Source organism: Zingiber officinale, chromosome 6A (assembly GCF_018446385.1).
Source record: "Zingiber officinale cultivar Zhangliang chromosome 6A, Zo_v1.1, whole genome shotgun sequence".
NCBI classification, from domain to species: Eukaryota; Viridiplantae; Streptophyta; class Magnoliopsida; order Zingiberales; family Zingiberaceae; genus Zingiber; species Zingiber officinale.
The window spans coordinates 112,903,755-113,046,739 of record NC_055997.1 but is presented as its reverse complement, the minus strand read 5'-3'; the positions used below and the strand labels follow the sequence as shown (position 1 = coordinate 113,046,739).

General features: G+C 38.4%; 9 protein-coding genes, 1 long non-coding RNA gene, 1 other non-coding gene and 1 pseudogene across 17 annotated transcripts in view; 5 read left to right on the top strand and 7 right to left on the bottom strand.

Annotated features, from left to right (window-relative positions):
- Window positions 1-1,384, top strand: part of LOC121997506 (probable glycosyltransferase 2) — a 1,779-nt gene extending 395 nt beyond the window's left edge. The window contains exon 1 of the mRNA XM_042551950.1: window positions 1-1,384. This exon is cut by the window's left edge and continues 395 nt beyond it. Within this exon, the coding sequence (XP_042407884.1) occupies window positions 1-1,104 (1,104 nt within the window). The 3' untranslated portion in view covers window positions 1,105-1,384.
- Window positions 1,385-3,259: 1,875 nt separating this feature from the next.
- LOC121997504 (ABC transporter G family member 39-like) lies at window positions 3,260-17,147 on the top strand. 3 transcript variants are annotated; one of them, XM_042551947.1, is made up of 22 exons: window positions 3,260-4,024; window positions 4,195-4,398; window positions 5,667-6,288; window positions 6,589-6,709; window positions 7,315-7,403; window positions 7,851-7,935; window positions 8,054-8,344; window positions 8,430-8,520; window positions 8,677-9,577; window positions 9,677-9,837; window positions 10,005-10,108; window positions 10,266-10,431; window positions 10,504-10,638; window positions 11,020-11,156; window positions 11,848-12,180; window positions 13,037-13,327; window positions 13,451-13,534; window positions 14,447-14,580; window positions 14,696-14,923; window positions 15,388-15,559; window positions 16,077-16,331; window positions 16,586-17,147. In XM_042551947.1, exons 2-22 carry the CDS (start codon window positions 4,341-4,343, stop codon window positions 16,853-16,855), a joined length of 4,728 nt encoding a protein of 1,575 aa, XP_042407881.1. In that variant the 5' UTR covers window positions 3,260-4,024; window positions 4,195-4,340; the 3' UTR covers window positions 16,856-17,147. The 3 variants fall into 3 exon arrangements, with proteins under 3 accessions (XP_042407881.1, XP_042407880.1, XP_042407882.1); XM_042551946.1 differs by having other exon boundaries at window positions 3,260-4,398; XM_042551948.1 differs by lacking the exons at window positions 3,260-4,024; window positions 4,195-4,398; window positions 5,667-6,288; window positions 7,315-7,403.
- Window positions 17,148-17,232: 85 nt separating this feature from the next.
- On the bottom strand, window positions 17,233-20,650 carry LOC121997505. Of its 2 annotated transcripts, XR_006116299.1 has the most exons (3): window positions 20,224-20,650; window positions 19,727-19,843; window positions 18,940-19,645 (listed from the first exon to the last, which is right to left on the bottom strand). XR_006116299.1 is itself a non-coding variant. In XM_042551949.1 (2 exons), the coding sequence occupies exon 1, from the start codon at window positions 20,581-20,583 to the stop codon at window positions 20,248-20,250; it is 336 nt and encodes a 111-aa protein (XP_042407883.1). In that variant the 5' UTR covers window positions 20,584-20,650; the 3' UTR covers window positions 17,233-17,369; window positions 20,224-20,247. The 2 variants fall into 2 exon arrangements, 1 of the variants encoding a protein (XP_042407883.1); XM_042551949.1 differs by lacking the exons at window positions 18,940-19,645; window positions 19,727-19,843 and adding an exon at window positions 17,233-17,369.
- On the top strand, window positions 18,219-18,301 carry TRNAL-UAA. The gene has a single exon. It is a non-coding gene; the product is annotated as a tRNA-Leu (tRNA).
- Window positions 20,651-21,174: 524 nt separating the features above from the next.
- On the bottom strand, window positions 21,175-23,819 carry LOC121997503. Of its 2 annotated transcripts, none has more exons than XM_042551945.1 (3): window positions 23,006-23,819; window positions 21,786-21,954; window positions 21,175-21,700 (listed from the first exon to the last, which is right to left on the bottom strand). In XM_042551945.1, the coding sequence occupies exons 1-3, from the start codon at window positions 23,741-23,743 to the stop codon at window positions 21,252-21,254; spliced, it is 1,356 nt and encodes a 451-aa protein (XP_042407879.1). In that variant the 5' UTR covers window positions 23,744-23,819; the 3' UTR covers window positions 21,175-21,251. The 2 variants fall into 2 exon arrangements, with proteins under 2 accessions (XP_042407879.1, XP_042407878.1); XM_042551944.1 differs by having other exon boundaries at window positions 21,175-21,715; window positions 23,006-23,816.
- Window positions 23,820-37,459: 13,640 nt separating this feature from the next.
- Window positions 37,460-45,381, top strand: LOC121997502 (annotated as a pseudogene).
- Window positions 45,382-46,686: 1,305 nt separating this feature from the next.
- On the top strand, window positions 46,687-51,862 carry LOC121997501 (VAMP-like protein YKT61). Its single transcript, XM_042551943.1, has 6 exons — window positions 46,687-47,007; window positions 47,482-47,579; window positions 49,072-49,176; window positions 49,456-49,521; window positions 50,227-50,313; window positions 51,440-51,862. Exons 1-6 carry the CDS (start codon window positions 46,788-46,790, stop codon window positions 51,488-51,490), a joined length of 627 nt encoding a protein of 208 aa, XP_042407877.1. The 5' UTR covers window positions 46,687-46,787; the 3' UTR covers window positions 51,491-51,862.
- Window positions 51,863-52,278: 416 nt separating this feature from the next.
- LOC121997500 (ribonucleoside-diphosphate reductase large subunit-like) lies at window positions 52,279-57,452 on the bottom strand. Of its 2 annotated transcripts, none has more exons than XM_042551942.1 (17): window positions 56,985-57,452; window positions 56,846-56,907; window positions 56,669-56,756; window positions 56,017-56,280; window positions 55,700-55,940; window positions 55,542-55,618; window positions 54,980-55,150; window positions 54,804-54,896; window positions 54,575-54,724; window positions 54,398-54,484; window positions 54,156-54,320; window positions 53,955-54,074; window positions 53,523-53,725; window positions 53,275-53,424; window positions 53,048-53,195; window positions 52,869-52,958; window positions 52,279-52,788 (listed from the first exon to the last, which is right to left on the bottom strand). In XM_042551942.1, exons 1-16 carry the CDS (start codon window positions 57,210-57,212, stop codon window positions 52,872-52,874), a joined length of 2,334 nt encoding a protein of 777 aa, XP_042407876.1. In that variant the 5' UTR covers window positions 57,213-57,452; the 3' UTR covers window positions 52,279-52,788; window positions 52,869-52,871. The 2 variants fall into 2 exon arrangements, with proteins under 2 accessions (XP_042407876.1, XP_042407875.1); XM_042551941.1 differs by having other exon boundaries at window positions 52,876-52,958; window positions 56,985-57,451.
- A 4,803-nt stretch (window positions 57,453-62,255) lies between these two features.
- LOC121997499 (BTB/POZ domain-containing protein At1g21780-like) lies at window positions 62,256-65,338 on the bottom strand. The gene is made up of 4 exons (XM_042551940.1): window positions 65,085-65,338; window positions 64,828-64,973; window positions 63,183-63,298; window positions 62,256-63,089 (listed from the first exon to the last, which is right to left on the bottom strand). The coding sequence occupies exons 1-4, from the start codon at window positions 65,216-65,218 to the stop codon at window positions 62,487-62,489; spliced, it is 999 nt and encodes a 332-aa protein (XP_042407874.1). The 5' UTR covers window positions 65,219-65,338; the 3' UTR covers window positions 62,256-62,486.
- A 326-nt stretch (window positions 65,339-65,664) lies between these two features.
- LOC121997498 (3-phosphoinositide-dependent protein kinase 2-like) lies at window positions 65,665-71,488 on the bottom strand. The gene is made up of 11 exons (XM_042551939.1): window positions 70,890-71,488; window positions 69,626-69,806; window positions 69,457-69,509; window positions 69,280-69,381; window positions 69,109-69,214; window positions 68,948-69,026; window positions 67,826-67,991; window positions 66,782-66,916; window positions 66,547-66,716; window positions 66,058-66,280; window positions 65,665-65,974 (listed from the first exon to the last, which is right to left on the bottom strand). Exons 1-11 carry the CDS (start codon window positions 71,061-71,063, stop codon window positions 65,891-65,893), a joined length of 1,473 nt encoding a protein of 490 aa, XP_042407873.1. The 5' UTR covers window positions 71,064-71,488; the 3' UTR covers window positions 65,665-65,890.
- A 2,939-nt stretch (window positions 71,489-74,427) lies between these two features.
- LOC121997497 (premnaspirodiene oxygenase-like) lies at window positions 74,428-97,121 on the bottom strand. Its single transcript, XM_042551938.1, has 2 exons — window positions 96,212-97,121; window positions 74,428-75,237 (listed from the first exon to the last, which is right to left on the bottom strand). Exons 1-2 carry the CDS (start codon window positions 97,106-97,108, stop codon window positions 74,473-74,475), a joined length of 1,662 nt encoding a protein of 553 aa, XP_042407872.1. The 5' UTR covers window positions 97,109-97,121; the 3' UTR covers window positions 74,428-74,472.
- A 10,364-nt stretch (window positions 97,122-107,485) lies between these two features.
- On the bottom strand, window positions 107,486-109,039 carry LOC121994315. Of its 2 annotated transcripts, none has more exons than XR_006115680.1 (4): window positions 108,509-109,039; window positions 108,298-108,432; window positions 108,138-108,214; window positions 107,486-107,561 (listed from the first exon to the last, which is right to left on the bottom strand). It is a non-coding gene; the product is annotated as an uncharacterized LOC121994315 (long non-coding RNA). The 2 variants fall into 2 exon arrangements; XR_006115679.1 differs by having other exon boundaries at window positions 108,138-108,209.
- Between the last annotated feature and the right edge of the window lie 33,946 nt (window positions 109,040-142,985).

Below are 142,985 nucleotides of genomic sequence, written 5' to 3'. Positions count from 1 at the left end.
GACGATGACGACCAGATCCCGTTCGGATTTAACTCCACGGCCGCCGTGCTCAACTATACCTCCGCCGAAGAACTCGCCGCCTACGCCAACTACACCCTTGGCCCTAAGATCTCCGACTGGGACGAGCAGCGGCGGCGGTGGCTGGAAGAAAACCCAGGGTTCCCGAACCGGGTCGATAATGGCAAGCCTCGGATCTTACTCGTCACTGGATCCCCGCCCAACCCCTGCGACAACGCCATTGGTGATCACTACCTCTTGAAAGGCACCAAGAACAAGATCGATTACTGCCGCATCCACGGGATCGAAATCGTCTACAATATGGCGCACCTCGACCGGGAGCTCGCAGGGTACTGGGCGAAGCTCCCGCTGCTCCGTCGTCTGATGCTTTCGCACCCGGAGTTGGAGTGGGTCTGGTGGATGGACAGCGACGCTCTCTTTACGGACATGGCCTTCGAGATTCCTCTCGACCGCTATTCTGCTCACAATCTTGTTATTCATGGCTATCCTGATCTCCTCTTTGAGAAGCATTCCTGGATTGCCCTCAATACCGGCAGCTTCCTGCTGCGCAATTGCCAGTGGAGTCTCGATTTGCTCGATGCATGGGCGCCGATGGGGCCAAAAGGTCCGATCCGAGACGAAGCAGGAAAGATACTGACTGCCAACCTGCAAGGCCGGCCGGCCTTCGAGGCGGATGATCAATCGGCGCTCATCTACTTGCTGCTATCACAACAGAAACGGTGGGGAGACAAGGTCTACATTGAGAACTCCTATTACCTTCATGGATTCTGGACTGGATTGGTGGACAAGTATGAAGAAATGATGGAGAAGTATCATCCAGGACTAGGAGACGAGAGGTGGCCATTCGTCACTCACTTTGTTGGCTGCAAGCCTTGTGGTAGCTATGGAGATTACCCTGTGGAGAGATGCTTGAAAAGCCTGGAGAGAGCTTTCAATTTTGCAGATAACCAAGTGCTTAGAATGTATGGGTTCTCCCATGGAAACTTGACCACCCCCAAGATTAAGAGAACTATGAAGCAGTCAGAAAAACCATTGGAAGTCTTGAACCAGCTTAATCCTGAAGCTAGGATAGAAACTAAAGGGTGAGAAAAGCCATCAATGAGACTAATGGACTATCATTCTCTCAAATCTCAGATCCATGGTGCTTTTTTGTTGTTCCATTTGATGTTTAGCTTCTTGTAGTGTAAGTTTCAGCCTTGGATCAGAGTTCACTTCATCTTAAGGTAAATTGAAATTTTAATTTAAGTTGGCATGAGGGAAGGAAGGTTTCTTTTGTAACACCTAAAGGTGTTTTATTTTACATCCTGTGTAATGATGATGAACATGTTTCAATGACAATTGTCCTCAAAACATGATTATAACTTAATACTTCGCAGCTGAATCTCTTTTTGCTATATTTATGAATTCATGATGACTATATTAAATCCTTGCTTTAATCTCGATTGTGATTCATATATCAGAAATATAAGAATTGTTTGTTCAATTTCTCAGTAACAAAGGATAAGTTGTCTGGACAAACTTTGTTCTTCAGTGGGATCCTTTCTATTATCTTTTTAGTTCTTATCTGTTATAGAGCCATGTGTGCTGAAAAAGAAAACGAAACACCTTTTCATCAAGACAAGAATCCTGTCTAATTCTTTTTAGGCACACTATATGTTTTGTCCTTCCCACAATCTGTAAAGCTGGACTATTTCTGTTCACTTTTGTCTTCAGTAGCTTGTGGCTCTCAGGTTATTCTTATTTCTTTGCTTGTATGTTCTTCATGATTATAGTTAAGAGAAAGATTGCATAATGACCCCATATTAACCCCACCTCTCTCTATGCTTCATAAATAAAAGTACTTCTATAGAAACAGTTTGTCTTTGAATATTCTTAAAAATTGGTTACACAATCTAATCAAACGACCTACCATTCTACTAATTCCATGAATACGGTAAAAATTCTATTTTTGGTACAATCTCTTTCCCAGGTGATTCAAATGCTTAAGTCAAATTACTCACAGCAAGGTCATGCAACTATTTAGAATCTGTGACCACATCATAACAGGAAGTTGGAACTACTAAGATATCAGTTATTGCTCTCATTCCCACCTAATTGCAGTTCTGACAACCTGCATTTTGAAATTTTCCTTTGTCATTGTTTTATGTTTGTTTGCCTGGAAGTTCTGGAAATATAGCATAAGTTGTAGAAGAAACTATCATGTTTAAAAGAAACCCCTTTCTTTTTCCGCATATTCATTTATGTTGACATATACAAATCCTATATTAGGAACTTCTATTTTCAGAACTTTACGTTTAGTTTGCAGATAGTTTTAATTGCTTATCCAGGGAGAAATTATTTGATTAGTAAGGCAATTATCTTACTAGTTTCTTCTTCCATCTGTTTTGTTCCTGTGCATGTAACAAATCTTCATTCTTCAATATATATAATAATGAAGATGGCAACAATGCTTCTGATTCTCCTATAGTAGCACTTGATGTCCATGGCAAATATGAATCACATCGAATGTCAAAAGAATGTTATATGAAGTCCAGTATTAAGTTCATAAATAACCTCCATTTAAGAAGAAAACCCTGGTTAAGATTATTATGCTTTATTGTATTCTTTGTGGGATATGATGTACTTGCAGATGCTTTATATCCACCTGTTATGTTCAATTCAACCATAAATGGGATGTGTGTTTCAATTTACAAACTTCATATCCTGGTGATTTCATTTTGATTGTTGGTACTATAATTTTTTTATTTTGTTTTTTTTCTTTGATTATCACATTTTAAGATTACTGGACACTCTTGATGTGCTTTGTTTGGAAGCTGTAAATGCTTTATTTTCCTTATTTCATCATGCTTTAACACTCACGAAATGGACATACACTTGGTTAGAGTTTTTTTTTGCAATTTTCATTGGATTAGCAAAATTTTCAAACCGTGAAATGAACTCAAGCAACCTTTGTGAAAAAATAGCCGCAAGCAATATTTGTTTGCTTGTGCAAACTAGTTAATTTTGGCAAATTGCCTCAGAAACCTTCATGCAAACTTTTCCCCAGAACTCTAGTATGTTATGTTTCTTCAACAATTGTTATCACACACCATGCATAGTTTCTTCCACTTACCAATCTGCATGACTCTGAGGTGTGTTGCTGCAATCTTTATATTTACTTGTGGTATCTTCTCGTGTTACAATATTGATGTTGCCTAATTCATGGCTGTAGTTCATCTCTGTTGATCTCCCTTTTCCCATTTAAATGCCTCATTCAGCGGAAAGGAGCTTCTGAAGACCTTTAAGCACAAAATTTCTATAGTTCAAATGGCTGGAGAAATACCATTCAACAATTCCCTCCAAACGACTGTCATCATATTCATCAGATATGTGAACTGGATTTATATCATTAAGTTCTTAATCCTTGGCAATCTCGTCTCCCAGCTGCATGATTGTTCATATTGCAGTTACATATGGAGAAAACTCAGTACATGATTGTTTCATTACAATCCCTTATCACCACAATGAGATTATTCATGGAACATTGTTTGTTTACTCTTCATATTCATTGTGGACTCTGATTATCATTTGTCATGTTATTGTCTTCTCAGACAGATGAATCAAACAAGAATTCAAGCTCTGCAACCATATCTTATTACTGGAATGATCAAACGGCCATGAACCGAGCAGCATCAGAATTTCTTATAAACAAGAACTCGCCCAGCATTATAGTGTGGGGGCAACTGACTGACAACTTGATATTCAAAAACATGGACTCTATATCTTGTTGCGAGTCTGACTCAGACAAACTAACTCGGCATGTTTCCTTGAAAAAAACAAGAACTTGGCATCAAAAACAATGAATTCAGCAGCATATATCTTATTGTTGGAGTAATTCAGCAGGAAATCAACATAGAACCACAAACTCACAATCTTAACAGACTGAAGGGTTAAGCAAATGACTCAGCAATGTAGAACATGAAATCAGCATCAATAATCTATCGTCCGATCACTCGCTGTGACTGAGGTAATCTTTCGGATTATCCTTTTTTTCATTTCATAATATGAAAAGAGCACCATCAGAAGCTTCTTCAGAAACAAACTCACTCAGCATTATAGTATCTTATTTGTGAGAGCTATCAAACAACTTGGGATTAAAAAAAAACTGAACTCAGCATCAATATCTTACAAGAGCAGGATTCAGACAAGAACCCCAGCATCTTTTTGAGAAAGAACAAGAACTTGGCATCTAAAACCAGTGAGCTCAGCAGCATGTACCCAACTGTTGGAGTAATCAAACAAGAAGTCGATATCAAAATCCACTAACTCAGGAGATTAACGGCATGAAGTCACCTTCAGTAGTTTACTGTCTGATTACTCAACAAACTTGTTGCGAATCAGGTAAACTTTCGTGCATCATTTTTCTCATTTTTGAATGAGATTCACATGATTTTGCTCTTTCATACTGCATCTTCAGCCTGACCCATGATACCTAGTTGGTATAAGTTATAAGGTATTTATCCCTATATTTACCAAAATCGTAGACTTCCAATGCTCTGTAATTTCCTAGGAGACTTTTCGGTGACACTTACTAGTTTTGATGGTTTAGAACTTAAAAATAATATTCCAAATATTAGAGACAACTCAACTGCTAAATTGGAGGACTGCTTATAGAACAACTAAGCAGTTCAAGTCATGAAGTCAGCATTATCATGGTACTACTGGCTTTTACTTGTGGCATCAATGCTATTTGTTGCTACTTGATCATGCAAATTAACTCCATACATCACTGGATGGCAATTTCTTTTATATTATATCTACATTCATAAATTTTAAGACCGGCAATCTAACAACTTCCATTTTTGTATAGAAAAATATCGAATTATAATTTTAAGAATTTTTTAGCCTGCATTTGTCGTTGGACTAATTTTTTCCTGCGTTACAATTGTCGAATTGTTGCAGTTTAGGTTGGCAAATTTAACCATTTGAGTGTCCTTATTATAAAAATTTATTCACTTGGAACTTACATCCCACAATTATATAAATACAACTCAACGACGGCATCTAATTGAAATTATAGAATGAAACGTGACAAGATGCTACACCTACACATTGCATTTGGTATGATTATGGACAAAGGAGCATCTTAGAAACCTTTCCGTTCAATATGCTGTTTGATACTCAATTTACTTTAGGTAGCGAATTAGTGGAGGGGACAAATTGATATTATTCACCCGTTTACTAGACGCAAAATTATTCAAAGAGTGGATTTTCAACCTATCTTTGGATTATGTTTTTGACAAAAATTCGATCGATCCGCCCAAATCCGACTCAAAACCTCCTAATTTGTAAAATCTCATTCTCGTCAGAGTTGAACATCCTCTTCCTTTTCCTTTTGTAGCTGAATTTATTTATGTTAAAACTTATTTATTTATTGAACTTGTTCAGGTTTGTTTATTAATGATTGAGCTTGGGCTGAGTTTTTTATGGAGCTCAACTACTAGTCTTTATAAATCAAGTCAAATGTTCAAATTTATAATTTTTGTAATTTAATATATTATAACTGATTTAAGACTATAAAAAATTTATAAATTACAATATTTTTTTTCTACGTATTTAAATAAAAAATTAATCTCTAGTAACCATGTATAGTTTAATATGTTTGCTAGCATCAGCCAAGAAAACTAGTTCTCGATGGCCACATCCGCAAAAAGAAACACAAAAAAAGGGCTGTACAACACACAAAACTAAAATATTTGGACCTCGATGCAAAATTGTCCTGCACGGCGTCCTGCATGAACAGTACGGCCGGATTACTTCGCTCGTCTCATTCTGCGCGAGAACAAGAGGCAGAGCACATCAGCATCGACAAGAAACGCTTCTCCATCTCCTTCCCAAATTGCCATCCATTATTTATACTCCCTCCCCCTCTCGCTTCTCCTATGCCTTACTCTTTGCAGGTGGTCGCCGCGGCTCCATGGCGAACGAGCTCCCGAGGACCGGTAGTAGCCGGAGCTCGGCCGACAGCTTCCGGGACGCCTCCGGCGTCTTCCTCAAAAGCGAAGCAAGCGACGACGAGGAGGACCTGCGACAGGCGGCACTGGAGAAGCTGCCGGCCAACGGCCGCGCGCGGAAGGGGGTCGTGCGGCCGGACGTGGCGGATTTCAGCGGTGAGGTTGAACTCCGGCGCCTCGGACTCCACGAGAAGAAGCTTCTGCTGGAGAAAATCTTCAAGGTGGTGGAGGAGGACAACGAGCGGTTCCTCAAGCGCCTCCGAGAACGAATCGACCGGTTACGCCCATAACTTTCTTGGAATCAATAATGTGCACGATTATGCTTGAGCCAACAGACTATTGCTAATAATTTTTGATAGATATGACAAATTTCAACAAAAAAATATATCTTTTTATGAAAGATGTATTTTTTGGGTTGAGGGTTTTAGGATTAGTTGATAAACTTATGCGTCTATTTTTTGAGCAACTTTTCCTTTAAGTCTGTTGTTTGATAAGTTTGATGAGTTTTCTTCTTGCTGAAAAGAAACTTGTGTTGCTACATGGCCTGGTCGGTTTGACATATATGAAAATGGAACAGGGTGGGATTGGAACTTCCGAAAATTGAGGTTCGATACCAGAATCTGTCACTGGAGGCAGATGTTTATGTTGGTAGCAGAGCTCTTCCTTCCCTGTGGAATACCACCCTGAACATCTTAGAGGTACTGGCTGACTCAAATCTAAACTTGAGAATTCTTCATTACATTCCATACAAATATATTCCAAGAAGAGTGAGACATGATACACATGTAAATAGAATAAAATGAATACTATATACAGAGGTGGTGACTGATATAAAAACAAAAGAAACGATCATGTGGGAGAAACAAGTCTAATATATTTGTTTTTATCCATTGTTTTGTACGTCCTAAATACTCATTCAAAATTTGTCACTAGGTGTACTTCATCATCCTTAAACATTTTTCTCCAAATTTAATGTGAAATAGAAATTTATTACCCGGTTATAGTTTTCATAAGTTTTAAGCGAGATGTCTTAGTCATTCCTTCAAAAAAAAAAATTATATATATATATATATATATATATATATAATCCTACAAGTTTCTCTACTTCAGAAAAAACTAACTATGGAGATTAATAGGAGAACCATTATGTTTTTTTTCTCTTTCTCAAAAGGTCTAGTTTCAATTCTTTTGGAATTTTTCTCAGGTTAAAGTTAAACTCAGCTATCAATTTTGTATTCGATCTGATAATCATTTGTACAGTTCTTTTGATTTATATGATGTTAATTCTTTCTGAACCATTTAGGGTTTTTTTGGTCTTCTGCAACTCTCTCCATCCAAGAAAAGGACTATAAATATTCTTGACAATGTCAGTGGGATACTGAAGCCGTCAAGGTATCAGCATAAGTTATCTGGAAAATTCTAATTCAGCAGTAATATAGAGCATATTATTAGTATAGCTCTTGAAAAATAAAATACGCAAAAGTAAGAAAAGTTAGACACAAGTGAAACTTGTGCTGATGGGAGAAAGCACAACTAGTTTATGGAACCCTACAAGGCTGCAAGGCACCTAAAAGAAGAGAATAATTCAGTTGATTTTAGATAAATTACTTCTGTATTTGACATAAGAACTTTTCCCTACACCATAAAGGCAGAAGTTTGTTATAGTTATGAAAGCCCTACAGTTCATACAACTAATATGCTGAATGTATTCTATTTGCTACTATTGCAACAAAATGACAATCTTATTTACATCTGGTATCTACAGGTTCAATGCAAAGTAGAAAGGAATACTAAAAATTAAATACAGTTCTCAGTTTTCGATATCTTACTCATTGTCAGGATGACTTTGCTTCTTGGACCTCCAGCATCAGGGAAGACAACACTCTTGCTTGCACTATCTGGGAAACTTGATAATTCTCTTAGGGTATGCTTTTTTGTACTTTTACCACATGGCATTAACATCAACTAGTCTCTGATAGTTAAACTAGAACAAACCTTTTCAAAGAATTTATTTGTATTTGATGTCTTTGCTTTGCGTTCAGAAATCAGGTAGAATTACATATTGTGGCCATGAACTATCAGAATTTGTTCCCCAGAGAACTTGTGCATATATCAGTCAATTAGACCTTCACAATGGAGAGATGACAGTTCGAGAAACCCTTGACTTCTCTGGACGGTGTTTGGGTGTGGGTACAAGGTATGAGATGTTGTCAGAATTGTCAAGACGGGAGAGATATGCTGGAATTAAGCCAGACCCTGAAATTGATGCTTTCATGAGGGCTACATCAATCAAGGGGCAGAAAACCAGTATAGCAACAGATTATATCCTGAAGGTTCCTGACCTCATTTTTTAGTATGTGTTCTATCCTTCATTAAGCTGGAACTAATAACACTGATTCTTTGAATTATGCAAAATAGGTACTTGGTCTGGATATTTGTGCAGACATCCTTGTTGGTGATGAAATGAGAAGAGGCATCTCTGGGGGACAAAAAAAGCGAATGACCACTGGTATGTAGCAAACAAAAATTGACAGGAAAGTAAGATTTCAATAATCATTTGTAATTGCCTAGCTTTGATGTCCACATGTTCTAAAATAAGAAATTATTTTCTTCAACACTTGCTAGGCATATGTTGAAGCCTAAAAGTATTGGATCTTGGTTTCAGGAGAGATGTTGATTGGTCCTGCAAGAGCATTGTTCATGGATGAAATATCTACTGGACTTGACAGCTCTACCACTTTTCAGATAGTCAAGTTCATCAGACAAATGGTTCATGTCCTTGATGGAACAGTGTTGATCTCTCTTCTACAACCTGCACCTGAGACATTTGAACTTTTTGATGATGTTATATTACTTTCTGAGGGCCAAATCATATACCAAGGTCCTCGAGAGAATGTTCTTGAGTTCTTTGGATCTCTTGGTTTCAAATGTCCTGAAAGGAAAGGGGTTGCAGATTTTCTTCAAGAGGTAACTTCAAGAAAGGATCAAGAACAGTACTGGTATATCAAGGACCAACGTTACCGTTATATTTCAGTTTCAGAGTTTGTGCAGCATTTTAAATCATTTCATGTTGGAAAACGGCTTTCAGAGGACCTAGTTGTTCCTTTTGATAGAAGGAAAGCACATCGTGCTGCACTCACTAGAGAAAAATATGGCATTTCTAAATGGGAACTTCTCAAGGCTTGCTTGTCAAGAGAATGGTTGCTAATGAAACGCAACTCATTTCTCTATGTTTTCAAAACTACCCAAATAACCATACTTTCATTGATAGCCATGACTGTGTTTCTAAGAACCACAATGCATCATAACACAATTGCCGATGGTGACAAGTTCTATGGCTCATTGTTTTACAGTTTGGTCAATGTGATGTTTAATGGGATGGCAGATATATCAATGACCATCTACAAGTTGCCAGTTTTCTATAGACAAAGAGATTTCTTATTTTTCCCACCATGGGCTTTTGGATTGTCATATTGGCTCCTGAAGATTCCTCTATCCTTGTTGGAATCTGGAATCTGGATTATCCTGACATACTACTCAATTGGTTTTGCTCCCTCCGTCGGACGGTATGTAGTTAAGGATTTGTTATATATCCTCTATTTCATCACTTACTCTGAATTGAATGCAATAAAATTGTTCCATCTCATCTATACTTAATTTGGCAGTTTCTTCCGTCAGTTCCTAGCACTTTTCCTTGTACACCAAGTGTCTCTCTCTCTTTTCCGCTTTATTGCCGCAGCTGGAAGAACTATGGTTATGGCCAATACATTTGGAACATTTGCTCTACTTATTGTGTTTGTTCTAGGAGGATTCGTCGTCTCTAAAGGTTATTATTATCTTCTAGGAGATGTTCTTCGCCTCTTTCTATTTAATTAGTAACTAATGTTCACAAATGTAATTGGAATCTGATGTTGAATCAGTGTGTAACTCCTCCCTAGTATATGGATTCATGTTGAATCATAACTCATCTTTGTCCTTTCTCTATGTGAGCAGATGATATCAAGCCTTGGTGGATCTGGGGTTACTGGAGTTCTCCGATGATGTATGGGCAAAATGCAATAGCTATTAATGAGTTCCTTGACAATAGATGGAACACTGTAAGATTATTTTCATATTTCTTAAGCATTCTATGTTCCTAAAGGAACATATTGATAAACACCTAGATTTATAATTATGAACTTTTGTAATCAGTGAGTGAAAGAATGACAAAACAGGACATCTGAAACGTAATGCACGTCTTCATCTTTGTTACAGCCAAACAATGACACCAATGTCAATGCACCAACAATAGGAACAGCCATTCTAAAATCTCGAGGACTGTTTGTTGATGGTTATTGGTATTGGATTTCTATCGGAGCCCTTGTAGGCTTTGCCCTTCTCTTCAATATGTTGTTTATACTTTCACTTACCTTTTTGAACCGTAAGTTGTCAGTTCACTAATTTGGTTTTTCATTTTCACATGAGTTAGTCTGATGGAATTATCTTTGTATAGCTATTGGAAGTTCTCAACATTTTGTCATTGATGAGGAATCAGAAAGTAACAAAAGACAGAATTTGTTAGCAGAGAGAGACCAGAGTTTTGAACTGATAGGAAGTAGCTGGAAATCTGCTACACCTGATTTAGAAGGTTAGTTTGTCTAATTGAATTTACTTTTAAAATTTATGATATCTTTTTTGTTATCTTCTTAAGTTTAGTATAGTATATGAGATAGACAGTGATGAGCAGTTACTCAAGTAATTTAGCCATCATAAATTAATATATAATATAATGCGATTTATTTTAAATCATTCGCATGACACCATCATGTGTCTAAAGGTTAGGATTTAAATTAAGGGAAAAATTCAAGATGAAATCAATAGCTCATGAGAAATGAATAGTGTTAAATGACCCTGATATGCTCTAATAGGTTGTTAATGGGCTACAGCAGAAGTTTTGTTTTGGCTTTTATTTTTATTTTTAAATGTATTCAATTGTTTCTGAAACTTTTAATTCTATATGCTGATGTAGCTGCTGGTCGAAGAAACAGCTTGGAGATTGAGAGTTTCAATTCTTCAGTTCATCCAGCTAGGAGGGGAATGGTGCTGCCTTTTCAGCCACTTTCTCTTGCTTTCAGACATTTGAACTACCATGTTGATATGCCTGCAGTAAGTCAATAGTTACAAATAAGTTACCTAAGAGTGTACTCATTGTAGATCACACAATTCTTGTTTGAGATACTCCTTTCTTTCCAATTTGTCTAGAATCACAATACATGGATGACATACCTGAAATTAAGTATATCATGTACAGTGGATATAATTCTATCAAGTAGCCATCTTTGTTTTGAATCTTGCTTATCCAAAAAAGCTTCAACCTAAAATGGTTATATTGCAAAAATGGAGGCAGTATAATCCAAGATTCCTATAATGGTCATTTTGTGTGAATTGCTTTCTTAGAATCTCTTTTCTTATTTCTGTGAGCAAATTTCACTGAGCTTGCTTCTTTTCACGTGCATTTTAGCAAATTTAATCATGCATCACTTAGGGAATAATGGCAAAATAAAAAAATGATACCAGTTCACTGAAGTACAATTTAAGAAAATTCTGTTTAGAAAAAGAATAAAGAAACCTAGTGTGAGTTTTCCACTCTTGTGAAGGGATGACTTTAACATGCATATATACGATAATAAAAGGGGAAATGTGCATAGGAGAATACACATATAGAGGAACATTCAAAATTATGGTGAATTCTAGCACCAGATTTCCCCATTTTGTACCTTTTCAAGCAATATTCTCCTATAGAATAAACATAAAGAAAGGAAAGCTAGCATGACTTATTTCCTTCTTCCTATATCAGGAAATGAAGAACCAAGGAGTCAAGGAAGATCATCTCCAATTGCTATCTAATGTAAGTGGTGCATTGAGGCCTGGAGTGCTGACAGCATTGGTTGGAGTAAGTGGAGCAGGAAAGACTACCTTAATGGATGTTCTGGCAGGAAGAAAAACTGGTGGTTATATTAAAGGCCGTATCAGCATTTCTGGCTATCCTAAAAAGCAAGAGACATTTGCTCGGATTAGTGGTTACTGTGAACAAAATGACATCCACTCACCTTATGTGACTGTTTATGAATCGCTTGTATACTCTGCTTGGCTGCGTCTTGCCCCCGAAATAGACAAGGAAATACGAGAGGTTGGTTAAACAATCAAATTTTCTGTTTTTACTATTTTTATTTTTCAGATTGGGAACCAATTTCAGTAGTGACGAGGTAAGAAATTTGAGTGGCATTTTCTTTTATTTAGTTTTTGTTCCTCAATTTTGTGTGTTGGGGGGGTGGGGTGGGATGGGGGGTTAGGATGGAAGTAGTAGGATTCTCAAGCACAATCCATGTCCTTTTGTTCCAAATTTCTGTTTCTGCTTGGTTATTTTCACAGATCTAGTTTAGAATATGTTTATGTTAATCATCATTACAGATTTCATTGGGAAGTCGACTATTAATCTTTTATTCTAGTTTCTACAGTTGACGTTTGTGTCAAATCAGGCCACTTTATCTACTCCAAAATGGTACTTTCTTTTATGCAGTACATTATTTGTCCAGTCAAATAGGTGATGGGAGATATCAATTGTGATTTCAATATGTCTGAAATGGATGTCAGAAAAAAAAAAACAGATGCTCACACCAATGAATCTGTCACACCAATGGATGGCATACCCCTGCCACTATGAAGTATTTGATTGAGACTTTAATATGAAGGTGTGATTGTTTATTTCATTCTATAGGTTTTCCTGTGACATGTTTCTGTTTTTTCTTGAACTGACTGTGTTGCTAGGCTTATTTCTTGGAGAAATGTGTATTCATGCTACTGTTACACGAAGCTAGGAGCCTTTTTCCTGTTTGGATATTTTAACTGTTCAACGACATACAATTAGTAATGCCAGGCAGAGATAACCAGAGACTTCAATCATATCGTACACTAGATTATTACTACAAAATTATTTTGCTTGAAGTGATGATATAATAATTAATACTTGTGTTTCCATACTCTAGATGTTTGTGGAGGAGGTCATGGAGTTAGTTGAACTGGATGTAATGAGAGATGCTTTGGTTGGAGTTCCGGGGATTGACGGTTTATCAACAGAGCAGAGAAAAAGACTCACAATTGCTGTTGAGCTGGTCGCAAATCCATCCATTATTTTCATGGACGAGCCAACATCAGGTCTAGATGCTAGAGCTGCAGCCATAGTCATGCGGACAGTGAGAAACACAGTGAACACTGGACGAACTGTTGTTTGTACAATCCACCAACCAAGCATAGACATATTTGAATCTTTCGACGAGGTTCTTGAGCCTTTAATTTCTTTTTAAGTTTTTAAATATATACATACTATATATATATATATATATATATATATATATATATAATCGATTCACAAGGGGCTTACTTTTTATTATGCTTTCCAGCTACTTTTGATGAAGAGGGGAGGTCAAATTATATATGCTGGAGCAATTGGGCATCACTCTCGCAAGGTTATAGAATACTTTCAAGTGAGTTCCAACTTTATATATTACCTTTTATGGCTTTGTAACATGTCTCAAATTCTCATAGGTTGATTTTACAATGTTGACATATTATTTCCTTCAACTTTGTCTTCCTAGAAAACCTTTTTTCACATCTTCCATCTCTCCTTTCCTGAAAATCTGGGAAGAACCTTTCATTTTCACCTCAGCGGCACTAGTAAACTCTTTCAAGGGTCCAGACATTGCCTCACATTCCAAAATTCTAGCTCGACCGCCAAATCTCTGCACGGTGCATCAAATCAAACTGCACTCTTCCAAGATGTCTTTATCTGTAAGTAGGTAGAGTGAGTTTAAATATCCATCGTGTAGACATTCGACATTTAGCTTCTAGAAGAATAATCCAAGAGGGATAAGAAGAGCAACAAGCATTAGCAAGGCCAGTACCACATACAAGCATGACTACAGTTGCCTCAGCAGTGGCCTTCAGGGCATAGCCGAGTTGGTCACCGCATGATAGATTTGCAAAAATGAGCAAGGGTCGATTCCATACAAAACCAGTGGAAATACCCTCCCATGTCGTGGCCTACTCGGTTTCCTAATTTACCTTGATTTCTTAATTTACCTCGCTACAGATGGTTGTGGGACCAGTCGTGTAGGCCGCTCGGGGTCAGCGTATGACCTTTTGTAGAAATATAGTCGCCTCAGAAGTGATTCCAGTTCAATTGGATCACTTATTTTAATAATAAATTTAAACAACTCTCAAAATATTAGACAGAATAATTGACCTGAGAAAAGCATCAATATAGTTCTATACACTTTTTGGTTTCCAGGCATTGGTCATTTTTATTAGTTTTTGATGTGCCTTTATGCTATAATACCCAAGGAGTTTTCAAGAATACCTAAATTTACTTGCACTTAACCAAAACGATTTCCCTTCAGGCAGTTCCTGGGGTTCCTAAGATTAATGAAGGCTATAACCCGGCAACATGGATGCTGGAAGTAACTTCTCCTTCAGTTGAAGATAGCATTAATGTGGATTTTGCTCAAGTATACGCTCACTCCTCTCTTTGCCGGTATGTAGATGTTGTGTATCAAGATGCAATCAAATAAGTTCATATTCACTTTCTTTTGGCTTACCCAGTTTATCAAACTAAGTGAAAAATATATACGTCCACTTCTATTCTCCAGGAAAAATAAACAAATTATCAAGGCACTGTTTGTTCCTTCAGTGGATTCAGAGGACTTACATTTTCCAACGAAATATGCCCAGAGTTTTGGTACTCAATGCATAGCTTGTTGTTGGAAACACTACTGGTCATATTGGAGAAACCCACAATATAATGGTGTCCGGTTCTTCATTACAATAGTCATCGGCCTTATTTTTGGCACCATGTTTTGGCAAAAGGGTGACAATATGTAAGCTTCTTTACTGTTCTCAAATAATTGTCTTCTTGTCACACAGCATGTATAGGGAACACATACAGTATAAGATGATAAAAAAAGGTTATGAGCAATATTAGAACCCTTGGTGCCTTCTCTTTTCATTCTTTTTCAATTGCACTTTCTTTTCCATTGACTGTTTATTCTACACCTTTAATGAATAATCTGTCATCATCAAGTATCAAATTGATATTTTTGAACCATATCTATGGATTTTGGTAGAAGCTAACAACTGGTAGAGCAAGCTTCCAAGCTTACGATATTTCATGGGACTTTTCAAGTATAAAAATCAAATGGTAATGGTGGATAAGATAAACTTCTATTCTTGAAATTTTCAGTCTCATTTTTCCCAATTTATCTAGTTGCTGAAAAACAAAATTTCTATGCATAGAATAGTTGCAGAAGATGTAAACATCTTAATATTTGGCTACATGACACAGAAACAAGGAACAAGATGTTTTGGATCTAGTTGGAGCTATATATGCTGCTATTTTCTTTCTTGGAGCCACCAATGCTATGACAGTGCAACCAGTTGTGGGTATTGAAAGGACTGTCTTTTATCGTGAACGAGCAGCAGGGATGTATTCGGCCCTGGCTTATGCGTTTGCTCAAGTAAGTTAAAAATCTTCCATGTGTTTGTAGTAAAGTGATACAGTTTCCTTTTGTTTCGTTTTTAGCTCCACACCAATGTTGAGTTATTCAATATACTTTTTTGATTTGGACTTGGGGTAGATATTCTATTCTCCCACTCTTGTTTCTTCATGTTAAATAAACTCGAAGAAACCCAGTAAACAACAGAGTAGGGGAAAACTCGAAGAAACCCACTCTTGTTTTTATTCTCCAACTCACTTAAAATGTATGCATCTGTTTGAATTCTAATGCATAAGGATATATTGGAGCATCCAATGAACTACATGATTTCCAATTTTTAACGAATCAAGTATCTATTAGCCCTATCAACAAGAAAATCATTCGATTAATATTTTTCTGTAGTAGAGCTTTTGAAAACATATAATTAGTCAACCAAGTATCGATTAAGCTTACAAGAAAATCATGTAAATATTAACCTTACAATAACTATGGTTTCCTAACCGACATGAGAGATCTTCAATTTTCTTTGGTTTTGCAGGTTGCCGTCGAGATGGTATACGTACTGGCACAGGGGCTGATCTACACCCTGCTCCTCTTCCCCATGATTGGCTTTGGCTGGCACACAAGCAACTTCCTTTGGTTCTTATTCTTCATTATAGCATGTTTTTCCTACTTCATTCTCTATGGTATGATGGTGGTAGCACTCACACCTAACCACCAAGTCGCGGCAATCCTCTCAAGTTTCTTCTACACCTTCTGGAATTTGTACGCAGGCTTCCTAATCACCCGACCGGTAAGTGTTTGGCATTGCTCATAAGTACATGATTCTCATGGAAATTCTAGTTTTTTCCACAAACAGAAAGACCAAGATTAAATTGACCCGCATATCAAACAAGTCCCAATTCATTCTTCGACCTCATGCAAATTTGAAATGTTTAACTTCGGATAAATTTATGATTTTCACACCTCAACTTGATACGCATATCGACTTGTGACATGATCCTTACAATCCCCTTCTAATATTACATTACATTTGTGATTTTGCAGTCAATGCCTGTATGGTGGAGGTGGTATTGCTGGGGTGACCCTGTAGCTTGGACGATATATGGTCTTGTGGCATCCCAACTTGGACAGAACGACAAATCGATTGAGATCCCCGGAGAAAGCAATGTTACAGTGAAGCAATTCCTGAAACACTACTTTGGATATCAACATAGTTTCCTTGCCTATGTGGCTTTGGCTCACTTGGCTTTCGTCGTCCTCTTCTTCTTCCTCTTTGTTTACTGTATCAAGTACCTCAACTTCCAGAAAAGATGAGAAAAGTAAGAAATCGTCGGGGCACATTTGGAATTAACATATTACTCTGATAAATGGGAGGAGAGGATACATCAGTATTTTCATACCCATAACCCTTGCTGAATTTACCAAAGAAGAAAATGATGTATTTGGCACTCTGGATGATTCATCAAGAAGAGTTCTGCTTGTTGCTTTTTTCTTGTGCTTATTTTACGTCAGGAGGTTGTTGTTTTGCGGGTGTAACTTTTGTAAGTTTGTGGTGTATTGGTGAACACATGGATTGTAAGTTCAAATAAGAATGTGTTTCAGTTTACCATGAAGGTAACAAGAGGGACTGTGTATCGATATTGTTTGTATATATTAGTTATGTTTGAGTTGATCCACATCTACTGTTGTTGTCCCCTCCTTTACCTTCTAGTCGTCTCTAACCAATCCATCTAGATCGCCATTGCCCCCTCATCTTCTCTTCCAAGATCTGATTGTTGGTAGGGTTTCAGTGGTGAATAGACATTACCTGAAGGAGTCCAAGATCCTCCTGCATCAAGATGAAGAAAGAATTTTTATTACATGTTATAGAAAGTTTATGCCTGATAAAGGATGATTACTGAGCTAAAGCAACCAGGCACTAAAAAATAATTTTAGTATTGATCAGGAGGTAATCAGAGTCACGTGAATAAAGGAGGTTAGTAATTCTAAGGAGATGCGGTTTAAGTCAAGGGAGAATCAAGTCATCCCCCGTCTTTGATGCTCCCGACTCCTTGGTGCCCTGACTTCTTGGCGCCTCTGACTTTATAGTGCCCCCATCTCTTTGGCGCCTGTCCCTTTAGCACCTTAAATCTGAATTTCGGACTATTTCAAAAAAAAAAAAAAATGCTCGAGCGGATATACTATATGAATTTTTGATTATTTCAGGAAAAAAATAATGATCTCGGAATTTTAAATTATTTGAGTAAGTGAATAATAAAGTGTTCGAATTTCAGAACACACGGGAACATAAGAATCAACCATCGCTCTATAAAAAGTAGCCCGCCCTATGAGCTCAGGTATGAGTAAGTGATTGCATCGGAAAATCCTTTAGCCGTCGTTCTAATCCTCTTGCTCGTTGGTCTTATTCTTTTCAAGCTTCAGAGGATCTCCTTGCTGATCCTCATTATGGCTCGATGATTGACAATAAGTCAATATCCATACTAACTCACCGATAGTTTGACGTTCTCAGACTATCACAATCAAGTAAAAACTTTCTTCTAAATAAATATCTATACACGTACGTTCAAGTTACCTTAGCAAATATACACTTCCTACTTAACCAAAAACAAAACATTTATCCTTAGTAAGTGAAACTTTTAATCAATATCAAATATATTTTCAAACTTTTAAACAACAAGCTGGTTTGCCCGAGTGGTTAAGGGGGAAGACTTAAGATCTTCTGCACATAAGTGCGCATGGGTTCGAACCCCATAGCCAGCAGTTTGAGTTTTTTATGTTTTTTTTCATTAGATGATATAAGTATCTTTTCATATTTAATTAGATGATATAATTTTTTGCATTTTTATTGAACTTATAAAACCTTATGATATCCAATAGAAACAACATGGTCAATCTTATTAAGCATTTTGTTTTTTAATATTCAACTTATATATATATGGTTTTTTTTTCCTTTTATAAGCATTTTCTACTTGTTTAGATTGAATTAGATGATATAATTTTTTGCATTTTTATTGAACTTATAAAACCTTATGATATCCAATAGAAACAACATGGTCAATCTTATTAAGCATTTTGTTTTTTAATATTCAACTTATATATATATGGTTTTTTTTTCCTTTTATAAGCATTTTCTACTTGTTTAGATTGAATTAGTTGACATGCGACACCGAAATCTGTAGATCTCTATTTTCTTCCTATTCTTGTTCTTCCTGGGTTAAACCGACATTAGAATGATAACAATGCCCCATCACCCATTGTCCAACATCGAGTAACTTCAACACTCAACAACCATCTCTTCAACAGATTCAACATGGTCACAAGCAAAAGCCCGATGGGTGATGACAACTTTGTCTCAAAAGATAACGATGGATTGTTATTCATGCGAGCGAAGAGCAAACATAAGAATATAAAAAAAAATACTTCATATGAAACAAACAACTCTGGTCAGATTATATCAAATCAGTGTTATCATTCATATCGATTAGCTCAACTTTATGATATAAGAGAGGGCGACCATCAGCCATCAGCTCCCAGGGAAATGATATAGCGCTTCTCAATTTCCCAATGAACTCATCCTTTCCTTCACCACTTTTAGCGCCTAGCAATATGTAAGATTGCAACTCCTTTGCCTCAGAGGCTTAGATAAAGGATGCTACAAGACAAGTGGAGCCTATCATCTTCTTTAACACTTTTCTTGACGAGGATTCGGGTGCCTTGAGGCTCAGATAAGGATGGTATGAGACATAATCTAAGCCTTAAGCAAGAATGGCATGAGATAAATAGAGCTCATCCTACTCTTTTATCGACGATGATTGTTAACACTATCACAACTTCAGTGCTCCAAGGGCTAGGTAAGAACGGTATCGTCTACCTTAATCAAGGTTGTTATAGTTGCTTGGATCTTAGGCGCATTGTTGATACCTCGAGGCTCAAATAAGGACCGTATGAGACAAGTGCTCCAAGATTTATGTAAGAATGGCATGAGATAAGTAGAGCTCACCTTCTTCTCGAGGGCAAGGTAAGAACGGTATGAGACAAGTCCGCATCGTTGTAGAAGACTTCATACTATGAGAGTGAGCTCGTGGTTAAGTTGTTATGGTTTACCTGTTATTATAACTATTAATTTGCTTAAAATCTTAGTTTGGTTATAGTTCTATTGCGTAACTGCAATATAAAATTATTTACCGATATTAAAATCTTCCAAACTCTGCTTCAGTAGTAGAAACTACAGCTCAACTACACCTACTGGATCAAAGTGCCTTCGAGTTGAAGTTCATCCTAAATCAACTCAATTCATATGGCCTGAACTTGAAAAAAAAATAATAATGAACTTTTGATGTTGCAACAATAACAAATGCAACAAGCTAAGAAGACGATATTCCAAAGCTCAATTTCATCTCAAAAACACAACTTTGGCCTATAATCGCCTTCAAAAACGATCGCTGGAAATGCTTTCTCCAATGATTTCATAATCTTACCAGTAATGTTATTACAATAGCGAGAGAAGAATGTAAATTTGATGGGTTTTCCTTTTAAAAATTGTTCCTTTAGCTAAAGAAACAGTAGGAGAAAACGTAGGAGCAAAATCGAACGCGCTGAGCGGCTGAACCATAAACTTGACAAAACTCAGAAGCAAGATCGAGAGGGGAAGGAATCTACGGATTTGATAGATCCATACTAACCGGTTCTACCGGCAGGAAGAACTCCTAGGGAGGCCCACTCGACTTGTCCGACGGTGTCGGTTTGGGCGCCGCGGACGAAGTGACGGAACCTCCGGAGGACGCCTCCTCGGCCTCGACCAGCTTACGGAGCCTCGCCTGGAGGACGCGGACGCGGTCCTCCGTCCTCCGGAGCTTCCTCCACCGGTAGGCGAGGTAGGATCCAAGAACGCCATAGACCAAGATGTAGGAACCCCACAAGTAGGGGTAAGTCTCCGCGTGTTCCTTGATCCTGTTCCATTCGCCCACTACTCTTCCTTGCCATCCGGCCGTCGCATCACTCGACTCCCCGCCGCCGCCGCCGCTTCCTTCCTCGCCCGCCATCGCCGCTACTCTCCTGTCTAGGGCAGAAGAATTGGGCTCGAATTGTGGGATTTGTTTGGATAATTTAAGTTGGGCGGCCCCCTACTTAATGCTCGCCCGTTAACTTTTTTTTTTTCATTTCACGTCAAAAATAATTTAAAGAATTATTAGTTATCCTTTTCAAATGATATATATATATATATATAACTTAATTTTTATAAAATAAATCAAACTAAAATTAAATAATATTTTAAAATTCAATAATATTATTTAATTATTTGATCATATATATTCATTAATTTACGTATATTCATGTTGCATGTGCGACTAGTATATTATAATAGTTTAACCAAAACTATAACAATTTTAATTTTTAACATTAGCTACTTTAAATAATTTTAATCAAGCCATACTTCATATGATAACAATTTTGATTAAAATAATATTATAATAATATAAAAAAAAATTTAATTAAATTAGAGTAATTTCGACTGTGAAATCAACTTTAACCGTACTTTTTTAGGCATCGCACTATACACCGACGTCACATATTTTTATACTAGTAGATGGACTCTATAATATAGAAAATATAAGACATTAATTCATAAAGACTAGTCTTAATTGATGCTTTTATTTCATCTAGCGAGTCGAATAGGTCTGCAACATTTTCTACATCAATGTTTCTCAATCTATTTAGATTCATCATTTACCGTGCCTTGAGTTAGAATTCTTACCATGTCTTCAAGTAGCTCTTGGATTTGCTTCCTCGAGTGAAGGGGAGAAGGGTAGACACAGGCACAATCTAGTTTTCCATCTCGGATTGTGTCAAACACCGCAATCGATGGACCGACTCCATGGACCGAAGCACACCCAAAGTAGTCATCAAGGCCAATCTCTTCTTGCAGCTTGGATGAGTCATGGATCACAGGTTCCTCGAACACACTGATGAGCGCGGTGCGTAGGGATGACGAAGGGGTTAATTGTGGGTTTTCAATGGCTCGGCACATCAGGAAGTTGAGCTCGCCTATGTCTTTTAGATGCTTCTTGTTGTTCATGGCATTGGAGTAGGAATCATGGCATCTCTTGGCTACCTCCCACAGGCCTTCTCCGCTATGAATGCTGTGTGTGTTGATGATTGCTGAATGATAAAACCCTGCAAATTACTTGTACATATTTATCCTAGCTCCACTCAGTCAAATTGTCATGGCAAGCGAGGTACTCACCGATATTGTGTTCGTGTAGAACTGGATCCAGATACTTGCGGCAATCGATAAGGGTCACGACCGAGTAGGTCTCATACTGATCATTCTCAAACTTTTTCGATGCATGGGAAGCAAGCATAGCTGCTGCCGATATGGCTCCACAGAGCTTGATTGCTCTTTCTTTGCATTCCTGTGATTCAAAGTCTTAAAAATTATTTATGTGAATTCAACCATTTACTTGGACAGAAAGTATACTAGAGAAAATTCAGGGAAGAGATAAATTTATGATTTTTTGTTTACTAAGAGAGAAAACGAGGAGAAAATAATATTCTTCCTCTCTTCTAATTTTTCCTACATACCTCCCCCATCAATTTCCAATTTCCATCATACTAGTAAATGCCAGCAAGCTTTGCGTGGAAGGATGGGGAGAAGGATAATAGCTACTTTTACTAATTTTCCCCCCAACTTGATCTCTTTAGTGAGTAAAAAAGTTTTTGCAAACTTTGTTCCCTCTCAACTTTTTAGCTTCTCAGAGATATATCTTTCCAAAGAACTTGAGAAATCTATTTATGTTACAAGCTTGATAAGATAGTCTTTTTCCCTTTTTATTTTAAAGTTTTGTTTGCTAATCAAGGTTAACTGATTGCATTGCTAAATCTCATGCATGAACATAACTGTTTTTAATAGTTTGGTGGAAGAAAAATAAGAGAGAAGGACTAAGTGGATGAGTTGTTTGGGGTTCACATTCTCTCAAGTGTCTACGTCCCAAACAGAAAAGGAGATGACTCATACTTGTACTATTGTTGGAAAAAGAATAATATATAAAATGCCAATCAACATGGGACCTAACCTAAGCCGAGCAAAAATAGATTGTTAGAGTTAAGTATTAAATAATACTGAAATTATTATTACTAAATAAAAATTTATCTTTCAAAATTAGTAAAATTAGATAACAAAAAGATCCTTGTTAAAAAAATTATATATCTGTTATATTTAATTTTTATCTTTTTTTTTTAATGTTACATTTTATTATATCATTCTAAACTTAACCCACATGAGCGTTATTTTAAATGGTAAATAAATATTATTAAGATTCTATGAAAAAAAGGGCGATAAACTTCCCATCATTTTCGGCAGGATTTTATATATATTCCGGACAAAAAGGGCGATACAAAAAATAAATTATTTTATACATTTAAAATTAATTAAAAAGAAATAGTGAGAAAGTAGAACGCACGCACCGTGAGAAGTTTCTCGGTGGCGTCGGCGCCCAGCACCAACCGCGCCACCTCCGATCGCCGCACGTGGCTGCCGGCGTCTTCGAAACGGAGAGTCGATGTCCTCAGCCCGTTCAGCGAGTAGCCCAGCAAATCCTTCCCCCGCGCCCAGAACGGTTTCCACGCGTCCTGCCTCGGTATCAGTTCCTCGATTTCCCGGTTCAACCCCTCCCCCGGCCCGCCGGCGCCGGCGCTCGACATTATGCACAGGAGCTCCTTGAGCAAAGCTGCGGCGGCACTCCGGTCGCAGACCGCGGTGTGGAAGCGGAGCGCGACGACAGTCCGGGCCGGATCGGGCATCTCGTAGACCGTGGGGAAGAGGAGCGGGAGGCGATCGGGGCTCGGATCGGACCACGGGTTCTGATTGAGCTCGCGCTCGAGGATGGCGTGGAAAGGGGAGATCCCCGACTCCGCGTCAGGAGGCGGCAGAGGGAGGTCGGAGACGTTGAGGGAGAGGAGGGAGAGAGAGGAGGGATCGGTCAGGGAGAAGGAAGGGTGGGCGGCGGAGGCTGTAGAGAGTTGGGCGAGGAGGAGGGGGTGGGAGGCTTGGAGGCGGCGTAGGGCAGATTGGAGGAGGGGAAGGCAGACGGGCCGGGAGAGAAGGAGAGCGAGGACGGTGATGCCGGTGCCTCCGGGAACAGCCCGGATCCAGCTGTACTCAGTGCCGCCGACTGGGCGGGCGGCGGCATCCGCCTCCGACATCTCGCGGATGGAAGAGGAGAATCACTTTGCTTGTGAAACCTATCTTCTTGCTTCCTATTTTAGGATAATGTTAGCGATTTTTTGTGTTATTTCTAACGAAGAAATTAGAGCGAGACAAACGAAAAATACCTGTATTCAGATTAGGTTGTTTGATTCTTGGCCAAGAGTTTAAATGAAAATTTCTAACCAAAGATGTAGATTATTGACTTACAATAATATTAAGAAATATTTTTTTACCTTATTTTAAAATCATCTAAAAAATATTTCTAAAGTCACATTCTATTAATTTATCCATTTTTCTTCTAAATGAATATAGACTAGAATTAGTTGCGTAGAGGGTTGAGACCCCTTCGATATTCAAATCAAATCTTAGATATTAATAGGAAACGGGGGCGTATGGCCAATGTCGGTGCCTACATGAGAATGACATGAAATTGGGGGAAAAATCATTAATTTGTTTTTTAAAAAAATGGGGTTGGACTCTAAACCCACCCTATAACTTCAAGGATGGTTCTACCCCTCACACTCTGTTTGCATAGGATAAAGAAAAATTCTATGAAGGAAAATGAAAGAGAGAAAGATTGTCCTGGTCCTTAGAGGAGGAGGAAAAGATTAAAGTTATCTGTCGTTGTCCTCTTGAGTCCTATGCTCTAAGAGATATGTCGTGGAGTGCTAGTAGTTGGACGCTGCAGGTGTTGAGTGACGAGCAACGCCGCAAGGACAAGATACCTAAACAAATGAATTAATTTAAGAAATAATATTTTGGAATAGGATGAAATTAGAACAAAATTTTTTTGAGTTCCCATTCTTACACTCCAAATCAATTGTGCCGATTCATGAGCATGCAAAAATAAAACTTATTCTTCGCTCTTCATCTCTCCTTTACTCACTTTATCCAAAACAAGGGTCAAAATTATCATTTTCCTTATTTATCCTTTCCGCTCCTTAAATCACTTTATCCCAAACAAGGGTCAAAATTATCATTCCACTTATTTACCCTTTCCTTTCCTTCTCCCATCTCCTCCTAATCCTATAGTAACAAAAAGTGATTATGTTCTTGATACATTTCTCTAATTGTGACATTGTCAAGTCCCTATTTGATAAAGTCAAAACATGGATAGGTATCACTTTTAGACATCACTGACATGACCTCCTCATCACTGACATGATCTCCTTTCTCGATACATTTCGGCAACATTACAAAAGTAAGGAGCGGCAAATGAAAGCAAGACATCTTGCTCTATCTTCCATGATTTATCTCGTATGGAATGCACGCAACATGAGCCGATTTGAGAATGTTATACCTTGATTTGAGAAGATATTTCACAAAGTCCAAATTCATGTTTGACGCTTTGTAGATATCAAGTAATCCTTTTGTAATGTGTAATAATGTTTTGTGATATGTTGAGATGTCATACAAAGTTCAAGTCATGTTTGGTACTTTGTATACATTAGTGAGATCTTGATGTGTGATATTATGTATAAAGGTTGTTTAATAGTATTTTACAAAGTCATAAAACTGTTATGCACTTTGTAAATATCATATTATTATATTTTGTTCTTTTTAGGAGTATAATACATTACCTTCCCTCGTAAAAAAAGTGATTACGTTCGCCTCAGACGCTCCTCACAGCCTGTCCCAGATTGTGTAAAAGAAGATGAATCATAAGTTCAGTTTAGCCAATAGCTAGGGGAAGAGAGGAGTATTTTTTATCCAAGGGCATGCATCCATTGAGAATTGATTCTCACCCATTATAAAGAGCATCCATACTAAGTTTTCTATAATATATCTAAAATTTAAAGTAAAACATCCACTTTATTAAATATTGATCCTGTCCGAACCAAGAGTCAGCGGACGCTGGGCACGTGGCGCTCTCTGCTGGATCCTCGAGTACTCCGGCGAACCTGCAACAAAACCGAGCCGGGAGGGGTGTCCCGGCGACGGTCCTCCGACGCTCAAGTCAGGCGAGGAATGACAAGAAGGTAGCCTCAAGATGAAGACGTGCATACCTCCGGTGAAGAAATGGAGGCCTTATATAGACCCCTCGAAGAAGCCTGGGCGCGCCAATCAAAGCAGCCACTTGCATTTGACCATGCCCAGGCATGGGTCTGTCAGAAGGGCCATGCCCAGATATGGACCCGTCAGAAAAGGCGTCCATGAGGCCATACTGCTACTGTATCAACATTTCCATGATGTGACGGCAAGATCCTCCATCGTGCGATCTTATGTACGGCCTAATCATCAGACATGCTTCTGCCGATATTCCATATCCCGAGCCGAGCGCATAGGCCGCTCGGCCACCTTTTTCTCCCCTCGCCCTTATTTTGTCCGGGCGGGTTGCCCGCTCGGCTCTTTGGCCCCTGCCGTTCGAGCTCCCGGTCGGCCCTTCGATCCTCCTGCCTTGGCGTCGGAAACCCAAACCCATGGATGGGTTATCTAACTCCGCTCGGACATACCCGGATGATCGGCTCGGCCATTAACCGCTTAGTCAGCCCTTCATCGGTTCTCAAGCTGAGACCCTTCAGGAAGTGGGTTCCCCATTCTTACTGTCGGATCACTTGCCTTCCCTTCAAGTCTAGTCGAAGGAGGCCGTGAGTCCGACTGACTGGACTATATATGTCCGAGCGGGCGGTCATCGCCTTACCGTCGCCTATAATATTCTTTGAGCCGTTCGGCCCTTATGGCGGATTTAGCCGCTCGGCTCTTCATTTTGAATGCCTCGTCGTTCAATGTGGATGCTTGCTTGTCTAAATCTTCTCGAAAATTGCGCAAATCCTTCCCATTAAGTCGCAGCACGCGCGGTATGACGCGCATTAATTGCGCCTAGTGGCAAGGCGCCACGTGGCTCTTCCCACGTGGCGGCGATGCTTAGTACGATGGGACGCGATTGCTTTGAAATGGACGGGCGGATGTTGGCCTCGCCTTTCGTGACCTGCATCCGACGGCGGAGGCCGACCAGCCTCGGCAGTATAAAATCTTCTTCTCCTCCCTTCGCCGCATGCTTGCTTGCGCGTTGCCTTCTGCTTCGTTCTGTTGCTGCGGCCTCCGGCGATCTAGCGTTTGTTTTTAGGCGGCGATCACCTCATCGGTGATTCTTTCCACCCGTTTCCTTCCCAGTGAGTCTTCTTCCTTCACTTACTAGGTCTTCTCTGCTCATTTCGCCCCTTTCGTTTCCCTGCCTTTGTGAAGTCCACAAACGCCGAGTATCGAAGGACTAACTCACAATCGGGCCTGAACGTTTTAATATTTGTAGTTTCCACGATTTCTTACTCTGGCATTCGTTATTCCGCTCGGGATGTTTATAGCCGATCGGCGCGGCTCTCGATTTTTAACGACGGTGCTCGTCGGCGCGGATGTTTTTCGGCGCAGATGTTTATAGCCGATCGGCGCGGCTCTCGATCTTTAACGACGGTGCTCGTCGGCGCGGATATTTATAGCCGGTCGCGCGCGGCTCTCGATCTTTAACGACGGTGCTCGTCGGTCTTTCCGCTCGGTTTTTATAGCCGGTCGGCGCGGCTCTCGATCTTTAACGACGGTGCTCGTCGGTCTTTCCGCTCGGTTTTTATAGCCGGTCGGCGCGGCTCCCGATCTTTAACGACGGTGCTCGTCGGCGCGGATATTTATAGCCGGTCGGCGCGGCTCTCGATCTTTAACGACGGTGCTCGTCGGTGCGGATGTTTTTCGGCGTAGATGTTTATAGCCGATCGGCGCGGCTCTCGATTTTTAACGACGGGGCTCGTAGATCTTTCCGCTCGGTTTTTATAGTCGATCGGCGCGGCTCTCGATCTTTAACGACGGTGCTCGTCGGCGCGGATATTTATAGCCGGTCGGCGCGGCTCTCGATCTTTAACGACGGTGCTCGTCGGTCTTTCGCTCGGAGGGTTTATAGACGCCGGCTCGTCTCTTGATCTTTAACGACGGTGCTCGTCGGCGCGGATATTTATAGCCGGTCGGCGCGACTCTCGATCTTTAACGACGGTGCTCGTCGGTCTTCCGCTCGGTTTTATAGCCGTCGCGGCTCTCGATCTTTAACGCCGGTGCTCGTCGGCGCGGATATTTATAGCCGGTCGGCGCGGCTCTCGATCTTTAACGACGGTGCTCGTCGGTCTTTCCGCTCGGTTTTTATAGCCGGTCGGCGCGGCTCCCGATCTTTAACGACGGTGCTCGTCGGCGCGGATATTTATAGCCGGTCGGCGCGGCTCTCGATCTTTAACGACGGTGCTCGTCGGTCTTTCCGCTCGGTTTTTATAGCCGGTCGGCGCGGCTCCCGATCTTTAACGACGGTGCTCGTCGGCGCGGATATTTATAGCCGGTCGGCGCGGCTCTCGATCTTTAACGACGGTGCTCGTCGGTCTTTCCGCTCGGTTTTTATAGCCGGTCGGCGCGGCTCTCGATCTTTAACGACGGTGCTCGTCGGCGCGGATATTTATAGCCGGTCGGCGCGGCTCTCGATCTTTAACGACGGTGCTCGTCGGTCTTTCCGCTCGGTTTTTATAGCCGGTCGGCGCGGCTCTCGATCTTTAACGACGGTGCTCGTCGGCGCGGATATTTATAGCCGGTCGGCGCGGCTCTCGATCTTTAACGACGGTGCTCGTCGGTCTTTCCGCTCGGTTTTTATAGCCGGTCGGCGCGGCTCCCGATGTTTAACGACGGTGCTCGTCGGCGCGGATATTTATAGCCGGTCGGCGCGGCTCTCGATCTTTAACGACGGTGCTCGTCGGTCTTTCCGCTCGGTTTTTATAGCCGGTTGGCGCGGCTCCCGATCTTTAACGACGGTGCTCGTTGGCGCGGATATTTATAGCCGGTCGGCGCGGCTCTCGATCTTTAACGACGGTGCTCGTCGGTCTTTCCGCTCGGTTTTTATAGCCGGTCGGCGCGGCTCTCGATCTTTAACGACGGTGCTCGTCGGCGCGGATATTTATAGCCGGTCGGCGCGGCTCTACGGTTTAACGTCTGGGCTAGACGGCCGTTAAGGCTAATTTTGACACTTCCGTTCGGCGTAGCTCTTTGTCTTTCACCCAGCTTGGATAATGCCCTCCTGACCGAACGGCTCAGGGTCTACTTCGTCGAGTATTTTGGCTCGGATAATATACCTCCGTCCGAATGGTACGGGGCCTTCGATCCTCGAGCGCTTGGCTCGACCCATTTACCTCCGGCCGAACGGCGCGGGGCCTTCGTTCCTCGAGCGCTTGGCTCGACCAATTTACCTCCGGCCGAACGGCACGGGTTATTTGCTTACAAGTCTTAACCATATAAACCTCCCGGCCGATCGGCTCGGGGGCCTTCGCGCTACGATGATAATGTCTTATATTCGCTCCTTTGACTTTTCATCTCTGCATTTCAAGTATTTAGTCGAAAAATGAAATACACAGGGTGATTTACAGTGATACACCTTTCACCCCGCCCGGTAAGGCTGGAGGTGGTTCGCACTCCACGGCCTATCTAGCTGCCGTCCGTCCTCATCCTCCAGATAATACGCGCCCGAGCGGAGCTTTTCGATGATTTTGAAAGGGCCTGCCCATGGCGCTTCAAGCTTGCCGACGTCGCCGACCGGCTTGACTTTCTTCCAGACAAGATCGCCGACTTGGAACGATCTGGGAATTACGCGCCGGTTGTAGTTTTGCTTCATCCGCTGACGGTATGCCATCAGCCGAACGGATGCCTTTGCCCTCTCCTCTTCTACCAAGTCCAGCTCCATGTTTCTTCGTTCGGTGTTGTCATCATCATAGCTCTGGATCCTGGCTGACTCAACGCCGACTTCGACCGGTATGACAGCCTCACCGCCATATACCAAATGGAACGGTGTGACTCCCGTCCCTTCTTTTGGCGTCGTTCGGATAGCCCACAAGACGCTCGGCACTTCATCCGGCCAACTCCCTCCCAAATGGTCGAGCCGAGCACGCAGAATACGAAGAATCTCCCGGTTGGCGACTTCAGCTTGACCGTTGCTCTGAGGATAGGCTACGGACGTGAAATGTTGCTCAATGCCGTAGCTTTTGCACCAATCCTCTAACATCTTCCCTGTAAACTGCCGCCCGTTGTCGGACACTAGTCGGCGAGGGATGCCGAACCGACAAATGATGTGTTGCCAAATGAATTTTTTAACCATCTGTTCAGTGATCTTTGCCAGCGGCTCGGCCTCCACCCACTTGGAGAAATAATCTACCGCCACTAGTAAAAATTTCCTCTGCCCGGTCGCCATCGGAAATGGACCCACAATATCCATTCCCCATTGATCGAACGGACATGAGATGGTTGATGCCTTCATCTCCTCTGCCGGTCGGTGGGAGAAGTTGTGATACTTCTGGCATGAAAGGCATGTAGATACTGTCTGAGCGGCATCTGTTTGTAAAGTTGGCCAAAAGTATCCGGCCAAGAGGATCTTCTTGGCCAATGAGCGTCCGCCCGGATGACCCCCGCATGATCCTTGATGTACTTCCTGGAGGATGTAAGCTGAGTCCTCCGAGCTTACACATTTCAACAAAGGGCGCGAGAAAGCTTTCTTGTAAAGCTGATCTCCGATGAGTGTGAACCGACCGGCTCTTCTTCTGAGGAGCCGGGCTGCATATTCATCAGATGGTGTGGTGCCCGAACGGAGGAATTCTATAATGGGTGTCCTCCAGTCACTTGGAAATGTGAGGCCTTGCATCCGATCGACATGCGCCACCAGTAGCGTTTTTTCAATTGGTTGCTGAACGGCGACCGGCGTTATTGAGCTCGCTAGTTTGGCTAACTCATCGGCTGCCTGGTTCTCCGTTCGGGGGATCTTCTGAATAAGCACCTCTTGGAAAGTAGCTTTGAGTTTTTCAAAGGCCTCAGCGTAGAGTTTGAGCCGAACACAGTTGATTTCAAAGGTGCCGGAAAGTTGCTGAGCGGCCAACTGTGAATCAGAATAGAGTGTCACCCGAGCTGCTCCCACATGCCGTGCTGCCTGCAATCCGGCTATGAGGGCCTCATACTCTGCTTCGTTGTTAGTAGCTTTGTAATCTAGCCGGACGGATAGGTGCATCTTTTCTTCCTGAGGTGAGAGTAGTAATATTCCGATCCCACTTCCAAGCCGAGTGGAGGATCCATCCACATATATTCTCCACATAGCTTCAGGCTCTGGCCTTTGCACTTCGGTCACAAAATCAGCCAAGGATTGGGCTTTAATCGCCGAGCGGGGCTGATATTGGATGTCAAATTCACTCAATTCTGTCGTCCACTTGATAAGCCGTCCAGACGCTTCCGGATTCAACAGCACTCTTCCAAGTGGACTGTTCGTCCGGACAATAATGGTATGGGCCAAGAAATACGGTCGCAGGCGCCGAGCGGCTAGAACCAAAGCGAAAGCCAACTTCTCGAGCCCGGTGTAACGAGATTCAGCGTCTTTTAAAATATGGCTTAGAAAATACACCGGCTGCTCTTCGCCGTTCGCCCTCACAAGTGCTGAGCCCACAGCATGCTCAGTTGACGACAGATACATATAAAGTGACTCACCCCCGATCGGCTTGGCTAACACTGGCAGAGAATTAAGATATATCTTCAACTCTTCAAATGCTCGGTCACATTCTTCATCCCACTGGAACTTAGCAGCCTTGCGCAGAACCTTGAAGAATGGAAGGCTCCGGTCGGCGGTTCTGGAGATGAATCTGGATAAAGCAGTTATCCGACCGGTCAACCTTTGCACTTCTCTAGTATTTCTAGGGGACGGCATGTCTTGCAGTGCTTTCACCTTGCTGGGATTTGCTTCGATTCCCCGCTCGGTCACTATGTACCCCAAACGCCCTCCTTTAGCTCCGAACAGGCACTTCTGTGGATTTAGCTTGACTCCATATTTGCGCAGTGTTCGGAAGGTTTCTTCCATATCCTTGAAAAGATCGGCCGCTCGGACGGATTTGATAAGAATGTCGTCCACATAAACTTCCAGATTCCGCCCGATCTGCTCCTTGAAAACCTTGTTCATCAAGCGTTGATAGGTGGCTCCGGCATTCTTCAATCCGAACGGCATCACATTGTAACAATATGTGCCGTCAGCCGTTACGAAGCTTACTTTTTCTTGGTCTTCCCGGGCGAGCGGTACTTGATGATATCCTTGGTAAGCATCAAGCATGCAAATTAGTTCGCAGCCGGCTGTGGAGTCCACCAACTGATCTATCCGGGGCAGAGGATAAAAATCCTTGGGGCATGCCTTGTTTAAATCTCGAAAGTCGATGCAGACCCTCCACTTGCCGCCCGGCTTGGAGACCAAGACTACGTTGGCCAGCCAGCTCGGGAACTGCACCTCGCGTATGTGGCCGGCCTTCAGAAGTTTTTCTACTTCCGTCCGGATGATGGCATTCTGCTCGGCGCTGAAGTCCCTTTTTCTCTGCTTCACTGGCCGAGCGTCCGGTCGGACATGCAATTCATGTTGCGCTAGGCTCGGCGAAATCCCAGGTAACTCATGTGTCGACCAGACGAAGACATCATGATTTCGTTGGAGGCATTGGATCAGCTTCTCCTTCTGTTCTTCCGCCAGATCAGAGGCGATAAAAGTCGTGGCCTCCGATCGGGTCGGATGGATCTGGACTTCCTCCTTTTCATCATAAATTAAAGCAGGAGGTTTCTCGGTTATGGCATGTACCTCAATTCGGGGAGCCTTCCGAGCGGAACAAGCCTCTGCTCGGATCATCTCTATATAGCACCGCCGAGCTGCTAGCTGATCTCCCCGCACTTCTCCTACTTTGTCCTCCACGGGGAACTTTATCTTCTGATGGAAGGTTGAGACAACTGCTCGGAATTCGCCGAGCGCCGGTCGTCCCAAAATGACGTTGTAGGATGAGGGAGAGTCGACCACCACGAAGTTAACTGTCCTGGTCCTCCTGAGCGGCTCTTCTCCCAGCGAGGTGGCCAGCCGGATTTGTCCGACCGGCTGAACTTCGTTACCCGTAAACCCGTAGAGCGGGGTTGTCATGGGCAGCAGCTCGGCTCGATCAATTTGTAACTGATCGAACGCCTTCTTGAATATGATGTTGACCGAACTCCCTGTGTCAACAAATATGCGGTAAATGGTGTAATTTGCTATTACCGCTTTAATGAGCAGCGCGTCGTCGTGGGGCACTTCTACTCCTTCTAAGTCCTCGGGTCCGAAAGTGATTTCCGGTCCACTCGCCCGCTCCTGGCTGCAACCGACCGCGTGGATCTGAAGTTGCCGGACGCCCGCCTTTCTGGCTCGGTTGGAGTCTCCTCCGGTCGGCCCGCCAGCAATAACGTTGATCTCGCCCCGGGAAGTATTGCTCCTATTTTCCTCCTCCCGAGCGGACGGTCGTGACCGTTCTCTGGACGCCCGGCGATTCTCCTGCCTCGGGGATCGGTGCCGATCGGGTGTCTGCTGATGTCGCCTCTCGGTGCGGGTTCGGTCAGCTTCATGAGTCCTAAGTCTCCTGTCGGTGGGAGGAGACCGTCGCTCGGCTTTCCTGGGAACAGGATTGGACACAAAGGGAAGGCTTCGGCAATCCCTCGTGTTATGCGTATCCGTCTGGTGGTAGGAGCAGAACATAGGGGTCCACCTCTTCTTTGGCTTGGGCCGAGTGGCAACCACCTCTTGTACGTGAGATCTGGCGTGTGGGGATCGGATTGCTTCGGCCCTCGGTCCTCTAGGCGGCTGCTGAGCGGCTTGCTGTTTCCGCTTGGCATGAATAGGTGCCCGCTCGGCTGGAGCTTCCTTTTTCCGAGCGGCTTGCGCTTCTTCCACATTTATGTATTCGTTGGCCCGATGCAGCATGTGATCATAATCTCGGGGCGGCTTTCGGATGAGCGATCGGAAGAAGTCCCCATCCACAAGGCCTTGCGTGAAGGCATTCATCATTGTCTCCGATGTGGCCGTTGGGATATCCATCGCCACTTGGTTGAACCGCTGAATGTAAGCTCGAAGCGATTCTCTCGGCTCTTGCTTGATGGCAAACAAGCTGACACTTGTCTTCTGGTAACGCCGACTGCTGGCGAAGTGGTGGAGGAAGGCCGTTCGGAATTCCTTGAAGCTCGTGATGGATCCGTCCGGCAACCTTCGAAACCACCGTTGAGCCGATCCCGAGAGGGTGGTAAGGAAAACTCTACACTTTACTCCATCTGTGTACTGATGGAGCGTGGCTGTATTATCGAACTTACCCAGATGATCATCCGGGTCCGTTGTTCCATTGTATTCGCCGATCGTCGGAGGCACGTAGTGCTTGGGCAGAGGGTCTCGTAGGATAACCTCCGAAAATTGGCGATTGATCCGCTCGGGGAGCTTTCCCCTTCCTGTCATCCCGCCTTGGCATTTCATCTGAGGAAGATCCTCTATCTCTTCGGGCTGGTATGGCTTCAGGGGTGCGAAACAAGGCCCGATGGAATGCGACGGTGGTTGGAGGTGCTTTCGCTCGGCCATGAGACGCAGATGTTGCTTGCTGCTCCGCCCGCTCGGCGGATGCTTTTTGTTTTTGCTCCATGAGTTTGGCGGCCCTTATCTCGACCAGGGCGTCGAGTTCCTCTGTTGAAAGCGTCACCGTGTGTTGTCGTCCAGCCTCGTCCATTGTCTCCGATCGGAGGCAGGAGCGTTCCCACAGACGGCGCCAATTTGATCCTGTCCGAACCAAGAGTCAGCGGACGCTGGGCACGTGGCGCTCTCTGCTGGATCCTCGAGTACTCCGGCGAACCTGCAACAAAACCGAGCCGGGAGGGGTGTCCCGGCGACGGTCCTCCGACGCTCAAGTCAGGCGAGGAATGACAAGAAGGTAGCCTCAAGATGAAGACGTGCATACCTCCGGTGAAGAAATGGAGGCCTTATATAGACCCCTCGAAGAAGCCTGGGCGCGCCAATCAAAGCAGCCACTTGCATTTGACCATGCCCAGGCATGGGTCTGTCAGAAGGGCCATGCCCAGATATGGACCCGTCAGAAAAGGCGTCCATGAGGCCATACTGCTACTGTATCAACCTTTCCATGATGTGACGGCAAGATCTTCCATCGTGCGATCTTATGTACGGCCTAATCATCAGACATGCTTCTGCCGATATTCCATATCCCGAGCCGAGCGCATAGGCCGCTCGGCCACCTTTTTCTCCCCTCGCCCTTATTTTGTCCGGGCGGGTTGCCCGCTCGGCTCTTTGGCCCCTGCCGTTCGGACTCCCGGTCGGCCCTTCGATCCTCCTGCCTTGGCGTCGGAAACCCAAACCCATGGATGGGTTATCTAACTCCGCTCGGACATACCCGGATGATCGGCTCGGCCATTAACCGCTTAGTCAGCCCTTCATCGGTTCTCAAGCTGAGACCCTTCAGGAAGTGGGTTCCCCATTCTTACTGCCGGATCAAATATAAATAATTATTTTTCATTATACACTATGGGAATGCTTGAGAGAGCTTTTGTTTATTTAAAAGTGATTTTTATAAAGATTATTTTGAAGTTAGTGAAAAGTTAAAGTATTGAGTGGTTGGAAACAGAAACCAAAAGCTAATACAAGATAAAGTTTGAGTGTTTGATGAATAATTACTTTCAAACTTAAATTTTAATTACACGACAATAATATCCTTAAATTATATACATGAATTTTTTTAATTATCTAAATATAATTTTGATACACATCAACAACAATAATAATAATAATAATAATGATGATGATGATGATGATGATAATGTGTTTATATAATTATTATTATATTTTGAATAATATATCAAATTTATTTTTTTATAACATGAATGCTTGAAAAAAATGTATAAAATTAATGAAAATAAAAATATAAAAAAATGACAAAATTTATATAAATACATTAAAAATATGTATAAAAAGTTATGAAAATACAAATTATATAAGAATGTAAAATATTATTTTAAAAATAAATACTTATAATAAAATATGATTATTATTTTAAATCAAAAGTATGATTTCAATTATGTAAAATAATGAATTTATTAAGGACATCAATATCAATTTTTAATATATATATATATACAAATTCTTACTTATATCTTTTGAGTAAAAGTTATAAAATCTTAAATAGAATTTAATATTCATAAATACTTAAAATACAGTTAGATTTAAGAAATGCTTAGTGATACTCCCTATATCAGTTATCCTAAAATTTTCATTATCTTTATTTTTTTTATTATTTTTTCTCTCTATTTCACTTTTATAGTTTTTTATTATTTGTTTTTTCTACATAATATTTGTTTTCCATTATCTAATCCATTTCCTTTATTTGTTCTCTCCCAAATTAAATGATATTTTAATATTTAAAAATTAATTTTATTTCTTAAAATTTTCATAAAATTTAAATTCATGTAATGGATAGATAGATAGCTGCAAAGTTTTTTTCTACAAAAATATAAAATTTGTATTTAGAAAAAACTTACATAGACACTCTAAAATATGTTACCATCTCATATGAGAGTATTCTTTAGTCCACTTTTTATAGATAAAGGGATGATCCATAATATAATTATGATAGTATTGTGACCACGATTCGACTGTAATTAGTTGTGATATCTTTCTGAGTTCGTCTTTCTACCTAGGTTGTAGTTTGAGTCGGGTAGATAGCTGAAGGTCGTCCGGAGGTCACTGATGATGGGTAGGTGGTTGAGCTGTCGGGCGCCGAGCGAAGGGCGATCTCTAATCGTCCATCCTGATCCAAACTATAATTTAGATTGAAAGAAAACTCTAGAGACAAATTTAACTAATTATGATCACCGTGATCTAACTATAATTAGATTATGAAGTATCTCCTAATCCAAAAACAAATAGACAAGAGAATTCGATTCGTCCTCTAACCACCCATCATCCGATGGGGACTATATATCTACTCTGAATCAGAGAGTGTCAGAGGAGAGGACAGAATAGTGAATAGATGTACCTCTCCAATATCGATATCGTTATCTTATATACGAAGAAAAAACAAAGATGAAAAATTATACCGTCTGATTCTCAAATGGTGCATCTCCTTGTAACGGATAACACTGTTTTACAAAGTTTCATAATGATTGTAGCTACTTTGCCTAAATGGAGACAATTGTTATGCGTTATCGCACACTTGTTGTCTTTCCTTTGCATGACGAACTCGAGTTCATGGTCCTTCATAAAAAGATAGAACTCCTGAGTCTTTGACTCCCGATTGCTCTGACAATCAGACATTCGGACTCAGGCTCTCTGGTACTTTTTGGGCGTTTGAGCCGTCGGGCATTTGGCCTTGGTCCTCAAATCCTCATGCATTTAACACTCGAACAATCTACACTCGCTCTTTGGCGCTTGACAAATGACTACTCGGGCACTCGGCATGATGACCTAGCTATCTCAAGGCAGGCTAATGTGAGCATTTCCTGTGGACCTTATATAGGTCGGATACCAAAGGTATCAAGTATAATTACTAATATTTGTATACGTTTAGTGAAATACGATGAATAATGTTATTCCCCAATAATTTTTTAATTTGATTTTTGAGCTTCTAACTAGAGTTGATCATGGCCATTGAGTGGTCGGAATGGAGCGGATGCGGACCTGACTTCTACATCTTCTATCAGCAGATCGACGTCCATTCAAAATCGGACGGTCACGAATAGCCCATCTGAACCGGAGAGCTTTACGAACCCGATCTGCGCTGCTTATATCGTGGCCGTCTGATTCTTTATGATCGCACTTATCGTGCGGACATTTCGCCTCGATTTCAAACTCCGTTTCGAATCCCGCCTTTTCTACAACGAGCAAAAAGCCCAACATATTTGCCATCTTTTTCATGTAAATTTCATTCCGATCCCCGGTCACTCCAGCGTCGCCATTAACGGGCCTTCGACTTCTCTGTTGACTCGGATCTGCCGGAGATGGGATCTCGCCACGAGAAGGACAAGGCGGTGAACGTTCAGGTTCTTCTCCGCTGCAGGTAGGGGAAGGAAGAGCTCCAGTGCTCTCTGTTTTACTCGATTAGGGTTAGGGGATGGAATCTATAAGGGCCCGTCTGGAGGTGTGATATGAGGCCATAGTCAATGATGTTTGTTTAGGGTTCTGACTATTTTTCATTTTTTTTTGCTGATCTGAAGGCCCTTTAACGAAGACGAGCTGAGAAACAATGCGCCGCAGGTGGTGACCTGCAACGAGTACCAGAGGGAGGTCGCGGTGTCGCAGGCGATCGCTGGAAAGCAGATTGACAGGGTTTTTACTTTTGATAAGGTGTGCCTTCGTTTTTTTTAAAATAATTTTTTTTGTCACGACTAAGTGCATTGTATGTTTGAAATCAGATTCAGTGAAGTAGGATGAAATTTCAGTATTTGCAGTGGCTTTTTATCTTTTATTTAGAGTCTGAGCAAGGAATCAGAGGTGCTTATACCTATAAGTCTACCTCTATTCTAAGCCAGTAGGGATAGAAAGAAATTTGTTCAACATTCAACTAACGAAATTACTATCCAGGAATCAGAAAAAAATCTGCAGGGTTATTTGACTATTTTCAACTAAATAAAATGGTAATTATTAAGGTTGGAATTTATCCTTCTGCCTCGTTTGTATTTTATAAATCCTATCTATACACTTATTCCCATGGTATCCTCTAAAGTACAATTCTCTATTCTGTTTTTTTTCCTCAAGTGAAGTTAACTGATTAGTTGTGATGTGAGTGTTTGAATACAACCTGTCAGTTAAACATATATGCATTGAAATTTTATGATAAGAAAATGAAAACTTTATTTTCCTTTCTAATTAAAGTTTATATAGCCATTGACTAGCTTCCTCGTGGAACTAAAGTGTATCTAATTCTTTTTAGATAACTTACTTCATGAAGTAATGACTAAGCCTAAAGTTATCAGTTGTGCTGTGACATAAAAATACTACAACATAATATACAGGTTAATGAATTTGCAGTTGTATTCATATTTTATCCTCATAGGTGGAATTTAGATGATGCCATGACTTAGCCATGATTGATGGTTTTGTGAAGTTTAATGTCTCAACATATGCATTAGGGGGTTTCTGAAAGATGACATTCATATGAGGATCAACTAAAGCTGTGAGAATAGCATTTTGAAGTGTGGCTATTATATTTGTGTTTTGATCATTTTTTAATCTTAATAGTTAGAGAATGATGATTTAGAATTTATTTATACTTTAATTTATTCTGATTTTATTTTGAAATTGATTTGTATTGTTTGAGTTGGTAATCTTTAATGCAGTTTCAACTATATCACTTGTTTCATTTAAGAGAAAACTCTCCATTTTTCAGGTGTTTGGTCCTTCAGCAAAACAAGCAGATCTTTATGATCAAGCTGTTGTTCCAATTGTAAATGAGGTTTTAGAGGGTTTCAATTGCACCATTTTTGCTTATGGGCAAACTGGAACCGGGAAAACTTACACAATGGAAGGCGAATGTAGAAAGGCTAAAGTATGCCATTTCTTTTTCAATGCAAGTTCTAGTTTTAGTTGTGAATCAACATTTTGCTTACAAACCTTCCAATAATTTGAAATGAATATTTTGCTAAGGTGATAATTTAACTGTTCCAGAGCGGCCCAAAAGGTCAATTGCCTGCAGATGCAGGTGTCATTCCTCGAGCTGTGAAACAAATTTTTGACACGTTAGAGAGACAAAATGATGAATACAGTGTAAAGGTCACCTTCCTGGAATTGTATAATGAAGAAATAACTGATTTGCTTGCTCCGGAAGAGTTATCTAAGATTGTTTTAGAGGAAAGGCAAAAAAAGCCACTTCCCCTCATGGAAGATGGTAAAGGTGGCGTGCTTGTAAGAGGTCTTGAGGAGGAGATAGTAACAAGCGCTGTTGAGATATTTTCTCTCCTAGAAAGAGGTTCAGCTAAAAGGCGCACTGCAGAGACTCTCTTGAATAAACAATCAAGGTTAGGTAGCATACTCCTTTAATTTTATTCCTTTTTATTGGAAAAGTTTTGTTATTTAATGTTCTCTTCCCATTTTTTTAACAATTCAGCCGATCACATTCTCTGTTTTCTATTACCATTCACATTAAAGAGGCTACTCCAGAAGGGGAAGAGCTAATCAAATGTGGCAAACTGAATCTAGTTGATTTAGCTGGATCTGAGAACATATCTCGCTCAGGTGCAAGGGAGGTAAGGTTCATATTGTTTGTTACTCCTACATGAAATGATATTAAATATTAGTTAAAATATTTAGTTATTTACTATCATTATACAACCTTTTTTGGTTATCTAAGTTATCATATTTTATTGGTTTTATGTGAATAATAATTGAGAAAAAAATTGTATTTTGTGTCAACAAGATGAGCATAGATAAGATATCAACATATTAAAAAAATATAAAATCAACATGCAATTTGTGTCATGGCACTTCTTTAATAATGAGGCATTGTTCATGTAGAATTTTCCCCCTTGCTACTTTGAAAGTGCAGCCCTAGTGATTCTCTATCAATATCTGGTTACAATGGATTTTCCTCGATTGCTACTCTTCAATTATCCAATGATCAAAAACTAGGTAAAGCTATATGCAAGAGCTAATATTTTTCTCCCTTCATCCATCCATATGATTGGTGAAAAGTAAAGGTCTCCTCTGTAAATGTTGCAAATTAATTTTCAATAAAGATAAAATTATATCATTAACAATGATATGAATTTTACCCAAACCTTGCAATTGTTCACCAGGACTTAACTTTTATCCCCTTTTATGTGAGAAATTCTGTCCCTTTTTAGGAGTAGATGTTACAAAATTTTGGTTATGTTATGTAACCTCGATCAACTTTTACTAGAGCAAAACAAGCTATGCTCATTCCTGCTTGGATTAACATTACTCTGAATCATTCTTATTTTTGTATTCTTTTGTGTCAAGGGCCGTGCAAGAGAAGCAGGTGAGATCAACAAAAGCTTGCTTACTCTAGGTCGTGTTATTACTGCTCTGGTAGAGCATCTTGGACATATACCCTACAGGTTTAAATATTTAACTTAGTCTTTACTTTTCAATGTTTTACAGCTTTTAATCTTTAACAAAATTCTATATGTGATGTACAGAGACAGCAAACTTACACGTTTACTTCGTGATTCATTGGGTGGGAGAACAAAAACATGCATAATAGCTACTGTGTCCCCTTCTGTGCATTGCCTTGAGGAAACTCTTAGTACACTGGATTATGCTCACAGGGCTAAGAATATTAAAAATAGACCTGAGGTACCTAATTTTTACCTCTTAGAATGTTATTGATTCTCTGCTCACGGCTTTGGGAAATAAATGAAACTTTCTCTCCTTTTCTAATGCCATTTTTTTCATCGAAAATATTTTTCTATCTGGGGAAAATAAAAAATTTACAGTGTTAAAAGACAATTTAAGACAGTATGAACATCTTGAATATGATCAATAGGTACTATTTAATTAATTACTGTTCAATTTTTGTGAAATCAAAATATTGGTGGTTAATGATCTTATATACAGTAGTTTAATATCTATATAAGCAACCATACAAAATTATTCTTATATGGTATCCTTCTAAATGCTTTTTCTTGTAAGAAATTTGACCTGATTTTCACAACAGGCAGCAATCTAGCTTATGTGATAATTTGGTTTTGGCATGATTGATGAGGAATTATTCTTTTACCCTCTGTAATTCTAGTCTATAAACATCTAAATCATTAAATTTGTGTTAAATAAATGTTAAAAGAATTATCCCTTCAGAAAGGAACTTTTGTAGATTAATGGCAATGTCTTTCATAGTTGTTTCTTAGGGTTAAATTTTAAATGGAAGAAAATAAAGCTAAAAATATTTGATGGAGCAATGCATAATGAGTTGGCAAATTTGCTGACTCAAATTGCTGTCATGTCAACATTCAACAGCAAGATTTTTTCTTAGGTTTTGAGAAACAAGTGAAACGTCTATTTTTTCCTTTTACTACTGCCACTCTTATTGCATTAAGAAATAACTGTCTGGGAAAAACTTTTTGTAATCTGATCAATATCTGTAGATGGCCCTTGAAATTTGTGAATTGATTAGGTAAACCAAAAGATGATGAAATCAACATTGATCAAGGATCTTTATGGGGAAATTGATCGCCTTAAAGCTGGTATTTATATATTTTTTTTTTTTGCCAATAACTAATTGAATTTTCTTGGATAGTTAAACTAATGATTTCATATGTTAGAGGTGTATGCTGCTCGTGATAAAGTTGGTGTATATATTCCTAAGGAGAGGTACTACCAGGAGGAGAATGAAAGGAAGGTATAATTTAAGGAACAATTTTGAATCTTTTATGCCATATCCATTGAAAAATAAACTTATGCCTGTCAATTTTAGCATTCTGTATTTAGATTGAATTAGTTTTTTTTTTTGTTTATTGGCATGGTTTAGATTTCACCATTTTCAGTGTCTCTACTCCCAATACTTTATTCTTATCTTAATTAAAATTAATTTTTAGAAATTCTTTAAAGCATTCACTCAATTTGTTTTCTTTCTTGCACGAAGGCAATGGCAGAACAAATTGAGCAAATGACATTAATGATAGAGACTAATCAAAAGGTGAGAATTAACAATTTTGGTAAAGTATATAATCAACTCAATCTAAGTTGAACATATTTCTTGCAACTCATTCTTTTTGTTTCATCAGCAACTTGAAGATCTCCAAGGGAAGTACAATGGTGAACTTCAACATTCTGCAGAGTTGACCCAGACACTTGACAATATGGAGGTTGTTGGATTTAAATAATTATTCTTCTGGTTGTTGAGTTCTTTTAACTGATTTACTGCAATTGTGATGCAGAAAAGATTAGATCAGACAAGCAAGTTACTAGCTAGTGTCACAGATGATCTTAAGTGTGCCCAATATACTCTTCAGGAAAAAGAGTTCATCATCTCTGAACAGAGAAAAGCAGGTATTTAATTACTTATACAGTCTTGCAAAACTTGTGTCGTTATGCTAATACTCAAAATATGCAAATCAGAAAATGCATTAGTCCATCAAGCTTCTGTCCTGTCTTCTGATTTGGAAAAATCTCTTCGTGATAATGCATCGTTATTCTCTAAGATAGGTAACTTTTGTTCTGTGAATATTTTTTTTTGTTTCTAAATTATAATAGCTTTCCATGCTATTAGCTCATATCTTAAAAACTTCACAGCTAGAGAAGACAAACTCGGTGCGACCAACAGGTCTGTTGTCAAAAATTTTCAAGTTGAATTGGCAGCAAAGGTTGGACTTCTTTGCAATACTGTTATTTCATCCATAGATGAACAGAATAAATATCTTCTCTCTATTGAGAAGATGTGCCAATCTTGCCTTGATTTTAGTGAAAAGGTATGTGCTTTTAGAGGCATTTCATTGCACTCTATAATTTTTTGTTGTATGATTTATCTGATTGTTCTCTTGCTGATATAATTAATTCAGGGTGCGATCGAATTGAAGAAGAAAGTATTAGCTTCGAAATCATTGTTTGTATCACATATGGAAGCTGTTCAAAATGTTGTGAGACTTCATAAAGCTGGTAATACTGCCAACCTGGAGGAAATGTCTGATCTGGTTGCCTCCAATTGTTGCTCTCTTGATCAAGTAAGTAGCTAAATGGAACCCATATGAGTTCTTGAAATGATCTCAGTTATTTTCATGCTTCCATTCTTTATTTAACCATTCACCTGCTATGCTTACTTATGCATCAGTTGTTATCTCTTGGGGAGATTGAAGCTGATCAGAGCTTTAGTAATCTGCAAAAGTTATTATCCCAACACGGAGGAGAAATTGCAAATTTTACCCATGAACTTCGTGAGGTTTGCATCGCATTATCAACATTTAGTTGTTTAATTGATTTTTTTTATCCTAACCTAGTTGTACTTCATCCAGAGATTCAATGCATGCATAAACCTTGTGAAAGAAATCTCTGTGTTCACATACAGCTTACTCGATACATTTGGTCAGAAAGCAGAAAGGCTTAGAAGCCAGTCAAATCTGCTGCATGAAAGACATGTGATGTGCATACATGATTTGCAGACGGCTTATGAGGTATAATTTTTGACTCTCTTTCTACACAGATTTCGTTCTTATTCAATAATCTGATTTTGGCCCATTGATATTTTCCAACAGGAGCAATCCAAATACGAAGAAGAGAAGCTTCTTTCAGAGATAGCTGGTTTAGTATCCAGTCACATGTGTCGGCAAAAAAAACTGGTTTGCTCAAAATCCATGTTTGAAGATGTAAATTTTTTTCAAGCATTACAATCACATGTTTTGCCTTTAAGGTGGATGAGAGGCTTGCTAGTATGGAAGAAGTAGCGTTGGTTGGCAAAGAAAATGTACAAGAGATTACAACGACATTGGATGTCTTGACCACTGATGCAAAGAGGAAATGGGAAAACTTTTGCAAGGGCACCGAACATGATTTGAAGGATGCCTCCAATTTTTCTGCAGCAAAGCACTGTTGTATAGAACTCAAGCTACAGCAATGGTCAGTGCAAGTCGGATTCAGTATACCTCTCCGATCCTGTCTTAAACTAAATTTCTTTTTGATTCACCATGCCTATCTAAACAACTTTTCAGCATCGACAATGCCCATGTTGCTACTCAACAATGGAAGAAGACTCTTACTTCAGCCAATGAGCTAAGCAATAAACATGCTGCTGAGTTGGATGTTCACATAAGGTTTATATTTCCTCCATTTATTCAAGTTTTGTGAGTTTTTTCCCGATACATGACTTGATAAAATGCACAAGCACCTTTATTGCAGATCTGCTATTGATAGCAATGAGCAACATGACATCGAAATTGCTTCTGCTCGAGATGCTGCTGTTGATGCTGCTTCAAAGAGCAGTTCAGACATAATTCAGAATCTTGAGAGTGTGTTCTTGCTTTGTATTCGAAAATCTACTTTCAGAAGTAGTGATACTGAGATTCTATTTTACCTTTTGGTTGCCTAACTGCTAAAATTTTCGATCAGGTATGTTAGAACATGAGCAAGAGCGCGTGAAACAAGTGATAACTGCAGTAGAATTGCATGACACTCACATACGAGAGTTGCAGGTGTCACATGCAACTCATGCTGCTGACATCAACAGGCATGCCGAGGAAACGTTCCAAAACAATTACCAGGTAAGTTCAAACATATTATTCAACTTAAGGGAGCGTTCAAATTTAGTCAAGTCAATAGTAGCATATTCATCGAACTTTATAATGTTTTCTTATCGGCCTCCACTTATTATTGGGAACGAAACTAAGTGTCGCACCTCTTTATTTCAACATTGTATCCCAATTTTTTGTTATCATCTAAGTCTGAATCTAGATTCAATTTTTTTCCCCAGGATTACGAACCAACTGGTGAAACCCCCATGAGGTCTGAATTAGAGATTCCAAGCAGGGGGATGATCGAATCTCTTCGAACGATGCCAATGGAAGCTCTGCTCGAGGAATTCCGAGAGAACCACCCTGTTGGCACTTCCAAGCAGCAGCCTATCAAACAATCTCTTATTCCACGATCTCCGTTCACTCAGCGTAATTGACACACCAATCTTTAATCTCTCTGCATCTAGTAATGTGGCTACATGGTTGCTTGTTTCAACGCATTGTAATCTTATTCGTCTCATGCTCACGTCCTGAGGGGATCAATCTTAGATCCCCCTTTGATTTTTAGTTTGTAACATCATCTCTGTGTTGAAAGAAACGTGAATCAGAGTACTTCAAATCATTTGGTGTCTAATAAATTAGAGGATTTTAGTTTTCAGTGATTTCGTATTATTTCGGTTCCACGTAAATAAATAAATATCATATACGATTTTATTATGTTTTTCTATTTATATTATGTTACTTTCTAAAATCCATGCAACAGCTTAAATTTCTGTCTGGTATTATATCATGTCAATATAATGTTAGTTTAATTAATATGTACAACAAGAAATTATTATTTCTATACTAGTATCTTAATCTGTGATTTGATGTTGAGGTCAACGGTTTAGCCCCAAGTAAATTTTTTACGAGCCATTCAGATAAATTTAAAAAATATAGAGGAATTCTGACGGACGATCCAGTAGCGATGTATAAGTGCATGGGAGACTAGAGCTCTTTATTTCGGACGGTTTGGTGAAGGTGTTGAGACGAACGTATTCGTCTTTTGTCACTATGGGAGACTGGATCTCTTGGTCCATAAAAAAAATAGATCAGGAATGATTCATTTTTAATTGTGGTCGGATCGTAATTATGATTCAGCTGTAATTAGTTATGATCCCTTCATAGATTCATCATCTCCATCAAGTTATAATTTGGGTCGAAGCGGGCGGCCTCTCGGAGGTCTCCTCTTGCTTAGCGCTCGACAGCCTAGACACTTGCCCACTTTCGACAGCCTCAGGGTGGCCTCCGACCGTCTGCTTTGCTCTAAATTATAATTTGATCAGGACAGTGAATCCATGAAGGGATTGCAATTACAATCTGGTCATAATTGGAAATGGACCATCCTCTAGTCCACTTTTTTTTATGAACTAGAAGATATGCTCTCGTACTTGGGAGACTCCCATCTTACTTTTCATTATCACGTCGTGGCTCAGGCTGGATCCTCTAGTTCGCACTTTGTGAATTAGAACATGAACCATAAAAATTTATTGATTAATTTAAATGGACCCCACCTGTTTAGTAGGTGGGATCCATATAAATTAACCAATCAGTCTAGTAGTCTGTACTCTACACCGCATTTTGTAGTATAGAGGATCTGTTCTCATTGTGGTTATTGTTAGTGAGATGAGATCCTTTAGACAGTAAAAGTTGTTCCAATTTCATTAGTAGGGGCAATGGTGAAGTCATTATCTCCCATCAATTCTCTTTTCCTTGGTATAGGAGCGGACCAAGAATTAGTGGCTATTGTAATATAAAATTAATATTGGTCAATTGTTTTTAAAAATAAAAAATAGACTCTAGCTGGATGAGATGTTATTTTTGTTTCGATAATAAATAAAAAAGGAGTTTTGTTTGCTCAAATAAATTTAAGGTGCGGAATTTTCTCAATTTTTTGGCTAAATATATTTAATAAAATATCTGTCAAAGGTCACTTGTTATTCCTTTCATCGGCGACGAACGAAAAAGCGCAGAAGGAGAGGATTCGATCTCGCCTCGTCTAGGGTTTCCCGATTGGGATCGGAGATGAAGATTACTGCCCTCCTCGTGCTGAAGAACTCCGGTGCCGGCGACACCTCCTCCTCCTCCTCTTCCGGGACGGATCCCGTGGTCCTCGCCAACGCCTCCGACGTCAGCCATTTCGGGTACTTCCAGAGGTCGGCCGCCAAGGAGTTCATCCTCTTCGTCTCCCGCACCGTCGCCAAGCGCACGCCCGCCGGCCAGCGCCAGTCCGTCCAGCACGAAGGTCCTCTTTGACGCCGCGAAATTCAGCTTTTTCTTCGATCGTACCCGGTGCATTTTGTGTATCGTTTCTCCAATTTGAGAAATTGGTGGCGGATGATGCGCAGTTTCTTCTTCATTCGACTAAATTTGCACTTTTTTATTTTGTGCAATTTGTCAATTCCGCGTCTTGTGAAAAAAGGGGTCATCTTTAAGTTACCAGTATGGCATCAAACTAATCTAAAGACTCTCCATGATTGGGTAAATTTTGGGTTTTCTGGATTTTACTAACGACGTGTCTTGTGTAAAACCAAAAGTTGTCTATATAAGTTCTCAACGTGGCATCAAACCAATCATAATATTCGGCATGAATTGGGTAATTGTGAGGTTTCAGAATTAGAATAGCATACTGTAGTTTTCATTTTTCTCTGCCAAGGTAGATTTCTTCAGTTTTATTATGGCTAATAGTTAATCTCCTTCTTTCTTTGATGATTTTCAGAGTACAAGGTGCACTCTTATAACCGAAATGGCCTTTGCGCTTTGGCTTTTATGGATGATCATTATCCAGTGCGAAGTGCATTTTCTCTCTTAAACACGGTAATTGCTTCTTTTTTTCTGGCATATGACGCATATGCTTCTACCAACAACAATGGTCGTCTTAAACCACACATATGTTTTGTAAAAAATTTAGTTAACTTCAACTTGTTCCTCGCTTGAATCAGTTCAACTTAAGTTGTCTCATTTCAGGCTTATGTGCATATTTAGGTTCTCCTTATGGGAGCTTTAATGTGTAAATTTGCACTCAATGTACACTTCTTGAGTTCTTGTCCCCTCAAAAGTAGCAATTCTGACAAGTTTTCTTTTCTATTCTCTGTCCCCAGTTCCATTTTCATGTATCCATCATTTACAAGTATGCTTGAAGGACATTGAAATGAGCGTGTACTATAAGAGAATGGGCAGTCTGAGTAACCCAGTCACCTTTATTTTTAGTTTCATATTAGGTTCACCCATTACTCCCAATGATAATACCAAACACTTCTTTTGTAAGATGTACCCTCTTACATAGAAAGGCATATTGAGGAAGGTAAAGGTTTGATGGGAACGTTGTGGAGCTTCTAGAGTCTTAAGTGAAGGTTGTGCCACTTAGGTTACCACTGCCTGTGATACATAATCTACTTGAGTGTTTGTGAGTCAGGAAACAATACACACAACTTATTTTTGTAAAGATGAGATGCTAAGACAAATAAAAAATATTGTAGTTAGGGAGCAATTGGGTGCAATTTCAGTAGTCAGTAAAATGAATGAAAAATAGAATGCAAATGGTCAAATATGATCAACAAATTTTGTTGTTACACAAGCTGAGTCAATGAGACACAGAAAACTTTAATTAGAAATAATTTGGAACATTTGAAGATCACTAATTATATGATTTTGCATTGAGTTACAACGAGGAATAGATCCTTGTTACATTGATTCAAGATTTGATATCCTAACCTTCAATTTATTTAGTTCTCGATGCAAGCTAAATCTAGCATTACATAGTATCAGTTTCAGAAGGTATCTTCTTTGGCTTTTAGAGAAGTTCCATAATATTCTTTGGCAATATCCTATTGAGGAAGTTTATGCTGTTTTCTTGACCTTATCATCTGATATGGGACCCTGGGCCTTATGATTGTAAATTGCCTTTGATTCTTGTATTCCAGACTATATTCAATCTTGATAATGACATAATATTATTGGTTGATGATTGTAAGCAATGTTTTGCAGATTATACTTCCTTGTAAAGGGATTTGGAGTTTACACTTCCTTAGCTCTAAGTTTTTCCTAATCATATTTCAGGGTTCAACTTTCTCTAATGTTGGTTTCTATGGGAATATATACTCGACTATTTCATGTCTTTCAAAACTCTAAATCTGTTTAAGTACTAGATGGAGATCCGAAGACTAATTTTTGTGGGTTCAATGTATTCTAATCATACTTCAGGATTTGCATCATTTCAATTTGGTTCTTGTGGGTGTTATGTCATACTTTCGTTAAACTTGTTATTTCAGTTTTTCTATTTGCATTAGAGTTTTTCTATATGCTCAAGGTACTGGATGAGTATCAGAAAACTTTTGGGGAGTCTTGGAGAGTCCAGCAGACTGATTCAACTCAACCATGGCCATTTCTAACTGAAGCATTGACAAAATTTCAGGTTTGTCTTGATTTTAATTGTGGTTTTCCACCGATGTCAGCATTTGGTTTAATTTAATAACTTCAAAAAATTTCATGATGGAAATGCACAAGATAGCTCTTTTATTAAAGTGATGCCTTTTCTTCGTTCTTTTGTTTGTATTGTCTGATAATGTGATAAATTTTCTTATATATTGCATATCATTTTGATTGAAAATTGTTTTGACACTTTGCCACTCTTATTTAAATCATTATTTTATTAGCTTCAATGAATAACTTTGCTCTTATTTCCTCTTACTAGGATCCTGCAGAGGCTGATAAGTTGCTGAAAATTCAGAGGGACCTAGATGAAACTAAGATTATCCTTGTAAGCACACCCTTTTGCAACTCTTTTATGCTTTGGAAACATCCATTTTATTGGTTAAAAGACTAATTAAAAAAACAAAGTGAGCTTATGTCTGCTGTTCATTTATCTACTCAACTTATCACAGTAAAATGGAAAAAATCATCAGTAGAGGAGCCATATATAACTATTTTGGATGCTGTGGCCCTTTTAACCATTCCCTGTTCCCTGCTCAGAACAATTAAAAAATCCTATGTTTCAGCTTCATTCTTCACCAGATGATAGTATGGGCTGCAGAAATTGTGATTTTATACTGCAAAACATGAATATCTAACTTATTTCCCTTCTCATTTGGGCATTACTTGCGAGAATGTTGGATATCCATTCTGTCAATACTTAAATGATTGTACTGCTCATGTCAAAGTCCATGAAATGTAGGCATTTTCAGTTTGGAAATGTCTTGGAATGTTGCTATTTGATATTAAATCTTTGCCTAGTGATCTTCTGAAACTTACCATGTGATTGAAATTGAAGCATGCAGCATCTGCCTTGTGTCGAAATTGATGTCTTTTTTTGTATCTCGCAAATATTAAATTAAATTTGTCAAATAAATGGTTTATCTGACAAAAAAAACTAGAAAATGTTAACATTCTATTAACGGATGAGAACTTGTAGCGACTTTGAGTAACTTTTACTAATCATTGTCCCTTTTTTTGGAAAATCATGCAGCATAAAACTATTGATAGTGTGCTCGCCCGAGGAGAAAGGTTGGATAGCCTAGTGGACAAGAGTTCAGATCTCAGCGCAGCATCACAAGTAAGCTTGACTCTGCTTCAGTATATAGTAGTTCAATGTAATGGTTGATAACAGTGCATTACATCCTTTCAATACACATGCTAGAGAACAAACTTAATAAGAAATCACTAATGTTTGCCTAAAGAATAAGCAACAAACTTGAAAAAACTTCGGAGATTCAGTCAATGAAAAGGCCAACAATTAACGAGAACCAATTCGGGCGATTAAGTTATTATACTTGAAGAAGCTAGTGAACTCTGTATTGGAAAATTGATTGAGAAAGGGCAGAACATTTGTAGGTATAATTACATAGAAAGCTTCTAGTGTATTTCTATGATTGTACCCATTACATATATATATCATGTCACATATATAAGTTTTTTAAAGATCTAAATCACCGTTAACATTATTTATGATATGTAAAAAATAAATAGAAAGATAGGTTTTTTAGTAGGTCATATTTTAGCTTAATTATCAACTAGGTTTGCTGACCCACTTTTTGAGCAATTAATTTGTTACCTTACTTTCCTTGCAAGCAGTGGGTTGAAGCAGTTAATGCAAGCAGTGAAAAGCCCAAGTCACAATCCGTGCATTAAGTTAGCCTAACGTCCTAGGGTAACTTTTTACCTAGTAAAGAGGCATGTAGTTGTGCCATGTTTTTACTCTACACCCAACATACATGCACCTGAAGTGGAAGGGAAGAAGTAGTTGTTTAGCATACGAGCATATCACTTGATGGCTGAAGCCAAGACTTTCATTTCCATAAGGGCAAGTCAAGGACCCATATGGGTGTGCTTCTTGTTTATCGATATAATATGAGGAACACTGCCCTTTCTAATTACCGCTTACTTCCACCATCCATTCTGTCCAAAATTTAACACCCAATAGACATTCTACCTTTAACAATTTTGCATAGTTATGCCTAATTGGTGATTATGTTTTCGATCCAATCTTTATACCATTTCAGTGTAATGAAATCAATATAAGAGCAGAACCAATCATTCAACATGCAAGTTTTTTTCATTTCTGTTTTCCTGTTCTTCCATTTGACACTATGCAGAGTAGTTTTAGCTTAACACCTTGCACTGATTTTTTTGTTTTTTTTTGTTTTTTTTTGTTTGATCCTATTGTATTTGTTCATGCGAAGATGTTCTACAAACAAGCCAAGAAAACCAATCAATGCTGCACCATGCTGTGACATTGCCAGAGGAGAAATCTGGGTATCAAATTTCATTGTGTGCGCATTCTCTGTTTGGATAGTAGTTTACATAAATACGGTTCCATCAAACATTTCAAATATACCATCCCCTACGTTGAAGTGATTGCTCTTTCACTGCCCTGCCAATTAAAACATCTTCTTTGTCTCAATTACTCCATACTTTTTGTGGTGTTTGTAGCACATTATTAACCTGATGCGAGTAATGTTGGTGATCTTGCGGATCACTACATGGTAACGTGATTACTTATTCATTTCTCTATCTCATTCACTTGGTCTGTACTCTTTTGCATGGTTTATATCTGTAACGCTTCTTTAAGGTTAATAATGTTTTTACGACTGGAGTGGATCAAATGGTTGATTTGTGTTATGGTTAGTTTGAGAAATTTTGATGGGATTGGAACTTCACCTCAAGGAGCGTGTATTATAATTGAAGACTCACGGTGTAGCCGAGCCGATAATCACGGGACAAATTTGCATCGTGTATAAAATTGAAACTTTGGTCAATATAGAACTAACTCTAAAAGTTTAAAAGATCTAAAGAAACAAAAAACCTCAATAATCTCAGAAATCAGAACTCAATTTGAGCCATATAGAACTTCCCCTCAAGGATCGTGTATCATAATTTCTCTGGGTCGAGAAATTATAACACACTGTAGCGAGTTAGCCCACATGTGATAAACTTGTATCAATGTATTCTAATTTCTCCTTTTGATAGTCTTGAAGTTTTGTACGAATGCCAAGTGGGAATCTCATTTAAATTAATAATATACAACAATGAATTAATTTTAATTTAAAATATCAATTTCAACTTAACATTTCGAAATGGCACTTGGACAATTTAAAATAACATTTACATGCAAATAAAATCTTATAGGTAAATTGAAATTCAACCATCATTACATTTAACATACTATATATATGCACTTTTTTAGGGCATAGTTTTCAAATGCAGGATAGATCTGTTAGCGACCTGAATGATTTACCCAATCGCGATATTGAAGACATCCACATGTCAGTAGCAAATGGACGGTGCAGATTGCAAATAAGATAGCTATTCGTTATATTAGAAGAAACAGATATCTATTTAGTGTAACCAAAATAAGCCACCACCCATACTATAATACCAAGTTAATACCAAGTTAAGGATGCCTAATCCAGGGACCATGAATCTCTTGCTTGCTGCAACATGAGATGGTTCAACTTCCACAAGCCATGCAATCTTCACGGTTTTCTAAAGCACAGGCAATTTCATCGCCTTTCTCGACTGGCTCAGTTTTCTGCAGTAGAAACCCAGGAAGCCCACAGAAGATTGTGAGCAACAATACAAAAGTCGAAACTTTGAACAAAATCAAGTGACCTTTTACCCCAAGTGCAGAGTGTCGACAGTGAACTTGATTGCGTCTGCAGCTGCTCGCGAACGAAGATAGTACATCCCAGTCTTTAGTCCCTTTCAAGCCACAATTCAAAAACAAGAAGCTTCAGCACGCATATGACAGTGAAGATACAGTAGTTGAATCTTCCTTGTTAGTTGCAGACCTTAGACCAAGCGTAGAAATGCAGTGAAGTTAGTTTCCCGAAGTTAGGTTGATCCATATGAATGTTAAGGCTTTGGCTCTGATCAATGTAGCACCCGCGATCGATTGCCATGTCAACCAATGTCCTTTGCTTGATTTCCCAGACAGTTCTAGCACCAGAAAGGCAGTAGCATAAATAATCGAATAAGTAAATCCTAGACATCAGTGACGGAAATGAGTGAACCATACTTGTAAACTGCTTTTAAATCATCTGGAATCTCTTGAATGTTAAGAACCGAACCATCTTGATTGATGATCTTATTCTTTAAATCCAGTGACCAAAGACCCTTTGCGGTCAAGTCATGTAATAGATGCTTGTTGACCACAACAAATTCTCCACTGCAAAAACAAGTGAAAGATTCAAGAGAATTAATTGAAGTTTTTTTAATCTCTTCAACCAGAGAATGTTTGGATCATCCAGCTAAGTTTAAGAATACCTCAGAACTCTGCGATTGTAAATATTAGATGTGTAGGGTTCAAAACATTCATTGTTGCCAAGAATCTGACTGGTTGAAGCAGTAGGCATAGGAGCAACAAGAAGGGAGTTTCTGATTCCATGCTTCAATATCATTTCCCTTAAAGCTGTCCAATCCCATCGATCTGACGGAACTACATTCCACATGTCGGGTTGAAGGATTCCCTGCAGACAATTGTAAATGTTAGAGAAATATGCAATTATAAAAAGGAAACAAAACTAAAGTCGCCGGGTGTTCTGTAGCAGATAATGATGAACATATATATACAACAAACCAGAGTAAAAGAAGGGAACTACAAGGACATGTACACACTTGGATTAGCCAAGTTTTTTTGTGTTCTTAACAAAATGTGTAAGACAAGTTGCAATGTTCAGTAGAAGGAAAGGCATGAACCTTGCTTACTGGACTCCCTTGATATGTCTCATAGGGGCCTTCTTTGACTGAAATTTCTGAAGAAGCCTTCAAAGCGTGATAGTATATAGTCTCAAATATATCCTTGTTCAGCTGTCGAGCCTGGAAGAGGAATGAACTATAGTTGCCAAATGCACACTGGAAATCCATGACCCATAAAACTGAAATGATCTTAGCAATTACCTCAGGTGACTCAAAAGGCATGCCCAGTAAGATAAAAGTGTCGGCCAAACCTTGAACCCCGATACCAATTGCTCTATGCTGTAGATTTGATCTCTTTGCAGTTTCCACTGGGTAGTAATTAACATCAATAACTTTGTTGAGATTTGCCGTCACAATTGCAGTAACCTGTAAGATAAAGTATGTGATTGATATAGAATTAAATTCAAAGTCGGTATATTTTTGTTTAAAAACTTACAACTGACCTCAGCAAGCTTGTCAAAATCAAAGTATCTGTTCTTTGATCCAATGCTACCAACCAGTTTGGATGGATAAGACTCAGATGAGACATCCTGGAAGAATTTAGCAAAAATGAGAACACGACAAGAGAATCAAATTTAATGCAGGATATATACCACAAGCAAAACATCAAAATAACATACTTTCTCCTTCACAAACCGTGGCAAGGCGATAGATGCCAAGTTGCACACAGCAGTTTCAGTTGGGCTTGTGAACTCAATGATTTCAGTACATAAGTTTGAGGATTTGATTGTTCCCAGATTCTGTTGATTGCTCTTTCGGTTGCAAGTATCCTAAGGATGCACGCAAATGCCAAATGAACTGCCAGTAAAACAAATTGCTTTTATCATAATGAATAATACCAATTAGTACCTTAAAAAGCATATATGGTGTTCCAGTTTCTATCTGCGATTTCAAGATTTCAAACCAAAGGTTTTGTGCTGCAACAACTTTCCTGGCCTTTCCCTAAAATTACATTAAGTGCAACCAGCAATAAACATAAGTGATATCGATATTTCAAAACTTGAATTTTCTTAAAAAAATTCTACCTCTCTCTCATACTTTGTGTAGAGATTTTCAAACTCATTGCCCCAACAGTCAGCTAATCCAGGAGCTTCACTGGGGCAAAACAAAGACCACTGGCTATTACTCTTTACCCTCTCCATAAAAAGGTCAGGAATCCATAGGGCATAAAACAGATCCCTGGCTCTGTGTTCTTCCTGAAAATTAGTAAAAGAATAAGTGCTAAACGATAAGTAATATATGAAACGTGACAGACAAAAAACAATTTTCATCTAGTAATTAACTAAGTGTACCATCAGTATTGGTCTTTCCTTCACAAAAAGAAATAGTTAATAAAAAGTTGATGATTGGCAAGACCAAATTTATTGCACAGACATCATTCAAGCTAGAGTTGGAGAATAGTGACTCTTCATCAAATGCGACCAAATTAATTAGATGGATGTTCCCAGTTGCAATATTCATATAAAGCTTCTGTGTCATTGCAACATAGTTTGTGGTTATATAAGAAATAAGTGTTTTGAAGAACTAAAAAACAACTCAGAACAATGGAACATTCACCATACAAAATAAACACATAAAGAGACATACCTTTCCATGATTCTTCCTCAAATCAAGGAATTCATATACATCAGCATGCCAAGGTTCCAAATACACAGCAAATGCACCTAAAGTTCAGTAATATATGTGCACTTATTTACAGTCATAAATCATATATAAGTGCTGAGAATAAATCATAGTCACATTACCTTTTCTTTTGCCTCCCCCTTGATCAACATAACGGGCAGTATCATTGAACACTCTCAACATTGGAATGAGGCCATTAGATGTCCCATTTGTTCCGCGGATATAAGATCCGGTAGCACGAATATTATGGATGGAAATGCCAATTCCTCCAGCTGACTTGCTTATGACCGCACACTCTTTCAAAGTTTCATAGATTCCCTCAATGCTGTCTTCTTTCATGCAAACCAAGAAGCAGCTACTTAGCTGTCAAAATCATTCACCAGCATAAACAAACGAATAGCCAAAAGTAACTAGAACATAGAATGTGATTAAAATATACTTGAGGCTTTGGTGTGCCAGCATTGAACAAGGTAGGAGAAGCATGGGTAAACCACCGTTGGGACATCAAGTGGTAGGTCCTGATAGCAGAGTCAATATCATCCTTGTGAATTCCAACAGAAACTCTCATGAGCATGTGCTGAGGCCTCTCCACTACCTTACCAGAAACTCTTAGGAGATATGATCTCTCAAGAGTTTTAAATCCAAAATAATCATAGTCAAAGTCCCGGTCATAAATAATCTCGTTATCCAGTCGCTCAGCATTCTATGCAACAAGAAGAAATTGTGAAGCAAGCAAGGCTTGTGAGTGAACTAAGTATTTGTAATATTTAACAAACTTCAAACTTGAAGTAATAATGTTTGTCCAATAACCAAATGATTTTCTAAGTAAATATTTGTTCTTATCAGAAAGAAAACATCTTTGCAGTGCCCTAAAAAGAATTAAATGATGCTTTAGGGTAAGCATCGTTTTAATCTGAAAAAAAAAAACTAACTAGAGACTCCCTATTCTTTACTAGAAGTGATGCTACTAAAAGCTGACTTTATTATTTGAATAAACATAAAATATGTATCAAGGAAACAACCTATTGTGACAGCAATTTTTCCGTCACGAGAAATCATAGCAAGAATAAGGTTCTTAAAAGGCAACTCACTTTGATGACGATCTGAAAAATGTCATCAGCAATCAAAGGAGCCTCCTGCCCAGACCTCTCATTGATGTGATTATACATCACCTTGATCCTGAATTAACAACTATCAAGATTCCACAATCCTAAATTGCAATAACCAAGTGAAAGAAAGAGTGGCATGAAAACGGTGAGGATTGTTACGTCTCTGAGAAGGACTCCAGCGTATTTTTGTGGAGATTTGACACCGCAATCCTGGCAGCAAGCTTACAACAGAAAGAAAGAACAAAAGATCAGGCAACGACTGAATAACGGATCGAGGGACAGAAAGCCTTAAACATACCAGCGCGTAGTCAGGGTGGCTAGCGGTCATGCCGGCCGCCGTCTCCGCGGCGAGTTCGTCGAGTTGGCTAGTGGAGACGCCCATGTAGACGCCGGTGCAAACCTTCTGCGCGACCAGCACTGGGTCGCAGTGCTCCTGGCTGAGGCCGTAGCTCAGCCTCTGGAGCCGCACCGTGACCTTGTCGAAGCGAACCGGCTCTCGCCGGCCGTCCCGCTTCACAACGTACATCTCGATCGGGAAATTCGTCGAGCAGGTGGAGGGGATCGGTTCGGGAGTCGGGAGCGGTGCTTTGGGCGGAAAAAGTATGAGAGCGAGCGAGCGATCGATTGGGCGGAGAGAGAAGCGAACCCAACTGGCAACTGGCGCTTGCCCGATTTCGAATTTGAATCGTCTTCCTTGGAAAGGAAGCAATCGACCTCTCTCCCACTTTTTTCGGAATCAACTCAAGAATTGGCGTCCGCAGCAATCCATTTATTATTATACAACTGTTTTGGCGCCTTTCTTCCAACGTCGGCTGACGGGGCTGGCTGGGCATGCTATCGGGCCGGATCCTCTTAAATAAACCCGATCCATAAGTGCGGTGGCCCCAAGCATTCCCAATCCATCAGTAGGTTTGCGAAATTGCGAATGTGCAAAACCACTGTATTTAAATTTATTTATTTATTTATTTAATTATCTATGAAAAATCTTATGAAATATGATTCTTTGCGAAAAAGCAAAATCATTGTATTTTTTCCCTTTCATTATTATGTATTTTTTCTCTTTAATTGTATTTTTTACTCTAGCAACTAGGATGAAACTTCAGTACTGAGGAATCAGAACTAGAAAAATCAGAACGAATGAAGAAATCACATTTTAAAGAAATAAGAAGGTTAAAAGGCTGGAAAAATTTATTCTCTAATCTTTCCTCAACTGAGTAATTTGGAAGGAATTCAATTGAAAGTTGACCTAAATCTCATTTTTTTTAAATATCATTTTGTCACACACTCGTAACATTTATTAAAATTGAAAGATAATTTTAATTTCTCTTCACTCAATTTATATGTGAATATGTCATTTCTATTTTTTTTACTTAATGAAAAGAAAATAAAAAAGGAAATATATTTTTTAAACACCATTATTTATTTTTGCTCATAATATTGGAGTTTAGAAAAAATAAATTTTAAAATGATTTATGAATTCAATTGAAGTGAGAGCAATAACCTTTTACTTGTTAAATATCAAAAGTTTAATAAAATTGTTAGAAAATAGTTAATAAAATGAATCAGATGATTAAATCACATAGCTTTTAAAATTACTAATTTTATTCTTAAATGTCTTTTTAGGTTATTATAATTAACTGATAAAGTGATTAATAATAGGTAACAATGTCAAGCAATTCATTTTCAATGACATCCATCACTCAGCCTGAATATGATATTCTTAAAAGAAAGTCAGTGGAGAGTTCGAGATGTTGACTGATCCTAAGAACCTTGACATAGTTAAATGCAAGTTGTGTAGAAAAATAATGTCAGGTGAAGTTTATAGGATCAATGAGCACATTGAAAATATACCTGAAAATATATATGGTTATCAAAAAAAATATCTCAAGAAGATCGCAATAAGTACAAACAAACTATTTTAGAAGGAAGAAACAAAAAGAAAACAAAAGAATGGAAGAAGAGAGTTATAGGGCAAAGGTGAATATTCTTCTAGATGAAGAAGGTAATGAAATTAAAGGGGTAGATGGACTTAAAAACCTCTTCCACTTAGCCCCATGTATAGATATGCATCGATGATTTCTCCACAAAATGTAGGTTCAAGTGGAAGTGAAGTACTTCGCCAAAAAAATATAAATGAGACTCTTTTCAAAGAGAGAACTCAACAAGTTCAATAATATATCAGGAGATGAATTTGTGAAAATGGAATCACATTCAATGATGTTGATAATGATAGCTTCAAGCAACTAATAGAGACAGTGAGTTAATTTGGACTGCGATTCAAGCCTCCAACTCAATATCAAGTTAGGGAGCCACTTTTGAAAGCTAAAGTTGAAAGAATAAAGCAATTGTTAAAGAAACATGAAAAAGGATGAGTAAAGAATGAGTGCTCGATCATGGCAGATGCACGGAGTGATAGAAAAGAAGATATATCCTATATTTGTGTGTCAATTGTAAGAAGGGTACTATATTTTTAGAGTCTAAGGAGTCTTCAGACAAGATACATGTTGGTGCAATATCGCTAAGTTAAGGTTGACTAGTTTGACTAAGCTTGAAATAGCTCAACTTTGAGTCTTGATATTTGACAATATATGGAGATTGCAAGTGCAATTATCCGTTTAGAGAGATTGTTGGTGTAATTCTTCTTTGGTCAAGGTTTGACCAGTTTGATGTGAAGAAGAGTGAAGTATGTCAAGGTTGACCGGATACTTAATTAGGAAGTCCTAACTAGAGGTTAGATAAGGGCAAGACCAACAAGAAGGTTGACAGAAGAAGAAAATCTAAGTGAGTCAGTGTTGATTGAACATTTGGTGTGAAAAGCCCTAGTGAGTGAAGTTAGATGATGGAAATCCTAGTGAGTGAAGCTAGGTGATGAAAAGTCCTGGTGAATAAAGCAGGTGAAAACCCCTAATGAGTAAAGCTAGGCTGATGAAAAATCCTGTTGAGTGAAGTCAGGTGAAAAACCCTACTGAGTGAAGCTAGACAATGAGGAAGTCCTGATGAGTGAAGCCAGACAGTTGAAAATCTAGGTGGATCAAAGGTTGACTGGATTCCTGGTGATTGGAAGTCCAAGTGAGTCAGGGCTGACGTGACACTTGGCACGAGGAGAAAAGTCTAAGCAGGTCAAAAGATTGACCGGACACTTGGTAAAAAATCTCAACAGGTCACGGTTGACCGAATGTTGGGTAAAGGAATCCTAGACTTAGGTTTGGAAGTTAAGGTTTAGTAATCGATTATCATAGGTTAAGCGATTGCCCTAATCGCATAAGCTAGAATTTCGTGAAGCACAGTGAGTTTTAGCTTGGCTTAAGCGATTATCCTAATCGCTTAAGCCAGGAATTCACAAATGCACAGAAACTTTGGTAAGCGATTAAGCAAGGTCGTTCTTCCGCAAACAGAAGCATGCCTAGTCGATTAGGCATGTGTAATCGATTAGGGTAATCGATTACGCTTGAAAATATAACCGTTTGAAGCAGGTTGCTAACGTGGTAAGCAATTAAGAAGACTCTTAATCGCTTAAGTCGCTCGAAGAGCCCTAGAAAAGGGTTTTGGCGGACACTGTTTTATCAGATATCTTGCTTAAAGTTTCACATGACTTCACACCAGTTCTTGGAGGCTTAGAGTGAAGTGTTGTTGCACTTTCAAATTCATCAAGAGGTGTCTACAAGTAAGAAGAAAGAAGCTAGAGTTTCATTTGCTATAAATTTTGTATGATTTCTTATTGAATTAACTTCTTCTTGTTCTTCTTCTTGTATTTCTGTGTGTGAGCTTGTACAAGGCTTTTCCACCTCCAGATTGTTTCTGAGAATGAGTGTTTTGATAGTAGATGTGTGAGAGAGGGTCAGATCTTTTGATTAGTCATCTCGTTTGAGGTGGATACTAAGTAAATCCATCTTAATATCATTAGAGGAGCTTGCTTCAAGTATTCTGCTACAAATCATCGTCATTCGAAGCGAGTGAGCTATTTACCCCTAGCTCCGATGTGACTCAACAACACATACAGTTGAACTTATTTTTTAGGATGTTGACAAGTGTGTTGAACAAGTAAGATCAAAATATTATTCAGATTGTAACAGACAATGTCAACAATAATATGACTACAGCTAAATTGATAAGAGAAAAGCGACCTGTGATCTTTTAGAGTTCTTATGTAACTCACATTGTTAATCTCTTGCTTAAAAGTATTGACAAACTTCCATTATATAAAATGATTATTGAACAAGCTAAGTCTTTTTCCATTTTCATTTATGTTCATTATAAGACTTTGTCATTGATGAGAAGTTTCAAAAAGAAGAGAGATATAGTCCGACCAAAAGTTATTAAGTTTGTATCAAATTCCTTACATTACATAGTTTGATTGAAAAAAAAAATCTACTTTAAGGATCATGTTTACAAGTGTTATATGGGAGAAATAAAAATGGTCAAAAACAAATAAAGAAAAATTGACTTACTCTACTGTGATGAATATGTGTTTTTAGAATAGTGTGACACTTTGTTTGAAAATATTTATTCTTTTGGTAACAGTTTTTCTAATGGTAGAGGAAGATAGAAAGTAATCCAGGGGATTTCTATATGGGGAGTCTTTTCAAGCTAAAGAAGATATCAAGGTGACTTTGAACAACCTGAAATCAAATTGTCAGTCTACATAATGATTATTGAGTCAAAAATGAAGGATAGACTCGATATATTATTGCATATCACTACCTTTTTGTTGAATCTCTATTTTTACTATAAAAATAGCTCTATTGCTCTTTATAAGGAGGTCGCGACGTGGATTTTTGAATGCATAGAAATTTTGCATGTCAATGAGTTTGATGTACAAGATATAATTATTAACAAGAAATATGCAAAATATAAAGAAAAGACTGAATGATTTGGGAAAACATTGGCAGCAAAAATAGGTGAACAAAAATAATGATACATTTAATCCATGTGCATGGTGGAGTACCTATGGTGCTCACACACCCAACTTGCTAAGAATGACTTCGATGATACTTTCATTAACTAGAAGTTCATTTAAGTGTGAATGAAATTGAAGTACATTTAAAAGAATAAGCTTAAACTTTAAGTCTTTTAAAGTTTATATTCAAATTACTAACTACAATATTTACTATTACTAACTACAATATTTATCCTCTCTGTTTTTTTTTTAAGATTCATTCACATATAAGAAATAGGTTAGATGTTAACAGATTGAATAATCTCATATTTGTCCAATTTAATATTAGATTGTTGAACAAAGAAAAAAGAGAGAGAGAAAGAAAGATATGCCGATGTCCTTGTAAAAGATACTTCAAATGTACAAGATTGGATCACTTGGCAAATGATCGCTGAAGCAACTGAAACAAATAAAAATCTACAACCCTGAAGAAACTCCAAAGAGGACTTCACAAGATTGGATGATTTTGCATCCGAAGAAGCAAAGGAGAATCATAATGATGATATTAAATTTATGTCCAATGATGAAGAACAAATTATTAAAAATTATAAAAAAAAAATAAAAAAAAAATAAATTTATAATATTTTATTAGTTGTGTAAATTTAAATTTATTTTAAATTTAATGTTATTATGTTAGAATTATAAAATATGATTTATTATGTAATTTATATTGACATTATGAAATTTGCATAGTAACACTTAATCCCCACCTAAGCGCCCGACTAGTATAACCTTGGTATACAAGCACCAACCCCTTAGGCATATATAAGATCGTAGGAGACCAAATACAAGTTCAAAAGTAAGCAACTCATACATCTTAGTTTGTCAAGGATGGCCACAATCGAAAATGTGCCGCGGCGATAATCAAGGCTTCCAAACTGTAAGAACTTCTTGAAACAGTTCGAGCAGCAGTTCTCGATCAGCATGGCAAAAAAAGTTGTTCATGTCGTCCCTCACATCGTATATCTTTCCGAAATCAAACAGGTAAGACAAGCAGGCCTTCTTCAGTTTGTTCAGCTGGTAGAGCCACGCCTCGTGAAGCCTCTCGAGGATGTTGCTAGAGCTGATGTCTTCCAGGAGGCTCTCCTCGCAGCAGTTCTTGAGGTCCGCGATGTCATACTTGTTCGCGGCAGCCAGCAACGAAAGGCGATGCTTCCAGAAATCTTCCTGCTTGATAGTCCCGTACATGTACGCCAGAAGAGCTGAGCATGAATCCATCGACATGTCCTCGATCTTTATCGTAGATGACTCTTTCTCCTTGAGATCATGCAGAAACATGCTCTCGAAAACGGGTGAGCTTGAAGCGAGGACAGACTTGTGGGCCTTCAGGGCACCATCCAAGGTTTTGATTGTAACATCGGCATGAATGCCCTCCTGAAGCATACGAGAGACGCATCGTAAGGTACTTTTGCTTGAAAGGGGCAGGAGCGAGCCCTCATTCGGCCATATTGAAGAACCTTCAGCACCCTGTGAAAAAAATGGATTTCAGTTAAATTCTTGTACAGTATTATATTAATGTTAGCATCTAATGTAATATCTATCGAGAAAAAAAGTTCTTACGTCCAAGGCAGATATCTTTAAATCGAGAAATTCTACATCAATTGTAAAACGCCCATTGAAAGTCGAATCTATAGGCCAAACAAAGTCTTCATTGGTCCGGATCAGCTTCTCATAGACTGCAAATACGTCAGTGAGTCGTTGATGAACCCAAAAGAATTACTCCAGGTTGTTGGAATGAACACACAAAAAGCACATGAATCCACCAAAGCTAAGATGCAATTTATAGCTCAAAAATGATCATCTCTAGTAAGAAAATCAAGATTAAGTTTTATAGGTCATTAGATTGCTGAAAAGAGTAACTATTATGAATCCACTGGGTAAGGAATAAGGTCACCCAAGAATTGTTATCGGCAAAGAAAACACATTGATAAACTGCCATTTTTTTATATCGAAACCAACACAATTAGTACAATTTGACACTACTTACATTTATTCCATTCAGAAGCACAGGTTATCATGGGCATATGATGACTATTTGTCATTCAATTGGCGTTTCTGAAGGATGGATGCTGAAAATTCTCTAGTCTAAGCTTCTTTGCTCTGATGATCAAACAGCTCATTCATTTCAGTAATCCATCATATTGATGCATGATGGTAATTGTCACTGAACTCAGATACTTTAAGTAAATACCTAGGAAAGAAAAATCAGATTTGATAGAGAATGGAAGGGATTCAAGGTCACCCATGGCATAATGGTTGGCATATATGTTATCACAGAAGATTTTCAGCATCACAAGCTTGGAGTTGAAAGTGGATAAAGAACATGAAGATATTCTTCATCGGCCAAAAAATTGGAAAACCTGTAATTCATCCTGATTTTCATTCAACCACTGAACTAACTAATCCAGTTAATTAGTTTCTTTGAGCATGCTAGCCCAAGCTAGCAATTCCAAGCATGATTATCATATCACACTTGCCTTTTTTTTTCCATTATTTGAGATGTCTTAAAATGTCCGATGAAGTCTAAGTCAGAGCTTTTATCTCCAGCGAGGCAATCCAATAAGAAATAATCATAGGAGCCTGCAAAGGAAAGATTTGCATAGAGAAGCAGATATAACCCCAGAAGATCTTCAAATACGAAAGAGTGACTGTATAGTGAAGGCATAAGTAAACCAATTCCTAGTACAAGTAGTCTAGGAGGAAATCTATTTCACAAGTCTCAAGCAAAGTGATTAATCTCACACTCAGTCGATATTGCCAGAACTCCAAACTTCAGACGCTTCGCCTATCTATCTGGGTTCAATTCTGGAGTCCTTCAGTTAATGAGCGACAAAAGAAAACATTTGGGCCACGGCAAAAAAAGAAAAAGAAAAAAGGAGTTTTCCCACTAGATTTTAGTTTAGACTAATCGATATGCTTGTTTCGTTTTCCTTTGACAAACACATTTATCAAGTCTCATTTCCCCAATTTGCAACCTGAACATGCAACGTCTAGAGAAATAATTCAAGCTAATTATCATAAAAATCATTCCTTAACAAGAAAGTTGACCAAAGACGAGAAGAAATAAAGCTAAGAGTGGTAGGAAATAAGACATGTTGGAACAAGGAAAGAAACAAAAATTCGATTGATATATTGCTTGAAATAAGATTCATCAAAATTGTAAACGATTTTCACAAAAAGAGGCGTTTTCAGAGAGGAGGAATACCAGGGGAGACAAAGCGGCGGCGCACGGGACCAGAGCTGGTGACACGAATCACGAACTTTGCGAAGGGTGGCTGCTCCTTAGAGATTCGAGCAGGCTCGGGGAAAAGCCGGATGTACATGTAACGATTCTTCTCGACGGACAAGTGCCTGAAGGTCGTTCCAAACAAAACTCAATTCAAAAATTTCAAATCTCGACTGAGGAACGGAAGAAAAGTAGAAAGAAATCCAGAATCCTTTGACCGAAGGGAGTGCACGAACCATTTCCAGATCCCGACCTTGAAAGCATCGGAGCGGCGGTAGGAGCAGGGTCCCAAGGTCTCGATCCTCCATTGCGCCAGCCTGGATATAGTCTCCACCTTCGATTCATTCGCGACCGCTCCGCAGCAGCTCATCTCTGCTCTCTTCCTGTTCTTCTTCTTCGATTCCGACGATGGCGAGCAGTGGGTGCGGTACAAGATCCTGCGCCGAGAGGCAGCACACTCGATCGAAAGACGAGACGAAAGCGAGTGGCCCTAATATGACTTGGGGATTTAAATAATTTATGCAAAAAATCATTTAGGATAATTTTCAAAAACACCTCCAATGTTTACGATCTTTCTAACAACACCCCCAATATTTGGCTAATGTTAACGTACCCCTTAATTTTTTTTTTAATTTCTTATCATTAAAAAATATTAGATTTCTATGCCTACAATCACACACCGATTTGATAATAAACACAAATTTGAAGCCATACAACTGCAATAACATTAGATGATCTATCATATCACAATCTTCTTTTTCGAAGGAATGACTTGAAGAAAAACAGATTGTTCAAGACCAGAGTTCATCAACAGGATTACAGAAAAACAATGATCTCATAAAAGAATGATAAGACTCGATGTCTCTATCGTTGTACATGAGCGGATGCTTGGTTATCCTGATTCAATACGATCCTACAAACACCTGCATTTGCCAATTGCAGCCAAAAAGGGAGGAAGCAAATAAATTCTTTTCCTACAATTAGTATTGGATAGTCGAATCTGTATGGGTAACTAGAAATATCTTTTAAGAAATCTGCAAGTTCATCGCTGTTGAAGTCCTTCGATCGCCTTCTTCCATTGCCATGCCCGCTGTTTCGGGTCCTCAAAAGAACTCACCTTTCTCGGCTGAAATGATATCACATTACAATCAGGATTTGCGGCCTACGGTAAATGGATAATATGAACAAAGCCTGAGTGAAGAAGCATACGGTGCAGATCTTGAAACTCGAGGAACTCGCTACTTGGACGTTGAGTTCATTGGGGTCGTTGGACCAAACTATACTAGTTTTCGCAGTCATTCTGGATGGATCCACAGAAAGCAACCTGGGACTGTCAGTAAGGATGAGCTGCACTTTCTTGTTAGTCAATCTTCGAATTTTCTTCAGCTTCGAGGTCATGACAATAGCCTCGTCGGGCTTCAGAAACTCTTGCCTGACACGATCACAATTTTTAGAAACTTTCTACAGCACAAGAGAATAATAACAGAAACAACAAAGCACAAATTGGATCGATCAGAGGTTTTCAAAAAAATTTGAATGCGGCAGGAGATAATTGCTTCATAAGAACTGGATTGAGCATGTCATGTGGAATGAAAAATAAAATTCTATAGGATTGATATTTGTGAGTAGATATTGTCGATGATAATAAATAACTAATGAGTAGTGTTAAGATGGTATAGAGAGAAATCGTTGGTGTACCATCTAGAGTCAAAGGAATCAATAGAAGCCAGCCGAGACATATGAGACTGTGCTTCAGAAGAAGAGGCGAAACCAACATTTGCATCGGGTATGTTCTGTTGGTCAGCAGTAGCATCTCCGATATGTGCAGTGTTCCATGGAGTATCTTGAATGTCGAAATCCACACTGATCTGAATGGAAAAAAAGGTAGCTATTAACCGAACTTTGGTCGTGAGGCAAAAGAATAAGTTGTTACTTTCTTCTCTAGAGCAAGTCTTGGTGCCGGCAACTTCCGCAAATTCTGCCAATTGATCCCTTTGAAAAAAGGATGATTCTTGAGGGGAGCATAGCCATCAGGTCCAGCACCTAGTCTTTTACTGGGCTCTGTGTCCTGCAATAGAGACAGAAAGCATGTGTTCAGAAGTAGAACAAGTTACAATCTATTAAAATATCTCAAACTGGAGTAAACACCAGAAATCTTTGCAGTTGAAATTAAAGAGAAGAAAGATAGTCCGATTATGCACTACTTGTTTAAGCCAAAAGTTGAATTGAAAGTAGTTAATTATGGTCTTACCAGAACTATGAGGCAGATTTCTCATGAATTTAATACATTTTCATTGGTTTAGTTCAATATTACAAAAGATTGGAGTCAATGAATAGCTCACTCATACCAATTGAAGTTATTGAAATGCAACAAAAAAAATTACTACAGAAATATCAATAATAATATGAGGCATTTAAGGCAAACTCCATTTCTCCCAACTTATTTTCAACATTTAAACATGTAGTATTTTACATAGAAGTTTCAACATTCATTTTAAAGAATATACAGAAGAGAATTATTTATCGACCGGCGCCCTTGTTCTAGCAAAAACGAGGCTTATGTACAAATCAAGCAGCTAATTTTCAGAGAAACATATATCTGACGAGAAACAGTATAAGCCTATACAAGATCAATGGAGAAAGATAAGAATAGATAACAGACAATAAGAGAACAAGCATGTAGGATTCATTTTCAGCTGCTTATGATTTCAAAGAAGGAAACAAATTTAACAAATTGGAACCGTGTGGAGAAAATGATGATGATTCGGTCGATGACAACCATATTCAACATAGAGCAGGAGGAAGATGTTACATCAATGTTGATCATATAATTAAAGGCAGTCTTTAAAGACAATTGATGTCAGTTGGTTCTTAAAGTTTAGATGGCACAAGAAGCTAATAGTTTAATGCATTGAGATTATTGTGGAAGGAATAGGGAGAAATTTAATGGTTGGCTTGAGACTGAGGTGTTGCTTACCAATAATTTATCTATAAGGTCTCTTGCTTCGTCTGAAAAGTACTCAGGAAATTTGACATCTCTCGCTATAATTCTTTGGAATATAAGCCATTCACTAGCATCTTTAAAGGGAGATGAACCAGAAAGCATTTGATATATGGTGCATCCAAGGGCCCAAAGGTCATTCCTGAATAATTAACATATCAGAGAATAGTGCAACAAGATTTGCAGTAAAAGTTTGATGTATCTATCTTTTCCATTGAGCAAGTATTTTGCTCAATCTGTAGCATTGCATCTCTTACAGAATTTCAACTAACATGCCCCCCAAAAAAAGGCGTGCTCTTACATGGATAGATATAGTAAATCGTATGTTTACAGTAAAATTAAGCCATGGCAAGTGTAATAGATGAGAAAGTTCTCCGTTTAACTCAGTATTCTGTCATTGAGGTCTTGAAGCTTATTCAATGGTTTCATGGAATAGGATATTTAATTTCTAAAATACGACACATCAGAATATCGAATGAGTATAACTGAACCCAGACAACGAGGACTGATTTTCAAGAACTTCAACTGTATTTCTTCCAGCATAAGCATGTGCTGTCAAAGCGCATATTCCTCAGAATTAGCATTTACATTAACAAATATGGATCCAACGTATAATGGATCCCATATATATATGAGACAATATAATCGGTTCTCACATTAGAACCAACATGGCATTAGATAAGATAGGTTTCTTATGATTGCTGACCAACTTTGCAGAATGCTAAAATGTGGAATGAGCCAATCCTATTGTTGACTCAGCTGGGTATATAGTGGAAGACAATTTCATGCTAGATCAATAGGTGAATGACACATTTATTTTCAGCAAAGACTCACAGTTGCCTCTCAAACATATGCATTATACCCACTCTTTGAGGCATGCTCTTGTCTTCATCTCAATTTTTCAAGATTAAACACTAGTTCTGATATTCACAAGTTTCTAAATGCCAGCCTCAGAAGATTCCAAGCAGAATCATAGTTAAAAATCAGTGATTGGCTGGTCTGAGGTATATTGCAGAGATAAAAGAAGGTAACTAAGAAAACTTGAAGATCTTAGTGAGAAAATTCGGATTTTTCCTCGTAAGCAATTAGTTTCCTTACGCAAAAGCTGCTGGAGCAGAATTAAGAACTTCTGGAGGGATGTAAGCAGCTGTTCCAACAAAAGTGCAAGCCTTTTCATCTAGCATGCAAATGTAAATATTGTCTTTTAGTGTTTCCCTTTGATATTCTGGAAAAGAAAAAAGAACTTCTCCAATATATACTTGCTGAATTTGGAAGAATCGTTATCTGAGCATGCCTGGTGGGCTTCACACTACCAAAGTCAGCAATTTTAATGTGTCCATCAGTAGTCAGCAGTAAATTCTCTGGCTGCAACAAAAGAATATACAATAAGAAATTCTTAACAGGGTCAGATTCACATATTCATTACTTACCTTAATGTCCCGATGAATTATTCCCATGCTATGAATGTATTCCAGAGCATCAACAACTTCAGCAGCATAAAAGCAAGCCTCATCCTCGGTAAGACGACCTTTCTGTAGCCACCCAACAAAATATTTAGAAATGAAATAAAAAATAATATAAAGAAATGTTAAATCATTCTACAGTACCCGGGTTATTTGATCAAATAGCTCTCCACCTTCACAGCACTCAAGTGCCATGTCTTCCAAGTAACATCAATATGCAATGTAAAGATCTTATCAACTATCTTGGATATATTCAGCACAGGGCACAACCAAACAGATGACACTAAAATCTGTAGCTGAAAGATAGACTTACAAAGAGAGTAAGTATCTTGGAATGTGAAACAGAGCTTGATTATGCCAGGATGTTCCAACTGATCAAGTAATATACGCTCCATCTTTACATAAGATACTTTGTTTTCTTTTGCAATGAATTTCTTGTCCATAATTTTCAAAGCATAGACATTTCCTGTATCATTTTTTTTGGCTTTCACAACCTGAGATGGTAGAAAAGTTCATCAGTATGATTATCTTATCATTATTATCCAATTAACAATGAAGAAAAGACAAGCAACAGAAAGACACTGCATTCCATGTATAACTATACAAAATATTTGAAAAATTAAAATTGACTAGTATCTTGGGCTTTAGTTCATTGTTATGTTTATGAATAATAACCTTTTTATGTGCCTAGGACCAGTGACTTTAAGTCTCCATCAGCCTATATGTCAAGCACAAAAAATAGAGAAAAAATGGCCTTTTGAGGGAGAGATTAACCAAAAAAAAAAGGGCAAAACTGAGTGTTTTATAAGTGAACAATCTGTATTCTCCTTGACTTATCAAACTATAATGTTTTGACACAGAATCAAAGTTTTAGTTCTGACCATTACATATCATGCAACATAAATAGGCAATAAATTGAGGCAATGAACATAAACATGAGTCTAGCCGGTATGCAAAATTAGTGATACCAAATTTTGCTTGACGAGCAAGAACCAAGTGTGAAGATAGAAATAATACCGAGATGAAAATTTATTGAGAAGGAAATTTTGGAGTATCGACTCTACCTTCTTTTTGTTTTATAGAGGTAACATCTTTCCTAAATGTTTCTTGAATGAGACTGCAATGTGTTTTATTATGGTGAGATCCAATTCTTTGCCTGTCATAGTGTCACTCTTGTGGAGAAGAAATCTAGAACTATTTAAGAGTTCCCTATTAGTATACGTTATTACAACTCCACTACTCAAACTCTTTTTACATGAATTCACATCTAATTTTCTATCTGAATTCCCTTTACATCTTCAAGATTATAGAGCCTTTCACAAAGACACAATATCACAAGCATACCAAATGACAATGGCAATATCTTCTTTAATTGCATTGTTCACGTTATTTCTATACGATTATACTAAAAAAAACCACTGGTTTTATATCCCTTTTAGAGCAAAAAAACGAGGTAATAAGACCATAAATAACAAAGTGGTAAATGGCGACAGATCTAACAACAGCAAACTGGCGGAGGAAAAGAAAGAAACAAATGGACAATGAAAGAGATCAAATTGAAAGAGGAAAGATCTAACCTTTGAGTAGGATCCGGTGCCCAGGAGTTTTCCCAGCTCGAAGTCATTGACGGTGAATTGTTCCTGTGGCGCCCTGAAGGCAATGCTATTGGTCCTCTGCACCGCCTTGCTCCCAGCCCCTCCTACCGCTGGCTGCTGCTGAAACTGTAGCTTCGTCTCGAAATCCCTCTCCATCTCTTCTCAACGCCACCGCAGACGACAGCCACCAGGCACCAGCTATCTACCCAACCTCTCTTCTCGGGCCGCGAGCGACGATGGCCCGTCACGACCTCCGAGGACGGAGGGCGGTCAACGAGAACCCGCGAATTATCTCTTTATCCCAACTTTGTCAACTCCTCCGCTTATCAAAGGGAGGAAAAGCGAGGGCTTTGCCTGCTACAGCCGCAGCCTTAAACCGAATCTTTAGACGTTCCCGAGGAGGCGATTACAGGTTAAAAATCACAACTTTTGCTAGCGGTTTGGCCAAAGATTGCAGATTTTCGATCGTTGTTGGGCTACAAAAAGGGATTCGGAGAAGGAAGGGATCGATCGGGGAAGGAATTGTGGGATGGATGGACAAGAGAATCGAGAGGGAGGGGGCTGAGTTCCCACATGGCGACAGGAGGGTGAAATATTCTCGGTTAAAATTAATTATTATTCCTTTTATTTTCCATATTCATTGTGGGACCCACTTAATCCAACCAACACAACGGCGTGTAAACGTACGATTGGAAGTGGGTAAATAACAAACTTCCTTTTTGCATTTCCTTTTTCTTTTAAAAAGCAAAAGTACTAAAAAATATATATTTTTTATTTTTTTTAAAAAAAATCTTAAAGTATATTACATATATTTAACGTTTAAGATTTTAAAATTTTAAAATTAAGTTATAATATATTTTAACCAATAATATTTTTTTTTCTAGGGTTCAGATTTTCTCCTTATATTATAGTATTCAAAATTATAAATTTTAAATACGGATATATTATATATATTATGATTTATAATTTTAAGATTTAGAGATTGAGTTATTTAAAATTAAAAATTTTAAATGTATATGTATAATATTTTTAAAAAAATATTATTATTTAAATTTTATTTTTTATTTTTTATTCTAAATAATATACCTCAACTCTAAATTCCAAAAAAAAAAAATTAATACGTTCACGGTATAACATTTTCCTATATATCATCTTTTAGGAGGTAAGGTTTAGGATTTTTAATCTATAATATGTAGATTAAAGAAAATAAAAATTAAATAATAATAATAATCATAATAAGACTTGATAGGCTGCCTATGTTATGTATTATTTTTTAAAGTTTTTAATTTAAAATTTAGAATTTAAGATAGAGTATTTAGCGTTTAGAAAATGGGAAAAAAACCATAGGTATGTACGGACAGCATACAATGAGCCACGTATAATGGTGCACACCTTTTATATATATATATATATATATATATATATATATATATATATATATATAACATGAAAATTTTAATTTTCTCGACTTTTTAATTAAATTAATGTTCTCGAGTATCGCCCTTAAATAATTATTAGAGCATCCACATCAATTACCCTAAATTAAACTTTTACCTTAAATTTTACATTTTACATTAAAAAAACATCCGCATCAGCTATCCTACCCATTCCCTAAATATACATTTTATGAACAGTAGTTCTTTAAATTTAGGGAATGGATTCCATTCTCTAAACATTAAAATAATATTTCTCTCTCCTCCCACTAATAATAAAAAAATTCTCTTTCCTCCATCTCTCTCCTCATCTAATAATAAAAAAAATATGAAGGAAAGAGAAAAAATAATTAAAAAATAAATATATGATAAATTATAGGGAAGCTGATGTATTATGTAGTGAAAAATGGATATCTAAATTTAATAAAGTAGTTCTTTTACCCTAAATTATAGATTTTGGATGAGGATTCTGATGTGGATGCTCTACATGTTCAAGTTAGCATGTATAAGCATGTTTTGAACGTGATCTTTTTTTAATATTTTTTAACTTTCCTAATAATATATGTATATAAATATAATATTTTCAAAAAAATAACTTTATTTTTAAATAAAATATCACATATTTTTATTTTTTATTTAATTTTTATAATTTAAAATGAAATTTTAGTTATAAAAAATTTAAAGGTATTTTTATGTCAAAGTCTAAATATCAGATTAATATTTTTGATTAAAAAATTTTGTTACTCCTAAAATTAAGAAATCTCTTTTTTTATACATATATATTTTTCTATTTCAGCATACCTCTTTTACCTACATGTCAAGTATGGATCAATTACTTGGGAATTATTGATTATTTAAATTAAACAGGATTTTCATAACCTTGAATAGATAATCAAATTGATTAAGAATGACTCAACCAAATGTACCATAGGGTACATTATTTGATTTACATTATTATATATAATCTTGGTTATATGATAATCAAAATTAATATAAATAAAATATAAATTAATATTGTTTGATTCAACTTAAGTAATGCAATACAAATTTATTTATTTAAAAATTTTACTATATAATATAATTTAATATTTTACTATATTAACCTCAATCAATCATACATATTATTATTATTTTATTTTAAACTTTATTTTTTTAATTATTTTTGCATTTTTCTTAAACTTTACGTTTATAAGTATTATTTTTAACTTTCCTCAATATATATATCATATGTCGAGCATAAATCATTACTTAGAATTATCGATTATCTAAATTAAATTTCATTGATAATTTTAGATGAATAATCAAGACTATCAAGATAACCCCTAACTAAATACAAATCTTAGTGTGCATTTAGTTGAGATTATCCTTGATTTGATTTAGATAATAAATGATTCCTAAATAATGATTAATATTCGACATGTTAACAAAAGAGATATATAATTGGAATCAGAAAATCTCGAAAAATGTTATCTTTCTTTATTCAAGGTTAATAAAAAATTTTAACACAAAATTAGCCTTAAAATTTTTTATAATGAAAATTTTATTTTTAATTATAAAAATTAAATTAAAATGAAAATATGTGATATTTTATTTTACAAACATAAAAGTAAAAGAACACGTAAAAAAAAAAGTAACAAAAAAAAGAGAAACGCAAACAAAAAAAACGTGTATAGTTGATTTTATAATGAAATGTCATATAGAAAAATATTAAATTAGATTATAAAATATATAATTGATTTTATAACGAAAGATAATAAAAAAATATTAAATCAAATTATATATTAAAATCTTAAAATAAATTAATGTTTGTTTCATTACTTAGATTAAATTAAATAATATTATATTATATTTTATTTTTAATTATTTTAATTATATATGATTACTTGATAATTACATAATTAAAATTATACATCATAATTTAACTTAAAAAGAAAGATTATATAGCTAAACCTTGGTTAACCTTGGTTTGATGATTATATATTTGGTTTTTATTTATGGTATAATAAATTTTTTGGAACTATAGCTAAATCACGACAGAAAGTTTATCCTACGTATCGAGATGAACACGGGACGTCCTCTCGGGGCGATGATTAAAATATAAAATATTATCACATCAAATTTTAAAATCGAAATTAGACGTGACCGAACATAACCTCATGGTTTACCACATGAGATGAACACGGGACAGTAACCACCTGCGCTAGAATAATTTTATTTATATTATATAATAGCGATCTTAACCTTCGATCGATTAAGCAGCGGGCGGCGGGGGTTCGAAGCACCGGGACCAGGCGGAGCTTCTCCTTCCTCACCACGCTCGCCCCGAATGCCTCTTGCATGTCCAGTTCCTCCGCCGCCGTATTCACTTCTCCTCCTCCTGGAACTTTCCAGTCGAAGTGGAACAGCAGCTGCGCCAATACGAGTTCCACCGTCGCCATTCCGAATGCCATACCCGGGCATATTCTCCTCCCGGCGCCGAACGGAACGAACTCCAGGTGGTTCCCTTTGTAGTCCACCTCACCGCCCTCGAACCTCTCGGGCCGGAACCGCTCGGCGTCGCTGCCCCAGTAGAGCGGGTCCCTACCTAGCGCCCACGCGTTGATCATCACCCTCGTGCCCGCCGGCACCTCGTAGTCCAGCACCTGGCACGCCTCCTTCGCCACCCTTGGCAGCATCAGCGGTAGCGGCGGGTGTAGCCTCAGGCTCTCCTTGATCACTAGCTTCAGGTATTGGAGCTCGCTGAGGAGTTCCTCGTCGAAATCCCTGTTTTTCCATCGCATCATCGCTTCTCGCACTTCCCCCTGTGCCTTCGCCATCACGGTAGGGTTCCTGATGAGCTCCGATATCGTCCATTCTACAACCGTCGACGAGGTCTCCGTCCCTCCCGTGAAGACGTCCTAGACACAATTAGGTTAGAAATTCCCCCAAATTTGTTGCGCAAAAAAGTCGATTTTTGTGGAGTTCGGTTACCAAAATCACAGCTTTGATGTTGTCGAATGTAATTGGGATTCCTAGGGTTCCGTCGTCTATTAGACGAAGTAGAACGTCGAGGAGATCCTCTTCGTCCCCTTCGCTCTTGCTCGATTGGTGCTCTTTGATTGTCGCCATTGCTTTTAGACCTCCGCGTTATAAATTAATTGATTAGGAGGAGGAAGATGAGGAGGAGAGGAGTGGGTTGGACCTCCGCCATTTCGCTGATCGTCTTGAACGCCGCCGGTGTTGGAGAAAAGCTTCCTCTCTGTGCCGATGATGAAGAAGGCGAGGAGGAGCTGGAGGAAGAGGAAGATGAGGAGGAGAGGAGTGAGTTGGACCTCCGCCCTTGCTCTGATCGTGTCGAGTGGGTGGATGGTTTCTTCAGTTCTTGTCCTTGTGCAGTGAATATTGATTTTGCCCATCCTTTCCTATATAAAGTGAATTAATAATTAAGGTGATGTTATGTTAAATGATAAGAATAATTATGGGTATGAATTTAATAGTAAAATGTAATGAATATGAGAATGGAAATGAACCTGGTTATATGGGTTTGGTTGATTTCCATAAATCTAGAAATCATTCTCAAATTGTCATTCCTAAACTCACAATCCAAATACTATTTTTTACTATCATTTCATTTCCTCATTTCCAAATCCATCAACCAACCACTCCCTAAGAGCATCCACTTGGGATATTTCTCTCAAGTATCCATGGACCCCATTTCCACATCATCTTTCAAATATCTCACTATTCAAATATCTCAACTTTCACAATGAAATATCCCACCAATCAAATATTTATGAGGCTCACTCATCAAATATTCACTCTCAAATATTCTCAATTCCACAATTAAATATCTCATCAATCAAATATTTAATTAACTTACATTTAATTTTAACAAAAATATAATAGAAATATAAATTTAAGTTCATACAAATACAAATATTTTATAAATTTAAAATTAAAATACAGAGATACAAACCATATTTAATTAATAAAATATATAACGATAAACTACAATTAATAAAATAAACATGGAGCAGATAAAATAAATGATAGAAATTAACTACATGTTCAATTTTTTCTTTAGTTGTTCACATATAGCTAGATGATTTTGAAGTTGTTAATCAGTCATGCCTCGTGTGTCTATTACGAGGAGTTGATGTGCTTAGATGAGTTGATCAACTTTCTTATTATTATTATACTCTTCCAAATCCGTTATTGATTGTTGCATAGCCTGATTCAATTCATCAAGTAGGCCTACTCTTTATTTGCCTTTCCTCTTTGCTGTCCCATTGGACGAGATCGAATTTCTCTATCATCTATATCAGCAGTTGTGTTAGGATTAGAAGAGTCAGTATGTGCGCCTGATGATTATGATGTTCTTGCTTTTTTTTGTAGCTCGTCGATCTAAGGATTGAGGAGCATACATAGGACTATCTTTCACGATTCTCCACACATGCTCATATTGGAAAGTAGTTTTAAAAGTACTCTTATATTCTTCATGAGCTCGCACCATCAAATCCTCATCACTCCATCCGCTTGGTCGATCATTATACCATTTATTGTAGATTCCATTGTATCTATTTACGATCTTTTTCAATGAAGCCTAATGTGATTTTGCTTTTTCCGCAGTTCTCTTTTTAGTTCCCTTAGCTCAATTGGTATTAAAGTATGTCACAACTCATTTTCAAAATGACTCACTCTTCTGTGCATTACCAACTACTGAATCTTCACTTATAATTGTGTAGGTCGCTGCAAGGAGCTTATCATCTGCCATTGTCCACTGTTCGCTTGCTATGGTCTTCATCTGATTCGTTGTCCATCTTTGGTGCTTGATTGAGAATAATATCATCGGACATCGGACCATATTTCAGATGAAAATGGAGAAAATTGTGAATCGGGGACTGCATAAGGTGTACCTTTATCACTTTCAATTGCATCAACACTAGCTCTTCTCGATTCATTTGATTGAATCTTTGGTGATTGAAGCTGATTAATTCTATGAGATGGACCTTGCATGAAATACTGATTACTCTGCCAATATTCTGGAGGATATGTATAAAACGGAGCTCGAGAGTCGTCACTCAAAGAATTTGGATAATTTTGAAAATTATGGTAATATGGTGGTGGGTATGAAAAATGTTGGAAATTTGGTGGATGTTGAGTGGGAAATGAAAATTGGGGATTGAAGAAATTAGGACGGACTCGAGAACTTTCTTCATTAGAATTTTCGTCGATATTTGGAGAGTTGAACAAATCTCTAAAATAATGACCAGAATTTTTATCCATCTCTCTAAATTTTTGATAGCAATGGGTATGGAAATGATGAAAATAGATGAAAGAAAGGATGTATATATAGGGAGAAATTGAACGTTACCCAACGTTTAATTTTTCGAACGTTTTCGAATGTTTAATTTTCCGAATGTTTGATTCCTCGAACCTTTAATTTTTCCAACGTACTATTCCTTTTAATGTTTTAATCGTCTTTTTTTAATTAATCCCTCAAATATTTGGAGAAATATCCCCTCCAAATATTCCTGATTGGAGATGCCCTAACAGATTTTTTTTTTGTTCCTCCTGGGGTGTAAATGTACTGAGCCTGTTTATAAATTTTTCAAGCCAACTTAATAAATATTTAATTTGTATTTAAATTTATCAAATTTGAGCCTAATTTAAATATATTTGAATTTTTTTTAGCCGAATTCAAATCCAAATTATTTAATTTGATAGGTTGCTAGCCGCTCCTTAAATTTAATATTTTATTCAAATAATATAATTATATATTAAAAAAAATAAATTTTAGTCTTTCAAATACTATTTTTTTTAGTAATAATTCGAATAGCTCAGGAATATGTTTAAATTTTTCGAATCAAACTTGAATCCAAGCTTTGATTTGACCCGAATCCAAGTAAAAAACTTGTCAAATTTCAAATCGAGCTCGAACTCAAATATAATTAACTCGAGTCGAATTTGAGCTTTAGATTTTTTTTTCAAATGGACTTGATTGGATTTATTTACACCCATAATACCCCTAATTAAGCATATTTAAACAAAATTAAAGTCTATTTAAACATTTTTTATAATTTTATCATCGAAAAATATATGATTTTTTTAAAATAAGAGAAAAAAATATTTAAAGGATAAATTAGAATGAATAAGACACAAATAGTCGCCTGTGACTGTTTTAAGAGAGAATAAATCAGAAAATTATAGATAATCCTCACGAGAGAAGGTATGATCACACGGTTTTATCGGAATTCGACCTTTCCACCATTCAATAATCTATCCGGTCAATAAATCAATACCATCTGCCTTGGGGCTACAAGGTACAAAATCCATTACTTTCAAATGAATGCCTAATTTCAAAGCTACAGTGCTTACTAATGCATTCACAAACCATAATAAATATAGTGGATATATATATATATATATATATATATATATATATATATATATATATATATATATATATATATATATATATATATATATATATATATATATATATATATAATTGTTCGAGTCATTTATATGATTTTTTTGTTGAAAATCAAGTATTTTGCTCTTATTGTGAAAGGATATTCATATATCTTTATAATATCATGATATTGTTAACTTTGGGACTAGGTCCTCATGATTTTGCTCTTGGGCTCTCCCTAAAAGGTCTCATGCCAATGAAGATATCCTATATCCTTTTAAACCCATGATCTTTATCAAAATTTTCCAATGTGAGACTTTAATTGAATCCCAATAATCATCCCCTCAAACGAAGGACCACAATTACTCTCATGATCCGGGTCTCCCCGCGAGCATCTAGTCATCCTGACCTGCTCTGAGCCTCCCCGTAAGCATCCGCACCCGATCACCTTGACCTACTTTAGGTCTCCCCTAGAGCATTCGGTCACCTTGACCTGCTTTGAGCCTCCCTACGAGCATCCGGTCACCTTGACCTGCTTTGGGCATCCCTGCGAGCATTCGGTCACCCTGATCGATTAGTGGATCGATTCAAGCACTTTCTCTGCGAACAGAAGCTGAAGTGGTGTCAATTGATTGAGACCCAACCCCAATCGATTGAGACTCAACCTCAATCGATTGAAAAGGTTGATTTCAACAGTAAATATCTGATTTCAGCACTTTAAAACATTTTTAGTCTAGGTAACAATTTCTAATCCCTTGAAATATATTTATATACATTTAGGGGGAGATTTCATGATGAAAACAAGAATAGATTGGTTAAGGAAGACTAAGTTGAAGTTTAGTTTCAATATTAGATTTTTGAACCTCAAAATTGTAAGATCGGATGAGTACGATAGAGAGGGGCAGGGGGGAAGGGTGAATATCGCGCTTTTCAAAACTTTTCTTTTTCTTTAGAAAACAGAATCGTGCAACGGAAAGTAAAATGAAAGACAAGTTTGTTTACTTCGTTCGGAATCTAGGTCGACTCCTACTCGAAGGCCCGCGATCCTTGATCGCACCGATGAGCAATCCACTATAATCCTTCTTTCCCAAATCCTCGGAAAAAAGCAGATCGTACATATACAAAGATATAAGATAGTAACAATCCTACTATCTTATATGAATTTAAGTGCAATACAAATAAAGTTTTATCGACAATAGTAAGTGAAGATTGAAGCGCGGTTGGTACTTCTGGACGGAGTAGCTTAAAGAGTCGTAGAAGACTTGTAGCATGGTCTGCTTGCAGAGATGAGCTTTGTGATGATCAGAAAATAATATTGTACAGCCTCAGATCTCGAGCCCCTTTTTATAAGTATTTTTGTGGTTCGGTAAACCGATCCCTCTGTTTGGTCGACTGAACCGGCTCCATTCCTTCTTGGCTTGAGTACGACGCTAGCTCGATCTTTTGCATTAACTGGTCATTAAGGCTTTGGTCAACCGATCCCTCTTTTCGGTCGACCGAACAGGTTCCTTTCCTGTTCGTCAAGATTTGCCAAGATCCTCATTTAATGGTGCTTTAATGTTGATTGGTTCGGTCGACCGATCCATGAGTTTGGTTGACCGATCAACTCTTTTTTCCTTTTGCTTCTAATCGATACTGATGAACTGGCCTGTGCTAAGTCATCATGTTTCGATCGATCGATCTTACTTATCGATCGACCGATCAAGACTTGATCGAACTCGGTCTGTTTTGGTCTAATCTGATCACTGTTTTGATCTCTCCTTGTTCGATCGACCGATTCACCTGTTTGGTCGACCGATCCAGCCGGACCTACAAAACAATGTTAGACAAAACAACATGCAAAACAGATGTTAGCACAATAATATTATAATGCATGAGTAATATAAAAGACAGTAGAACTGTCTTGATCTCAACTTGAAAACCTTCCTGGTTTCTTCAGTTGGATCAGCGACCTAAGGTTGTTCCCTTCGGGAACCCGACCTCACTGTCGCTCCTCCAGTTGTTTCTCAACCTACCTGCCAAACTTAGATCCTCCAGATCTAGTTTGGACTTTTCACTTAGCTTTGATCAGCTCGCCAGAACTTTTCTCTTGATCTTCGGTCCTCTAGACCTCTCGATCACACCGCTAAGCATCGGGTCCCCTCGACCCACTTGGACTTTCACCTGGGTTCCATGATCTGCTAAGATTTTTCCTGCCTAGCCTCCAACTAGGTCTTTCCCGGTTGAGTAAATAGCCTGCACACTCAGTCAACTTGTTAGATCACAACAAAACTTAACTTAAACTTTTGACAACATCAAAACTTAGGTTTGATTCTGGTGCAACTTGCACCAACAAAAACTTCTAATTTTGGGTTTCCTAAAGGTTTAGGAATTCTAAGTCATTGTTGGTGTAATGACAGAAGTTTGAAGCATATTTTTAGGGGAAGCTACTCTTTAAAAACATGGAAATATTTTCCCTAAACCATTGAAGGTGGTAAATCCTTCGTTTGGAAAAATGCTCAAGGTTAAGCATTGGGGGACAATGGAAGATTGGATGCCTTCATTGTTGAAAAGGAGTATGCTCAGGGATGAGCATTAGACACATTGAAGGGTATGAGACCTTCATTGGGATTATGAAGTGGATTAATGCTCAAGGGTGAGCATTGATTACAATGAAGGATATGAGACCTTCATGGTTGGCTTGGTTAATGCTCAAGGATCAGCATTGGATACAATGAAAGATATGGGACCTTCATTATGGTGTTGTGAACAACGAGTGAGGTTGTGAACAACGTTGACTAACTCTTCAGGGGGAGAGTTTTTTATGTATGTCAATAGGGGGAGAATACAGGGTTTAAGTTAGGTCTTTGTCCCTCTAGAAAAGTTTGAGGGAGAATGTAAGGTCTGTATTATGCCTTCATTATCCAAAGGGGAAGTTTTCCCTCTTGGTATGAAAAGAAGTTGAGACTATGAGATTAACCTAACTTACAGGTATTGTCAAACATAAAAAGGGGAGATTATTGGTGCAATATCTCATGAGTCAGGTTAACCAGGTTGACTAAGCTTTAGTTGACTCTAGCTTAAGTCTTAATGTTTAGGTTTCGATGTTTGACAATACATGGAGATTGCAGGTGCAATTGTTCTATTGGAGAGATTGTTGGAGCAATTTCCCTCTGGTTAAGGGATAACCAGTTTGATATGAAAAAAAGTCAAGTAAGTCAATGTTGATCGGATACTTGACTGGAAAGTCCTGGTGAGTAAAACTAGGCAGTTGGAAATCCTGGTGAATGAAGTTAGACAGTTGAAAATCCTGGTGAGTGAAACCAGGTAAAAAACCTAGTGAGTGAAGCTAGGCAGTTGAAAATTCTGGTCAGTGAAGTCATGTGAAAGACCTAGTGAGTGAAGCTAGGTAGTTGAAAATCCTGGTGAGTGAAGTCAGGTGAAAGACCTAGTGAGTGAAGTTAGGCAGATGAAAAGTCCCGGTGAGTGAAACTGGACAGTGGAAAAATCCTAGCGAGTGAAGCCAGGTAAAAAGACCTAGTGAGTGAAGCTAGGCAAATGAAAAGTCTCGGTGAGTAAAGCCGGGCAGTGGGAAAATCCTGATGAGTGAAGCCAGGTGAAAACCATAGTAAGTGAAGCTAGGTAAAAGTCTTGGTGAGTGAAGCTAGGCAGAAGGAAATACCTGATGAGTGAAATCAGGCACGTGGAGATCTAGGTGGGTCAAGGTCGACCGAACACCTAGTGTTGAGAAGCCCAAGTAGGTCAAAGAATTGACTGGATACTTGACAAAAGAGAATCCATATGGGTTAAGATTGATAGGACATCTAGTGGAAGTCCAAGTGGGTTATGGAGGACCGGACATTTGGCACGAGACGGTAAATCCAAGTGGGTCAAGGTTGACTGGACACTTGGCACGAGGAGAAAAGTCTAAGTGGGTAAAAGGATTGACAGGACACTTGGCGGAGAAATCCCGACAGGTCAAGGTTGACCAGATGCTAGGCATGAGGAGTTCCAACAGGTCACGGTTGACCAGATGTTTGAATTGAGGACCCTAGACTTGAGTTAAGCAAGTTAAAGGGAAGTCAATCAATCAACCGATCGATTGAGCTGTGGTTCAATCGATCAGCCGATAGATTGAAGGTGTGTTGCAAAGAAGGTTGGCCCAATCGATCGACTGATCAATTGGGAAGTGAAATCGCGAGCACAAAATGCTCCCCAATCGATCGGTCGATCGATTAGGCTCCCCAATCGATCGGCCGATCGATTGGGCTCCCCAATCGATCGACTGATCGATTAGGCTCCCCAATCAATTAGTCAATCGATTGGGGCAAGTTTTCTCGTGCAGATACGAGAGAACAGAAGAAGGTTGAATCAATTTTCTTTTATAGGACTTAAAGATTAGAAGAAGTACAATTACATGATGAAGAAGTTGATGACATGGTATTTGGCGCACATCATTTGGTAACTTCTCTTACTTTTAATCTCCTCCACATTGTTTTTAGTTTTCATTGGGACAATGAAAAGTTTAAGTATGGGGGATGCATTAGATGCATTTGGTTTAATTTAGTTTTTACATTTGCATACTTCTTTTTGCCTAATAAAATTTGCTAGTTGCATCATTCATCACATCATGATTGTTGTTTGTTCCTTAATGCAAAATACTAGCACATTTCATCTAAATATTTATGTTGTGTGATTTGGTATGCTAGTATGCCTATTGATCTTTATTTTCCTATCCATAGTAGCATGAAGTGAGCATTGTTATTGTTGGATCGTGATCGTTCGATAGAGGGGGGGGGGGGGTGAATATCTATTACAAAAATTCGCCGAGAGTAAGCGCAGCGGAAAAGTAAAACAATGCTAACACAGAACCTTTTTACTTGGTTCGGAGCCTGTGTCGACTCCTACTCCAAGGCCCGTACTCGTTGAGTACTTTCGTTGGGCAATCACTATCAATTCGAATAATAATTACAAAAGAGTTAAGTACAAGAATTGATAGAAATAAAATACCGACAATAGAGCAATTAGAAAGAAATCAGAGCTTTGTCGGAGTGGCGTCGCAACGTCGTAGGAATACAGGAGAGCAAATCGTCAATTCAGAGTTGTTGTTTTGAGCTCCGCCTTTGACCCTCCTTATATAGGAGGCTCGGGGCACCCCGGATCCCTTCCGGGCGCCCTGGTGTGACGTAGCAGTCCCAACCAGCGAGCTCCACGTGTCGACGCCACGTCTTGGATAAAGTTTGCCTCCGGGCGCTTGGACCTCCTTTCTCCAGAAAGTCCTTCTCCTGCAAGACAAGGTTAGTCCGAGGTAAATATATAATGTGTATCCTGCAAAACAAAATGTTAGCACAGTTTATAAGTTCAACATAAAGAGTATGACTTAGATTTCGTCTTTCCGAGACCGGAATCTAGTCACGATCTCGACTTAGATATCCGAAATGGATCTAAGCCGGATCGACGCCTAATGTTCCCTTCCCGGGAATGCATCCTCACCCGCCAAACGTCCGATCAGCCCTTCGACCCGTCTGGACTTCTCGCCAGCTATCCGGTCAGCCCTTCAACCTATCTGGACTTCGTGCTAAGCGTCCGGTCAGCCCGTCGACCCGCTTGGACTTCGTGCCAAATGTCCGGTCAATCCGTCGACCCATTTGGACTTCGTGCCAAGTGTTCGGTCAGCCCGTCGACCCGCTTAGACTTCGTGCCAAACATCCGGTCAGCCCGTCGACCTGTCTAGACTTCGCCTGCACACTCGGTCAGAGTGTTAGATAACGACAAACCTAACTTAACCTAATTTGTCATTCATCAAAACTTGAGTTAGACCGTTAGTGCTAACCGCACCAACAATCTCCTCCTTTTTGATGGAATGACAACCTGGTTAAGTTAGTGAAAATATATGCAAAAACCAAGCATGATATTTTGAGGTTTAAGTTAATTTTTAAATTTAACATTTTGTTGTTCTAACTTAACCACCCTCCCCCTTTGGCATTCATCAAATAATGTCATAAGTTAAGTAACCAATACAGAATTCAGACAGAGTAAAAGTTGTAAGAAATGATATCAAGTTAACTTGGAGGAGTTTTAAATTTTAACACATAGTAATTTAAATTTTGTAAAATAACTAAGTTTTGAAAAAATAACTAATTTAACAACACAACTTAGTATTTAGTATATTTTGAGTAATTTTTAAAGATAATTTTTGTAAAATTAAATGAATTTGCAAACTCAAAGAGAAAATTTTAAAAGTTAATTTTCAAGTATAAGTTTAGGGAAGTTAAGTTTAGATAGTCTAATTTTCAAATTAAATACTATTCCCAATTTCAAGAAATTAAATTTTCCAAATAAATTTCAATTGGGAACACTTTACAAACATGAGTTTTCAAAAGTCAAGGTTTCGAGATCAAGGTGTAAAATTTTCAAAACAAGTTTCAACTTTGAAACGCTTTTCAAACATGAGTTTCAAAACCAGAATTTCAAAACTAAGTTTTAAAAAAATTACTTTTCAAAACTAATTAAAGCTAAGTTTGCAAAAGATTCAATTTTCAAAATTTTAGTTTATAAAATCCAATTTAAAAGTTTAGTTTTATAAAAACTAATTTTAAAAAATAAATTTTATTAGATTTCCAAGGATCAAATTTAAAATTTTTTTTAAGAGGAGTCATTATTTTTCAACCGGAGAAAATAATTTTGGTACTAAGTATGAAAATAAGTTGATTTAATTCTCCCCATAAACCTGACATTTAAAATAAAGCTTTTGAAAATATTTGCTAAGAATATTTAATATAAGATTTTCAAAGTATTTTTTTTAAAAATAAATTGAGGTAGAATTTTCTAAAAAGATTTTAAAGAAAAAAAATAACACTTAAGGAGATTAAAAAATAAACCTCCTCCTGAATTTGATACTCCTTTAATTTATTACTCTCCCTTAATTTATTAATCTTTCTTATTTTATTATTCCCTTAATATAATGCTAAGGTTTGGGTGTGTTAAATTTTAAAGCGCTAACACATTTTTCTACCTAAGTGTTCTAGGGGATTTAGTAACACATAATTATCTCTGTATCCTTGGTATAATTGTTTATTTGAGTTTGATTAATCAATAATTAATTTTAGATTTAGGTGCTTAACTTTAGTTTAAAGTTAAATAAGATAAGATTTTATTAATTCAATAACAATTAACCATTATCAATAATTTATTGATTAGTTTTTACTTGATTTAATAATTTAATACTTAGTGAAATAATTTAAATTTCGTATTAATTGATTGAGTTGGTCAATGAAAGTGATAGTTATAATTATTAATTTTTTTTATTTACTTCCTTTTGAGTAGGATTAATTTAGTTTGAAGTTAAAGTTAAGTAAAGTTTAATTCAAGTCAATTTTAGTTCTCAACTAAAGTAGACTTAAACAATTAAGTTATACATAATTAGTTTTAAAGTTTAAGTTAACGGAATTTAATATTTTAAGATAGGTGTCTAAGTTTTAAAAGAATTTAAAAGATTTTTTTATTTTTGTTATTATTATTATTATTATTATTTATATATTTATTTATTTATTTTTAAAGGGAATTCTAACGGGATTTCTAAAGCAGTGTTTAAAAGGAATTTAAAATGATTTTTATAATATGTTTCATGACAATTAACATACATTTGATTCAGTTTTGATTTTAGATTTAAATTAATATTAGTGGTTAATTTAAGTTTAAGTTTCAGTTAAAAATTTTTAATTTTAATTGTAAGTTCAATATTAAGTTTTAAGTTTTAATTTTCAGTTAAGTTTAAAAGTAATTTTAAGGTTAAAATAATGTTTGAGATTAAAAATAAGTTTAAAGTCTAAATAATAATTTTTAAAGAGAAAATAATCTATAAAAATAATTTATTATTATTAATATTTTTTTAGTTAACAGAATTTTATTAAAGTGAAAAATAATATTTAAAAGAATTTTTCAAAATGATTTAATATTTTTTTGCATAATTTTTAAAATAGTTTTTAAGATGATTTTTAAAATAGTTTTTTTAAAGGATCTTTAAAATGATTTTAAAAATAATTTTAAAAACAATTTCTAAAATAATTTTTGAAAGAATTTTTAAAATGATTTTTAAAATAATTTTTAAATAAATTTTAAAACAAATTTTAAAAGAGTTTTTAAATAATTTTTAAAATGAGTTTTAAAAGTTTTTAAAAGAATTTTTAAAAGAATTTTTAAGTGATTTTTAAAAGATTTTAAAAACAATTTCTGAATAAAATTTAAAAGAATTTTTAATAATTTTTTAAAGAATTTTTAAAATAATTTTTAAAATAGTTTTTAAAATAGTTTTTAAAATAATTTTTAAAATAATTTTTGAAAGAGTTTTTAAAATGATTTTTAAAATAATTTTTAAATGATTTTTAATAGAATTTTAAAATAAATTTTAAAATGTTTTTTAATAGAATTTTAAAATAATTTTTAAAATGATTTTTTAAAGAATTTTGTAATATTTTTTAAAATAATTTTTAAAATGATTTTTAAAAGAATTTTTAAATTAATTATTAAATAATTTTTAAAATACTTTTTAAAGTGATTTTTTAAAAGAGTTTTTAAATAATTTTTAAAAGAGTTTTTAAAATAATTTTTGGAATAATTTTTGAAATGATTTTTAAAGGAATTTTTAAAATAATTTTAAAATAGTTTTTTTAAATAATTTTTTGAATGATTTTTAAAAGAGTTTTTAAAATGATTTTTAAAAGAGTTTTTTAAAATAAATTTAAAATAATTTTTGAAATGATTTTAAAAGTGTTTTTATATTAATTTTTAAAAGAGTTTTTAAAATAATTTTTGAAATGATTTTTTAAAATTGTTTTTAAAATAATTTTTGAAAGAATTTTTAAAAGGATTTTTCAAATAATTTATAAAGTCATTTTTTAAAAGAATTTTTAAAATAGTTTTTAAAGAATTTTTGAAGTAATTTTTAATATAGTTTTTAAAATATTTTTAAAGTGATTTTTAAAATAGTTTGAAAGAATTTTTAAAATAGTTTTTAAATTATTTTTAAAAAAAATTTAAGTAATTTTTATAATAGTTTGTAAAGAATTTTTAAAGTGTTTTTAAAGTAATTTTGAAAATAGTTTTTAAAGAATTTTTAAAATAGTTTTTTTAAAGAATTTTTAAAATAATTTTTAAAATAGTTTTTAAAGTATTTTTAAAATAATGTTTAAAGTAATTTTTAAAATAGTTTTTAAAGATTTTTTAAAATAGTTTTTAAAGTAATTTTTAAAATAGTTTTTAAAGAATTTTTAAAATAGTTTTTTTAAAATAATTTTTAAAATAATTTTTAAAGAATTTTTGAAATAGTTTTTGAAGTATTTTTAAAATAATTTTTGAATAATTTTAAGTTAAAAGGATTTTTAAGATAATTTTAAGTTAGAAGGATTTTTAAAATAATTTTAAGTTAAAAATATTTTTAAAATGTTTTTAAGTTAATTTTTTTATTTAATTTAATTTAGTTCGAAATTAATTAAAAATTTAATGAATTAAATTCAAAATTTAGTTTAATTTGAACAACAATTTAATTCAATTCAAATTTTAATTTAATTTAATTTAATTTTTATTAATTTAAAATTTAAAATTATTTGAATTTAATTTAATTAATTTTATAAAAAAATTTATTTTATTTACTTATTGATCTCACCCTATCTAGATTATCAATCAGGGAATCCTATAATTTTGTGAGATGAGTTAGATTTCATTATAGTGTTTAATTTAACTTTGTGTTAGATTCAGGTTTAGCTTTGGGCTCAACAAATAAACATTTTTCGGATAAACTTCTGGCTATGGTGAGTCACCTGGACATCATTAGAGTAACCAAGCCTTCGAGGTTTTCCGAATAGTCCTATCCACGGAACTTAATACAAAACCTTGGTCTAACTAGTTAGGATCCGTAAGGGGTAGCTTCGGCTAGTTTCACTTAGCCAAATGCACCAGGTCGAAGCCATATTTTCCTAGACATGCATAGACTAAGTTTCCCTAGCGTACTATCATCCAAAACTTCACCAGTATATAGGTCAAGTTAAACCTTGTCCTTTTACTCTAGTCCTAATTACCCTGCCGGGTAGATTGGTTTCGGTTACCCTGTCGGGTAAATTATTTTTGGAGATGCCAGCTATTCTGGAGCCTCCCCTAAATTATTGAATTTTCTTTTACAATTTTTTATACAATTTAGTCTTAATGTTTAATTTATAATTTAGATTTAAGTTTTTTATTTCGAATTAATTAAATTGGTTAAATTATCCTTCTTTAAGAGAGTGTATTTAATATTTGAATTTTCTTTCAATTTTAATTTTATTAAGTTAATTGAATTGTCTTTATTGAATAGATTATCGTTAATAGTTGAGTTTTTATTAATTTTTGAGTTTGAATTAATCAAATTGTTTAAATTATATTTCTTTAAAGGTTTATCTTTTAACCTTTTATTAACTGTTAATTTTGAATTTTCTAGATTATCTTGTTTAATATGTTATCTTTAACATTTAATTTTAAATTTGTTAAATTTATTTTTGATTTTATCAGAGTGTTTGATTTTATTCTTATATTTTCTTTATCTTTTAAGTTGATATAATTAGTGGAATTTATTAAATAAGTCTTATCTTTAAAATTTAATTTTTTATTAATTAAATTATCTTGGATTTGGATAGCATTTTCCAGATTGATATTGTCTAGATTATTAAACAATTTATTAATTGTGTCTAGATTAATATTTACCTTATCATCATTATTATTTGAACTTTCATATTTGTTTAGGTTTAAATTTGAATTTTTAGGATTATTAATTATTTTCAGATTTTCTGAATTTTCTAAATTAATTAGATTTATTTTATAATATCCTAGGGGTATTTTTACAAGTATTGCCAGTTACACTATTTTCACAGATATTTCCAGAAATATCCAAATTAACATGTATATTCTTTAAACTACTATTAGCAGGGGTATTTTGGTAAATATTACTCACCTTAACCGCATCCCCTAATTCAGTAGGCTTTTCGATTAGATCTGACCCGAGTTCAGATTCGATTTTTACTTGATCCTCGAACTCCATTGGCTCCTCGTGAAGTTTGATCAACTGGGTCCAAAGCTCATGTGCATCTTTGTACTTTTCTAGTCCGCATAAAACATTGTTAGGTAAAACATTACAAATAGTTTTACTTACATTTGTGTTTAGTTCAGAGTTCTGAGAAGGTTTTCTCAATATCAGCCAATAATCAAAGTTTAGACTTCCTAAGAAACATTCCATCCTTCGCCTCCAGTAGTTGAAATCTTCTTGATCGTATGGTAGTGGTTCGTGGGGGTTCCATCCTTCTTGAAGAGTCGTTGTTCTTGCACACAACGAAACACACAGAAAGATCCCAAGACTTGGTCTTGGATTAGCAGTGCTGAAAAAAATAGTATTTCACTAATTTCAAAAAAATAATAATAAAATATTAATAAAAAAATATTATTTCAAAATTTTGAAAATATAATATTTTGTCAATACTAAGCAATGGTGAAAAGATGACGATGTATTTTTTAAAACTAGTTTTGGAGGGAAAAAATAAAAGGCGTAAGGTTTTATTTTAAGAACGAACGATATCTAATTTTTTTTCTTTAAAAAGACTCCCCTTTGTCTGATTGGTGGTTGTACCAAATCAGAGCGATACCTGCTCTAATACCACTTGTTGGATCGTGATCGTTCGATAGAGGGGGAGGGGGTGAATATCGATTACAAAAATTCGTCGAGAGTAAGCGCAGCGGAAAAGTAAAACAATGCTAACACAGAACCTTTTTACTTGGTTCGGAGCCTGTGTCGACTCCTACTCCAAGGCCCGTACTCTTTGAGTACTTTTGTTGGACAATCACTATCAATTTGAATAATAATTACAAAAGAGTTAAGTACAAGAATTGATAGAAATAAAATATCGACAATAGAGCAATAAGAAAGAAATCAGAGCTTTGTCGGAGTGGCGTCGTAACGTCGTAGAAGCGCAGGAGAGCAGATCGTCAATTCAGAGTTGTTGTTTTGAGCTTCGCCTTTGACCCTCCTTATATAGGAGGCTCGGGGCGCCCCGGATCCCTTCCGGACGCCCTGGTGTGACGTAGCAGTCCCAACCAGTGAGCTCCACATGTCGACGTCACGTCTTAGATAAAGTTTGCCTCCGGGCACCCGGACTTCCTTTCTCCAGAAAGTCCTTCTCCTACAAGATAAGGTTAGTCTGAGGCAAATATATAATGTGTATCCTGCAAAGCAAAGTGTTAGCACAGTTTATAAGTTCAACATAAAGATTATGACTTAGATTCCGTCTTTCCGAGATCGGAATCTAGTCACGATCTCGACTTAGATATCCGAAATGGATCTAAGCCGAATCGACGCCTAATGTTCCCTTCTTGGGAACGCGTCCTCACAATCACTCCCCTCCAGTGACTTACCTTTACTTACCCGCCAGACGTCCGGTCAGCCCTTTGACCCGTCTGGATTTCTCGCCAGCTATCCGGTCAGCCTGTCGACCTAGCTGGACTTCGTGCCAAACGTCCGGTCAGCCCGTCGACCCGCTTGGACTTCGTGCCAGACATCCGGTCAACCCATCGACCTGTCTGGACTTCGCCTGCACACTCGGTCAGAGTGTTAGATAACGACAAACCTAACTTAACCTAATTTATCATTTATCAAAACTTGAGTTAGACCGTTAGTGCTAACCGCACCAACAGTTATTACTAGAAGAATTTGAATGTTGGCATAGTTTTAGGATCTCTTTACATTATGCTTGACTTTGATGGTAGATAGTTTTGAAAATAGTCATGATTCATATAACCGGACTAGTACTCTTGCTTTTATGGTGACCTCTCAACTACATTTTAGTTACTGGATAAACTCAAATCATGTAAGCTCATTTGGAAAAATCAATCCCAAAAATAAAAAAAATGAAAGTTTGTTCAAGTTTGATATTTTGCAAATATAAAAAAAAGAAGAAAAAAATAAGGAATAAAAAAAATAGTTATCGTGAGTGAAAACTAACAATTCACCCCTTTGAGACTGAGTTAGGTTACTGGAGAAATGGATGCTATGTTTCTCTTGATACTGTGTATTCCTTTGAGATATTGTGTAGATGATGCATAGCATTTTTAAAGGGAACGAACCTTGCGTGTGGCAGGTAAGTGCCTATCGCCGGAAGTATGAGGAACACAGTTAAATGGAAAATTGACTAGGCTTAGAGATGGGTTTATATTGATTCATTAGGGATTATTACATGTCATCTACACACATAAATCTAGATTGCGGGTTTTGCTTGAGGATAAGCAAAGGTTCAAGTCTAGGGGTGTGATGTGCATAGATCTTATGGTCATTTATACATGTTTTGACGTACATTCACTTACTTTATTCACGTATGTTCTATGCATGTTCACCTCTCTTAGCATATATTCAGCATAAATACTCTTTTGTTCGGAGATTTGCTCTTTGTTTGATTTTGTGTTGATAGGGCAACTTTTGGAGTAAAAATAATGATTGTCGACGCACCAGAATGAGGCAGAGAACACGGTTGTGCAACCTTGCACGACTGTGTGGCCAAACAGAGGAAGAACATAGCACGACCGTGCAACTCTTGCACAACCGTGCGACCAAATAGAGGTGGATCTTTGCATGGTCATGCAAACCTGCACGATTGTGGCCCCCACAACCAGCAGCCAAGCAATGCACGACCGTGCCCCAGGAGCAGAGCTCCAGATCCACACGGCCGTGCCAATTGGCACGACTGTGTAGCGTGGCCAGAGGTAGAAGAAGGCACGACCATGCCGCGACGCCCGTGCCCTAACCTATATAAGGGTCAAAAACCCTATTCTTGGGGGCATCTTTGGTTCGGGACTTTGTCCCTCTCCTTAGGAAAGGTTCTCCCCTTCGGGGGAAACCCTAGAGCTTCATCCACCTCTATCCCTTGACGTTCCGTCCATCTCCAGAGCAAAGAGGCATCCCCAAGACATCGGAAACCTCGACAAACATCTCTTCTTCCCCTTCTTCTCACATCAAGGGTTGTAAGTATGCTTTACTTTATATCTTGGGGTTGTTCTTCTCTCACAATGAAGTAGATATCCTCTTCTAGGATTAGGAAGTATTTGTAATATGATGGAGATACAGAACTATGTAGATTAGCCATATTTCTATTCAATGACTTGTTTAATGCCTTGTTCATGATGAATTGTGTAACATATTTATATTTCTTCGCATGCTTTATTGATTGATGTGGAGGATCATTAATCACGCAAAGGGGATGCTCTAGAGCGTATTGACCAAGGTGCCCTAGTGACAGGGGTAATCCTTTCTGGACGTCTAGGACGTTCCCTTAAAAGGAGAAACAATTCCTTAGGAATTGCTGTTCTCGTAGAAAGAGTGCTCTAGATCGTATACCTAAGGGACCCTAGTGACAAGCGTAACCCGTTCACGGACGTCTAGAACATTCTCTTGAAAGGAGAGACAATTCCTCCATAAAAAAGTAGGAAATCGTACCAAATCTCTACCTTTATCCTTATTGTTATTTACTAGACATGTATTCCTGTGATGTACCAAGACGCCCTTGTGACAAGGGTTAACCGTTACAGGATTTCACAGGAATCATTTTTATTTAATACTTAGGGATATTGACCAATTTAACTTCCTGCAAGAGCATGAACATAGAGGGTAGAAACTAAACAAGCTATGTAATATCTCTTAGTATTATAATGAAACCAAAATCCTAGAATCCATCTCCCAAAGCTTATTTCTTCCAAGATCAATTCTCTTTCTCTCTCTCCTCTCTCTTCATCTCAATCTTCTTTCACTCTCTTTAATCACACTCGTTAGTTCGTAAGTGTCAAAGTCAACTTTCGACCATCTAGATAACTTACTTTGTGATATCTTTAGTGCTTAATCAACAGTCTCTGTGATTCGACAATCTTATATATTACTGATGATGAATTCGTGCATTTGTGAAATCATAACAGACATCAAAATCGTAGAACCTAACTTAACTCGGTATATCACATCAAAATTCATCCGGAGTACTTACACTTGATGCTTCTCGTCAGCATTCTCGTGTCTTTAATCAGATTGATGGCTATCGATGATGATCTTAATCACCTTATCCATGTATTTTTTTTTGGATCCGCTCCTCTCCAAACTACCTATTTTTTTTTTTTTTTATAGATATCATTCCATCAGAACTAGCTACTTGAATTTGATATAAACTTCAGTCATTATGGGCAGCTTCTTTTCGAAAGGGAGCCTTTTGACCTTTTTCACTTGTGTGCGTTGGAAAGTGAGGATAATTTTATAATTTTTTATATTTAACTTTCAGCCCTTTTCTATCCTCTCAAATAATTATTGTTAATTAATCTGTCCTCCCTTCTAATTAAGTGAAATATAAATATTTTATTTATTTATTTATTTATTTTTTTGCATTTCTTATCCTTGTTTCCTTTCTAAATCTTTTCTCTCCCAACCGGTCATAGGCTGAGAAAGCAAGTGGCTGTTGATGGGAAAGCGGCTGAATGGAACTATGGAAGTGGATTTGGTGAAAAAAATATATATATATAACCAGAATAGACTGAAATCGTTCATTTTCAAATGACTTGAGAAAGCATTTTATAGTTTTATTTTGCTTTAAAAAAATCTACGAGTTTTTTAGTTATAAATTTTAAATATTTTTTAAAATAATAAAATAATATTTTTATCCATCGTGAACACAATTGAATCGTCAAATGGACAATTTTGAATCATGGAATAATTGATTCCAAACTATGGCTGGTCTAGTTTAGACTTATTCAAGATTTTACTCCTCGTGAGCTGAGAAAAAAGACGTCGAGATTATATGCATCCAATTTTTTAAAAAAAAATTAAAAGAAAATTATGTTTTCGATCTTGTAATTTATATATATATATATATAAATATAATTTTAGGTTTATGTTCTAGTCCAGTAATTTATAATATTTTCTAATTTTAATCATTTTTTTTATAAAATTAAAGTTTTTTAACAAAAAATATCTAATTAGTTGTCGGAAGATAACCAATTAACTATCAGAATACTGAGTTGCTAAAAAAGACACATTAATCATAAAAAATCAAAAACCCTAAATTTAATTTACAATTCATATTCTAATGTTGGACATTTTTTTGATGACAAATTTTAATTGTAGAAAAAATATTTGAAATTAAAAAATATTACAATTTATATGACTAAAAACGTAAATTGACATATAACATCACTAAAATTGAAAAAAAAATATAAACTGAAAATATAATTTTCTCTTTTTTTTATTATGACTTGAAAATTTAGGAAAGTATAAAGTTAGTGAAGGAAGAGGTATTATCGAAATTAAATACGCCATTTGAGAAAATATAAATTACGATGCGTCCAGTATAATTTAGAAAGTTCGAGTGGGCCATTTGTTAAAACGCCGGATATTTTCGGTTTAAATTAATTATTACTCCTTTTATTTTACCTGTTCTTCGGGGGACCTACTTAATCCGACCAACAGAACGACGTGCAAACGTCCGATTGGAAGTGGGTACATAACAAACTTCTTTTTTTCATTTCCTTTTTCCTTAAAAAAACAAAAGCAGTAAATGATCGAAGAACATGGAAATATATATATGTTTATTTATTTATTAGAGTTACAGGAGAGTTTATATAATATTTTATTTTTATGATTATATTTCGTTTTTATTCAGGGGAGAATAATTTTATTTATTTATTAATTATATAAATAGCGATCTGAATCTCCCTTCAATCGACTAAGCAGCGGGCAGCGGGCGGCGGGGGATATCGAAGCACCGGAACCAGGCGGAGCTCCTCCTTCCTCACCACGGTCGCTCCGAATGCCTCCGCCATGTCCAGTTCCTCCGCCGCCGTATTCCCTTCTCCTCCTCCTGGAAGCTTCCAGTCGAAGTGGAACAGCAGCTGCGCCAATACGAGGTCCACCGTCGCCATCCCGAATGTCATCCCGGGGCATATCCTCCTCCCGGCGCCGAACGGAACGAACTCCAGGTGGTTCCCTTTGTAGTTCACCTCACTGTCCTCGAACCTCTCGGGCCGGAACCGCTCGGCGTCGCTGCCCCAGTAGAGCGGGTCCCTACCTAGCGCCCACGCGTTGATCACCACCCTCGTGCCCGCCGGGACCTCGTAGTCTAGCACTTGGCACGCCTCCTTCGCCACCCTCGGCAGTATCAGCGGTAGCGGCGGGTGTAGCCTCAGGCTCTCCTTGATCACTAGCCTCAGGTAATGGAGCTCGCTGATGAGTTCCTCGTCGAAATCCCTGCCTTTCCTTCGCATCATCGCTTCTCGCACTTCCCCCTGTGCCTTCGCCATCACGGTAGGGTTCCTGATGAGCTCCGACATCGTCCATTCTACAACCGCCGACGAGGTCTCCGTCCCTCCCGTGAAGACGTCCTGGACACAATATAATTAGGTTAGAAATTCCCCCAAATTTGTTGCGCAAAAAGTCGATTTTTGTGGAGTTCGGTTACCAAAATCACAGCTTTGATGTTGTCGAATGTGATTGGGATTTCTAGGGCTCCGTCGTCTTTTAGACGAAGTAGAACGTCGAGGAGATCCTCTTCGTCCCCTTCGCTCTTGCTCGATTGGTGCTCTTTGATGGTCGCGTCGAGAATTTCATCCACTTTGCGGTGAAGCTTCTTCAGCTTGGAGGTGACGCCGGAGAACAAGCCCACGAACTTGAACGACGGGAACAGATCCGCAGCGCAAAACCCTGACGCGAGCATCAGCACCTCCTTCATGGTCTCGACGAACGCGTGCTGGTTATGGCATTTGAAGCCGAAGGAAGCGCGGGAGACGATGCTGTTCGAGAGGGCCGTGAGCTTGCTGTTCACGTTCATCGGCTGGCCGGCCGCTGCTGCCTCAGCAGCGTCGCAAAGGAGCTTGGCGACCTCTTCCGCGCGGATGGCGGAGAATGACCTGACGCGCTTGGCGCTGAATAGTTCGGTGGCGCAGATCCTACGCATCTGGTGCCAGTAGTCGCCGTAGGAGGAGAAGGCGATGTCGGAGCAGCCGTATAAGACGATGGAAGGGGCCAGTAGCTGGGGGCGGTGTGCGAAGTTGAGGTCGTGGCTCCTGGTGATCTGCAGGGCGGCATCTCGAGAGGATACGACGGCGAAGTCGACCTGGCCAAGGCGGAGGAACATGAGGGGGCCGTGGACGCCGGCGAGATCGCGCAGGACACGATGGGGGAGGCCGCCGCGAAGTTGGTGGAGGTTGCCAATGACGGGTATCTTTGACGGGCCGGGTGGGAGGCGAGCGCCGCCGGAGTTGGAGAAAAGCTTCCTCTCTGTGCCGATGAGGAAGAAAGCGAGAAGGAGGAGGAACAGGAAGATGAGGAGGAGAGGAGTGAGTTGGACCTCCGCCATTGCTCTGACCGTGTTGAGTAGGGGGTTTCTTCCATTCTTGTCTCTTATATAGTATATTTGATTTTGTCCTGTCTCACCTATTACAAGGGAATAGATAATTGAAGAGTTTTTTTTTTTTTTTTTTTATCCTTTCCCACCTTTAATTAAGTGTAATTAAAGGCTTTAAATTCTTGTGATTAACAAATATTCTTTCTAGCTAGAAACTATTTAAACAACTTTTTTTATAATTTTATCATAGAAAAATATATGATTTTTCTGAAACGAGAGAAAAAAAAATTAATGGATGCATATTATTAATAAAACCCAGAATGAAAAATAAAAACAAATCACTAATTTGCCAAATCGGAATGTATTTTAATAGATTTTTTATATTTAATTTTTTTAAATGAAATTAATGAACCTTCTTCTACCATTAACAAAATCCACACCCGTTACAATACAACGAAACAATATCATATTATAATCAAGTATCCGTGACTCAATCTCTAATTATAATACATATTTCTTCCTTCCATTAATGAAATGTATAATCATGTGATGTTAGATTTAATTTGTAGGTTATCCATCATAAGTATGGCCAAACTGATGGCTCCTTATTCAAAATTACTTGACACAATGTTTTATTTATTTATTTTTACAATTAACAAAATCCATCACCGTTAAATTAATGTCTAATTTCAAGGCTGCATTAGCAAACACTGTATTTATCATTAATGCCTAACTATTCCTTCTTCACATCTCCTTTTGCCGTGATATTCACTACGAGAAAATCTTTACCTCACCTTTTGCCGTGATGTTCACCTTAAGAAAAAGATCTACGGTGTCCTTTTTCATCCTCTTTTGATTCTCCCTCCTCATTCTTTTGCGGTTGTATTCGTAGCTATTCTCTGATGGGTCCGCTGACGATAGAGTTCTTCAGTCAAGAGTCGCCGTTGCTGCCCTGAACTCTCGTTATTAAAAGAAAAAAATCCTAATTACTAATAAATTTGTTTATTAATAATTCCGTCGTTATATTAATTTAATGATAAAATTATGATAAAAATATAATTATATTAATTTAATGATAAAATTATAATAAAAATATAATAGTCGGAAGAAAATTTGTCAGAAACAGTCTGATCAACAGAAATTGAAGTATCCCGAAGAAATATAATATCCCTTATTACAATCGTGAAGGTGGAAGCTAGTCTACGTAGGCAAACCATGTAGACGACTGTATGAACTCAGTTTTTTTTCTTGTTGACCGACCACACACAAGGTGACACGTTAAGGGTGATAGCCGTTGGGCTGTCATCTGGTACCATCGAGTCGTTATCCAAGTGTCGCATAGGAAGCCCTGTTAAGGATGGTCTCGCGTTAGGGATCACCAAATAAATTTCTACAATTTACCAAAAGATATAGAGATTTAAAGTTATCAAAAAATATATATATATATATATATATATATATATATATATATATATATATATATATGTTACTTTGATATTTACAAAAAAAAAAAAAAATGTATTTTTTTAAGTGCATTTCCTATTTTACCCTCATGATAATTTAACTTTTTCTACTATTTTCTTTTCTTTACTATATTTCTCTCTTTTCTCTTTTTTATCAGCAGAATATATGGACAACATTAGTCAATTTTTTTATAATATTTTAATACATTTGAAAAAAGTAAAAATAAACAACGAATAGCATATTTGAACTTCTTATAATTTCAGAAATCCACTGGAATTAAAATGAGTACAATCGGACCTCTCTAGGTCGATCAGTGAGTTTCGGTTAAAATCCACTAATGGACCTAGAGAGCTCCGATTGCACCCATTTCAGTTTCTATGGATTTTTAAAATTACAAGGAGTTCAAATATGGTGTCCATTATTTATTTTAGTTTTTCATAGATGTTAACATGCAAAATCAAAGAATCGGCAAAAAAGCCCACGTTGAGCCTGATATGAGTCCATATCAGGCCCAACGTGAGTTTTTTTTTTTTTATCAATTCTTTAATTTTATATATTAATATATATTAAAAGTCGAAATAAATAATGAATATCATATTTGAACTTCTTGCAACATAAGAAATCCATAGGAACTGAAATGAGTTCAATTGGAGCTCTCTAGGTCCATAAGTGGGTTTTGGTCAAAATCCACTGATGGACCTAGAGAGCTCCGATTGACTAAAACCCATTGATGGACCTAAAGAGCTCCGATTGAACCCATTTCAGTTCCTATGGATTTCTGATGTTGCAAGGAGTTCAAATTTAGTGTCTTTTATTTATTTCGACTTTTCATAGCTGTTAACATGCAAAATCAAAGAATCGGCAAAAAACTACACGTTTGGCCTGATATGAACTCATATCAGGCCCAATGTGGGCCTGATATGGAATCATATCAGGCCCAACGTGGACCTGATATGATTCCATATCAGGCCTAACTTCCATGTTGTAAAAATTTAATCTTTTTATTGTTGTAGATTTCAGTTTCTAGTATATTTCCTTCCGCACAGGAAAATATTGGTATGTAAGATTCATATGTTTCATTCTGAATGAATTAGTAAGTTCTTGTTAAAGATTAACTAAATTGGTTACATCCTAAACTTTAAAAATGCACTTTGTTGGCCATTCTAAATACCTTCAATTTTGGTAACAAAAAAAGAGAGGGAAAATAAAGTAAAGCTTTGAAAATTTGTGAAAGGTGGTTGCTTGAATGATGTAAGGATTTGACTAATATGCAAGTTTAAACTAATTTACTATCCTCTTGTTTTGTTGGATTAAACACAGTTAAAATCTCGAATGATTAAATTGCACTTGAACGATTAATTATCTAGTCATAACCAAAGTTAGTTATCTGTTTTGCAGCTGTCACAGTCAGAGACATTACCACAACGACAGCCTTTTCTCATAATTAATCTTTTTATTGTTTTTCGTATACACAAAGCATGTATAATCTCTAAACTCAATCTGTAAAAGGTACATTGAGTATTACCAGGTCACATATAAACCACGACTATCAGAAAAGGCTGTTGAATTTTTGCAACATGGAAGTTAGGCCTGATATGATTCCATATCAGGCCCACGTTGGGCCTGATATGAGTTCATATTAGGCCCAATGTGTAGTTTTTTGTCGATTCTTTGATTTTACATGTTAACAGTTATGAAAAGTCGAAATAAATAAGAAACACCAAATTTGAACTCCTTGTAACATCAGAAATCCATAGGAACTGAAATGGGTTCAATCGGAGCTCTCTAGGTCCATCAGTGGGTTTTGACCAAAATCCACTAATGGACCTAGAGAGCTCCGATTGAACTCATTTCAGTTCCTATGGATTTCTGATGTTGCAAGGAGTTCAAATATGGTGTCCATTATTTATTTTAGCTTTTCATAGATGTTAACATGTAAAATCAAAGAATCGGCAAAAAACTACACGTTGGGCCTGATATGGAATATATCAGGCCCACGTTAGGCCTGATATGAGTCCATATCAGGCCCAACGTGGGCTTTTTTATCGAGTCTTTGATTTTATATATTAATATCTATTAAAATCTGAAATAAATAATGGACATCATATTTGAACTCCTTGTAATTTTAAAAATTCATAGAAACTGAAATGGATGCAATCGGAGCTCTCTAGGTCCATCAGTGAATTTTGACCGAAACTCACTGATTGACCTAGAGAGCTTCGATTGCACTCATTTGAGTTCCAGTGTGATCCTGTCCGAACCCTGAGTCGACGGACGCTGGGGACGTGGCGCTCTCCTCTATCTCCAACCAACCGCATAAATTTCCGGCGAACCTGCAAGGAAGTCGGGCTAGGAGGAGTTTCCCGACGACGACCCTCCGACGCTCAAGTCAGGCAAGAGGAAAACGATGAAGTGACTTCAAGAATCAGAGATAGCGTACCTCCGGTGAAGTTTGTGGGCTCTTATATAGAGCTCCAGGAAGGCTTGTGCACACCTGTCGAGGCGTACACGTGTCCTTTACCATACCTCAGTATAAGCTTACTAGAGGAGCATGTCTGACACCATACTGCTACAGTCTGAGCACCTCTCTGATGGGACAGTGGAACCTTCCGTCGTAGGATTCTGCGTATGGCCTGGTCGTCGAGCATGCCTGTTGTCAGAAGATATTCCCCAATGTCCTCTTGTCCTTGTCTCTTTTTTCCCCGAGCCGAGCGTCCATCCGCTCGGCAGGCATTGGTCCGACCGGGCGTAGGTATCTGTCCGACCGGGAAGATTCCACTCCCTCACGTGCTCGGCTGAGACTGTTCCTTCACATCATTGCTGCTTTACGCCTCGGCCGAGCAGGCTGCCCGCTCGGCTCGGCGACCATGTTCACCGTGAGCGTCGGAAACCCGACTCCCCTTCGGGCTGTCTTTGATTCCGCTCGGACCTGTTCGGCCGGTCGACCCACCCACTCTCCGATCGGCCGGACCTCATGCTGACTCTTTTGACTTTTGACCTTTACGTGGCGTTGACTCCCCTCAAAGGAGGTCCTCCGTCCTTGCCGCCGGATCACTTGCCTCCCCTTCAAGTCTAGTCGAAGGAGGCGATTAGTCCGACTGACCGGACCGCCAGTTACGTCGAGCGGCGTCTATGTGAAACTATCCTCCGCTCGACCCCCACGGGGGTAGCTATAACGTCAGTCAACGCCAACATTCCTCGGATCTCTTCGAGATTTGCGCCAATCTCCGTCATTAAGGCCGAGCACACGGTCATTAAATGCACTCCAGTGGCCGAATGCCACGTGTCGCTGCTACCATCATCGTACGGCGGTGGCGTCGCGAGCGACGAGACCGAGGTAGTTTGAAATGGACGGCCCGATGCGTGCTTCGGTTCCCATGACCTGCATCCGACGGTGGAGGCCGCTCGGGCTTTACCCTATAAAGCCTTCGCCTTCTCCCCCTACTCGCCGCATTTGCGTCTTCGTGTGTCCCGTAACCTCCTTTGGTGCTTCAGTGCTCCGGCAGCTTCGGTTCTCCTTTTTCCGACGATTCCGTGTTCCTCGTCGATCTTCATTCTTCTCTGTAAGGTTCTTCTTCTTTTCTATCTTTGGTTCTTGTGTTTTCTTTGCGTTTCTTTCCCGAGTTTTGGTCCTCTGGGCACTGTTTCGTCTGTCATCTTCTTCCTTCTATCATCCACCTTTCTTCGCCTTTTGTGGTTTCGCCCGTTCGGACAATGGCCAGTTCTTCTCAACCTCAAGACCCAGCCCTCGGCCCGTGGTATATCACCATGGAGTCGCGCTTCGATCAGCGCGACGCCGATATTCTGATAGACAATTTTGACATCCCCTCTGACTTTGAAATTATCTTACCCTCCCCCTCCGCTCGGCCACACAAACCGCCGCGCGGAGCTTTTTGTGTCTTCCGCGAACAGTTCATAGCCGGTCTGCACTTTCCCATCCATCCCTTCATCGTAGAGGTTTGTAATTTTTTCGGCATTCCGCTCGGAAGCTTAGTCCCTAACACCTTCCGCCTTCTATGCGGCGTTGTCGTCCTGTTCAAAATCCACAACATTCCCCTCCGACTGGAGGTCTTCTATTATTTTTATTATCCTAAACAGTCCGAGCTGGGTACTTACATGTTCCAGGCTCGGCCCGGTTTAGTCTTCTTTAATAAACTGTCCTCTTCCAATAAACATTGGAAAGAGTTCTACTTTTATCTTCGTCTTCCCGAACGGACCTCCTTCCGAACCCAGTGGCAGGTCATACCGCCAATCTCCCCTGAGCTAAAAAGGTTCAAGACCCGACCGGACTATCGTCATGCTGCCAACATGCTAGCCAGTCTGAAGTTCGACATCAACAAATTCTTACCTGAAGGGGTGATGTACATATTTGGCCTGAGTCCGATCCGGACCCCCCTCCTGAGCGGCTTCGGTAAGAATTTTACTTGTACATTTGCCTTGATTACTAACTGATTTTCTCCTTTTTCCTTTGCAGCGGACATTGTCATGGAGTCTGTGATGGTCGGGATTTTGAAGAGGAAAGCGGCGGCGCTCGAGGCCGTAGCTGCCAAAGAGATGGAGGCGCTTGGCATTGAGCCGGTCGGCTCACACGAAGGGGAGAGCGGGACTCACGAGGAGTCAGCCGCTCAGGCATCTCCCCAGGATGTGGTGAGAGGCGCCACCCCCAGCAGGGGACCAACTGTCCAAGAGGAAGGCTCCGCTCAGGAGGAAGAGCACCCTCTCCGACAAAAGAGGCGCCGAACGGAGACACCACTTCGCTCGGCCACTTCCGCGGTCCAGCCGTCCGAACGGACCACCGCTGATTCTCGCGGCAAAGCCCCAGCGGTTGAGGCGATTTCGTCCGATCGGATCCCATCCCAGCTGGATGCATCCGCGGACCCCCTCGAGGCCATTCCTGTCAGCGCCCTTCCGCCCGCTCCCCGCCAAGTCCAACGTTCGGCCATTTTGTCCCAGTTTTCTGCGCAGGCCTCCGATCCGTCCCCAGCGTCCGCTCAAACGACTCCCGGTTGGCACCGTACCATCAGGGTCTCCCTGCATCTCCCCACCGAAGAGTTGATGCCCGAGTCCGATCGGCCAACCGCGCCCGAGCACATGATCACAATGAAGGGGCCTCTAGCCGAAATGTGGGCCGACGCTCGGGCACGTGTCGCTATGATTCCACTCAGCAATCTGGCCAACAGCCACATGCAGCAGGCCATTGGGGTAAGCGTATTTTCTCAAGTCCTTTACGCATTCTTTCCGATCGGCCATTAACAATCTTGCTTATGCCAGAGATGGGTGGAGGAGATCGCTGTCTCCAACCGTCTGGCCATGGTGGACGAGGAGCTAAAGAGGCTAAGGAGTTCGGGCGGCGCGCCTTCCCAGGGTCCATCATATGCCGAGCTGCAGAAAGAGCTCAAGAAGACCCAAGACCTATTGGCGGCTGAGAAAAAGAAGACGGCCGACCAAGCCCATACTCTGGCCGAACTGGAACGACAGGTCAAATCACTGGACCGCAAAATAAGCCTGGCAACCGAGCGGAAGAAAACGACTATCTCCGATCTGGAGAAGAAAAACGTTGAGGCTCGGGGCCTGGAGCAACGAGTCAAAGAGCTGATGGAGCAGCTGGACGACGAGAAGGCGAGCCGTTCGGCCGAGGCGATTAAATAGAAGGATGACCTGAAGACTTTGCAGGAGTCTTTTGAAGCTTCTCAAGTTGCCTTCAGGGAATATCAAGAGGCGGAACCCGGCCGAGTCGCAGCCCTGAGGATAAAGCACATCCGCTCGACCGAATTTTCAGAAAAAATGTGCGAGCGGATGTATAATGCCTTTGAGCTTGCCATCACCGCCACGACGGACTACCTGAAGTCCAAGGGTCAGCTCCTTGACTCCGCCAACATCCCGGCCCAAGACTACTCAGTGTTCCTCAGCACCATCCCTAAGGACCTTTATGATTTTCTAGAATAGAAGTCTTTATGTAATTCAGTCGTTCGGCCAAAAAAACTTCTCTTTTTGTAATTCGGCCGCTCGGTCTTGATTCCTCTAACTTCAAATGGAAAATTTATCTTTATGCAACTTCGTTTTTACTTTGCATGCTTGTGGGTGATTGGTCGGGGCCTATGACAAACAACTCGGCCAACTAGGCCTCCCGAGCGGGCGTGAGTGGCATACGACTTGCCACTACTTTCCCTTTCCGCTTATCTTTAAGCGTCTTTCGTTCCGGCCAGAGAGTTTATAGTCGCCGGTACGACTCTCGATATTTAACGTCGGAGCTCAACGGTCTTCCGGCCGGAGAGTTTATAGTCGCCGGTTCGACTCTCGATATTTAACGTCGGAGCTCGACGGTCTTCCGGCCGGAGGGTTTACGACTCTCGATATTTAACGTCGGAGTTCGACGGTCTTCCGGCCGGAGGGTTTATAGTCGCTGGTTCAACTCTCGATATTTAACGTCGGAGCTCGACGATCTTCCAGCCGGAGGGTTTATAGTCGCCGGTACGACTCTCGATATTTAACGTCGGAGCTCGACGGTCTTCCGGCCGGAGGGTTTATAGTAACCGGTATGACTCTCGATATTTAACGTCGGAGCTCGACGGTCTTCCGGTCGGAGGGTTTATAATCGCTGGTTCGACTCTCGATATTTAACGTCGGAGCTCGACGGTCTTCTGGCCGGAGGGTTTATAGTCGCCGGTACGACTCTCGATATTTAACGTCGGAGCTCGACGGTCTTCCGGCCGGAGGGTTTATAGTCGCCGGTACGACTCTCGATATTTAACGTCGGAGCTCGACGGTCTTCCGGTCGGAGGGCTTATAGTCGCCAGTATGACTCTCGATATTTAACGTCGGAGCTCGACGACCTTCAAGGCTAATTTCAAGACGGACGATATACACCCCGCCGGGCGGCGTTCGACGAATAATGCCAAATGTGTTTTATCACTTTGCTTCCTGCATTAAAAGGACACAGGCGACCAAAACATACATAAAATGAATTACATCGGCGCACCTCTCACCCAGCTCGGTACGGCTGGAGATGATTTGCGCTCCACAGTCTGTCACGCCCCCAAAGGAGTTCCTGTCAGACAAAAATCCGGCAGAACCTCCCCTGTACCGGTGACAATCTGAAGCATCACTACAAGCAAAATACATCAGCCACATGCGGCTGGAATATTTATATACACAACCACGCAGTTATAATAACAGCCCACACGGCTGGAATGAAACAATCACAACCACGCAGTTATATATAAAACAGCCCACACGGCTGTACTAAAAACCAACACAGCGGAAAAACGAAAACGGAAAGCCCAATACAACACAATCAACACACTGCTAGCCGGCTAGGCTTATACAACAAATACAACACCAAAACCATAAGATAGCCACACGGCTATACACAAATACAATGCCAAAAATAAGAAAAGAATATACAAAAGAAAACAATCACGATCTTCGGATGTGACGTAGGACCCGTCAGACAGGATACTCCGAGCGACACTCCAACCATCTACCTGAAAACATAAAGATACAAACGGGGTGGTGAGTACGAGTCACTCAGCGAATAATAGATAAGATAGTGCATGATCTATCTAAAATAAACATGGAGATCAAAGTATACAGTCTCAGTAGGGAATAAAGAACATGATCATATTGACATAATCAATCCATATAACATAATCGACATAATAATCATACATAATCAAATCTGACATACCAACTGCACAAACTACAATTGACATAATGAAAAATACATACTCAATCTGGAATCGACACATGGTACAATGATCAGTAAACTCACTGGTTCAGTAACAGATCTGCTCGTAACACTTATGCAATATATACGACAACATATACATGTATAATAAATGATATGTATGAAGCATGATAACCATATGCAATAATCATATCTTAAACAAGTGCAACATATCATAATCACATGCAATTAGTATCTAATAGGCATGTATGCAAATGCAGATGCACCGCGCATCAAATGCAAGAATAATAACTGCGTATGCATGCTCCATGGTCACCCCCGCCACCTCTCTAGACACCACGACCCCTGTATGGCCGAGAGGTTTGGGTCTGTGACGACTGTACTACCCTCCAGCCCACTATATAGTGGTTGAGGCGGACAGTCCGCTAATAGCTATCTAGCTAAATAGCATCGGGGTCTCTCGAAACGCCGGATCTCACTAAACCTCGTGGCCGGGTGGCACGACAGGACATCTCCTCCAACTACCACTACCCATGAGTGGCCGAGTGTGCGGTGCTGAACCAAACCAACTGATGACTCTCTCACCACAAGGGAGACAATGGTCATCAGATGCAATGAATGATGAACATGATATATATATATATATAATCATCATCCATGCAATAACTCCAAACCTCAAAAAATACCTCCAACAAGAGTATAATCGTCATGATACCACCACGTATCCCACCAAACACATATACACAACTATACGCGTATAATCAACCAAAAATCTCCAATAATCCACTAGACACATATGCACCGAACGTAAGTACAATCAACATGTATCCTCCAATAATAACCACATCAGACACGTGTATAAACCATAAACATACAATCAACACAACTCCTCCAAAAATACATAACCAAACACGTGTGTACATACAACATGCAAATGTAGGGTCAACATGATGACTCCTAAAATACATACCAAGCTACATACAATCAACATTATATGCATAAATCAGCATGATAAACCCAACAACTCGACAATCCCCACTATACATACTCTACACGCGTAATCCCAGCAGAGTAGAAATCAAGAGTAGAGACTGCATATGATATAACTAGGACATCTCAAAGATCAAGCATAAGGATCAAGCAGGAAGGCAACCAACAAATACGATATAAGGAAAAGTAGCCTAATCCATCACATAAAACCATGCACTAAGCTCAATAAAATCTACATAGAGTCAAGGAAGAAATACCCGCCTTAATTTGTCGACCGTGTCCAGAATAAATCCCACGTCGTGATGATCATCCCATATCAAAGTCCTGCATAAATCAATATTTACATATTTTATTTAGCTAAATTCACATGAATTAAAATAGCTAAATAAAATCCCTACTCAACTAGGATAACTCCACTCAAATCTGATCTCTGATAAATCCTCCAAATAATCCTCAATCTAACTCACATAATTCATCATCAATCCAACACTAATCCAAACTCATCAAAAATCCTTCTAAATCCACAAATCAATCCAAGATTCAATCCAAATCAATATATCAAAGTTGAATTCTAATTCCTTAACCATGAATCAACTTCACACAATTCATCCATTTCAACTAATCTACACAGATTACAACAATCTATCATCAACAATCTATGTTAACCCAATACCATCATCAACAATCTATCATCAACAATCCATGTAGAATGCTTAATCTAATCCAATACATAACCTACCAGTCATCAATTAATCCAACACAAGAGCATCCAACTACAACGAATCCCTCTACATGCTCCCATGTGCTCTAAACTAAACATGATCTAATATCCATTAACAACACTGATAGAACAGAATAATAATAGAAGGATCTAGAGATACATCACCAGAAAACACTCACCTTGAGGTATGACAGCAAAATTCTGAATCTTACAACCCAAGAAGTTCTATGCCGTCAACTATCAAAGAAGCACTACACTAATTCATCCAAGAATCAATCCATAAATCCAATCATATAGCAAAGGATTTGTTGAACCCCTAATTCACAACATTAAACTCACCTCAACAAAACCTTAGCTCAATCCAGATGCCCCAACTGGTGTTTTACTGCTGGAGAAGATTACTGCCGGAGTTGATGGCCTCACCGGACCCTAGCAGCAACCCTCCACCCCACAAGAACCGCCACAGCAAACCATCTGCAACCTCAACACACCCTAAATCAAAATCAACGTTTCCATAACTGATCACGAGATCAAACTCCTCAACCCTCACCTTTCGGTCACATTGCCGGATCAATGCAGCTTGGCCGGACACTTCACAACAGACCAAGGATCAAACCCAACATCAATCTTGAAGCTAGGTTGGTGATTAGAAGCAGAGAGGTCGGCGATCAGGTACAGGAAAGGGACGGCGGCGGTTGGTTGGAAGGGAAGGAGTTGAGTCGCTGGTGAGTCTCGGGACGAAGAGAGCTCGCGCGCGTGATCCGGCTACATCGTGTGGAGTGGTGTGGTCGGGAGGCTCGGCGAGAAAGACTCGGTGTCAGCAATCTAGGGCACGGTGACAAGATCGGCAAGAAGAAGGAGAGGCTCCACACCTTGAGAGAAGGAAGAGGGAGGCTCGGCCGAGACACACTAGAGAAGACCGTCGCCAGCAGTGAACTCGTGGTGATCGGCGGCGCAAGAAGGGCGACGACGACAAGGAAATCAGGTGGCAGAAACAGGATCTAGGGCACCACGCGTGAGGGCAAGCGTTGGCCCTTTCCTTCCGGCGATCGAGCTCCATCTACCTGCTAATGGAGGGTCAACCGGCACCGGCACGATCATCTCCCTTGCGACGTTGGCGTCGGGGAAGAAGAGGTTGCGCGAGAGGCTTGGGAGAGGAGATCGGGGAAAGAAAAATTAGGAGAAAGTGAGAAGAGGAAATCGGAAATTAAGGATTTAAATACTTAGGTTAACCTCTAAGTTAATTCCTCAATTAACTCCCACTTAAATGGATATTCCAAAACAAGCCTCCATTGTATCCCGAATCTATCCCCTCAAAATAGGTCATACGGATAATCCTAGAAAAATTTCTAAAAATTTCAGAAAAATCCAATAAGAATTTTCGTCCAATAATATTTATTATTTGATTTTACGGTATCTTACATTCTCCCCCACTAATAAAAATTTGGTCCCCAAATTTACTGGTCTACTCAGGGATCCTCATCCAAGGGTAACCACCAAACAACATACTCATATACCACTCCATCCAGATAACATGAATAAATCTCCAACCATAATAATCCACCTCCAAATGAATAGCAATGACTCTGTGGCTATGAACACACCCTGCATCTGCTACTTCCACACTGTACCTTAACCAACTGTGGATAAATCAACTAACTCTGAAATCTAAAAATCCACTATCATCAGATCCTCCAACATCTATATAAAGTGCTCAAACTATCCATCAGTCTGAGGGTGAAAAATCTATACTCAAGCGAAGCTCGTAATCCAAAGTCTGCTATAACCACAGTCAAAATCAAGATGAAAAATTATGGATCTCCATCTAATATAACACTCAGAGATATACCATGAGATCATGTAATCTCTCTAGAGTATAATCCTGCTACTCAATCCAAAAGAACCCGTCCTACAAATCGATGGCTAGGGAGCAAAGTCGCCACCCAACAATGATTACCCAAACCAAAATATCCTCTCCAAGTCCTGGATAATCCCACAACAAAGTTCGTCAAACATGCTCTCAATTCCACTCTAGTACCTGAATCAACAAAGACCATCCTGCTAGTCTCTGATATTCAGCCTCCACAGGCTGACACACTAGACATCAGGCTACAAAATCCGCGATGTCTTTCTTCATGAAATCCACCAATAAGAACACTCCAGATCTCTATACAACATATACCACAAATCTAGAATGAGTTGTTTCCTGCAGAAACTTCTCCCGGATAAGAAGTGATACTGGAAACACATAATCCCCTATAGAGATAAAGAATCTAATTCTCATTATACGAGATTCTAACTACTAGCACGAGACTACTCTGCTCATGCTATGTCAGAACTGCACCAAACCTAGGTATGATACCTCTATGTAGAGTACAAATCCGTCTACACTAGAAAGTACTACTAAGACAAGTGTAGCTATCAGCTTCTCGATTCAACTCCTGAAACTGATCTCGTAAGCATCTATCTAGGAAAATTCCATACTCATCTTAAACAATCCAGTCAACAACATACCAATGCTAGAGAAATTCTCAATCAATCTCCGGTAATATCCAACTAAACCAAAGAAACTACGAGTCTCCTGTATAGACTACGACTACTCCCAACTGGTAACAACTTCTATCTATGATCCACTGATATCCCTCTACCAGAGACAATGTGTCCCAAAAATCCCACACAAGATAATCAAAATACGCACCACTGAACTTCACATATAGATGTTCCCGTCGAAACATCTCTAGAATTATGCGAAGCTAGTGTACGTGATCCACCTCGGATCGAAAATAGATCACAACATCGTCAATGGAGACAATGAAAAATGATCTAATCACCCTAGGAATACCAAGTACATCGAGTCCACATAAACATCTAGGTCACGGTATGCCTAAATGGTAATACCAATGACTCAAATATCCATACAACAGGCGAACTCACTCAATCGTAAGATCCCCAATAACTCTGTGATCTTATCACCAACTACAAATCACCAAATCCATAATTATCACAAACATATTACATTCCATGTCACTATCAACATCAAACACCAAATAATAGATCAAGTCAAATATCCGCTAATAGATCATCAAAAGGCAACCCATCACCACACCTGACCTCCCAATATCCAGCTCGGTACGGCTGGAGATGATTTGCGCTCCACAGTCGATCCAGCTGCCGCCCGTCTTCATCCTCCAAGTAATAGGCACACGAGCGGATCTTTTCAATGACTTTAAAGGGGCCCGCCCAAGGAGCCTCCAGCTTGCCAACGTTCCCGACCAGCTTTACTTTATTCCACACTAGGTCGCCGACCTGGAACGCTCTAGGGATCACGCGCCGGTTGTAGTTCTGCTTCATTCTATGTCGGTACGCCATCAGCCGGACGGACGCCTTGGCTCGCTCTTCGTCGATCAAGTCCAACTCTAGCTGCCTCCGCTTGGCGTTGTCATCATCATAGTTCTGGATCCGGACGGACTCTATGGCGACTTCAACTGGGATAACTGCTTCGCCGCCGTACACTAAATGGAATGGCGTGATGCCCGTTCCCTCCTTTGGGGTCGTGCGGATAGCCCATAGGGTCTAGCCCGTTCCAACTCTAGCTCGTCTACCCAGCTTCCTCCCATATGGTCAAGCCGAGCCCGAAGGATGCGAAGAATCTCCCGGTTCGCTACTTCAGCTTGACCATTGCTCTGGGGATACGCCACGGAAGTAAAATGTTGTTCAATGCCATAACTTTTGCACCATTCTTCAAGCTGCTTCCCGACGAATTGACGCTCGTTACCATATATGAGCCGGCGAGGGATGCCGAACCGACAGATTATATGCTGCCAGATAAACCTTTTGACCATCTACTCGGTGATCTTGGCCAGTGGCTCGGCCGCCACCCATTTGGAAAAGTAGTCGACCGCCACTAAAAGAAACTTCCGTTGACCGGTCGCCATAGGGAACGAACCTACGATATCCATTCCCCATTGATCGAACGGACAGGACACTGTAGATGCTTTCATCTCCTCCGCCGGTCGGTGGGAGATGTTGTGGTACTTCTGGCAGGAGAGGCACGTCGTGACGGTCCGAGCAGCGTCTGCTTGCAGGGTTGGCCAGAAGTATCCGGCCAACAAGATCTTCCTAGCCAACGATCGTCCGCCCGGATGTCCTCCGCACGATCCTTGGTGCACTTCCAGGAGGATGTACTCCGCGTCCTCCGAGCTCACACACTTCAATAGTGGGCGGGAGAAAACCTTCTTGTAGAGTTGGTCTCCAACGAGTGTAAACCGACCGGCTCTCCTCCTCAATAGCTGGGCTTCCTCCCGATCGGACGGTGCAGCACCCGAGCGTAGAAACTCCATGATGGCTGTCCTCCAATCGCTCGGGAATGCGAGGCCCTCCATCCGGTCAATGTGCGCCACTAAAGATACTTGCTCAATTGGCCGTTGGATGACGACCGATGATATTGAACTTGCGAGCTTGGCTAACTCGTCCACTGCCTGGTTCTCGGCTCGGGGTATCTTCTGGATAATAACTTCTCTGAAGTGGGTTTTGAGCTTTTTGAAGGCCTCAGCGTAGAGCTTGAGTCGAGCGTTGTTAATCTCAAAAGTGCCCGAGAGTTGCTGGGCGGCCAGCTAGGAGTCTGAATGGAGTGTCACCCGACCGGCTCCTACATGCCGGGCTGCCTGCAAGCCGGCTATGAGGGCCTCATACTCCGCTTCATTATTGGTGGCTTTGTAGTCCAGCCGAACGACTAGGTGCATCCGTTCTTCTTGGGGAGAAAGTAATAGCACACCAATCCCGCTCCCGAGCCGAGTAGACGATCCATCCACAAATATTTTCCACATAGCTTCGGGCTCGGGATTTTACACTTCGATAACAAAATCTGCTAAGTACTGTGCCTTTATCGTCGAACGGGGTTGATACTGAATGTCAAATTCACTTAACTCCGTTGTCCATTTGATGAGCCGACCGGACGCTTCTGGGTTCAGCAGCACTCTTCCCAATGGGCTATTTGTCCGGACGATGATTGTATGTGCTAGGAAAAAAGGACGAAGTCTCCGAGCGACGAGGACCAAAGCAAAAGCCAACTTCTCGAGCCCGGTGTAGCGAGATTCAGCATCTTTTAGAATATGGCTCAAGAAGTACACGGGTTGTTCTTCACCGCTCGTCCTCACTAACGCCGAGCCTACTGCCTACTCGGTTGAAGATAAATAAATAAAGAGCGGCTCACCTACAGCTGGCTTGGCTAGCACGGGCAAGGAGTTCAGGTATGTCTTCAGCTCCTCAAACGCCCGATCGCATTCCTCATCCCAATGAAACTTAGTAGCTTTGCGTAGGATCTTGAAAAAAGGGAGACTCCGGTCGACAGTCTTAGAAATGAATCTTGACAATGCAGTTATCCGACCGGTCAGGCATTGTACTTCCCTCAGATTTCTTGGAGGCGGCATATTTTGCAACGCTTCTACCTTGCTGGGATTTGCCTCTATACCCCGCTCGGTCACTATATAGCCCAAGAAACTTCCGCCTTTTGCTCCGAACAAACATTTCTAAGGGTTCAGGTTGACTCCATACTTTCTCAGCGTTCGGAAGGTCTCCTCCATGTCCGCATTAAGATCAGCCGTTCGGACGGACTTGATGAGAATATCATCCACGTACACTTCTAAATTACGTTCGATCTACTCCTTGAATACTTTGTTCATCAAGTGCTGGTAGGTTGCTCCCGCGTTCTTTAGTCTGAACGGCATTACATTATAACAGTAAGTGCTGTCGGCTGTGACGAAGCTGACCTTCTTTTGATCTTCTTGGGCGAGCGGCACCTGATGGTAGCCCTGATAGGCGTCTAGCATGCATATCAGCTCGCACCCGGCTGTGGAGTCCACCAGTTGATCAATCTGGGGCAGAGGGTAGAAATCCTTTGGGCATGCTTTGTTGAGATCCCGGAAATCGATGCAAACCCTCCACTTGTTGCCCGGCTTGGTGACTAGCACTACATTCACGAGCCAGCTTGGGAACTGGACCTCCCTTATATGGCAGGCCTCCAAGAGCTTCTCGACCTTCGCTCGGATGATGGCGTTTTGTTCGGCGCTGAAGTCCCTCTTCCTTTGCTTCACCGGCCGAGCGTCCGGTCGAACGTGAAGCTCATGCTTTGCTATACTTGGTGAAATTCCCGGCATCTCATGCGTCGACCAAACGAAGACGTCGCAGTTTCTCTAGAGACATTTGACCACTTCCTTTTTCTGGCTTGCCTCCAGATCGGCCGCAATGAATGTGGTAGCCTCCGATCGGGTCGGGTGGATTTGCACCTCCTCTTTTTCTTCATAAACCAAAGAGGGTGATTTTTCGATTATGGCGTTCACCTCGATCCGTGGCGTCTTTCGCGCGGAATTAGCTTCCGCTTGGACCATTTCGACGTAGCATCGCCGAGCCGCCAGCTGGTCTCCTCGCACTTCTCCAACTTTATCTTCAACCGGGAACTTAATTTTCTGGTAGAAGGTGGAGACGACCGCTCGGAACTCACTAAGCGCTGGTCGCCCCAGGATAACATTGTATGTTGAGGGAGAGTCGACCACGACGAAGTTGGCAGCCCGCGTCCTTCTGAGCGGCTCTTCTCCCAACGAAATAGTCAGTCGGACCTGTCCGACCGGTAGAACTTCATTGCCGTAAACTCGTAGAGGGGGGTTGTCATGGGCAGCAACTCAGCTCGATCGATTTGCAGTTGATCGAAAGCCTTTTTGAATATGATGTTGACCGAACTGCCTGTATCAATGAAAATGCGGTGAATAGTATAGTTAGCTATTACGGCTTTGATGATGAGGGCGTCGTCATGTGGCACTTCGACTCCCTCAAGGTCCCTGGGCCCGAAGCTGATTTCGGGCCTGCTCGCCAGTTCTTGACTGCAGCCTACCGCATGGATCTGGAGCTGCCTGACACTCGCCTTTCTTGCTCTGTTGGAGTCACCTCCGGTCGGCCCGCCAGCGATGATGTTGATTTCGCCACGGGACGTGTTGCTTCTATTTTCTTCCTCCCGTGCGGACGGCCTAGGCCGCTCCTTAGATACCCAGGGATTGTCCTCGTGCCTCTGAGGATGATACCGCTCGGGAGACTTTCTGGATTTCCGCCGACCGACTTCATGGTGCTGCTGTCGCCTGTTGGATGATGGCGATCGATGGCGACCACTCCAGGGAACGAGGTGGGCGATCAGGGGAAGGCTTTGGCAATCTCGTGTGTTATGCGTGTCGGTTCGGTGGAACGAGCAAAACATGGGGGTCCATACCTTCTTTTTTTGTTTGGGCCGCTCGGCGGATACCTCTTGGATGGCATGAGACCTTGCATGTTGATGAGGGCGGGCTGCTTCAACTCGCGGTTCTCTAGGAGGCTGATGGCCAGTGAGCGGCTTCCGCTCGGCAGGGACTAGCCGCTCGGTTGGAGCTTCTTTCCTACGGGCCACTTGGGCTTCCTCCACATTAATGTACTCATTGGCCCGATGTAACATATGATCATAGTCTCGGGGCGTCTTTCGAATAAGTGAACGGAAGAAGTCTCCGTCCACGAGGCCTTGCGTGAACGCATTCATCATTGTTTCTGAGGTGGCCGTTGGAATATCCATGGCCACCCGGTTGAATCGTTGGATGTAAGCCCGGAGCGACTCCCTGGGCTCTTGCTTGATGGCAAATAAACTGACACTTGTCTTCTGGTAACGCCGACTGCTTGCAAAATGGTGGAGAAAGGTCGTGCGGAACTCCTTGAAGCTAGTAATGGATCCATCCGGCAGCCTCCGAAACAACCGTTGCGTCGATCCCGAGAGGGTGGTAAGGAACACCCGGCACTTTACTCCATCCGTGTATTGATGTAGGGTAGTTGTGTTGTCGAACTTACCCAGGTGTTCGTCCGGGTCGGTGGTAAGGAACACCCGGCACTTTACTCCATCCGTGTATTGATGTAGGGTAGTTGTGTTGTCGAACTTACCCAGGTGTTCGTCCGGGTCGGTGGTTCCATTGTATTCCCCGATCGTCAGGGGCACATAATGCTTTGGCAGAGGGTCCCGCAGGATGACCTCTGAAAACTGCCGGTTGATCCGCTCGGGGGAGGCGTCCGTTCGGGGAGCCTTGCCTTTTCTGTAGTCTCGCCTGGGCGCCTCGTCGGATGAAGATCCTCGATCAAGGTTAGCGGGTGCGACTTCAGGAGGCGTACGGAATAGGGCCCGATGAAATGTAATCGGGGTAGGCGGTGCTTCTCCTTGGATGCCGAGCGGATCCTTGTCTCGGCCCCATGCTGCTGCCGCTCGGCCTCCTAACGCTGACGTCGCTTGTTGCTCCAGTCGCTCGGCTTGCGCCCGCTGTTTCTGTTGCTCCACGAGCTTAGCTGCTCTTGCCTCGATTAGAGCGTCGAGCTCCTCCTGGGAGAGCATCACGGTGTGCGGTCGTCCAGCTTCGTCCATCTCTTCCACTCGGATGCAGGTGTGTTCCCACAGACAACGCCAATTTGATCCTGTCCGAACGCTGAGTCGACGGACGTTAGGGACGTGGCGCTCTCCTCTATCTCCAACCAGCCGCACAAATCTCCGGCGAACCTGCAAGGAAGTCGGGCCGGGAGGAGTTTCCCGGCGACGACCCTCCGACGCTCAAGTCAAGCAAGAGGAAAACGATGAAGTGGCTTCAAGAATCAGAGATCGCGTACCTCCGGTGAAGTTTGTGGGCTCTTATATAGAGCTCCAGGAAGGTTTGTGCACACCTGTCGAGGCGTACACGTATCCTTTACCATACCTCAGTATAAGCTTACCAGAGGAGCATGTCTGACACCATACTGCTACAGTCTGAGCACCTCTCTGATGGGACAGCAGAACCTTCCGTCGTAGGATTCTGCGTATGGCCTGGTCGTCGAACATGCCTGTTGTCAGAAGATGTTCCCCAATGTCCTCTTGTCCTTGTCTCTTTTTTCCCTGAGCCGAGCGTCCATCCGCTCGGCAGGCATTGGTCCGACCAGGCGTAGGTATCGGTCCGACCGGGAAGATTCCACTCCCTCACGTGTTCGGCTGAGACTGTTCCTTTACATCATTGTTGCTTTACGTCTCGGCCAAGCGGGCTGCCCGCTCTGCTCGGCGACCATGTTCACCGTGAGCGTCGGAAACCTGACTCCCCGTCGGGCTGTCTTTGATTCCGCTCGGACCTGTTCGGCCGGTTGACCCACCCACTCTCCGATCGGCCGGACCTCATGCTGACTATTTTGACTTTTGACCTTTTCGTGGCGTTGACTCCCCTCAAAGGGGGTCCTCCGTCCTTGCCGCCGGATCACAGTGGATTTCTGAAATTGTAAGGATTTCAAATATGCTATTCGTTGTTTATTTTTACTTCTTCAAATGTATTAAAATGTTATGAAAAAATTGACTAATGTTGTCCATATGTTCTGCTGATAAAAAAAAGAGAAGAGAGAGAAATATAGTAATAAAAAGAAAATGATAGAAAAGTCAAATTGCCAGGAGGATAAAATAGGAAATGCACTTAAAAAAGTGCGTTCTTTAATAAATATCAAAGTAACATGCGTCTTTTGATAAATTTAAATCTCTACCTACACCTTTTGATAAATTGTCGAAATAAATTTTTATAAATAAAAATAACTACGTATTAGAAACGGAATTTGATCACCAAAATTTAATTTTTGACGGATTTTACATTTGATTTACGATTTTGACATGAAAAATATTGATTTTCCTCTTTCCGCAAATTCAAATCTATTCTCATGTCCCGTCGGTTCTAAAAATAAGAAATATGTGAGTTTTCACATATTGAGTTCACAGTAAAAGATCATTATATCTTTGGTACTAGATAATGGCCTTGTATATAAATTGAGAATAAGTTAATCCCTAAATTAATTAGTAGGAGAGACATTTTTTTTTCAAATATATGCCTTCATCAGAAATTAATTTTTTATTCTATTATAATAAATTTGTAATTATTTAATTAATTGGGCATGCCATGAACCACATATTGGCGTCCAGTCCACTGTCCACCTCAATGTTGCGAGTGTCTAATTGTGAAATGACTTTTCAGTGCATAATTAGTCATTACAAGGGTAAATTACCATAAACTCTCTATATGCAAATTCAACTTTCTTCTCAATCCTTACATCAGGAAAAATTTGTTTTCAAACCTACATATAAATTTTTCTTTGTTTCAACTCCCTAATACACATCGATTTTTTCTAATTGACCTCATTTTTTATGTATAAAAAATTTAAAAATAAAGTATAATTCCTCCTAAATTTAACATATTAAAATTAAAATATAGTATATTTTCTATCAAATTAATAACGATTCTTTTTCCCCATAACCAATCAATTAATATACTCGATTAGTTAAATGATGTCAAATTTTAAAAAAATTATACCATTATTTTTATAGAACATAATCGCTCATTATTTTTTAAGATACACAAAAAAATCTAAAATAAGGTATAATTCTTCCTAAATTCAGTATTATTTAACTAGAATCAAGTATATCAATTGATTGGTCAGACGGAAAAAGAGTGTACTCAATTTGATAGAAAATATATTAAATTATATCTTAAGTGTGCTACATTTAGAATGAATTATATTTCATTTTAAATTTTTTATGCCTAAAAAATATTGAAAGGGAATTGAAGTAAAGCAAAATTTATATATAAAAAATGAGAAAAAATAATTTTTTTCTGATAGACTGAGAAGGAAGTTGAGTTTCTATTAAGGATTTAAATGTCATAAAGTAGAGAACAAGCTATCCACCCACACTATGTTTAGGGGGGGAAAATTGACATGATGGTGACGAAATAGCTATGGTGATTAAATTTGGTTAATAATTTTTATTTCTTATTAATTTTTAATTTTTTTATTATTGTAGTTAAATTTGAATAATAATTTTAATTATTTTTATAATTAAAATTAAAATTGATTGATAATTTTTAATTTTTTACTCTTCATCCCTGATTTTAATTTTTTATTGTCAAAATTAGATTTGACTAATTTATATTTTTATAGTAAAATTTAGGTAATATTTTTTAATTTGTTGTTAATCAAAATTTGATTTATCAGGTTTTGTCTAGTAAATTAAAAATATTTATTAGCAATTTATTTTTTATAAAAATTATTTTTAAAATTTAAAAACACATTTACTATTATTTCTCTTTAAAATTTATTTTTCCTTTAATTAATCTTTTATATGTTATTATCGTGTCCTGCTCTCCCTAAATCCTAATACACTATCACTTTTTATAAGTTACTCTTAATATCAAGAGAAGACTACCAACTAAATATTTTTAATTAGACAAATCTGATTGATAGTTTATCGAAATTAATATTAATCAATAAAAAATTTAAATTAAATTAAGCATTAACTAGTATTATAATAATTTATCATTCAGGGTCAAATTTAACTAGTTTTTTAAATATTTTATTGATCAAATTTAACTTTATTTAGTTTATTAAAAATATTAATTAGGAAAATATATTATTTTTTTAAACAAGTTATATTTAAAAGTTGAGAAGAATTTTTTTCTCATACAGACATAAAATTATTACTGTGTGACAAGTAATAATAACTCTCAATAGTAAAAATAAATTTTCACTATGCACCAAAATATTCTTTTAAATTGTACTAATAAAATTAAATATCTTTAACAATATTATATATATAACTATTTTTTTTAAAAAAATAATATTTAATTATGAAATAACAAATACCAAATATTTTTTCTACATGGGCCTTAATTAAAAAGTATTGATACGACCCTATTTTGACACTGATGTAGAATCTATCGGTTGCAACTGTGAGTAGAGAGAGTATTTTCTGTCATAAAAATTATGAATAACAAATTGTGCATTCGGATGAGTGATGATTGAATGAATACTAATATGATTGTCTATGTAGTGAAAGATATATTTCTAACTAGTTATGTTGTATAAGTGTTTAAAAAATATGAAGATTCAAAAAGAACAATTATGTAATTATTTTACGATATTATGTGACTATAAGATTTTATATATTTTATATTTTATTAATTATATTATATTTTCGTCTACACTGAACCAACATCCTAACTTCATCAAGGTTCGTAAACAAGCCAAACCGAGCTAAATTTTGTCATATTTAAACTTGTTTGATAAGGTAATCGAGTCGAGCCAATACAAGTCAAGTTTAAAATGTATTAAGACACATATAGAGCTAAAGGAGTCAATAGCTTCTTTGCTTTGTTGATGATTTATTGCAGTGTAAACTTGAAGCAATGCTAACTCGTTGGATTTTACTTGGTCTCCACCTCCTTGAGTTGATTAATCCAAAGGTCCACTCTCCTCCACTCATAGATGCACTATGAAACCTCCTTTCAAGAGGTGGAGAAGCCTCACACAAGCTCGAATATAAGAAATGCAACAAAAAATGCAACCTAGGTTACATAAGAAATTGAAAACAATTACAACAATGAAATTTTGCTTGCTCTTTTCTTACTTAAAATAGCCTATTGATTCTTGGAAAGTGCAGCAACACTTCTCTTCCAAACCCTTAAGAACTGGCGTCAACAAGATTTCGAGCCGTACCTTCAAACCTTCATGAAAACCCTTTTCTATAGTTCACTAGACAACGCCAATCGATTCAACTTTTCTCAATCAATTGTCACGTCATCCGATCATTCAAACATTTGTAGAATGATTCTTTTTTCAAATCTCAAATCGATTGGTGAGTCATACCAATCGATTCAGCAACTTCTAATCGATTGACCAATAAATTTAGAAGCTTACCATTCTCTCGCAAAATCTCCTAATTGATTATGTCATAGCCATAATTGATTAAGCAACTTCTTAATCGATCACTGATCGATCAAGAGTGTTTCTGTTCACGAAGAAGAAGTTTTCCGATCGATATGGAAAGTTACTATTCCCTCATGAGTTTCTCCCAATCGATTGGCTTCAGGCTAGATCGATTACCTAATCGATTTAGAGACCTTCTGTTTTGTGAAGAACATCTCCCAATCGATCACCTGATCGATTAACTTTGGACCAATCGATTGTCCAACCTTAATCCCCTAAACCTAGTTTTAGGATTCCTTTGCCCAATCCGAAGCCTTCCATGACTTGTTGGGACTTCCCGTTACCTAGCATACAGTCAATCTTGATCTGTCAGGACTTATTTACTAAGTGTCCGATTAACCCTTGACCAACTCAGATTGTCCCTTTCCTAGTTCCCAATTAGGACTTCTCTCGTGCCAAGTATTTAGCTCGAGCTAACCCACCTTGGACTTAACCTAGTTCCCAACTAGGTTTGCCTAGTCCCACTAAGACTTCACTTATGCCAAGTATTTAGTTCCTAACTAACTCACCTTGGGCTTAACATAGCTCTCAACTAAGTTTGTCTAGTCCCACTAGGACTTTCCTTATGCGAAGTGTTTAGCTCCCAACTAACTTATCTTGGACTTAACCTAGTTCCCAACTAGGTTGCCTAATCTCACTAAGACTTCACTTGTACCAAGTGTTTAGATCCTAGCTAATCCACCTTGGACTTAACCTAGTTCCCAACTAGGTTTGCCTAGTCCCACTAGGACCTCCATTTGCATAACCTCCAATTAGGACTTCTTGTTTGCCAACTTCCAGTTAGAATTTTGCTAGTCAAGTCTCCGGTCAATCTTGACCTACTTGCCTTCTCATTTACACATATTTTCCAAACATCGAAACTCATGCTCAAGACAACTTGAGATTAGTCAGCTTGGTCAACCTTGACCTAAGGAAGATTGTACCAACAGTCTCCCCATTTTTATTGTTTGACAATATATTTAAGTTAAACTAACCCATTAACCTAACTTCCATCTTCATCCCATGTCAAAGTATGAATGATGATTTCTAACTTAAACCCCATATTTTTTTCTCCCTTTGACACACATCAAAAACTCTCCCTTAGAGTCAAATTATTCAAAGGGACCCAATGAAAGTCTCATACCTTTTATTATATCCTATGCTCAACCTTAAACATATTATGCATCACAATGAAAATTTCCAATCTTTAATTGTCTTCTCATTCTTAAAAAATATCATGCATTTTAGGAAGACCTACCCCTCAAGACATGCTCCAACTTCTCTCATTGCACTAATAATGATTTTGAGTTCCTAAATCTTTAAAAAAACATGAGTTAGACCGTTAATGCTAACCATACCAACAATCTCTTCATTTTTGATGCAATGACAATCTGGGTTAATTTAGTGAAAAATATGTAAAAAATAAATAAACATATGGCATGGTTTAAGTTAGTCTGATTTTGAAGTATCATTTGAGTTTTACTAACTTAATCCACTATGACATGGTTTAAGTTAGTCTGATTTTGAAGTATTATTTGGTTTTTACTAACTTAATCCACATAATCTTCTCCTTTGACATTCATCAAAAATGATAAGCATTGACAAAAAAAACTGACTAAGTAAAGGAAAGAATTTTGGACAACAGAAAATTTTCAAGTATATTGGGGGAGTTTAAACTTATAAAAACAAGTTAATAACTTGTTCAAAAAAAAAAATTCAAAGAAGTTAGAAATAATTTTCAAAGTCTACTTATTTCACATAATTTTCACAATTTACTATCTTTTATTAGATTTTCAAAAGATATAAAATTAAAAAAAATGCTAAAACAATATTTTCAAAATGAAAAAGGTTTTGGAAAACACTTTGAAACTTTAGTTTTGAAAACATTTTAACATTTTGAACAACATTTTGAAAATTGAAAAAGAAGTAAAGGATGTTTTCAAAAATATCTTTTCAAAAACTTAAGGTTTTCAAAAATATTTTTTTAAAAAAAAACTATGTCAAGTCATTTTCAAAAATTTTGACAAATTGATTTTTAAAACTTATCTTTAAAACTTTTAAAGATTAAGGAAGTAAATGAAAGAAATTTAAAAATAGTTTTGCAAAATATTAAAAAAGTACAAATAGTTTGCAAAATATTAATACTCCCCCTAAACCTGACAGAGTTTTTGAAATAAAACAACTAGAAGATGTCCTTAACTATCTAACTATTAGTTACTTATTAACTATCAAAAGATAGTAGCTTTCACTTGATTAGTCAGGTTAAGTTTAGTTGATTCAGTCAGTGTTTGACTAAGCTGAACAACTTAACCTAATTACTGCAAGTTTGGTTTTTAACGCCCAGACTTGTATTGATGCACGGATATAAGTATCTTAAGTACAGGCAATCTGCCTATGCATCTCACCCCTTTCTAAGTTCAGCAATACACAAACAAGATAGTCCTAGTGTGTTGGTGAGATGCTCAAGTTCTAGACCTATAGGAGCATGCATTCTAAGGATTTGATCTATACTAAGGTTAAAACTGATTTTACAAATTCTAAAAATAGGAAATTTTGAGAAATATAAAAAAAAATTACCCTAGAATTTTAAAGAAAATTTTGAAAACAATTTTGAAAGTAAAGGTCCTAATCTATTAAGCACATTACTAATTTATCAAATAGACCAAAACAAACTATCTATAAATAGTAAGTCAAATAAATACAATGCATAGTAATGTATGTAGTCTAATCAAGTTTAATCATCGTTAGCTGGAGGTGGAGGTAGGGGTCACTCAGGTGTGCGCAGAATCTGAAGGATCTCAGCTAATCTGGTGGTCATGTCATCTTGGAGAGAAGTGAATCCGGAGGTCATCTTCCCTTGAAGTACGTTGAAACCATTCGAGACTGACTGCCAAATCTGCGCGGAAGACTCCTCGAGACGAGCGAGTCGATCTTGACGAACAGTGAAGTCGAGGGTTGGGTCAAGGTCGAGGGTTATGCCGGAGTGGGAGGATGTCTAAATATCTCCTTAGCTGTGAACTCTAGCCACTCATCTCCCTCGACTGGAACAAAAAAACTCATCTCCCTTGGCTGGAGCAACTAGCTGTGGCCCACCTCTCCAGGCTAGGACCCTCTGAGCAATGATGTCTATATGCACTAGAGCTAGCTGACGCTGACCAAACTCATCATATGCACTAAGGGAGCTGCATGTACCCTAGGTCATATCTACTCCTATGGTGGAAAATATGTATGTTAGGATATGACAATAGGGCATATGAACCTATCACCTAGTGACTAGACTGGATATATGTATGATATTATGAAACATATGTAATGAAATGTCGATGTCGAGACACTGACAAAGAGCATACAAAAAGAAGGAGTGGGAAGGTCGCATCATCGTCACGTTGCTAGATGTCATCGGCAAAATGCATGTAGTCAAGACTCGATATAGGATATAGTTCTGGACTCTAAGAGAAAGTGATCTGAAGTCAGTCACTACAGGTGATCTCTCCTCCCCAAAGAAATACATATAGATATCATCTAGTGTAATATCAGAGTAGGGCTCGCCAAATGGTAAATCCCTATTAAGGTAACATAAAAATGAGCATGTTGACCTCCTAAATCCTAAACTATCATATAATAAGGTGGGGGGAAAAGTGAAAATCCTTTCCATCAACTTTGGTGGAGTAGGTCAGGTCATCTATATTTCCTAAGTTATTATAGAACTGAACACATAATTCAAGATTTACTGCATGATTATAGTAAACCAGTTTTCCTAATTGGTAGTGCTCAATAACCTGGATGATAGGGGTGCAATACTGAGTGAAAAAGGTCCTACTCAAGTATTTAGATTTCAATGGAACATATGTATGCTGTAAAAAGGACAATCTAAGCTGCTCAAAAGGGAACCTAGCATCAGTAGACGGGGCATTGCTAGGTCTAGGGGCAGCATGTCTCTTCCTAATGTTTATACAAACATACAGACATAAATACACAAAAAAAAACGCATATAAATAAGTATTGAAACAATATACTAGGATAGATGATATCTAGGAGGCATTTTCGAAGGTTGTGGAGGGGATGATGATGAAAAATGGGGCTGGAAGGCGCCTTGGTGTGGCTGAAATCGTGGAAGAATGCAAACAAACACTGCCTCTATTCGTTGAAAATTTCCAGCCTGAAGGCGCCTTCAATCTGTATTGAGGACACCTTCCATTACCTATGGAGGGAGTCTTCTATCGGTGGAAGGTGTCTTCCATCGCTTTGGAGGAATTTTTCCCGCCACTCCCGAAGGCACCTTCTATCGATGTTGGAGGCGCCTTCAGGAGGCACTTTTCTGAGGCACCCTCTGGGGTGCCTTCAGATTTTTTTTTTATATTTTAAAAGTAAATAAAAATTTAAGTTAAAATAAATTTTAAGTTAAAATAGCCTTTGAACTAATTTTTTAGTTAAAATAATTTTTAGATAAATTTTAAAATATTTTTAAGTTAAAATAATTTTTAAAATAGTTTTTAAAATATTTTTAAAACAATTTTTTAAAGTTAAAATAATTTTTTAAAGTTAAAATAATTTTTTAAGTTAAATAATTTTTTAAAATACTTTTTAAGTTAAATTAAAATTTTAAAATAATTTTTAAGTTAAATTAAAATTTTAAGTTAAATTAATTTTAAAAAATGATTTCAAAATAATTTAATTTAATTTAATTTGATTTGATTTGATTTAGTTAATTAAATTTAATTTAATTTTGGTCCTTAGTCATCTCACCCGATCTAAGTTTTCAATCAAGGAATCCTATAATTTTTGAAAGATGAGTAAAGTTTAATTTCAGGATTTGATTTAACTTTATGTTAGATTCAGGTTTAACTTTGGGCTCAACAAACAAACATTCTTTGGATAAACTTCTAGGCTATAGTGAGTCACTTGGACATCATTAGAGTAACCATGCTTTCAAAGTTTTCCAAATAGTACTATTCGCTGAACTTAATACAAAACCTTAGTCTAACTGGTTAGAATTCGTAAGGGGTAACTTCAGTTAGTTCCACTCAACCAAATGCACCAGGTTGAAGCCATATCTTCCTAGACATGCATAGACAGAGCTTCCTTAACCTATTATCATCCAAAATTTCACCAGTACCATATGTCAAGTTAAACTTAGTCCCTTTTTAAGCTAATCGTAATTATCTTGCCGGGCAAATTATTTTTGGAGGTGCTAACTAATTTGGAGTCTCCCCCTTAATTATTGATCTGGATTAAATTTTAGTTCTAGGTTTATGTCGATTACTTTTATAATTGTAATGGACTTGATGATAGTTTGGATTTGATTTGGTTCTATAGTTATTTCTATTATTTGATTTCGGTTTAGTTGATTTAGTTTTATAGTTAGAATTCTGAATTGGGTTTTTGGATTTTACATAATATATTTTATTTTTAGGTATATAGTATTGATTAATTCCTATTTGCATGGTTAGACACACTTTCGAAACTCAAGCTTTGGTTTTTTATTTTGAGACACAAGTGAAATAAACAATTTATTTGTTAAGCTAAACTTATATCCAAGTCCAGATTTGTTGTATACTCCTTTTTGATTATTTAATATTAGGTCCAAATTTTTAGATCTAGTTGTGAACTTTTCTAATAACCCTTTAAGTTTGTTAATTTCAATTTTTAGTGTTGAATTTTCCTCCTCAAGTTTTACTACTTGATTTGGACTTGATTTTTCAATTTGTTCCTTGAGTTGTTGGTTTTCCTCAAGGAGCAATTTATTTTGATTTTTGTGTTCAATTAATTTTTTATTTAAGCATGAAATAACTTTTAAAAACTTTTTGCTTAAATTAAAATTTATCTCATCGGAACCTTCGGAAATGAGTACAGACTCATGGCTTGATTCGGATTCGGACCCGTCTTTTGATTCGTCCTCCGATTCTGATTCATAGGCCATCAGCGCGAGGTAGCTTTGGTTCTTCTGCTCTTCGGCTTCTGATTCTTCTGAAGATGATTCGTCCCATGTTGCTTTAAGTGTCTTATTTTTGGTTGTCTTGGTTTTGTCGTTCTTCAGCTTTGGGCACTCGTTCTGGTAGTGACCCTTCTTGTTGCATCCGAAGCAGGTCACATTCTTTAGTTCGGTAGTGGAGATGATCTTCTGCAGGTCTTTTCTATTGAAGTTCTTCTTTCTCCTGGTGAACATTTTTCTTACCAAGTTCACTATGTGTTCTTCATCTCCTGAGTCTTGGTCTGACTCACCTTCAAATTCAGGAACAGTTCTTGACTTTTCCTTGAAGGAACTTGCAAAAGGAGCAACACCTTTCTCGGTTCTGGCATTAGTTTGCTCGTGTAGCTCAAGTTCACAAAATAATTCATCTAATTTTAACTTTGAAAGATTCTTTGAAATCTTGTAGGCATTCATGATGGATGCCCACAATGCATTTTGAGGAAACACGTTTAGGGCGTACCTTATTAAATCGCGGTTCTCCATTTGGTAGTCGATGGTATGAAACCCGTTGAGAATGTCTTTGATCCTTGCGTGGAGTTGACTCACAGATTTTCCTTCCTGCATCTTAATGTTAAATAATTTATTTAAATAAAGATCTCATTTGGTTACCATTGTGTCGCTAGTTCCTTCGTGTAGTTCGATGAGCTTGTCCCACAGTTCATTTGCATTTTCGTGTGGGCCCACTCGGTTCAACCCCTCCTTTGTTAGCCCGTATTATAGTGTGTTGAGCGCCTTAAAGTCGATCTGGGCTTTCTTCTTCATTTTCGGATTCCAATGTTTCGGGTCCATTGGGTTTCCGGAGTTGTTGACATGCACCTTGTAGCCTCTAGTGACGCTAAACCACTAGTCGAAGTTGGTCTTCAAGTAGATTTCCATTCGTTTCTTCCAGTATGGAAAGTCATCGCCACTGAATAGGGGAGGTCGGATGGTGCTACAACCCTCGGTCTGGGCCATGAATCCTGCACACAAAGAGAGAAAAAGAGAGAGGGTCTCAGGAATTGGTCTTGGATTAGTAGTATGGAAGAAAGAAAAATATTACGGCTGAAATGGTGTTGCACCAGTTCAGTTTAATTTGCTACAAAGAAAATGTTTTCAAAAAGATAATAATACCAGTTTGGATTAGCACTAGCTCAATTAGCTGATCAATTACAATGGGTTGTAATCAATTGGCACTCAACGCTAATCGATTATCACTAGCTGAAATCGATTGATAGCTGAAATCAATCGATTGATTGTGTTGATTTTGGTTTAATTGGTTTGATTTCAATCCATTAAGCCACGTTTAGTCAAGTTAACCATCTCTAACATAAAAAAGTGCTTAGGTAAATATTTAAGGATAATTTTCTTGAAGAAAATAAAAAAGGAATGATTAAAAGAGACTAATTTGAAGTTAAGGAGGAAGTTTGAATTTAAAGTTAAATTTTTAATCTCAAAACTTTAATTTTGGGTTTTCTAAAAGTTTAAGAACTCAAAATCATTGTTGGTGCAATGACAGAAGTTGGAGTATGTTTTGAGGGGGAGATTCTCATTAAATGCATGATTGTTTTAAGGATTGGAGATAATAGAAGTTTGAAAATCTTCATTGTGATTATTGTATGGCCAAGGTTGAGCATCATATAATATAAAAGGTATGAGACTTTTATTGGGTTGTTTTGAATGACATAACTCTTGGAAAGAGTTTTTGATGTCTGTTAAAGGAGGAGAAAAATATAGGGTTTAAGATAGAAATCCTCATTCATGCTTTGACATGGGATGATGAAGTCGGGCTAATGAGTTAGCCTAATTTAAACATATTGTCAAACATAAGAAAATGGGAAATTTTTGGTGCAATCATCCTTAAGTCAAGGTTGACTAATTTGACTAAGTTCGAGTTGACTCGAGCTTGAATTTTGATATTTGAATAATATGTGAGAAGAAGTCAAGTTGGTCAAGGTTCGAATATTTGACAATAGTTGAAAGAAAAATCCAAGTAGGTTAAGGAGGATCACAAGTTGGCAAAGGAAAGCTCTAATTACGATTAGGCAAAGGAAAGTCCTAATTGAGGTTAAGCAGGTTGGAAGTCTACCGAATGACTAGCCCTAATTGAAGTTAAATAAAGAAAAGTCGAAGTGGGTCAAGGAGGATCATACGTTGACAAAGAAAAGTCCTAACTAAGATTAGGCAAGGTGGAAGTCTACTGAGTGACTAGTCCTAACTAAAGGTTAAGCAAGAGGAAAATCCAAGTGGGTCAAGAAAGACCTTACTTGGTGATCGGAAGTCCAACGAGAAATTGACAAAGAAAAAGTCCAAGTGGGTCAAAGGTTGACCAGACACTTGGCACGAGATGAAAAGCCTAAGTGGGTCAAGGGTTGACCAGACACTTGGTGGGGAAGTCCTAACAAGTCACGATTGATCGGATGTTGGGCAAGAAAATCCTAGACTTGAATCAAGGAAGGTATGGTTGCGCAATCGATTAGGACAGTCGATTGGTCCTAAGCTAATCGATTAGTAGGTTCTCATGAGAATACAAAAAGTGCTCAAATCGATTGATCAATAGATTGAGTCGAGCCTAATTGATTGATTAATCGATTATGGTTGTTTTCTCGATAGAACAAAAGATGTCTGGATCGATTAGGAAGATTTCCTAATCGATTAGGGATGACTCGAATCAATTAGGTCGGTCACCTAATTGATTGGGAGATGTGTTTCATAAAGAAGAATTGAATCAACTGAGACAATCAATTCAACCTTTCTTAATTGATTGTGCTAATTGATTAAGGCATTTTGTGAGAGAACAAAAAGGTTGGGAGTATATTAGGTAATATATTAAGATCCTGTTAATCAATTTTTCATTCTCTCCATTTTCATGCTTTCCATTTTCATGATAAATAATACTAAAATGATGAAATTTATTTCTAACATGCGTTTTATCATGACTTAAATAAGTATTATTTGCTAAAGGTACCTTAGTTTTATCCTTTGAAGCTCACCCTTGATTTGAGCTTTCTGCTTTGTCCTTGGTTGAATTCCTTCCCTTTGGATATTGATTTTGAAAATGTCCCTTTTGATTATAAGAGAAGTACATAATGTGCTCCTTAACCTTTCGTATCATGGGGCTGACCTCTTTTGCCTTCTCTTTCATCTTGAGAGTCATTTGAGCCTTTTTGTTAGGACACGTTGAGGGCTAAGGGGTGTGAATAACTTTTTTCGCTTCGTTGATGATTTGTTGTGGTGGAAACTTGAAGCAATGCTAACTCATTTAATTTTACTTAGTCTACCTCTTTAAGGTGACTAATTCAAGGGTCCATTCTCCTCACTCAAAACATATGACGTGACTTTTATTTTTACAAATTGAAGTTGATATACTTTCACAATTTTTGCTCCCTTGGATTGTAGAAGTGGAGCACTCTTTGTTTCCATTTATTCCGGAAGTTGAGACTTCTTCTCATTTCGATGTCAATGAGATCTCTCCCTAATCCCTTGAGGTGGATGTGTCACGCCCCCAAAGGAGTCCCTGCCAGACAAAAATCCGACAATATCTCCCCTGTACCGGTGACAATATGAAGCATCACTACAAACAAAATATACATCAGCCACATGTGGCTGGAATATTTATATACACAACCACGCAGTTATAATAACAGCCCACTCGGCTGGAATGAAACAATCACAACCACGCAGTTATATATAAAACAGCCCACACGGCTGTACCAAAAACCAACACAGCGGAAAAACGATAACGGAAAGCCCACACAAGACAAATAGATACAATGCATGCCGGCACGGCTTAAATACAACACCAAAAGAATAAGATAGCCACATGGCTAAACACAAATACAATGCCACGAATAAGAAAAGAATATACAACAGAAAACGAACACAATCTTCGGATGTGACGTAGGACCCGGCAGACAAGATACTCCGAGCGACACTCCAACCATCTACCTGAAAACATAAAGATATACATGCGGTGGTGAGTATAGGTAACTCAGCGGGTAATAGAAAGGATAGTGCATGGACTATACATAAACATGGAGATCACAAGTATACAGTCTCAGTAGGGAATAAGAACATGATCATACCATCATAATCAATGCATCTGAACATACCTGACATAATAACTTGACATAAACTGTACAAACCACAACTAACATAATGACAGATACATACCCAATCTGGAATCGACACATGGTACAATGATCAGTAAACTCACCGGATCTGCAACAGATATACCCGTGACACCTGTGCAATATAAATACGACTGCAAATACATGTAAAATAAATGACATGTATGCAGCATGACAACCATATGCAACAATCATATCGCAAACAAATGCAACATACCACAAACACATGCAACTAGTATCTAGTAGGCATGTATGCAAATATAACCCCCAGATGCACCGTGCATCATATGCAAAAGTGCATGCATGCTCCATGGTCACCCCCGCCACCTCTCCGAACACCACGACCCCTGTATGGCCGAGAGGCTTGGGTCTGTGACGACTGTACTACCCTCCAGCCCACTATATAGTGGTCGAGGCGGACAGTCCGCTAGTAGCTATCTAACTACATAGCATCAGGGTCCCTGACTGCTCACAACGCCGGATCTCACTAAACTTCGTGACCGGGTGGCACGACAGGACTAGCAGCAACTGCTCCAACTACCACTACCCATGAGTGGCCGAGTGTGCGGTGCTAAACCAAACCAACTGATGACTCTCTCAACCACAAGGGAGACAACGGTCATCAGATGCAATGAATGATGAACATGATATATATATATATATAATCATCATCCATGCAACAACCCCAAACCTCAAAAAATACCTCCAACAAGAGTATAATCGTCATGATACCTCCACGTATCCCACCAAACATATGTACACACTACACATGTATAATCAACCAAAAATCTCCAATAATCCCACTAGACACATGTACACAAAATATAAATACAATCAACATGTATCCTCCAGTAAAAACACAACAGACATGTGTATACATCTCAAACATACAATCAACACAACTCCTCCAAAAGTACATGACAAATACGTATGTACACACCTCATGTAAATGCACGGTCAACAAGATGACTCCTATAACACATACCCACCTATGTACAGTCCACATCATATACCCAATTAGCATGGTAATACTAACAACCCGACAAACCCTACAAGACATACTCTACACGTGTAATCACAACAGAGTAGATATCAAGAGTGGAGACTGTATATGAATTAAATAGATCATCACAAGGGTCAAGCATAAGTATCATGCAGGAAAAACAGCAACCGATCATGATAGAAGATAAAGCAGCCTAAATCATCCAGTAAAAAAAAACCATGCACTAAGTACGAGAAAATCTACATAGAGGTCAAGGAAGAAATACCCGCCTTAAAAAGTAGATCGAGTCAAATCATCCCATGTCGAGACGCTCGTCCCAAATCCAAGTCCTGCATCAATCAATATATATATTTTTATTTAGCTAAATTTACAAGAATTAAAATAGCTAAATAAAATCTCTACCCAATTCGGATAACTCCACTTAAACCTGATCACTATTTAATCCTCCAAATAATCCTTAATCTAACTCCTTCTAGATCCAAACAAAATCCACAATCTATTAATCAATCCAAAACTCAGTAATCAACACCTCTTGATTCCAACTCACATAATTCATCATCAAACAAATACTAATCCAAACTCATCATAAATCCTTCTAATCATAAACTAAACACCTCACATCTAATAATCAATCTAATGCTCCTAATGACAAACATGAAACCATGATATTCATCCAATCCCAATACAACTTAATCAATATATCACCTAAATGCAACCAAGACCCCATAGTTAGCTCCTCTTGATCCAAAACCAAATCCACACCCTGTGAGGAAGAAATCCAAGGTTTGCTGTGGAGAAAAATGGAGCTTCTCCACCCATTTACAGCTGGTCCAACACAAATAGATACCCAAAATCAACACCTAGCATAAATCCAATACACAATCCTCAACCAATACATTCTCAATTAAGATTAAACCCAATAATTCATCCATCTCTTAGTTATCAATCCAATATATAGTCACTGCCATCCAAACAAAACACCCTAAATCAGTAGAAACCTAATCTAGCAATATACCAACGAAACCAACAGAATTACCTCATTGGAACATCACTTACCTTGAGAGGTTGCAGTTGATCCACACTCACAGCCCATAGAAATTCCAGCAACAGCATCCACTGATCAGCCAAGAAAGGGGAACAAGAAATTCAGCAACTCACCACCCAGCACCAATCCTTTCCAAGATCGGTTCAGGAAACAATTGCACAACAATGGATTTGCTGGAACTCTAACAAACCAGACCACACTTACCTCAGATGAACCTTAATTCTTCAGCCGAAACTCCAATCAACCACAAGGAGGAAGAAGGTCAAGATTTGCTCAAGGAAGATCTATCACCAGGCTGATCCGATGCATCCTCAAATCCAGATCAGGAAGAACACTAAATCAGAAACCAATTCCTATATAATCCTGGAATCTACAGCATTTCTCAACACTGCCTTACCTCCACCGATCACCTCCAGTTGGTGTCGCACAATCAATCTCATCTAGTGGAGATCTGGAATGCACTCCAGAAAACCCATTGAGAAAGAGAATCGGGCAGGACTCGATCCGTCGAGAACGATGAGAATCGACTCCTCACCGCCGTGCCCTAGCCCTGCTGGATTGCCGTCGATCGCCCACAAGAAACAGCCACCGAGACGCCTAATCAGCTGGTGATGATCGGTGCTGTCGAGATCCGGCAACGCCTTCCCTCCTACGACACGTGACGACGAGATCGGGGTGGAAGCTATCTCTCCGTCGCCATTGGGGACCGTCTGCTCGCGCGAGAGAAAGGGAGGAAGGAAGAAGACTTGGGATCGGGGAAGAGGAAGCCCTCCGTCGATGTCAACGTCTAATGGTCGGCGATCGCGGGCTCGGCATCGGTGAGGCGAAAAATCGCCGGAGAAGGAAGTTTTCGGCAGAGGGGTTGTCGGGGAAGAAGAGGTCTCGAGAGAATAAGGGTTCGGGAGAGAAAATTGGGGATTTAGAGATTAGGTTTTAAATTAAATACTTAGGTTATATTTAATTAGGCCCTAAGTTAATTTCTCCATCAACTCCCAACTTAAATGGGGTATCCAAACAGGCCTCCACTGTATCCCGAATCCATCCCCTCAAAACGGGTCATACGGACTCCGTTTAAATCCTGAAAAATTTCTAAAAATTCTGGAAAAATCCCATAAGGTTTTTCGTCCAATAATATTTATTATTTAATTTTGTGATATCTTACAGGATGTCTCTTCGATAATCTCCTCGGATGTTGAACACCTCTCAACCTCTGAATTTTCTTGTATTTAAAATAAAGAGTTTCTCTCTTTGCCTTTTTCTTTATTTTTTATTGAGGATAGATTTTCATGGAGCTTGACCGATTTGCTCCATAACTCATGTGCACTCTTGTAATCTCCTATTTTGCACAAGATATTGTTAGACAATAAATTAATCAAAATTTTGGTTTCCATATAATTAGCTTGGAATTTTCTTAGTTGCTTCTTGGTCAATTTTCTTTTATTGAGGAGCTTCCCTTTGCTATCCGTTGGAGCTTGAAAATCCTCCATTAGAGCAAACCGTTATTCTATTTTTATCATGAAGAAATTTTCAATTTTTGATTTCCAAAGGTCAAAACTTCTAATTTTGAATGGTGGAGGTGCTTGAATTTCGTACCTAAAACCATCTTAGCAATCCATCTTTGAACTTGCTCCTTGAATGATAAGTCCTTGACTTGTTGAAATTAGGGCTTCAAGCTTCGAGTTCTTCTTCTTCTTCCTCTAGCTCTTTTATCTTTCAGTGATTAGTCCAAAGAAGAGTAACTTTGCCACTTGTTAGGACATGTAGAGAGATAGGGGGGGGGGGGGGGGGGGGGGGGAATATCTTCTTTCGCTTCGTTGATGATTTGTTGCGGTGGAACTTGAAGCAATGCTATCTAGTTAGATTTTACTTGGTCTCCACCTCCTTGAGGTGATTAATCCATGGGTCCACTCTCTCCACTCACAGATGCACTATGAAACCTAAACCTCCTTCCCGAAGGTAGAGAAGCCTCGTACAAGAAATGCAACATGAAATGCAATCTAGGTTTCATAAGAAATCGAAAACGATTACAACAATGAATCTTGCTTTGTTTGCTCTTTTCTTGCTTAGAATAGCCTCTTGATGCTCGGAAAATGCAGCAACACTTCTTTTCCAAACCCTCAAGAATTCGCGTGGATAGTGATTTTGGGTTGTGCCATCAAACCTTCGTGAAAAACCTTTTCTAAGGTTCACTCGACGTCACAAATCAAATTTTCTTTTCCCCAATCAATTGCCACATCAGCCAATCGTTCTAACATTTGCCAAATGGATTTTTTTAAACCTCAAATCAATTAGTGAGACATACCAATCGATTTAGAAGTCTACTATTCTCTCACAAAATCTCCCAATTGATTACGCCATAGCCGTAATCGATTAAGCAACTTCTTATTCGATCAACTGATTGATCAAGAGTGCTTCTATTCGTGAAGAAGAAGTTTCCCAATTGACTACCTAATCGATCTGGGAAGCTACTATTCGTTCGCGAGTTTCTCCCAATCAATTGACTTCAGGCTAGATCAATAACATCTCCCAATCAATCATTTGATCGATTGACTTTGGACCAATCAATTACCCAATCGATTGTCCATCTTTAATCCCCTAAACCTAGTTGTAAGGTTCCTTTGCCCAACCCGAAGCCTTCCATGAGTTGTTGGAATCTTCCGTTATCTAGTATATAGTCAACTTTGATCTGTCATGACTTCTTTACTAAGTGTACAATAACCCTTGACCAACTTGGACTTTTCCTTAGTTTCCAACTAGGACTTCTCTCATGCCAAGTGTTTAGCTCACAATTAACCCACCTTGGACTTAACCTAATTCCCAACTAGGTTTACCTAGTCCCACTAGGACTTCAATTATACCAAGTGTTAGCTCCTAGCTAATCCACTTTGGACTTAACCTAGCTCTCAACTAGGTTTGTGCTAAGTGTTTAGCTCTCAACTAGCCCACCTTGGACTTAACCTAGTTTCCAACTAGGTTTGCCTAGTCCCACTAGGACTTCACTTGCACCAAATGTTTTGCTCCCAGCTAACCCACCTTGAACTTAACCTAGTTCCCAACTAGGTTTGCGCTAAGTGTTTAGCTCTCAACTAACCCACTTTGGACTTAACCTAGTTTCCAACTAGGTTTGCCTAGTCCCACTAGGACTTCGCTTGTGCCAAGTGTTTTGCTCTCAGCTAATCCACTTTGGACTTAACTTAGTTCTCGACTAGGTTTGACTAGTTCCACTAGGACTTTCATTTGCCTAACCTCTAGTTAGGATTTCTCGTTTGCCTAACTTCTAGTTAGGACTTTGCTAGTCAAGTTTCTAGTCAACCTTGACCTACTTGACTTCTCATTCATACATATTGTCCAAATATTGAAACTCATGCTAGAGTTTAGTCAACCTAGTCAACCTTGACCCAAGGAAGATTGCATTAATAAAATGAACCAAACTGTTGAAATGATTGTTTAAACTTGTCTTAGTTTTTTTTATGAGCTTGAGCTTGATTTGTTTATATATTATCAAGCTATCAATTAAAGTTTGTTTGAGTATTTAAAACTTTTACATTTTCAAGTTGTTTGGTTGGTTATTGAGCTTGATAATATAAATTTGTTTGTTCATTTTAAAACTTTCTTTATTTATTTAGAATATTGATAAAGTTTTATTGATAAACATAATTTATAAATATTATTTATAAATGTTGTTTATGAAGATTGTTCATGAATTGAATATATATGTTTAAAATTATTTGTTTAACTTAAGGAGTTGTATAAATTTATTCATTTAATTAATCTAATAAGTATTGAATGGGTATAAATAAATTATTATTAAACTAAAAATTAAATTTATTCATGAATGTTTACAAAATTCATTTACGTCTTTGCCACTGCTCATATTATAAAATATTAAAATGATCTGTCTAACAATTATAATTGAAGCGACCGTGAAGAAAAATAGAAAATTTTAATATAATATAGCACTTTTAATAAATAGTATATTATGTAGTAATTTCAATTAAAATTCGTCGATCGTCCTTGTTTTTTTGATAATATATTTTTTTTATATAAAAGGTTGATAATTTTTTTTATTCAGAATACAATTTATACATTTGTACACGTTCAAAAATTGACTTCAACGGTCCAGTAGTTCGAGCACTTAGCTAGAAGAGTTAGCCGCTTTCTTTAATTTAGCTAATTGAGCTTTATTTGAGTGGGAGCTAAACATAGTTAAATTAGAAACCAACCAAAATATATTTTTGATCATAAATATTCATATCTATATGCAAATTAATATTTTCGTATTATTTTATTCCGACTGAATCAGAATTATTTATGATTTTTTAAGGTTTAATCATGGCTTAAATTTAGCTATTATTTTTTATTTATTGAAAAGAATAATTTACAATATATCTTTATTATATATTGGTGATATTGATGATTCACAAATCAAAATTTCTTGATCACAATTGAAAGTTCATATCTATTAAAAAAATACACCTATTTTCTATTAGTTCGTCTTAATCTTGTATTTATAATATTGGATTTCATAATATTATTTATGGACTTTATCATATCATAATCATAAATGAATTATATTATCATCCTAAGATAGTCAACTCCAAAAATACTCAAAGTCAACTCTGAAATTGTATGGAAAGTTTGGGAGAACCATTAAGTATTTTTTAATAAATAAATAAATAAATGAGTAAAAATAAATTATATTTATGTGAATATTTTTCTTCACTCATTATTATATTTTATCTTAATCATTCATGCCGGTCCTTTTCGAATCCAATCGATCGATACGTGAGTCCGGATTTTATCGCCCAATCAAAAATCGAGTACGTTACGTTGAATCATAGATTAATTTGTATTGGCAATCACCCTATTCGAACTCCGGAACACGGTAGAAATGTATACGAGATGGAATGAGTTCAATCGGATCAAACTAGGTGTATGCAATAAATTTTTGATTAATTTTTTTTTATGGATATAGAAGATTTAGATTTTTTAAAAAATTTGATATATAATAGAAAAAGATAGTAAAGTAAAGATATTTATGATGCCCATATTTAATTTTAACATCTCTACTATAAATTAGGCATATGTGCTAATTGTTTTAAAATTATAAATTTTGAAAATTTTATGATTTAAATGATTTTAAGTTAATATCTCTCGACGTATATAGACTCTAAGATACTTTAAAAAGTTGTAGTACATAAAATAGATCTGATCAGAACTCTTTAGATCTATTAATGGATTTTGATCAAAATATATTGATGGACGTAGAAGATTTGGATTTCTGAAAAGTTGACATGTAATAGAAGAAAATAATATAGTGAAAGTATTTATAGTGTTCATATCTAGTTTTGACATCCCTTGGATAAATTATATGTATGTGTCAAATGCTTACTTTTAAAGGGCATAACTTTTGACTCGAGTATTAGAACGAGGTACTTTTTGGTTTGAATTTTAGCTCGTTCAAAGATCTACATTTGTTACTAGGTAAAGTTCTCAGTTTCAAGTAGAGCTGTTGATCCCGTCCAGAAGCTGAGTCGGATGAAGGCGGGTCTTGTTGTGCTAAAAGTTGACGGAGAGTCGCTGAGATGTTGAATCAGCGAGGTACCCCCTGGACAGGTTCGCACGAGCGGTTTTACGGAGAGAAATGATCAGGATGATGACACTATTGATCTGCACACACTAAGACGAGTCCACCGGTCGTTAGAGACCAGAAACCAGGGAAAAAGACACCGGGTCAGGCCCTCCGACGCTCAAGTCAAGTACTTTTTCCCCAGAAATCACAGAGAAAGCACGAAAAGTAAAAGACTGGTAAGAAATGACGAGTGAGCGTACCTACGTAAGGGACAAAACATCCCTTTTTATACTGCAACTGAGGCTTCTAGAACCTGGCGAATGTCAGGGAATGTCGGATGTCAGGCTCTGTCTGGCGATGGTCGACACGTGACTTTCTCTTATAGGCTGGCGGAGGAACCAAGAGGAGTATGAGCCTCCCACTGTTAGAATATTCCCTGACATGTGATAATTGTTCTCTGACAGGTGGTTACGATTCCTTGCAGGCCTATTTGTCATGTAGTGTCTGGCCTCCTGACCCACCTTCGTCTGCGTCATTCGAAGCCTGTACATCCCGACGACCTGCTGATTCCCGACCCGCATCTGCTTATTGCTATCCAAGGCATGTATATTCCGACCTATACGCTGGGTCTAATTCCCAACCCGCATCTGCTTATTGCTATCCAAGGCATGTATGTTCCGACCTGCATGCTGGGAATATTTCCCGACCCGCATCTGCTTATTGCTATCCAGGGCATGTACGTTCCGACTTGCACGTTGGGTCTAATTCCCGATCCGCACCCGCTTATTGCTATCCAAGGCATGTACGTTCCGACCTACACGCTGGGTCTAATTCCCGATCCACACCCGCTTATTGCTATCCAAGGCATGTACATTCCGACCTGCACGCTGGGTCTGATTCTCGACCTGCATCTGTCCGCTGTTAATCATGGTATAAACATCCCGACCTGCACGCTGGATCCGCTCCCCGACTTGCGTCTGTCCGCTATTATCTATGGTTTGAACGTCCCGACCTGCACGCTGGGTCAGTCCGCCGATCCACATCTGTCTGTTGTTATCCATGGCATGAGCGTTCCGACCTGCACGCTGGGTCTGTCCGCCGACCCACATGTGTCTGCTTTTATCCATGGCATGAGTGTTCCGATCTGCACGCTGGATCTGTCCGCCGACCCACATGTGTATGCTTTTATCCATGGCATGATCGTTCCGACCTGCACGCTGGGTCTGTCCGCTGACCCACATCTGATTATTGTTATCTAGGGCATGCATGTCCCGACCTACACGCTGAGTCTGACTCTCGACCCGCATCTTGCTTATTGCTATCCAAGGCATGTACATTCTGACCTGCACGCTGGGTCTATAAGCAGACCTGCCGGTAGTCTCCATCTTTAGCTGTACTTGGCCCACGAACCCATTTACTACTTACTATCAGGGCTAGGTCTTATAATTTCTCTCTTTTAACTTAAGCCCTGTAGGCTGGACTTTTGACCTCCCCGCTGTTCCTATTAGACCGACAGTTGACCGGCCATGTTGGCTTGACTTTTGACCTTCTTGACCTCCTCGTCAGTTGGACTATTGACCAACCACGTTGGCCTGACTTCTGACCTTCTTGACCTCCTCGTCAGCTGGACTATTGACCGGCCACGTTGGCCTGACTTCTGACCTTCTTGACCTCCTCGTCAGCTGGACTGTTGACCGGCCACGTTGGCCTGACTTCTGACCTTCTTGACCTCCTCGTCAGCTGGACTGTTGACCAGCCACGTTGGCCTGACTTCGAGCCACATCATCTTATCGACCCCACAAAATACGCACCATATCAGCTGTCAAACGGGCCAACTCGTGGCGGGTCGAGTTGGCCCAACATTTGGCAGGGCGGGGTGGGTCGACCCGCCATATCGGCGGGTTGGGAAATCACCAACCCAATTCAAGATGGGTTACGGATTAGGCGGGTCAACCTGCAGGCCTATCAATTTTTTAGAAAAAATAAAAAGATAAGTTTAATATCTTCAGCATTTTACTTTGAAAAGATTTCGTCAATCAAATATATTTAGAAATGGATATTTTAAATATAAAGGGACACAAACGAGTACATATATTTAATGAAAAGTACAATTTTTATTTTGAAAAGTATCACGAAGAAAGATAATAAATTGACATAAAACGTAACTTACATATGTTTCTCAACCCATGGGCCAACCCAAGCCAGTAGGGGGCCGACCCACACGAGTTGACCCGCGGCGGGCTTGGGTTGATAAATTTCAAACTCAACCCTTTTAAATTATTTAGCGGGGTGGGCCAACCCGACGACCCCTACTCAAATTGACGGCTCTATTTTCAAGTCTAAAAAATATCGTTTAAAGTTTTTTTTAAGTTCATCAATGAATTTTAGTCAAAAGTTATTGATGGATCTAAAGAGTTTTTTATCAGACACATTTTAAGTGCTATAGGTTTTGAAGTGTCCAGAATTTATCTATACCTAGAAATATTAACTTGAAGTTATTAACAATAGTGATTATAAGGTTTTCAAAATTTATGACTTTAAAATAATTAAAACATATACATAACTATGTAAGAACTAAGAATGAACCCCATAAATTTATTCACTGTATTATTTTCTTCTATTACATATGGACTTTTAAAAAAACTAAATCCCCTAAGTTCATCAATGACTTTTAATCAAAATTCATTGATGTATCTAAAGAGCTCCGATTGAATCCATTCTAAATCTCGTAGATTTTTACATTGTTCTAGAATCTAAATATACTCTTCTTTACTGTTGTTATAAAAATCAACACCATAACTTAACACCCAGTACCGCTACAATTAACAAACCTATCACCATCAAATTAATGCATAATTTCAAAGTTGCATTAGATTATTAAGGCATTCACAAACCATATATGTTCATGAAACGACCGATAAATGAGCCATTAGGTAACTATCTTCTGCATTGATGAAGTCATTGAGTGTAGGGGGAAGGCTTGCACTATAAAAACAATTCACCATTTATGACGAATTTTGTGACACTGGCTTCTCGTCCTTCGAAAGCGTAATGTGTGTCCTTCTCGTCTATTGATATACTCTTCCGTAACACATTGTCTCTCGGATGCACATAGTTCATCGACTCGCTTCCCGTGCTATCCTTTTCATTAGTTGTGTCTTTCGTTCGACTTCTTGTGCTTTTAAGTTCTTAAATACTTAAACGCAAGACATCAAAATCGTAGAACCTAATCAAACTCGATATATCACATCAAAACTCATCCGAAGTACTTACACTTGATGCTTCCCATCGGCATTCTCGCGTCTTTAATCGGATTGATGGCCACCGGGTGATGATCTCAATCGCCTTATCCATGTATTTTTTTTTTGGATTGCTCTTCTCAAAATACCTTTTTTTTTTATATATAGAAATCATTCCATCAGAACTAGCTTCTTGAATTTGATATACGGTAAATATCAGTTATCATGGACAGCTTCTTTTAGAAAGGGAGTGTTTTGGCCTCTTCACTTGCGTACGTTGAAAAATGAGGATAATTTTATAATTTTAAATATTCAACTTTCAGCCCTCTTCTTTTCCTTTCAAATAATTATGTTAATTAATATTTCCTCCATCCTAATTAAGTGAAATATAAATATTTTATTTATTTATTTATTTTCTCATTTCTTATCCTTGTTTCCTTTTGAATCTTTTCTCTCCTCATCCGGCCGGCTGAGAGAGAGAGTGGCTGTTGATGAGAAAACTGTCATTGTCAGAATGGACTGAAGTCGTTCATTTTCAAATGACCTCACCTGAGAAAGCATTTTATAGTTTTATTTTGCTTTAAAAAAATCTGCTAGTTTTCCATTTATAAATTTTAAATATTTTTTAAAATAATAAAATAATAATTTTGATCCATTGTGAACCATCAATCGAATCGTCAAATGGACAATTTTGAATCATGAAATAATTGATTCCAAATTACAGCCGGTCTAGTTTCAACTTATCCAAGATTTTACTCCTCGAGTGAGGTTGAGATTATATGCATCCGAATTTAAAAAAATATATTTTTTAAAAGAAAATTATGTTTTTCATCTTGTAATTTATCTATATATTTTTTAATTTTAGATTTATATTCTAGCCCACTAACTTATAATATTTTCTAATTTAATATTTTTAACTAAAATTAAACATTTTCATAAAAAAAAAAATACCCTAGTTGATGGTCGAAAAATATCCAATTGTCAGTCAAAATACTAAGTTGTAAAAAAAGACACATTGATCATAAAAATTAAAATTCCTAAATGTAATTTAGGACTCAGCATTCTAATATTTTCTGATAAAAAATTTAAATTTTTAAAAAATAATTGTAATAAAAAAATATTACAATTTACTTGATTAAGAATGTAAATTGACATATAACATCACTAAAATTGAAAAAAATATAAACCGAAAACATAATTTTTTTCTTTTTTTTTTTATTGCGATTTGAATATTTAGGAAAGAAAAATGATATGCACAAGGAAAAAAACTCAAGGAAAACCTCAAGGATAGACACATAA

Bases quoted from the DNA above. Each gene is read 5' to 3' on its own strand.
- LOC121997504 (XM_042551947.1), top strand. From the start codon at position 4,341: ATGAAGTCACCTTCAGTAGTTTACTGTCTGATTACTCAACAAACTTGT. The intron at 7,404-7,850 runs GTATCAGCATAA...ACTCATTGTCAG, and splicing joins GGGATACTGAAGCCGTCAAG to GATGACTTTGCTTCTTGGAC. The intron at 9,838-10,004 runs GTTATTATTATC...CTATGTGAGCAG, and splicing joins AGGATTCGTCGTCTCTAAAG to ATGATATCAAGCCTTGGTGG.
- LOC121997505 (XM_042551949.1), bottom strand. From the start codon at position 20,583: ATGGCGGGCGAGGAAGGAAGCGGCGGCGGCGGCGGGGAGTCGAGTGAT.
- LOC121997503 (XM_042551944.1), bottom strand. From the start codon at position 23,743: ATGTCGGAGGCGGATGCCGCCGCCCGCCCAGTCGGCGGCACTGAGTAC. The intron at 21,955-23,005 runs GTGCGTGCGTTC...TTTGAATCACAG, and splicing joins CCACCGAGAAACTTCTCACG to GAATGCAAAGAAAGAGCAAT. The intron at 21,716-21,785 runs GTGAGTACCTCG...AGTAATTTGCAG, and splicing joins TCTACACGAACACAATATCG to GGTTTTATCATTCAGCAATC.
- LOC121997501 (XM_042551943.1), top strand. From the start codon at position 46,788: ATGAAGATTACTGCCCTCCTCGTGCTGAAGAACTCCGGTGCCGGCGAC. The intron at 49,177-49,455 runs GTTTGTCTTGAT...TCCTCTTACTAG, and splicing joins AAGCATTGACAAAATTTCAG to GATCCTGCAGAGGCTGATAA. The intron at 49,522-50,226 runs GTAAGCACACCC...AAAATCATGCAG, and splicing joins ATGAAACTAAGATTATCCTT to CATAAAACTATTGATAGTGT.
- LOC121997500 (XM_042551941.1), bottom strand. From the start codon at position 57,212: ATGTACGTTGTGAAGCGGGACGGCCGGCGAGAGCCGGTTCGCTTCGAC. The intron at 54,321-54,397 runs GTCAGTTGTAAG...TTTATCTTACAG, and splicing joins ATTTTGACAAGCTTGCTGAG to GTTACTGCAATTGTGACGGC. The intron at 53,196-53,274 runs GTATGGTTCACT...TTCTGGTGCTAG, and splicing joins GATTTAAAAGCAGTTTACAA to AACTGTCTGGGAAATCAAGC.
- LOC121997499 (XM_042551940.1), bottom strand. From the start codon at position 65,218: ATGAGCTGCTGCGGAGCGGTCGCGAATGAATCGAAGGTGGAGACTATA. The intron at 64,974-65,084 runs GTTCGTGCACTC...AACGACCTTCAG, and splicing joins AAGGTCGGGATCTGGAAATG to GCACTTGTCCGTCGAGAAGA. The intron at 63,090-63,182 runs GTAAGAACTTTT...TTTTTTTCACAG, and splicing joins TAAAGATATCTGCCTTGGAC to GGTGCTGAAGGTTCTTCAAT.
- LOC121997498 (XM_042551939.1), bottom strand. From the start codon at position 71,063: ATGGAGAGGGATTTCGAGACGAAGCTACAGTTTCAGCAGCAGCCAGCG. The intron at 66,281-66,546 runs GTACACCAACGA...TGATCGTGTCAG, and splicing joins GATTCCTTTGACTCTAGATG to GCAAGAGTTTCTGAAGCCCG. The intron at 65,975-66,057 runs GTATGCTTCTTC...ATATCATTTCAG, and splicing joins CGAGTTTCAAGATCTGCACC to CCGAGAAAGGTGAGTTCTTT.
- LOC121997497 (XM_042551938.1), bottom strand. From the start codon at position 97,108: ATGGCGGAGGTCCAACTCACTCCTCTCCTCCTCATCTTCCTGTTCCTC. The intron at 75,238-96,211 runs GTAACCGAACTC...AATTGTGTCTAG, and splicing joins ACATCAAAGCTGTGATTTTG to GACGTCTTCACGGGAGGGAC.